This window comes from Xiphophorus couchianus, chromosome 9, assembly GCF_001444195.1.
Source record: "Xiphophorus couchianus chromosome 9, X_couchianus-1.0, whole genome shotgun sequence".
NCBI classification, from domain to species: Eukaryota; Metazoa; Chordata; class Actinopteri; order Cyprinodontiformes; family Poeciliidae; genus Xiphophorus; species Xiphophorus couchianus.
This window is the reverse complement of record NC_040236.1, coordinates 12,317,777-12,437,315: the sequence shown is the minus strand read 5'-3', so window position 1 is coordinate 12,437,315 and position 119,539 is coordinate 12,317,777. Positions and strand designations below refer to the sequence as shown.

The window sequence follows — 119,539 nt, the reverse complement described above, 5'->3', positions numbered from 1 at the left end:
CTCCACCTCCCCAGTGTCGGCATGTTAATAACATTTGTTCAGGAATCACTTCACAGATAAGTTATAGTTGTTTCTTGTGAATTTATGTCCCCTCTCCTAATGTCACCCTGGGCAACTCCCCAATGAATTCAAATCAATACCACTACTTACTTCAATGAAGCAGACTTTGGTGATATCCCCTTCCTGAAACCTGTGAACAAATTGTTAAGAGATTAAGTTCTTCCCCAGATCTACAAGAAACTTGAAAACTTATCACAGATGTGATGTGTTGTCTCTACTTAAATTACTGATTTATCAGACTACTTTAGCCAAATTGCTAAATTTGGCTAAATTTAGCCAAAGATTTTGTTATTTCGATGGGTGAGACTTCAAGGAACTATTTTTTTCATCCAACGTCATTCTTGAAGATTTTGACTTCTGAGTAAAAACTGAAGCACAATCAGGCATCATTTAACCTAATAATGGGAACGGTATATTTTTGTCTTTTGTTATGGCATTAAAAAAAAACAAAAAATCACACACAAAAATGAAAATTATGCTGTGTTACGGTTAGAAATGTAGCACATGATGGTTGTTGGAAATGTTTTCTTAGAGTGACAGTACTTGTTATGAATAACATTTGAGAACTATTGAGATAGAACCACGCAAAGTCGCAAAGAACAAAGAGGAAAAAATATTAAACACAAATTCAAACATACCTAAGGTAGATCAATGTGGAATATAATAAGACCATGACAAAACCAAGAGCAGCCAGAGATCAAACAACAAGATCATAAATTACACCAGAACACCAGAACCGACACTGACAAGCTTGACACTAGTAATAAAGATCACCCCAAATGAATGCAAGAAACCCAGAGGAACACTATAAATACCAGGATGAGCGATGACAAACATAAAACAGGTGTGAAGCAATTGCACAGTACACAACTAAGTAAACGAAAGGAAGAAAGTCTGCAGAACAAAACAGAAATCAACCATAAATTTGACTAAGACATCAAATCAAAGCTCTAATCATGTCTGTCTTTGTGTTTCTGCTTGTAAACCTGAAGTGATTATTCGTTTGTAAATTATATATTTGGTGTTAGCTCTGTTTGCTTTAAAATGGTCGGCCCAACGGATAGTTTTTTGTTTTTCATTTCAACAGAGGTTCGCCATGCTTCAGTTTGATTTGAATTTGAAATCCTTGACCATGACTGTCTTGCTTTAAGACGTGCGAGATGTACTCGGAGTGCAGTGCAGGGTGATGTTGATGCTCATCTCTGCTTAAGGCTGAATCCCAGATGAGGAAGTGTAGAGGACCTGACAGAAGAAGATTCATCACTCCTCACAGGCAATCCATCACCGGCGGCAGGAAGAGGCTGTAGGGAGGGGAAGGGTCTGGAGAACACTCTGCTTTGGTCCAACACGGGCTTCAGAGAGTTTCCTGCAGAACAGACCAGTGGTTAGATCACACTCCACAGCTTCCACAAGATAGACGGGGAGAAACAGGAAATGGGAGACAGTGAAAAAAATATTAGTTAGATTGTTCCTAAAACAATCTAACTACTCACCTGGAAGAAAAGTCGAGTTTTAAATTTTTACTCAATAATAATTACAGTTTTTTAAAATCTTGGATCTAAAATATTGCAAACCACAGTGCTTTCCATGTAATCAAGAGTCTGACCCACAGGGAGGAACAGTGTCTGCTTCCAACAAAACTATTATTTCATCTTTGGTCAATGTTTTCAACCACAAACACTTGAAAAAGACGATCTCAACTTGAGAAAATACAACATGACAATGACTCCAGTTTTTAAAATATATTCAAGGGTCGACAACACTTGTTTAGTTCATGTTTTATTTCCTTTGTCTGCATATGTAATGGAAAATATATACTTACTGTATGAGTATAAGTATCACTTTATTATTGTCCTATTCTAGACAATAATAAAGTGGAAAAAAAATTAGGATAAGTTAGGGGGGAAAAAACAAACAGAAACATTCACACAACAGTAAAAGTCTATGAAATATATATATATATATACAGACTAAATAACCATGTTTTACCCAATTAAATTGAAAAAATAAATCAGGTAAGATATCTGGGAGAGAACTGCAGATTTCCATTAACCTGGCTCATCCCTGGGTAAAATCTTCAGACACCTGAAGGTGTGACATTCATTTGTTTATGCCACTAAAAGCAAGGGTAAGCAGGAATGTACAGAGACCATACAGATGAGGAAGAACTGTTTATGTCGCAGCAATAACAATGTTATAGTGTGAATTGTGTGCATCAGCCCCAGAGCAGAAGCAAAAGATCTTGTGAAGATGTTGTCTGAAGCTGACAGGTGATCCTTTACAGACATGCACTGAAATGCCACTCAAATAGAAAGAAGCCATTACCAAAAATTGAACATAGTTTAAATTTGCGATGAGGGAAAGATACCTTCATTTTTAGATGATGAAACCAGATGAAACTAAGGGTGTTTTCACATTTAGACTTGGTTTGAGCCGTTGTATCAGTTTGATTGCACATCCACACACACCTCCCCAAATGAAATAGACTTTCTAGGCAAACAGACTGGAATTGGGCTAAACATGGCTGGTGCGAATGTACCCTAAAATTTTATCATTTGGCCAAAATAACTATCTGACTATATGGAGGAAAAAGCAAGAGGCTAAAAACATAATTTCTTGGAAGTATCGGGATGGCAGCATTATGTTCTAGGAAAATTATCCTGTGGGACATAATGGTGCACTTAGCATAATAAACGGGCTTATAATTAATGAACACTATGTGGAAATATTAGAATAACATTTCAAGACATCAGAAAGGTAAAGCTTTGACACAGATGGGTGAAAGCTTCAGAAGAACAAAGTCAGTGTTTAGGAGTTTCTATCACAAAGCTCTGACTCAGTTACACCAGCTCTGTCAGGACAAATGGGCCAAAATGTCAGCAAACTATTGTGAAAAGATGCCCACAACCTCTTACCTAAAACAGGAAAAGTTTGGTCAGATGTGATGACATTGAAGAGAAAATATGTTTTGTCATACAGTGTATGTAAATGTATGTAAGGTATGTGGATCACGTTTGAGTCCCATTGTTTTCTCCCACCACCTGCGCAGCTGTAACACTGCGTCCTCTCCTTTGATGCAGGCCAGCGGTGTGTCCGCCAGATGTGACGGTCGAAGAGCCAAGAGTTCAGTTAGTCCCTGAGGATTTTCCCCGCTGAGCCCCTCACACCAGCAGGGCTGCTGGGAACAGACATACAGCCAACATATGTGCTCCCTCCAACATCCCTCTCCCTGTTTCACACAGTTGACTTCTTACCGCTACATCGTCCTCCTTCAAGTCTGTCACCAGGTATCTCATCATTTTTCTCTCAGTTTAGAAGGCCTTTAATGTTTTCAGCTGCTTGTGATTTTTGACATGTTCGCTGGGGTAATTATTACACAAAGACCTGCTGTCTCGATTCAAGGATATGCTGAAAGTATTCCATGTGTTTCCTTGTGATCCTGATTTGAAGTAGCTTCCTTATATCATCACTCCTGCAGTCTGGAAACAGGATGTGGGCAGAGGCTTGTCTTCTGGAGCAAGACAAGCCCAGGTGTGATTCATAATATGATGCCCAGGGCCCTGTTACTGCAGTCTTACTGTCACGACTCAAAGAGACACCAGAGTGTAGTCAGAGCCATTGTGAATATCATTGGACACACCTGGGCTTTTCCTGCTGTGAACAATCAAAAATATCAGTTGTGGAAAACGATCAAAACAAAAAACAAGTGTTCCTAGAGCCCATAGACCCTAGAAGTTGAAACGATTACAATCAAAATATGCATTTTAATGCAAATTTGATGAACCAGGACAAATCTGTGCAGAATTGTGAAATTTGAGCAACCAAATGGTCTTCAAAATGGTTTGTGTTTACTCTAAACTCAGTTATGAATTAGTCGTTCTGTGAAGGCCACAGATGTGCTGCCCTGTAGGTGAAACAACAGAAGAAGCTGCTGTTGTCAGATTAGACCAAAATGTTACGTTTTATCCTATATGCAAAACATTTTTTGTTGTAATATCTAAATTCAGTGAAAAGGTTGACCAGTTCAATAGATTTATGCTGATATTTAATACAAAATATAATGGTACTGTGCCTTTAAATTTGGGTTCATATCAACATTTAATCTAGAAAAAGGGCTTATTTACATTTTAACAGATGCTAATATGGGCGTTGGCTCGACAACAGTGAACAGATTTAGACAGACAGCCCTGTAGGTGAAACAACAGAATAGTCAAGAAGCTGCTGTTGTCAGATTAGACCAAAATGTTACGTTTTATCCTATATGCAAAACATTTTTTGTCGTAAAATCTAAATGCAAAGAAGAACGAATAAAGAAATCTTTCTCTAGATGTGTAAGACTTGCCGAGCTTCACAATTATGCACTACCATGTGCAAGTTTATTATGTAAATTGCATATAAGACACACTGAAGTTTGCATTTGAAATGTGGCAAAATAAGAAAAATTTCAAGGGTTGTGAATATTTATGTTTCAGACACAGTAGAAAAATAAAAGCATTTGACCGGTCCACGCCGACAGACACATGCACACACATTCGTAAATGTATGTGTGTTTGAGCTACAGATGACCTTCTGGCTTAGAAAGATGTGGAAAAAAATCTGTTCGAGGTCCAACAGAAGACCCTCCAGGCAGCATGCATCACACACAATCCCTCTCTTTATGGGTTTACACCAAAAAGTCCTGGAGCTTTGGGGAACATATGTGTATATATTCACCGAAGACATATCCTCATCTGAGTGTGTATGTGTTGCTGCTTTTCTATATCTGGATAACAATGGAGCACAGCTGCACAGAGGGTGCTCTAACGGTCACTGGAGTTATCGCTGATACAGACTCGTACCCCATACTGGGCCTGATTGGGGATATAATTCTGAAAACTCAGGCACCCCTTCCTCCTCTGGGCAAAATAAAGGGAAATTAAAACACATCTGAATATTATTTTCTCATTTTCTGCAAATGCACCAAACATGTGCCCTGCTACATGACTGGAAACAATTTTAATTAAAAGAAGAAAAAAAAAATTCTCTTTTTGTGCCATTTTTCATGTGCTGCTGCCTTGTGCGAAGAGGGGAGCTCCGCTTCAGTCTGGAAACAGGATGTGGGCAGAAGATTTGGACCTCTGCCACATGCTACGGTGCCACTGGAGCTCATTTGCATGTATTATTGGTGTCTGCTGTGTGGTTGTGTTTCCAGTGTAAATGGTTGTCTCCAAGGAGATCTGTTGTCATTCTATTTATGTGCACATACAGAGCTTTTTCCAAAAATAAAAGCTCTGTATGTGTGTATGTGTGTGTGTGTGTGGGTGTGTGTTTGTCAGTGTGTGTGTGGCATGTTCCCTCCTTCGCCTCAAGCTTAGCCTTCTTTTCCTGGCAGAGCAGCCTCCGTGGCATCCCCGCTGGCACTGTCTTCGGCCCACCCTGTTGCATTTCTCTCTCAGTCTGTCATCAGCTCAATCTTTCCGCTCTGGCAGTCCACAGTTTGTAATGAAAATATAAAATGAGACGACGCAGCAAAAGGGACACAATATTTACACAAATGTGCACACAAATATAGCTGTGTGTCCTTTTCCTTAAAGAAAACACATGCAAGTATGAATGGCTGCGAAAAAAGTAAAACGTATTTGATAGTAAGGAGTTAGATTAAATATTTGTGACTTGAAATAATACACATTCAGTCCGACTGAGATCCATTTTGTATACATATACATAAATAATCAAAACAAGTACAAATGTAACTAAATATGTTTCAGTTCAATTCTAGTGATAACAAAATGCAGTCAGTTTCAGTTTGCTATGGTTACTGGTTAAAGGTTAAACACTTTTTCTATGCTAAAGAAAAGGCATTTCAGAGTTAATGAGAGTGAACAATATAAACTTTAAGAGATGATGCAGTATAACAACAAAGGCAGCAGCTGCAGCAACTCTGTCTGCAGGTGCACACAGAAGAGAGACAACTTATTATCCTTCTTTATCTGATCTGAGAGATATTTTGATCAGCAGAATGTGATAAAAAAAAAAGTCAAATATGATAGTTTCTGGTGTCTCAAGACATCAAATCTGTGTAGATGCACAGCCTTTGTGACAAGAAACATTTGTGGATGCAGCTAAAATTATCTCTATTTGGACAGGGCCTTAATAATCTGGACCTAAAACAGATCAAATGTAGTCTTATATAATCTCAGATGTGAAGGAAAAGTGTATTTTTGTACAGCGTGTGGAGATATCTTGTTTCAGTTGTTCATCAGATTATTTCAGGACGATGTTGTTTTTATTTGTTCAAATAAAATGTTTTACCTTGAGGCAACCCTGGAGGACTCCTAGTGTAACTAGAAGCTATTTTGTAGTTTTTCAAGTTAAATATTAGTAACATCACACTTCTTTTTAAAATATTGGGTGGGTAATGGTGACATGTAACAAACTTTACAGAACATTTGAGAAATATAACCAAAACTCCAGATACAAAACATTTCTGTAGATCAAGATCACCTTTAATTAAGGGTTTCGAAAGTCATCCTGATTGTTTACCTTTGTATGATTATACATGCTCCCACTTAACTGGACTGAATTTCTCAACTGTGTGACAAAAAGGGATATTTCTATTACTCTGTTTTACAATATACATAAACATACCTTTTTTTTTTAAATCTGCCATGTTTAGGAAGCAATCCTTCTAACATAAAATGTTGAACATTTTCTTTACAGCTTTTTCAGGTTAGTTAGTCCTTGTCTTTATTAAATCCAGATAAGTCAGACAAATAACACCTCATCTTGTTTAACTCATATATGATTTCTGTTCTTATAAAAATATTTGAATCTTTCCTCTGAATATTTTTTAAATCAATATTGCTTGCCCCATCTGACCAGACAGAAGCCACACTAGAGTTAAATGTGCGGTTTCTCTGTTTGTAGACATTATGTTAAAGGTTAAGACAAAAACCTTAAACCACAGTCTCTGTCTAAACATTTTATTGAAACCCTTCAAATGATCCCAGTAAGACATGTGAGTAACCTCGGAGTACGGACCTTGACTTTGAGAATGTGTATTTTTCCTGAAATTGAGACTACATCACACAAACAGTTTGTGACACTGTGTGTGTACAGTAACACAGACATGTTTAACTAAGTGAAACTGTTTGCAGGCTGGAAAATCTCTCCGCTTGATATTTCAGTGAATGTTTGGTTTTAGTCACTGAAAATGAGGGTACGATCCCAGTCAGACGCCCTGGTTTTTCTCCTCTATCCTGGCTCGGTCTCCTGGAAAGTCTGAACGCTTTTAGACAACTTTATACAAACAAACAAGAACAGGAGGAGGGGGGGAAGATAAATACAGCCAGATATCAGCACCTTGGCCTAAGCAATGAACATCTCAGCCTGAGAACTTGGCTTGTTTTCTGCTGACATGGTATCACCTATGTGATCTGTGACTGCTGCTGTCATAATGTCTGTTTTCTTTTCCACCGTATGTGATGATTAATTTCCTCTAGTTTTCACATTGGGCTGCAACATCTAGCAGTCATGGTTTGTTTGTCAAATCTGGTAAAAAAAAAAAAAAAGAAAAAATTGGTTTTTGCTGCTTCTCCACAGTGATGGAGGGGAATTTGAAGTTTCAGTGAAAAGGTTGACCAGTTCAATAGATTTATGCTGATATTTAATACAAAATATAATGGTACTGTGCCTTTAAATTTGGGTTCATATCAATATTTAATCTAGAAAAAGGGCCTATTTACATTTTAACAGATGCTAATATGGGCGTTGGCTCGACAACAGTGAACAGCTGTAAACAGACAGACAGACAGACAGACAGACAGACAGACAGACAGATAGATAGATAGATAGATAGATAGATAGATAGATAGATAGATAGATAGATAGATAGATAGATAGATAGATAGATAGATAGATAGATAGATAGATAGATAGATAGATATTTGAGTTATTGTCTCAGTAACTAGGAAACTAAAAGTGTAAAATGAAATCACAGATTGCACCAATAAACTATATGTCTCTGAGTTACTGTAAGCATTGCAGTGGCTGCTCTGGACCTAGAAACTGCTTGTGTAAGATATTATCTAACTTCAAAGAGAGTTTAATTAATGAATGATATGTCTAGTCACACTGTGCTGTTTGAAATAGAGTCTAATCTCTCCTGCTGCCCTTTAAACATTTTGGATTTACAGCCAGGAGGAACCAGCCAGGCTACAGGGACCTCGCTGGACAAAATGACTTCTCTTTTATTTTGGGAAAATTTGCCGTTCTCATACTTAATTGAATTACTTCCATCTTTAAATCTATTTAAAAATGAATTGTTTTCATAATTCTTGGTGACATAAAATAGAAATGGTTTAGTTTGATGAAATTAAAGGCTGTTTGTTTACATTCAAACAGACTGCCCACAGACGCGTGGGAGTAATAAAAGTGGAGATAAAACTGAGATTCAGTTTTTTACCCGGTGATCTTCTTGTCACCCTGAAGGGTCTCTTAGACAGTGGCTTTGTGAAGCGCTCCTATTGTACTTGATGGCTGAGTTGTTTACAGGGATGATCAGTTTGATGTCTGAGCTATTGTGACAAGGGTCTATGTTTTCTGAGCTGCAACATGGTTCTTTGGTGTCTCTCTGCTGATCTATTCTTCCATTATCCACCCATAAACCAGCATTTAGTCCTAAACTCCTTTTATTTCCTACCACAAGCACTTTCATATCCGTAAACTTAACCATTGCATATCAGTTTATTTCTCATGGGAGGTAAATATTTTGATGAATTGTGGAAATAATTATGAAAATGTAGCAATTCCTGGGAGTTTGGATTTTGGTTCTCTTGTTATTTTCCTTGTGGTTTATTTGTGTTCAACAAGTCTATCCAATTTCAGTTTATCACGGCGCAGTATCAGTTTATTTCTTTTTATGTAGCGTCTTAGCTTAAGCTTGTGTTTTTGTTTGAAATGATTTTCTTTGAAAATGGGAAAAGCATTTTGCTTTTCCCATTTTGGTTTTAAGATCCTTAGACTTTTAGTTCAGCTCCTTCTGTGTTAATTGGTCTTCCTTCCTGAATAACCCAGTCTTCCCCGAGCCACGGCTGGACTACATTTCACCCTGATTAACTCATATGGTTTTTTTTGTCTATCTCCGCCCTGCCTCTGTATTTAAGCTCTTCAGTTTTTCTCCATTTTCATCAGAGTTTCGCTCTGCATTTGCGTCTTTTAAGGGACACAATTGTGTAAAATCATATGTAAATCATTCTGAGCCTTATATCACTTCATACTGTTATTCCATCATCAAAATGATACCTGGAGTGTTGATCTGATTCTTTCAAGCATGTTTGAAGAATCCTTGGAGCCCATTGGGTGTACCTAAACATTTGCTCATATAAAGCGTCCCTTATTTCCTCAAAGGTTCTCCTCTGAGCTGCTGTCTCCAGCCAAGCTTCTCCCTAATGCAGTCAACTCCCCTACTCAGCTCCTTCAGACTAGCCAGCAGCAATTAGCAAACACCTGGTAAAACTGTTCATCTGCTGAGCTCATTATACAAACAACTTTTCAGTCTGGTAGGAATGGTTATACGTGGCATAATGGAGGAACATTTTTTATGACAACTGAAGGTAACATGGCCACTTGATTGTGCTATAAAATCCCTTTATGTGTCTTGGAGATACACGCTACTGCCCTTTTAAACTACATGCATGCTAAAAAATATTAAAATTATATCATTTCTTTCAAAAGCAGATTTTTAAACATTTTATTTCCATTGATTGTGCTTCTGATTCCTGTTTTGGACCAGTTCACTCTTTGGAAATATGACAGATTATAAACCCTGACCAAACCAAAATAACTATGAGCGACCTCATTCTGGTAGATCTTATTTATTTGACTCACAAAACCACATTTTCCTATTATGAGCAGTTTAAAGAAAACTACTTCAAATCATCACTTGTCTAAAAGGGAACAAACTGATGCATAGCAGTGTTTTCCCGCAAATTAAAAGGCTTAAAAAAATGACACAAAATGATGAGATGAAATGATCCCCAACTTGTGCCAAACTTTTTTCTTTCACGAGAACACATTTTGCTACAAATGTCATAAATCCAGTTACTTGGTCTTTTGTTTTGTGTACTCCCAGCACTGCTTTGCCTTTTCAGCCTTTTGTATTTGACAAAATGTGAGAAAGTTCAAGCTGGATACTGTTGCAAGGCTATATAGTGGCAACTTTCGTTGGGAGTTTGTTTTTCTGCTCATTGTTTCATTCTGCATAGTTTCTGCATCTTTTGCAGTGATGGATTGCCCCATAGCTCTGCAACAGCCTGCAAACATTTGAGATAATCATAAGGCAAACACTGAATCAATGCCTCTCAGCCTGCAGAAACCCAATCCTCCCCCTTGACTCGCTAAAAGTACAGAAGCACCTGCAACAGAGAGACACGGTGTCACTTTAAGGAGTAATCCACAGACGAAGATGGAATAACTGTGGGGAAAGAAGAAGAAGAAGTGTCCGTGTGGACGCTTGGATGTGCAACTGATAGACAAGGAAAAACGAAGAGACAGAGGAAAGAAAGATAAGGAGAAAGATAAAGACAAAGAGACACAACATTGCATTAGACACTAAGAGCCATTCCTTGCTCGCTAAAGGCTAATGTAATTGCCACACAATAAGAGCGTCTCAGCGGAGGCTGTAAAAAGAACTAGAGAGGGGAATGTAAGAGGAGAGGCAGGGAAGGAGGGAGGAGGGAGAGTTAGGTTAGGGAGGAGGGTAAGGGAGGACCGGCAGCTCTGCCTTCAGACTCTCATATGAATCTCCTGGGACAATGGGTGAAAGTCTCTCTGAGTCTGTACTGTAACTCTGGGCTGAGTGGCTCACTTGCTGTGTCTTCAGGGTGATTGATCAGGCTTGCAGGGAGGAGAGACGGAGGGAAGAGAAGGGGAGACGAGTCCGGTAGCAGGCAGGCAGGCAGGCAGGCAGCTGGCTGGGTGTGTTAACTCCACATCTGACCTCTATGGGAGCAGAGTTGCCTCCTCTCCTCTCCAAGCAGACTGTGGGAACTGGGGGGACAGAGCTTTATCCTCCCTCTCTCCCTCCACACCACCTCCCCACCTCTCTCTGCTTCTTGCTGGGCCATAGAGCTCAGAGAACTGGCACTGGACAGACCGGGACATGACAGGACAAGACAGCTCTGGCAGTGGAGCCCTCTGAGGATTTCCACTGCAGAAGGAGTTCTGGAGCCGCCTCCGTCACTCAGACAGCCGGGCGGGTTTCTTGTCAGTTATTAGCCAGATTTTAGTTTGTCAGCCAGTAATTCAGTCACTGGGGTCTCTTCCACTCTGTGAATATCCTCATCTGAACTCTGATGTGACTCAGACGCCGTCCTGGACCACCAGAGGACCGCCAGAGGGTACGGTGAGTGGCAAACACTCCTCTCTGTCTCTCTCTCTCTCACACACACGCACGCACACACACACACTTTCCTCTCAGTATGGGTGCAGCATTCTTTTCACAAATCTTATTAGCTGACTTCTGCTGTGCCTTTTCTTGTTTTTTCCTTCATGGCTGCTGACTTGTCACAAACACATGACAACAGATCCGATCAGAGCTTCAGCCTCAGACGTGTTGTGCAGTCGTCTCAGCCTGGCTTTGATCTTTGGATGATGAGAAACAGGAAGGCATTGGATCTGCTTGTTCGACAAGAGGTCGTTGTCCTTTTATTTCCTAGAACTTTTCAAGACCAAATCATAGGTACAGAACTTTCTTTTTATTCGATTGAAATCTCCCTGAACAGAGAAAAAGAGATATTTCACACACCTGCATGACTTGAAGCTGCTGTACCAGCACTTTCTTGCACGAGTCTCATGACTATGGGGGGTTTTGTGTAGCGCCATAATCTCTCTGCTGTTTGGAAAAGGAGGTTGATAAACTCAACCTAAAGTCAAAAGTTTAGAACATTTCTGTACGAATAGTTCAAATAGTTGAGCATGTTCCAACCCTTTATCTGTGTCTGCTAGATCAGTGAGCTGTTCCCATGTATGAGGGAACTTGTTCCACCAGAACAAAGCTAATATGCCAAGACTTAATTGTACAGACAGCATGAATAGATTTACATCAGTTGGGTATGAAGAATAAGCGTGGATCGTGGGTAATGCTGCCGGATACGAAGGAATTTAGACGAGCCAGGTGAGCGACACTTCTTGGATTAATAAGAAATATCTGGTTCGGTTTCAGAAGTGAACAGAACCTACCGTAGTATGAATTAAGCCTGAGACCGTGATTTGTACTACAATTTAACACAAAATATAACGGTGCTGTGCCTTTAAGTTTGGGTTAAAATCAACATTTAATTTAGAAAAAGGGCCTATTTACATTTTAACAGATGCTAATATGGGCGTTGGCTCAACAACAGTGAACAGATGTTTTCTATTAGAGTTCAATAGATAGATAGATAGATAGATAGATAGATAGATAGATAGATAGATAGATAGATAGATAGATAGATAGATAGATAGATAGATAGATAGATAGATTACATTTTGTTGTTCTGTCACATATTTTGTCCTTGTCTGTTATTCTAAAGTGACAAAAATTGGCAAAATTCAATAGGGAATGAATATGAATACTCTGGTCTTTGACTAGGCCATTGGTGCTCTGGCTGTAGTGTGAGGTCTTTATCCTCCTGGAAGGTGAACCTTAACTTCAGTTTCACATGTTTTGTAGTTTGTTCCTTCATGGTGGTGAGAATGTGTTTGTGACGCATCAGCATTTTTGATGGGAGGATAAAAAGTTCAGTTTTGGCCTCTTGAACGTTGTTCACATGTTTTGTTGTGTCTCCAACATGATGTGTGGCAAAATAGGCTTTATGGCTTTTTCTTGCTTTTTCTGCTTTTCCATAAAGGCCATTTTATTTTAACACAGTAAATTAACTACAACAAATGCATTTTAATTTGTAGGAAATATGGATAAGCATGCAGCATTTTCCTTTCAGTAGGTAGGTAGATGGGTTTCGCTTAGATCAAATGCAGAGTGTTAAAGTGGCTGGGACAGCGTGGTTTCCCTCGGCTCTTTTTGCCCGGCCTTGCGTCTACCGCAGAGAATTTCCGTCTGAACCGAGGCAATCACAGGCAGCACACATTCAAAACCATCTTAGCCAGCAACCAAATGAAGGAGCCTTTGATACAGGCCCCGACAGATGCATATTTTCTTTTTACGAGCAATGGAGTAGTAAACAGCTTGCCTTGTTGGCTCTGCTGCGGGATTCCAAAAGAAGGGTCGTTTATATACACATGCACGACATGTGAATGGAAGTAAGTATACGAAAATAAAGGAATTATTAAAGTAAAACACAAACAGAGTCTGGGAAAGACAGAACTCTCTGTGACCGAGTGACACCAGTGGCCGGATGCTCGAAGTGTTTGCCAGTTTCTGATTTCATAATCGGGTTTGTTGTGCTATGCTATGCCTGGCTGCTGCAGACGCAGCAACAACAGCAGCAGCAGCCGCAGCAGCGGTGGCGGTAAACTCCAATTGAAGCCATGTGTGGTGGAAAAACAGGCCCGAGTTTGTGGAGGGATCGCATGCTTGAAGTGGGAGGGAGCCTGCTGGTTACAGAGGTCACAAGCCGAACACGCCAACTCCTCTTGGCCCTTCTCACACGCCATTCTGACGGATGCATTTCAATAGTTCCTCCCAAACCTCCTCCACTCCCTCTGCGCCTTAAAATGAAGTCATTTTAAAAGGTGAATCAGCCTCTCTCTCTCTTTTTTTTTTTTTTTAATTTTTACCTATTGAACTTCTTCAGAACATGCTTTTGTTTTCAAACGTGGCGGTGAAAGCAGAAGAGGTGTGTTGGAAGTTTAGGAAGGATTAGTGAAGTGCAGCAAGAGACACTTTATTATCTTTGGCTCCACTAATAGCAGCAATGACACATAGTGTTCCCTGGCATTCCCACGTTGTTGTGTCTGGGTTTATTTTCTCCACAACTGCGTCACCTGATCTCACACATTCGTCGCATCGCCGGGGTTTTACCCTCCTCGGAGCATTGCTTTCTCGCTCCCCTCTCTTCTTGGGTTCCTCTCAGATCCTCGATAACAGTCTTCCCCCTCAAGAGTCCAAATGTTATCAGAGCGGCCGCAGCTTTTAGCTAATAGCTGCAAAAGCTAAAGCTATCAGATTCAGAGATAGCCAACGTCAGGCCTTAATGCAGCTGTGCCATTTTCCCTCATGCATTATAACCGATCATGTTCCTTTCAATGAGGAGGGCTGGATCGTTTTTTCTTGTTTTTTTCATTTTGTAATCTCTCTTTTAACCAGTGACTTGTTGCCTCTTTAAAGATCACATTCATGTGATTTAACACCAGGTGTTTTTTTTGTTGTTGTTGCATAATGTTCTCCAATTCAGTTTTTTTCCCTTTTCTTTTGCTCTCTTGTGTCTTATTCGGTGTCTTTTCTAAGAAAAGGTTGGTAATGATTGATTATTTTTTTCATGAAATTACATCTCCGCTGAATTGCATTAACTATGTAAAGTGGATTATTGTTAATGGGACATGTGAAAAAGCACCCGCATTATGCTCGCTCCCATCATCAGTCACATGGGAGGGCTGGATTATCAAGAGTGAGTGATCTAATGAGCTAAATAATGAAGCCAAGCCCCAGCCAACACGGGTAATGACTTTTTAATGCTCGTGGGTTCTTTAGTTACCTACAGAGGTGCGATTGGTTCAGATAAGGCCTTTGTGCTTGGTCAGTTATGACCATCGTGTAGGAAATGCTTGTACACAATGCTGTCTCTGTCAGGGTTCAGCAACCAGCAGCTCCAGAGACACATGTGGCTCTTTGGGCTTCCTGCACTGGTCACCCAATTTTTTTTATTTAGGCACTTAAAAGGATTTATCAGCCTTTTTTTCCTCCTTTTTTGCGTAATATCAACACAGATTTTCCACAGCAAAATAATACTACTGACTTGGTAGTTATACATTTATTTATTTTCCATAAATGAGGAAAGGGATTGAATTAGCTTTTTTATGCAGACTCTTTTTCTGTGTTATGTTTGTATCACTCACCTAAGAGTGAATTATTATTCCTTAATTTATTTATTTATTTTTTTTAAAGGCAGATTTTATTGCATGAGGTGTTTATAAAATATGATGAGTCGTATGTGAACATATTGGTTTTGTGACTTTGAATAATTTTTGCTCTGTAGTCATAAAAAAGAGTGAAAATGCTTTTCTGAACAGTAAAGATTGACGTCCGCTGGTCTATTAGGAGTCTTTTAAAAGTGTTAAATGTTGGGCTGAAAAGACAGACAGACTAATTTCTAAGCAGGAATTTCTAAGCTTACAGGATTCAATATGTTCAGCACTTTTGTACCACTCTTACAGACCCAAATGTTTTAAAGGACGTCTCTACTAGCTTTGCTCGTCTAGAAAGTCTCAACAGAATGCATCATGAGGAAAAGAGAAAAGTTAACTTTCTGTAATAAAGTGAGCGTGGGAATAGGTTATGGAGGTGATTCCTGTTGCTGTGGGGGAAAAGACAGCTGTGGCTGTTATGATAAAGGAAATTGAAAACATTACAGCTTTTTTTGGAACTGATCACAGGCATATTCAAAGTTTTCCATTAGACTCAAAGATCTTCACCCTTTGTAAAAGTAGAGTTAAGTGTTATGAAGATGAAAAACCGTATATATATATATATATATATATATATATATATATATATATATCGCAGGTGCCTATCTCTGGCAGTCATTGGGTGGAGAGATGAGGTGCAACCTGGACAGGTTGGCAGTCTGTCACATGGCGGCACAGTGACACAGAGGAGTAACAATTTTTAGAGATCAGCTGATTTTGGACTATGGGAGGAAGTTGCAGTACCCAGAGAGAACCCACTGAAGCACAGGGAGAATTTTCAAACTCCATTCAGAAACACAGGTCAGGGTTCAAACCCAGGACCTTCTCGCTGCAACGCAACAGTATTACCAACTGTACCACCGTGCTGCCAGGATAAAAAACATTTTTTAATAATAAATGACTCTGCAGTCAAATCTTATTTAAGATCTGAGCTCATGTAAAGTCATTTTACCTAAGACAGGGCGTCATGTCTCATTCATACGTCATGTGCCAAATTATGAAACTGACTTGACATCCCTACCGATGGATGCAGACGGAGCTGTGGTATTGTTACACAAGCAGCAGCGGAGAAAGTTTCTGTTTTCTGTCAAGTAAAAATGTTGTTGGCTGAGGAAAGGACTGTAAATAATCAAGCTGAAAGTTGATCTCCACCTATTGTTCCTGTTAACATGATACACAAGCTCAACTACATGCTACAGGAACTTAGAAAAGCAGCCGCTGAAACTCAGGAGTTCTTATGATTAGCTCTGAGGTTTAATACTTTGTGATTTCAGTTGTTCAGTGGTGAATAATGATGTTGTTGAAGGCAATGCTTTGATATCAATGATTTATAGCCACCCTGATTAAAGTTCCTTCTGCAGTAAGTCATCTGCTGACGGGTTAGAAGAGTCTTTGCTACTGCAGACAATATATATGCAAAATCTAATAAAAGTATTAGATCTGCATCTCATCACAACCAAACTCTGGAAAAAGTGGTCTTTTTGCATACCTACTTAAAACATTCATTTCTAATTACTTTCATTTTAAATACATCAAAATTTAGATTTGAGCAGAACTTTAATGTTGGCCTTATTTACATTTAAGCATAAGGCTGCCAATAAACTTTAATATTTGCACCAATAATTTATATTCAGTTTCCTTTTATATTTTTCTTCAATAGTAGTTTTAGTTTAATAATTACTGAACATATTTAATGGGATGAAAATGTCTCATTTTGATTTGTCACTACATGCTCAATTCTAACGCTGAACCTTGGAGTTTTTTTGTCCAGCCTTTTTTGTAATCACATTTCCAGATGGCTTAAACATTTTGCTAATCGCCCTGACTGTATTGATATTTCTGTGGGTAGGTTTAGATGAGTATTTATTTTCTAATATATAGAGATTATCACATATGTGTCTATCTTGGATCACATGTTCTTTTATCTGAGGGGTGACTATTAGAAATCGGCTTATTGTTATTAATTAAAAGTTTCTAGACAGTAAGTAAATTGTTGTTTACTTTCTGTGAATTCTTGGCAAAACAGGGACAAATTAAGGCAGAAGAAGGTACAAAAATCAGAACACGGGCACAGATACACACAGACGTTTCTCAAAATTAATTCAGGAAAGCATCTATAACCAGATGTCTCTGTCTCAGAGTCATTAAAAAGTCCTTTGGAAATGTTCAGAAAGAGTTTGTCCTGAATTTTTAGGTCAATTTGCAAATAATTAAAGGCATAAAATCCAAATGCCTCAGTTACATTTATTACTGCGGCTACCAACAATTACGGTATTCAGTCCCAAGCTATTATTTTTTTGTGTTAGATTTTTTTTCTGAACTGAATAACTGCAGCAAATTAATGGTTGGATTTTTCTAAAATGTTGCTTCTGCATTGACAAATTACTTTATTTTACTGTAGCCAGTAAATTAGAAACTATATTATCTCCAATTTTAAATGTTTTTAATTTATGTACGGTTTGTGATTTCTATACAGCTGGTAGACAAAAACTATTATGTTTACTGGTTGGGTTTTGTAAATTTCCTAAGCTTATGCTATCCACTGTGCTAAAAATTTTGTTTTCAAGTAACTCAAAATATGGCACTGAATAATTAATTAAAAAAGTGAAATGTTCTAAGCTACAAGCTGTCAAGCTTAGATGCACAAAACAGACAGCATCTCTAATGTTAACTTAAAAAATACATCAACCAGGTGTTGTATTCATGCCAGCGATTGGCTAAAAACGTTTTCCAGATATTTTCTTGTTTCACCGTCTCTGTCCAAACATTTTCCTTGTGCTCTGTTTTAAGAAAGGTGACAAATCACAGTTGCACCAAAGTGAGAAACACAGTGTGACATCAGCATGGCACAGCTAGATTCAGATGTGAATGCTACACCCACAGTCACCACCACATTTATCTCTACATCTCCTGTGTAAACATTGCCAACTGCAGAGCTGAGCTACATGAGAAAGTGCTTTTCAGTAAACGGTTTGTGGTTTTTGTCATCCTCTGAGGGAAGAAATGCAGCGAGAGAGCATTAAAAAGTGAGACACATGAAGATGTTTAGATCTTAAAAGGTATTTATTGCATTTTTCAGTTTGCTACACTGCCTTAACTCCCTTTTGTTGACTGATTTTCCCAACAAGCGTGAATGGGGTCAGTTTGGCTGAGCGTGCAAACCATGTGCTTTCTAAATTTGACTTGCTTACATCGTCAGCCTTTTATGCAATAATAAGTTCTTTCAGGCTATAAACCTTGTTCACTGGACACACACAGACCTAACATATTAAATCTGGCATTTCACAAACCAACTAAAGTGATGAGTAACTCCTGCACACATGTGGGCTCTGGATTAGAAATGAATATATCTAAAAATAACAGCATTCATCTATAAATTTCTACATGCTTTTTATATTTTTTACTAACAGGGCCTTTAAATCACTTAAATCTTTGCCATGTTACCCTTGATTTCATGCCAGATGTGACCAATCGTTCATTTTAGTCTGACAGCAGCATCGCCAGTCACTCGTTTCCCATTTCGACTTTCACGCCCATCAAACAAACAGTGACTCACCGTGGCATTAGAGGGCAGCGGCCACTCCCTTCATTCACACATCTTCAGCGTTTTCTCTCGTTTTCCTTTGTCAGACAAACACCCCACAAGTTGTGCATGCAAATGAATCGTACACACGCAGGCATTCTCTCACTCTGCCTTTGCTGTTCACTGATGCGCAACTTTATGTTCCAGATCCACAATCTACGCAAACATTTTTATTCATGATTCCTGTGCAGGGAGTGGCTGACTGTTAACACACTGCTTGACAGCACAGGCATATTTCTCTGTCTGGAAGACGTCTGCATGCCTTTTTTAAGGCTGTACAACGTGTACTGAGGCTCTGTGCATGAATACCAAGGCTTTATGGAGAAAAACTAAAAATATGAATCTTTATTCAGAGAGGATATCTAAGGTTTTTAATTTTTAAAGACTGTGATTTTGATTGTTTTCTAATATAATATGTTTCTATTTACATAAATCAATTAAAGCACAAGCAAAACAGACTGTATCTCCTGCAACAGAAGAAAACATTTGACTTTTCTTCTTAGTTATTGTATTTAGTTATGGAAAGCACTTGAATGAAGTTTTAAAACTTTCCAGACTTTTCCAAGCGGCATCTTCACCCTGTTGTTAGGAAACTGCGCCAGCCCAGATGGTTTAAAGTCTAGAATGAAAGAGAAGAGATGATGCACAAAAAGTGATCAAGGAAAAACCGCCGAGACTCGGCCCTAACCTCATCCTCCTCCTCACCGCTCAACAATCCTGTCATTATTCCTTCCCCACCCGGGTGGGCCGGAAAATTTCTCTGCAAGACAGCACAAACAACAACAAAAAAAAACCCTGAAAGATGGAATAGATGTACACCATGACATTTGCAATTCTGCAAGGAGAAAGTTGTGAAAACGGCAGTGTTTTGTTATTTTTCTGTGTCCTCATCAAGCAACATTAAGCCTTAAACAGTGGAAAAACAAACCAACTCTTTCTGTCTAAACTGAAACCGGGGCTGCACAGACACCCACTGGCAGTGCATTACTAGAGTTTCCTGGTTTGCGTTAAAACAATTGAGCAGGTAGCTGGCTCTGCATGTTTCAGCTAGACTCCACATCTGCTGCTTCCTGCTGATCACTGCAACAAAAAGCCCGCAGAGTTTTTGTTTTGTTTTTTTTAATCTTATCTCACAAATGCGATTTTTCTGTTACGCACATTACGTTGCGTCATCTTCCAACGCAGGGCTTGGATGAGTGCTCTAAAGTGCATCATATATTATCATCAAAACACTGCAAGGTCTGATATGAAGGTTTTGTTTTACAGAGAGAAATAATGGATCTAAAATCTCCTCTCTCTCTCACTTTCTTTTTTTTTTCTCCAGGTCACAGGTGTTCCACAGCTGCTGCGGAAAAGAAGCATCTGGAGTCCAAAAACAATGTAATAGTGCGGAGGGCGGTAAAGGGCAGAGAGGTGGAGACCGGGCCTCTGGTCTCGCTGTTTAGGGGAGGGTTCCTGGCACCGTGATTTGATGCACAAAGAGAAACAAAAATCACATTGCCAGGGATTTCCACTCCTTCACAGCTCAGCAGGACGTCTGTCCCGACCTCACATTTCCACTCAGGGACTCATTTGAGGCCGGATTCTGGAGCGCTGAAGGAATTAAACCAAAATGCTATCAACCCATCTCTGCAGACCTCTAAAAGGTTAAGTTGTGTCTGTGTGTATTTAAGGCTGCAGCTGTTTGAAATTTAAACTATCTTCACCACTCTCTGCTCTAATGTGCCAGGAAATGGATGTAAATGCAAGCCAGAGCCACACAGGAGAAGGTTTATATTTCAGATGTTGGATTTTAGGGTTTATAAACAAGGAATTTATTTGGAGACCTAAGATAAAAGTGGAGAACCCTCCACTGCACCCTCTGAACACTCTGCAGAATCTGAAACCACTGACTTCACTGCCGACGTCTCACGTAAAGGTCTGCATAAATCTCAGCCAGCCGCCCACTTGCTAAAGGCACAGAGCTTAGCTAATTGGTGAGCATTGATCCCTGCAATGTGTTGTTCACAGTGGCTAAGTTCAGTGCCCGAGGTGAAATAGTTGATTCAACGTGGAGGATTTGTTCCGGTGGATGGACTGAACTTGATGATCTCGGAGAAGCTGAAAGAAGAAGGGATCAAGGAAGGGAAGGAGGAGTGAGAGGTCAGGAGGAGATGAAATGACGTGTATGGAGAATAAGGTCACTATTATGGCCTGAAGTGTGATTTTTGAACTTGTACTGGTCTCCTTGTGCATGAAAGAAACTTTTGCCATTTAGATCAGTATATTCTCATAAACTGACCCAAAAATCTGACCATGTGACCCATGTACAATAATTTAAAATAATACGAACTGGAGCGAGCTCATGACGTCTCTTCTAATTTTATCCCTGCATTAACAGCATTCAAGCCTGTGCAAAAAAATTCCAAAATCTTAAATATATATAATCATAAAGTGAATAGAGTGTCATTATTGATTGAGAGTTTAAACGTTTGTTGTGACTGGATAAGTCACTGCTTCTTCCTGCTCCTCTTCAAACATATTTTGTTTTTGATTTTACGAATCGTTTATTTGTTGCTATTTTTTTTGCCTGCATTTGTTTTACTGATGTTTTAAGGAAGGAAGGAAAAAAAGGAAATACCAACCCAGTTCAAGAAAGGGACAAGTTGTAATTTTACTTGAGGCAGTTTTACTTTTAAATTTGTAAAAAAAATTCACATTTTTATTGGCCTATGGTATATTCATGGTGCCCTTTTATTCACTTACTAGATTCAACACTTTCCTGTTATGATGGAAATCACAACATTCACTCTGACCACAAAAGTTTGAATTACAGTTTCCAGCATTTTCTAATTTTCTCGCTCCAGCCCACTCTGCTGACTAACGCAACCCAAAGCCGTACGTCGTGACCGAGCGGATCCAAGAGTTGAGTTTGCTGATGATTTGATGACTTTCAGAGTCTTTTTGAGGTATTTTGGAGCCAACACACGAGCACTTGTGTTTTCTGACTCATGGTAACATCCATCTTTAGTCTGAAATGGAACCATTTTACAGTGATGCCACTAATCTTTATCTGTGAGAATGTCACAGTATGTGTACCTCAGTATTAAATTAATTTTTTACAGGGTTGGTGCAACCTATTGCAAAGGAGTGAAACAAAAAGATTCTTAAATATAACTTGAAGTTTGTCATTGTCCTTCCTGTGCTGCTCTGTTTTTAGAATAAAACCTAGAAGTACAGGTAAATATTAGTGATATTAACACACCCAGCATGATAAACTCCGAATATATAACATTTTGTATCTTTCCTTTGTGACTATATTACTTTAAAAAAAAATTCATTAACATAAATAGCTTTTTTAACCCCATTTTGAGTTGCACGAAGTAAAGATTTCACATAGTCTAGTTGAAGTTAGAGATATTGTCATACGCATAAGACGTGCAAGCTTGAAATATTTTTCCTTGTACATCAGTCAGAGACTTATTTCAATAGATATTTTCAATAGACATCTTCTCAGCTTTTAAAAACGTTGCAGTAAAACAAGATAAGATGCGGAAAAAACGATAGTAAAAGTCTTAACTTGAAGCAAGATATAATCCTGTTATGATGCTGGGAATTGTTTTGGATGATTGCTGCTGGAGACTCTGACTTCAGATACCATTTGTTGTTGGAGTAATGTCTGGGATTTAATATTTGTGGCAACGCCAGTGAGCTGTGAAAATACAATTTGTGCGGACAGTTTATGAAAAGCTTGACTTATATTTGTGTGCATGGCATGCGAAATGTAGACTAAGCATATTTGATTGAGCTAAGAAATGTGGGTTTTGTCTCCGCACTTCTGGTCTTTCTGTTTCATTGAGCATGATTTGCAAACTTTGTCCAGACAGCAGCCAAAACACTAATTATTACATTAGAGCGTTCAAAACAAATGCTAAGTTCATGAAGCATGAGAATATTATTTTTCTGTAAGTTTTGTTTGCACACAATTAACTAAACGTGTTTCTAAATATGCTACAGACTAAATTAAAAGCAGATCAAATCATTGGTTGCTTTTGTGCAATGCTTTAGGAACAGCCTTGTGTTATTTCCCTGTATTTTAAAACTGTTTGGTATTCAAGCATAGATGTGGGATTGCTTTTAGCAAACTATTAAACTCAGACCTATGCATGAGGCAAAAAACCCCAAAACAACAACAAAAAAAAACGGATAGGGAGTATCATGTATTGATGAGGCAGAGAATAGCTAATGCTTTATCATTGTTACTATTTTTCATGCTGCATACATGAAGCAACCTTTCTTTAAATTGTGGTGTTCCTCAGGGATCGGTCTTGTGGAATTTTGTTATTAAGTTTGCTTCCTTTTAGTTGAGTCTGGGAAAAATGCTATATTTTCTTACAATGTTCACACAGATTTATTCTCTCTCAAATTCTGAGAATCATGCAGCCTAAATATAAATTTTAAACAGCACTAATGATATGATCCTGGATGTTTTTATAATTTTCTACGGTTAAATGCTAGCCTGCTGGAGATCGTCATTTGTGACCCTCAAAATTCCTCCTAAATATTACATTTCTTGAACAACTGTTCCTTACAACTCAAACATTTGAAATAATTAATTCATTGTCACCAATAATGATAAAAGGACATTTAAAGGGCTTTTATGAGCTTAAGATCTGATTATCAGCCAGTCTTTGATTCGTCTCTTTGCTTCCGTCTTTTACCTAAAACCAGGTAAAAGACGGAAGAAGTTTTGAATGGTTCGCCAGTTGAATATTTCTTAATTGCTCTTTTACTGTCTATTTGTTTCATATTTGCTCTCTTTAAGATTACTAAGCTTTAAAAAAAACACTTAAAATGCTTTTATTCTCAATTACTTTTGATTAGTTTTGCATCTTGTTAGCGTTGTATGATCACCATTTCTCTACCGTTTCCAAGCACTTTCTTTTGTTTTCCTTTAAATCCTTTTGTCTGTTTCAGGGGGTTTATTGTGCATCACGTTTGCGATCAACCCTGTTGTTCTAAATGTGCTTTATAAATAAGTTTGATCTGACTTCTGCAGAATTTCGTACGCTGAGGTTTGCCCTGTGAAAGAGTGCCGGGCTGTGCCCTCCTGTGCCTACTGAACTGGTATCAGTGTTTTACCTGAAAACTGGCTCAGTTCAGCAGGAACAGGAGTGAAGCTCACTAACTTGGAGGACACGCCCTGCATGCAGCAAGTAAACCCAACCCAAGTTCAGTGTTTCAGTTGGGTTAAGGTGCCGCACCCTTCCCCAAACAGACTGAAGGCTCGCTTTGAGTCAGCCATGAAAATCACAGTCAAGCTCTTGAACTTGTCAATCAGCAGCCTGCACCTTCTGAACTAAACACGAATGAGTCATATTTAGCTATCTTTACTTACAGGTCTGTCCTTGTTTTCTGTCACAAACCCACACAGCTTGTTGTTTTGCACAGCTTTCATCTTTATTTCCCACTCTTTCCACTGAGACTGAGGCTCAATGTGGAGTAATCCCAGTGAAATGTCTGCTATGCTTGGGCAATCAATGTCACCCAGCAGTTCCCATTTGAACTGATGGGGAATGTGTGCAAAGCTGATTCCTGCCGACTCTTCAGATTCCCGTGGTCACTAAAGGAAGCGAGCTTCGTGGTACATTTTATGCCCAGAGGAAAATGGAAGTTCATTATTAAGCTTGATGAATCTTCTCTAATCCAGTAGCTTCGCTGTTCATGACAGGGATTGTAAAAGTTTTATTTTTTTGTTGCTCTTACTTTCACAGGATAATTGTTCAGCTTAAAGGAGTTCATCAGGTAAAAAAAGACAGAGGGAGGTGATGGTTGTAGAGTTTTGTTCAGACTAGGTGGTACAACTGACAAGTTAGCTGTGATTTATGTAAGTGTTCAGTCTAATAAAACGTCCATTATTCTAAATGTCAGGACTCTTTCAACAGTGTTCAACAATTTGATGCATGATTTAGTTTAAGGTTTAGCCATGTTTTCATTCCAGGTCTAGCCCGGTAATAATTTAAAGTGATAAAGTTTGAATAAGCCTGAGAAATATTTTCTTAAATCTTTAAAATTCTGTACCAAAAAATAACTTATCTTCACAAAATAAAAATAAACAGTTTATATTCTTCCATTATTACATTTCTAGAATAATCTGTATTTACACAATGGTGCTGGCAAAATATTGAACAGCAGTGTTTGTGCACTTTCTATGCATTTTAACTGAATATTTCTTGGTTTGTTCTTGGTTTGATTTAGATTTCCCTGCTAAAGCAAAAGAATGGTCACTTTAGATCAGCAGAAAATAATCTGTGCAGAAAAATATCTACAATGACTGGATGAATGTTTGCAATTGATAGAACAGAAATCAACCCTATCCAGACCACATTTATTCAAGATAAACTACTGTTTAAACATATTTTGATCATTTTTTGGAACGCACTGCAACTTATGTCCTTCTATACTTATGAGGAAAAAAGCCACAACACAATGCTTGCAGAATTAAGAAACAAACTTAATAAAACATAAATAGTCAACAGATGTGAAACACAGCTAGCCAGGTCTTCTTAAAGAAAACCTTTGTTGAATCTCAAGTATCAAGACAGCACGGAAACCTTACATTAAAGCTACATTTTTCCATTTTTCCATTAAAACTACGGTACATATAAGCTCAAACCCTCTAACAGTGATTTGATGCAAAAGGAAATACAAAGCCAGACATCCAAAATGTACTAAAACTAGAAAGTACATGAAAATTAAATAAAAGGAATTTCATTTGCACCTTTCTGAGAACATTTTAAGCCATATATCTTACTGCAACTTGATATTTCATAACAGAATTGAGAGATGGTGAAACGTTACGTTGGTACTTATTCTCAAGACAAACGATCAGCTCAACAGTATTACACCCCAAATACCTTTCAAAGTAATGCTTCCACATCATGAAATAACATTTTATTTCTGCTTATTATAGAATTTGGTAAAAATATGTAATTTTCCCTGCGAACCTGGGGAATTAAACTCGGCGTCATCAGAATTGTGAGGTTCCACTTTATTTTTGAGACACATTTGTCACATTTTTAATGCATCGACATTGAAAACAAAACTGCAGTGGGGTACCAACGCCAAAGCCTCCAGCTCTCCTTTTAGTCTCCATAGTGATGTCAATAGCCTTTTCATCTTCACGTCTCAAAGGCTGACCAGATTTCGTGATGTGGCCGCTTTATTGAGCCGGATCTGCTTTTCTTGCCCCGTCTTTGCCGTTCAATCAGCATTCATGTGGTTGTGGCCTGTGGCTCTGAGCTCGCTGCGTAATTTGGTTTAGAGCTGAGCGGGAACATCTGTTTTACAAAGCTGCAGCTCCTTCCACTCCTCGGGCCTCATGGAGAGAAGCAAGAACCTCAGAACCTGCCGGTCCAAATCCTCTCAAGACCAATCTCAGCCCTGAGAGGAGAACAGTGACAGCGCTTTGAAGTGTGGGGTGAAAATGTACGAAGTTGGGGCAGGGTTTATTACTCAGCTGGCTGTAATGAAAAATACTCTTTATTGGCTTCGTATGTAGAGTTGTAGGTTTGAGACATGTTCTAAACCCACACAAACAGAGTTTTCATTTTTAGTTTTGAGAAACAAATACTTTTTACTTCTAATATATAAATATCACATTGATTCACAGCAACTGAGCGCTACAAAACCTACATAGTTGTCACATTTGCACTATATTAGGTCCATTGTAATTGTTTATTGAATAAAAGAAAATGTCATATTTTGAATATTTAGTGTAAAGCTCTATTTATCTCCACACCAAGTGTGGTTGTTTCATCTTTCTAAGCTCAATGTCTAATTGACCAAGATGACAATAAAGCTCTTAACTTGACAAAACAAATATTTATATTTGATTTATAGTATTTATTTCTTCAGGAGTTGATCATCCAGCTTCTCCTTCCCAACAAATAAAATCATAGAAAACCATGACTAAATGTACTCTCCATGAAGCAAGAAAGGATGCTATAAAACTTTGTGCCAATTTTTATGTTTTGCTTTTTTGTGTGAAGGTTGATACGTTATAAATCATTCAGAACTGGCTTGTTGACAGTCATTAAAAGCTTGTTAGAAGAACATGGTTGAGTTAAGGAAAAGGTTTGGTTTTCTGGCTCCTGGGTTCTGCAACTTTTCCAAAATACAAGAAAAAATACGTTGGAATATGAGTCAAAAAAGTTATTTGTCTTCTTGTTGAAATACTGCAGTTTTATAACCACCGACTGCTTGAGACCAGTGTGTTATTATGAGAACACGTAAGCCTCGGGCAGCTGCTGGGATGGCTGTGGATTCTTGTTTTTAACAGTCGCCTGGAGTGCTCCTCTTACAGAAAACCCGTCTCCTCTCTTTGGAAACTTTCTGCAATTGAACCCTAATAATCACCCTCAGAACATCTTTCACCACACAATTAGTTAAGTGGTCACAATTCTCAGTCCAGAGCACAACAAGAATGAGAGAGAGGATTAAGAAAAGAGGAGAGAGGAAAAAACTCTCACATATATTCCCAAGGTTGACAACAAAGTCGGAGCAGATGGCTAGCATCCAGGCCTCAGGAGAAAACTCATGTTGTTATTGGTAATTGTATTTTACCTCAAAATGTAAGCGCAAAGAAAAGGTACTTTGAAAGTGTGGTGTCTTTTTTCATTGTTTTGACTGGAACATGTTATTTATTCATTAAAAACAAAACAAATGTTTAATAAGAGAATTTAAGTTGACAGTCTGGCTGCCTCTGTCGTTTTATATCTCATAACCTCTGGCGGTTCTCCTGTGTATCCGCTGTGTGCTATCTGAAATCTGATAAAGAGGAAACAGCTGTTCTCAGGGCTGCTGCAGATTTTGAAAGAACCGCCTCCTACACGTGTGTTCGCACTGGCATCAGAAAAAAATCTCCCTACAATGACCCTTTTTCTGAGTTATATTGCAGAGGAAAAAAAACATAATCGAGTCAAGGTGAAAGGGCATTGTATACTTAATTTTAAAAGGACTCAAGAATTTAGTTTTCCATAGTTGTTTGTGCTCCGCTTTGTTTTATTTATCCTATTTCCACTCTGCTTTATGTTTACTGGATCTTTTGGTCTGTTTTTATGTACTACAGAGAAAAGGCACGATTTAAAACCATGACAGACAAGAAGACATCATCCTGGACAAAATTCAGAAATAAATTCTTGACTTGGGGGGCATGAAAAAGATTGCATGCAAATTTTTTCTTCTTCTTCTTGTCCTGGATAAAACAGACAGATCTTGATTGACGGGGTGCAACTGTAACCATAACACTGGATATTTGCAGCTATCATTAACGTCTGAATGTGGAATGGGACGCTGAAAGCTAGCCAAGTAACTAGGATGTGTTCTTGGGGGAGTTTTTTCTTTGAGTAGAAAGAAGAGCTTCCTGATGTTGCCAATGGATGAACTCATGCTCTGCGTGAATGAAAAATACCAGATACTGAACGACCAGTTCAGTGCACATCTGGCATTTTCTGTTTGGGTACATCTGCTTGGTTGTGGGAATCCATTCTTTGCATGAACGTGCCCAGATCTCTGTCCGGTGGGGATGTCTAAATGAAGTACAAAGTTTCAAATTGAATTACTTTTTTAAATTATCTGTACCATATCTGCCCTTATTCTTACTTGTGTAGGAATGTATGCCACCTTACAAATATGCTATTCCAATTTTCCTAAGCGCCATAACCTCCATCAAAGCAAGGTTGCCACCAATTTCTTGGAAATGTCCAAAAACTCAACAGCAGCTCTCACATGTCACTTAAATTCTTGCTCATATAACGTGCCACGTATTTACACAAAGTTTCTCCTTGGAGCTGCAGACTCCAGCTGAGTTTACACATCACTGAGCACCTCTCCTCCTACCTCTCCCCCACTCAGCTCCTTCAGACTAGCCAGCAGCAATTAGCACCATCTGCTGAGCTTTTTATACGAGCTACTTATCAGTCCAGCGCTCCTAAGAACGGTTGTTAACAGCATAAAGGATAAACAACCTGATTTCTCTTAAGTTGTTGTTGATATATACAGCAGAAGTTGGCATAATTACTTCATTGTGCTATAAAATGGCACTATGTGCCTGGGAAAACATAATAAACTTTAAACTACGACAAAAAGGCTACGACATGCAGCAAAGATCCCAAGTTTGGAAACACCGTAAACAAAACTAGAGAATACTTCACCCTTAACATTGACGTACACAATAAAAGACAGACTATACTTAATGGCGTTCAAAACAAAGCACTAAATTTATGAACCAGGAGAACAAGTTTTCTGTAAAGTTAGGCCTCACACCAAAACCTAGAACCTAATTGGACATGTTAACCCCTCCAGCAGATAAAGGTGTCTGGCAGAAGCCATAGCTGGATGCTGCAGTAACTTCACACTGATTTGTGTTGGACAATAAGATGTATTGATGTCAAGATAAATAGATATTTGCTGGAAACGTTTTAGTGAGTTAGTTAAATGGGACACTATTGCATTATTTATCATCCTGGCAGCTGATTGGACCTTTCAGATAAACTGGCTGCCACACGGTGAACTACACAATCTTTATGAGGCGTCTCTTACTCCACGTTGCAGGTGTGTGCAAGTGCAAAAGGAATGATAATCCTTCACTCGTTGAGATGCAACTCATCTGAGTCAAGGCATTCTTGTAATTTCTGTCGTTTATTACATTGTGGGAGGTTTTCCTTTTCTTTCTGTCAGCATGATGAGCTGCATGTCTTTAATCAAGTGTTGGTGTCACTCACAGTTCACGTACCCTAAAGTTTATACACACTGGTTAAACCACTCCTCTTGGTAATTTTCTGTTCTTATAGAATCAGGTCGCTTGACATGACAGTATACAAACCCAATCTCTAGAGCTGCAGGATTAGTTTCAACCACTTTGGAAACTTGACGTTCTTCCTACAAGGAGCTCAAGTGGTTTGTGATCAGTCTTTCCACTGCAATCAAGCAGCATGGCACTGGAAACACTTGTGTCAAAACAAAATACCATACAGTTTTCCTCCTCAATACAATTGATTTTACTGTCTGAATGACCCGGTTACATTTAGCCACTGACATTTCTTCTAATCAGACCGGGCCTTTACATGCATGCAGATGAGGTTAGTCTGGGCCAAGATGAAGCTAAAAGCGGAGCCAGACCATTTCAACTGGATCACGTCATCAGCTTTTTTGACGTATCTCCATATATGAAGACATCTGTGGTAACAGCGACTAGTATTTTCAAAGCTGCAGATGTATGATAAATATAACTCAACTACGGTGTTCATTGCATAAGCTCTTATTTGGTCACAGATTTTTAACTGGAAAGTTTAATGTCTTTATTTCCAGTGCGAGTCCAGGGCTGAATCTCATTTTCCTGCTGTCATCACTGTGCACACACCTACTCATGTCAGCTGGTAATTACTTTCCAATTGTGTGTTTATTTTGAAAAACATACAAAAGTTGGAAAAACAAAAAGATTGAAATTTTGGGTGAGAAAAAATTCGAACGTAAGATCAAGAGCAATTAGTCATTTGGAAAAAAATAAGCCCCCACATATATTCTCATTTATTATTTTATTTTATTATTTATTTTATTTGGTACAAAAACAACCATGTTGCTATTAGACAGTAAAGATAAAATCCCAGAATCATATTTGAGCTTTTAAACCTGCTCTCTGAGAGAGCGCTCTCCCTGTAGAGGCTAATGGGCCTGGCGCTAACTTGTCGGGAAGGGAATAAGACGAGCATTCTGGTCTGCTGGGACGTTCCGGGCATTTACAGCAACAATCTGCTAATTTGTTAAGAGACATTTAACATGCTGGACACTTTGTTTACCTTGGATTGTGAATTTGTGGCCATGATTCATTAACCACACACATTTATTTATGATAGTCAACTTCAATAATCACCACCATAATTAGTCATCCTTATCTCAAACTGTTAAGATACATCATTCAGTTTAAAAAGGTGAAGCGGTTCGTCTAGTCTTTTAACAAGTGTTAACATCAAGCAAACCAGTGATGTACAAGTTTTTTGGTTCCTGAACTGATTTTGTGCTGCTGCTGACTGCAATACAAAATTGGCCCTCAAGCACAAGTGGATGATGTAGATAAAGTCTTTGTATTTCTAATCAAGAGCAAAATTATTCCAAATAAAATACAATGCTTTTTGAATATTTCATTTTACATTAAATAGAACCACATCTATCCAGTGGTTTTTACTCAAAAAGCAGACTTCAGTGAACCCGAATCTACTTTTATTTTGTTTATTAGACTTTCAGAGATCCTCCCTTTTCACCTAGTTCTTGACTTTTTCTACCGAGCTTCTGACCTCTGAGCATCATTCCTGCTCCTGACCACCAAGTTCTGCCCATCTGTCCTTTGATAAGGTTTCTGATTAAACCTGATCTGTTTTGGATTCTGATTCCAGCAACCTCATGTGTCCTCAACCCTCTCGCTTCCCCATTTTCCTCCTGAGTTTTGTTTTCAGTGATTTGCCGCCCAGGCAGAAGAGGAGTTTTTTGATTGCTTACACAGCCTCATTCGTTTGGATCTTCACACTAACAAGCACTTGAAAGAGCACCCCTCGGATCAAAGCTCATTCATTGATCCCAGAAAGGTTATTGGCTTCTTATTTGAGTCTTTTTATTTCTCCTGATTCTATTACAGCAGCTAACCTGAACTCTTTAGTTACAGAGCTTCCTGTGTACATCCGTGGAGTTTTTCATACCACTACCAGGTGCAGTAGGGGTCATTTCCATACCAATTCATGAAAATTAATTAATTTTTTTTTTTTAAACATGGTACTTAATTGATGACCATGAGGAGTTGATCTGAACAAAGTAAGACACAAAAGTTTCAAAACCCCTCAAGATAATCCTAGTCAACGTATTCTGAGTTGCTTAAAACATTACTATCTTGATTTTACTCATTATCCCTGAATCCTCAGTGTTATGGAAGACTAAAGCTACACAAGTGAAGTGTTTTTCTCTACAGATATGAAGTGAGGAATGACTCACTGCCTCAGAGTGCAAGTTAATGCTTCAGAAAATCAAGCAAACACATTACAATGAAAGCGGAAAGATTTAGATGTTCGACCAACAAGTTCCCCCTAAAGCCATTAGATCGGCCCTTGTGACTGCTCTGCCCCTGTAAAATGAATTGTGAGAAAGTCATGGTTTTGCTTTTGTAAAAATAGTTACTGCAGGTCAAGACAAAACAAGTTGTTCCAGTGCTCGGCAGTAGACATGTGGTACAGTCGGCTGTGTGTACTTGAATGTGCAGACTATCCGCTACAGCTTATCTCTCTGGCCTGCCAGACAGTCATAATGAATTTATCAATTAGCTGTGGCTGTTAGTACCCTTAGGACCGCAGACCGGGCCCTGAGCTAAAACCTCCATCAGTCATCCTGTCAAAAAAGCAGGAAGTGCCAAACAGCATGGGACGAGTCTGTCTAAGGCTTAGTTCAAAATAAAAACAATTATTTATTTATTTTTACTAAACAAGATAAATTTCTGATCTGGTAAAATTTCTGTCGATTCATTTCAAATTGTTTATTATTTTAGTATAAATCTGCATGACTCCTTTAATAAAGTGTCTCCCTCTAGAGGAGTCTATCGGTATTACTACTCCAAGACATAATTAACACAAAATAAATTTTATTTATATTTCCATCAGTTTTTGTACAAAATTACATCACATTTTCTGCATTCAAAATACATTAAGATACATTAAATTTCATCCAAATGATCCTCCAAAGAGTTTTTCTCTAGATGTGGGAGTTGCATTGACAAACTGAATGTTTTGTTAATGGACCATTCCCTGAGAGTTTTCATTTCATTGCATACTTAAACCTAAATTCCTGTTTTTAAGGTTCTCTTAAAACTTCTTATCGTCCGTGCTGTGAACAGTCAAACCAAGAGTCAAAGGAAACGGTTAGATGTGTGTCAGTGCACACTAGTCTTGCTTGCTTGGGAGGGGAGCACGTTGTGGTTTAACCACTTGAAACTGACAGGCAGCTGGTTGTGGTGCTCAGCCTGCACTTTCTGCGAGGCTTGCTTGGGGTCGGCGGTGGGGAGGCCACGCTCAGACTCCTGGCCTTGCTGAAGCTGTTCCTCAGACTGTCCCTCCTGTTCTCCGAGGTGCTGCTGGTCTCCTTGGAAATGAACTTGTCGGGGCGACAGAGGCCGGCCCTCAGGCAGCAGCAGCACAGTAGCTCAGCCATGGCCTTCCTCATGTCGCTGCTGCCCAATGCGTAGATGATGGGGTTGAGGCCCGAGTTGAAGACGGCCAGGGAGATGCAGAAATCGGCGCTGAACAGCAAGGTGCACTGGCGGGAGGCGCAGAAGAAATCCACCAGCAAAAGCATGAAGAGCGGCCCCCAGCAGACCAAGAAGACCCCCACGATGGTGATCACAGTTTTCAGCAGAGCCAGGGAGCGTTTGCGGTTGCGTTGAGGGCCCAGCTGGGCACTCTTGTGTACGTGGCAGTAGATGGCACCATAAAGCACCCCAATAGTCAGCAGGATGAGGAAGAAGATGATGAGGGAGAAGAAGATGTAGCTCTTGGAGTAGAGCGGGAGGAGAGTGGAGCATCCATCCAGGCTGCAGACGCAGTTCCAGCCCAGCAAGGGGAGGAAACCGATCACCAGTGCCAAAATCCAGCAGAGCACCACCAGGCCGTAGATCCGATAGGTCTTCCTGGTTGGCTTCTGGGACAGAGGTTTTATCATGGTAGTGTAGCGCTCCACCGCAATCAGCAGCAGGCTGAAGATGGAGGCTGCCAAGGCCACGAACAGCATGCCCTCCCTGAAGAGCCACAGGGCCGGGGTGAGGCGGAAGGTCTGGTTGCCGGACATGCAGATATTGACCACGTAGGCTGCACCAGTGAGCAGATCGCTCAGGGTGATGTTAGCAATGCAGACGTAAACCCAGCGGCGGCTGTGGCGGATGCGGGAGATGACGGCCACCAGCACCAGGAAGTTCTCCAGGACTATAAACACGCTGAAAAAGAGGAAAAGGGACATGGAGACGCTGATGGGGGCCTGGGTGGCTGAGGTCGTCCTGTTGTACAGGCGGCCAGTGTGGTTGTAGTGCCTCAGGATCACCTGGTTGGTCCCTGTGGCTGTAGTAGCTTCGTTTGGCACAGAGCTGTTGCTGGGGTAAGCTGGTAGGTGGTACACATGGGGGCAGGAGGACGGGGAGGTCAGGTAGGAGAGGACGTCCATTGTGACAAACCAGAGATGAAAATTGAGGCTGAACCACCAAGCTGGCAAAAGCTGCACAGAAAACTCCTGTGATCAAAGAGGCTATTGGCAACCTCTAACCAGCAGAGCCTCTAACCGCACACAACACACACCTGAGAGGGAGAAAACAAGAAGTAAGATCAGCTTCATTTCATACAGGAGTTAAAGCAAAAAATAGAAACCTTCCTGGTCCTGTGCGATGCATGTTTCGGTGAGGGGCTTGAAGTACCGTATTTTCCGCACTATAAGGCGCACCTAAAAACCTTCAATTTTCTGAAAAGCCGACAGTGCGCCTTATAATCCGGTGCGCCTTATATATGGACCAATATTGAGCTCCAACAGGTCTTGCAACTACGGTAAGCAGCCGCCGACTTAATTTTCCCCCGTAGAAGAAGTGCGTGGTGCACGCTGGGTTTTGTGTAAAAACCCCAAAATGGCTCCTATTAAGAGACACGCTTACAACTCAGAGTTTAAGCTCAAGGCGATCAGTCACGCAGTAGAACACGGGAATAGAGCAGCAGCAAGAGAATTTAACATGAACCAATCAATGGTGCGGAAGTGGATATATATTGTGATTGCACTAACGTTTGATTTACCGTAACAGTATCAGACTGTTTTTTACGTGTTTATTGAATCGAGGAAAAGTTCCCCTCCACTATATGTTATACCTTGCTGTTGTTAAAAGATAAACTGTGTCACGAAAATACCATGTCACTTACTTTACCTCGGGGAAAATAATAAAACAGCTGTTTATTCATTTTGGGAATGAACGGAGTTTTCAGAACGCTGGTTTGTAATCTATTAACAAAGTTTGACTGACCTATATGACTATTTTGTTGACATTCCCTTTAGCGCAGTTCCATCTAATGGATGCATAACGTAACCCCAGCCTCTACTGTAGCGTCTATTCTATGCGCCTTATAATGCGGTGCGCCTTATATATGAAAAAAGTTTTAAAATAGGGCATTCATTGAAGGTGCACCTTATAATGTGGTGCGCCTTAGAGTGAGGAAAATACGGTACTTTAAAAGGCATCTTTTAAATGCCTACCATGTGTGCTATGATCTCCACCTTTCTGCGGTTAACACAGGATGAGTGAGCAACAAGGGCATTTAAATCGCCACATGGCGGAAACACAGCAGCTGCTTTCATCAAGAATATTGGAAAATGTTTTTCTTTGCAGTAGCATGCTCTGATAAATTATTGTCAAATTGTAAAAAAACTACACTAAATTTTTTTGCTCATCTTTTTTCTTCATAAAACTTTTTTCACAAAAACTGAGAAAAAAATTATAAATTAGAATATATTTAGGGCCACAAATCATCTTTTTGGAAATGAGATATATGTAAATTTAATTAAAAACTGAAATAGAAAAATTCAAGTTAAAATTGAAGATTAATTCCTAGTTCAAAAAAAATCTTATAATCAAAAAAATGTAATAGCTGATCCTTTTGTTTAAACTTAATTTATATTTTAAATTTTTTTTGCAGGTATTTCTAATATGTGTAGCTTGATGTAAAAGCATGGAGAGTACTTACGCTGGCTGCTGATGATGTTGATGCTGAGTGTGTGTGAGAGTCAACAGATTTTTGCAGCTCATTTTTGATGGGGAAATAAGCCTGTGTGAGTAAAGTCGCACACCCCACCCAAAACGCACTCACGTACACACACACGCCCATGCACACACACACGCACGCACACTCATAGAAGTACTTGCACATGCAACAGAGAGATTTCCATTGTCCTGTGCTGTCATCATTGTCTAAAACAACAACTGCGAGCATTTACACTCACAAATTAAAAATTAAAATCCTTCTGGCATAATGTTGTTGTTTTTTTTAACTACAGTAATATGACATTTCTTATAGTGAATTTCCATACATAGAGGAAACTCTTACTGAGCATCAGATGTTTATCTTAGTCTGACCTCCAATAGCTTTTGCGGGAAAGGGTCTTTCAAAACATCTGCCACCCCCTCAAACAGTTGTATGTTTTGCAAAAAAACTGAAACATGACACAATATTTTGAAGGATATGTGGCAAGACTGTTCACTATCACTCACAGCTTCAGCACTCCAGGAGCATCTAATTTAAAGGGACATTTTTTTTTTTTCTTTCACTTGGTATTTCTCAGAAGGTGCAAGAGAAAAACAGGAACTCCCATCAGATGGAAAGGTGCCCCTCCCTGTAGATAAAGGGTTTCATTTAGCTTCGTCGCACAGCTGCGTTGCTTTGCTGCGTTGCTTTGCTGCTTTTAGGGCACAAATTAAAAACAGTCAACAGAACAGAGTCAAAAACTTCTTTTATCTTAAATGTTAACACAGATCAGGCTCACAGCCAACAAATGAAGCATTCTGCAAGCTCCATAAAGAGACACACGACCATCAGAAATAAACTTGAAATCACTTGTAGTTGAACATATTTGGAAAAAAAAGTAGACTGTAACTCTTGTAATATGATTCTTTGATGAAAAAAAACATGCAAAAAATGCTAAATTAACTTAAATCTTTAATAAATAAAAAAACAATCAGTTAAATATATTGAACAGCAGAGCTCTCTTTTTCTGAAGAAATAATTATCTTAAACATTAAATCTATAAAGTGATTTTAAATGCACAAGTCATTCTGGGCTTCCCATCTGTATAATGCACAGGATTTAAATTTTAGTCTAATAAATTTTGCTATTAACTGTGCAACATACTTGACCTACATTACCAGCACTGAGGGAAGGCCCAGCCTTTTCTATGTATTCACGCTCAATGCACTAAAGCACCACTTCTCCTTTTGAGATGAGAGGGGGAAAAAGTATGATGCTTCACTTAAAATAAGTTGACGCAGAACAAGTGAATGAATAAATAGAATTTTTTCATAAAATGCTTCTGCTATAGTCAGAAAATATAGCAGAAGGAAACAAACAGACAACAGCCTGCAACAGCTAAAGGTGTCAGAAAACACCCATGTCTGTTGAAAACGCCCTTACTCTGGAAATATGTGTTCTAACACCACTGTAACCACAAGGAGTGATATTTTAACCACAAGTGCGTGTGCTGAAGAGTGTGGGCTTGTTTATGTCGCCTCTTTATGCCTTTTCTGGTAAAGTTAGTTACCTGTCGATCACTGACTGGCATTACCGGGGCCAAAGTCCAGCTCTAAGGATAAAAGAAAGGAGACACAAATTTAAAAAGCGTAAGCTCACAAAGATGTTATCTGTTAGAAACTGAATGAAAGAATAAAGGGTTTTCAGTTCAAACCATAAGTTTACACACATTGTATAAAAATTCGCTGTCTGAAAAATAATACTAAAATTTTCTCTAAGGTTAGTAAAAATTACAAATATTATTTCTGTTTGCTGAATGCCATATTAATGAGAGACAATTTTGTTACCATACTTTTCAACAAGTTGGAGACACTCAGGTGATGAAGTCATGGCTGAGTCATGGCCTCCAACAAGTTAATTCACAACATTTCAGTAAAATGGAGGTGCACGTGTGTGTATTGTAAGCCAAAACCTGAAACACACTGCTTCTTTGTGTGATATTGAGGAAAAAATGTAAACAAATTAGTCAAGATATGTAGCAAGAAATATGTGGATATCCTGGTTAATCTTAGGCTATCATTTCCAGATGTGTAAAGCTATCACATTTAAGGGGAAAGGGTGTAATTACTCACAGTGAATTGAGACCTGTACTAACAGGGGGAGGAATATTATGTGTTAATATTGAACCAACATCTCAAGCTATTGCCCAGGACGTTTAAACTTTGCATAAATGGTTCTTCCCTAGGGACAATGACCCCAATTATGCCACTAAATTAGTTTCAAGGTTACCTAAGGACAACAAAGTTAATGTTTTGGTGTGTCCAACACAAAGCCCTGATCTCAATCCTATGGAAAAAATGTAGTAAAAGCTGAAAATGTGTGTTAGGAGGTCAATAAACCTGACTCAGTTATATCAGCTCTGTCAGGAGAAATGGACCAAAATTGTAGCAACCATTGTGAGATGATTGTGGAAAGAAACCCAAAACCTTTGATCCAAGTCATACAGTTTAAAAAAAATATTTTCCCAAAATATTATCATACTTTCACCTCAGTGCAGCTGGTAAATGATCTAAGTTTGCATAGATTCATCCTGTTCATATTGATACTGAGCGCTTGAATAGAGGGCAGAACTGGGATTCCTTTTTTACATTTTTAAGATGTTTCACTTCTCATCCGAAAGACCCCTACACTGAAAAAACAGAATGGAGCTCCAACTTTTAAAAACTGAGTTCATTTTATTACATGTAATCAAATTAAGTATGTCAAACTTACTTTATTTTACACTTGCTTAACATGGCAACTTAATAGACTTAATATATTCACTTAGATAAACTTAATTTGAACTTTTAACTTTAATTTTAGGATTTTCTGTGGCATGGACATCAAGAGACTTATTAGTGCAGATGTTTTTTTAAAATTTCTTTTTGTCTCTATATGCTGTCACAAAACACCTTCACCGCTTCCTCTTCTCAGGAAGCCATGAGAGATTTCTGAGACGAAGATAACTTTTATTAGCCCTAATGAGCTGGGAGTAATTACTTTTTCTTTCCTATGAAAGGTTTTGTGACACCAATGCAGTATTACCTCCTACTTACCTTAATCAGTACAGGTTGTGTTGTTACACAGCTGAATTTTGAGTGACCCTTGAAGGATCAAATGTCCCCACATGATTATGTGGCAATCATAATCATATTTATTGAATATGACTGGCACTTTAAATTAGATTTTAAGTGTTAAGAAAAAATTTTTTTTAACTACATCTTTTTTTGTTTGTTTTAGAAGCACAAATATTTTAGATTAGAGACAAAAACCTTGCAAAAGCCATGAAAGTTAGTCTACATGCCTTTAATTCAAGTGTTTGAGGTACAAATGCAACAATGAATTGAACTGACTGTGTGTGAAAACAAACACAACTACATCATGAGTTTTAGTAATATGCGATATTATATCCTAATATCTTCATACACAATTACACAATAATGCGTTTAGCCACCTGTATTTAGAATCGAACCCCATTTAACTCAATGTGTTATTTATTTTTAGCTTATCCTGTGCTTTGCTGTGCAGCAAAATAACATGCAAGATATTTTTGTTTTTTTGGGTTAGGTTTGAAAACATGATTTCTGAAGTGAGCTACATCAAATGTGACTAAGAAATGTGTCCAGTTGTGCAGACAATATTCATATTTTAGAGTAGCAGAACTAGGAAACATTAACAAATTAGTCATTAGGTTATTGGTGACAATTTTATGGAACATCCCAGAACATTAAAAGGAAGCCAATTATGTGGCACAGTTTTAATAAATAAAAAATGGAATGTTTTCTAAATGTTTGCTATGCTTTAAATAATGACAGCCCCCAAATTCCACAAATCCAACAAAAAACTAAAAAAAACAACATGCAGGCTGTTGACTAATAAGAGCAAATTAGGGCTGCAACTAGCAATTTTTGCAGTAATCAATTAATCTTATGAATATTCAGATAGAACATTGTCACATTACATAGCCTTTTCATTTACTAAAGCATTTTATGCAATATTAGAAATACATTAAAAGATGCAAATAAACACATATTTCAGTTACATTTTAAATAAAAAACAGTTTAACTACTGTTTAAGTACTGTTCTAAATATGTTTCTTTTTTCACCAAATTGCCTTTTTGAATCTGTACGTACTTAAGGATTAAAAAGTTACATAATTAGTTGAAGTGACAATTATTTAAATAATCAAATAATCCCGATTGTTATGACTAATGATTATTCATGATGAAAATACTTGTGCTGGTGCTGAGCATTTAACAAAAACAGTTCTGCAACACTGGCCACAGTTGTTATTAATGTTACAAAATACTTAATCTGGACTATGTTAAAAATGAATTCCTTCTTCATGCTATCTGTTGCAAATAGCACTTCATAAGAGCTGAGTGCTTGATAAAAGGAGGAAGGAAGTTGTGTTATAAACACTATTCAATATTAACTACCTTGGTGGCACTCATCGACTTCATCAGTGACCGCTTACATAAGTGAAAATGTGTACAATGACTACATCTTGTGGCCTAATGGAGTATTATATAATATAAAGAAAAGTTAGTTTATGAAGAGCTTGGTTTGAAAGTTGAGAATGCCTGCAAAAATGTTTGCTTGCTGCAGATAAAGTATATTTATTTTTAGCTCCAATCATGACCGTGTGGGGCATCTGAGCATAACGTTTAGTGTGAAGATGTATGGAAGATAATTGGAGGGCTTTGTATGGAGAAAAGTCGTTGTCCCCATAGGACTTTTAATATTCATACGAACATAAGTAAGTATATAACACTATAATATAGCATTCATGACACTTGTAATTTATCCATGATTATTAATTACCAGAAAAAATTCTAAGCAAAGTTGAAAGGTCCAATCGCCTCATTTTTTAACATTTGACAAAACAAAATAGGTAAATAAACATACTGTAGATATTGTCACTAAAAGCGAATTAAATGTAGTTATTTGGTGTATTTTCATCATCAAATTAAGGTGGATTTAGGTGCATTTTAAGTTTACAGTGTTACTTTGCTTGGTTATGGCCATTATTATTATTATCACTAACTTGATTATTTATTAGTTTTTATACAAATGATCAATTAAAATTATACAGAGGTAGACTTTTGTATGTTTTAATCCGACTTTTCCAAGCTTAGTTGTAATTTCCAAGGCGATTTTGCCACTCACATTATGGCGCACAGCCTGACGTATCGTTTCTGCCTAACAAGTTATCCCCTTAAATTCCTTTGGGTGGCGCTACTGAGTTTGCACACTGTTGAGCTTGTTTCAAAGCTTTCGTTCCACCCTGTAGCACTGACCCTTGAATCCTGCAGGGGGCGCTGACCTCTAACAAACGCCTGGCAGCAACAGGGTGCCTTCAATGTGCAGAATCTGCCTTTTTCCTCAACTTTTCTCAACGCTTAGGCTGCTACTGTTATTAAAGACAAGGAGAAAGGAAGTAGCGGCAGGCTAGCTGGTTAGCCGAACTATAACCACACCGTTTACTATGATATAGTTGACTTTTCTGTCCTGTTTTGTCCTCACTGAGACGATATTGTGTTTTTATACTGAAACGTCAAAAAGGAGGATGCGGATATGTCTTTTTCTCGGGCTGTTTCGTCCGTTTCAAACCCCGAAACTGACTGAACGCTGAGCTTTGTCTGACTGGGAATCCACCGCTGCTGTTAGCCTGCTTGAATCAACTGTTGTTTCCCATCAAGACGAGGAGAAAACAAAGAAACACAGCAGCGCCGTGTTTGTGAATTTAGACAAATACTCGGTTTCATCGCGGGGAATGCTGCTGTGAGGATTACACCAGGACAATGAGACAAACGGCAGGAAAAGGTACGTTCAATGAATGCTGTAAAACGAACTCGCGGCTCTGAAAGCAGCGTTTTCTTTTAAGTTGACGCTTATCAAGTCGCTTAGAAATCTTTTGGATTTCTGTTGTTAAATTATTTATCTAATAAAGTAGCTGAGTGCTTAAAGGAAGTTAGTGTGTAGTGGCTTCTAACTATTGGTCCGAGTCTGTCATCATAAATTGAGGTTTTATAGCATTTGTACCCCCCCCAAAAAGGTTGATTTTGGTGTTTAGTGTTAAGAATATGGCCTGATATTTTACCGTGTGTGGAAAGGAGTTGAAAATGTAGCTCCACTTGTTAAAAAGGCATAATGTGATTAACTAGTCCAAATGACAATGGGTTGTTTTGTTTGAGTGAGCAGGAGCCTTGTTGAAATCAATGAGAGTCCATGGTTTTATAGCCGCTGCTGTCTCCCTGCAGACCAGCCAGGGTTCTCCAGAAAGAGAGGCTACTGCAGCTTAACACAATCACCACTTCATGGTAACTGGTGTTTTTTGTGCTGCATGGGGCACAATTTATGGCTGAGTGCAGATGCGATTGCCTATGATTGGTAAAATTATATAAAACACCGGTGTGATGAGCTGTGTGAAGGTTTGTTAGGTTTGTTGCTGAACTCATGTATTTGTTGTCTGAATGCATTTTCTCACACATAACTGCTTTGTAACTTGTTACTGTTTCTAAATATATTCGACTTCATGGGTAATATTAGCATTGAGAAACCGACTGCTGAAACCTTTGTCACAGTGTTAAATGTGTCACCTCACCTGCTTAGTACTGAGGCGACATATTAGTGAGATTATTCACATGACATTTCTGAAAATTCATAGGCATGCTTCCTTATGTCAGACTGGCAACCATATGTTGATGCCCTGATCTTCAGACTTTACACCGAGATATTCTAATTGTAATATTTATACATTAGAGATCCACTTATGAGGCTTATCCTGGGCAATTCTGATACCCTTTGAGATTTCACCTGCAAGTTTTCACTAATGCTGATATTTGATTCCAAGAAATATAACACACTTTGTTAAAGGTGGTAATTAGGAATCCAATTGGAGATACAGTGATTGCAAGGTTATTACTATTTGTGTCCTTAGACTTTTATAAGGTTACAAAAAGTGAGCCAATATCTATTCTGATTGTTTATGTACTTATAGACTGATCAAGCTGGGAATTCTTAATTTTGATGCTTTAATTAATGGTTAAAATATTTAGACAATTATGTTTTTTTGCTCATCTATCAGAACCGATCAAGAAAAAAATTTGACCAATCTTTTGCTGATTACTTGGTTTATCTGTTTTACTGATGGTTTAATAATGGCTTACTGAATTAAACCCATATTTGGTAATAGTGGGTAACAAATATGGGTGCTGGGTTTGGCATTTGCTCTGGGCATCAAGATATCGTATCTAACATATACAAGAATGAGCCAAACAGTTATTAGCATAGTGTGAAGCACAGTGTTTTAAAATGCAAAATGTAAATTTCATGTCTCTTAGAAGCTAGTTAGCACAACAAAATGCACAAAAAGGCTTAATTAGCACATTGAAGACTGAAAGAGAAAGAAAGCTTAAAGTTCTTAAACCCACCCAGATAATATGACGAAAAAAATTTCATTATAAGAACATCACTAATGACAAAATAATAATAATAATATGCAAAGTAATGTGATACTTGACTGTCAATATGTAATGTACATTATAAATCTGGTGAGCAACAGAATTATACAATTTACATCTCTTCATATCAATGATGACGTTTGATATACCTTTAATACCTATAATTAATCAAATTTATTATTGCATTAGCGCTTCCCAAACAGTATGAGATTCTTTCGTCTATTTCATAGATTACAAAAATGCTGTTGTTAGAATTAGAATCCATCAATACCTCTCTGTATGTTTACACCCCATTCCTCCTTAAAGTGCTTGAAAATGCTCAGGCGGTCTACAGAATGGCTCCCTGCCATCAATTGAAAGAAAGGGGCCATATGGCCCCCCGTTAATGGTTTCTACCCTGCTACAGATCTGACAGTGGTGGAGGATAAGACGGGGGGATGGGAAGGAATACCATCTAACCTTCAGTTTGGAGTTTAACACATCTTGTGTGGTTGTGTGAAACTGTGGAGAAACAGATAAGTGGCACAAAGAAACTGGGTTTGTTATCTCTCAATAGTTTTGGTGAGATAATGCTTGACTATTATTAGAACTGATCAGCATTATTGTGTTTAACAGTATTCTCTTTCAAAATTAGTTTTATCCATTCAGTGTTTTTCAAATTACAGAGTGTTTGTTTTACCTTAACAAATGTATGTTTTATTTACTCTAATAATCCAGGTTACCTGGTAACCCTGTGGCTTTGCAGCTTGTTTTCCTCCTCAGCTTGAATCACATTAAAGACGGTTGTTTCCCTTTTTTAATGCAAAACTACTTGAGTCTGGTTAGATGTGCATTTTGTTTTTGCATGATGATTTAAGCGGTGACTTAATTTCACATGCACATGGGGAGCAAATTGGTATTACTGGAACACTTGTCTCACAATTAACTCTTACAAATTTTACTTTTACAGCTTGTGAATATGTAATGCTTAAACAAAATGTTGTCTGACCTCATTATTGGACTTACTCTAAAACAAGTTTGTAACCCATTCTCATGACTCTACTTTCAGGTTATTCATGAGTTTTTGTGTTAAGTCTGAGGCAGAATGAGTGCAAAGAAACAGACTTAACAGAGCTGAGCTGTGACTGCAAAGAGATTTCTAATGAGTCCCTTTGCAGCATGCGTTGTCTCTGTGTGCAGCTGGTGCACCTGGTTATGAAGACTACCTGAAATTGCCTTCATAACCATATGACTGCACAGCTGCAGTCCTAAGACTGCAGATGTGGACTGCAATCACTAGATTGTTTCATTTAGCAGAATCATGAGTGCACTTTTTTAACAGTTATCCATCTCTGAACATGTGATTTCTAGTTTTAAACGTATTTTCAAATTCTGAAGATCTTTAGAGAATATTTGTATGTACTACACTGCGTCAGGAAAATCTAGCAATTGAGTCTGAAGTAAGTGAAATTGATCTAAAACTTTGACACAGTTCAGTTTGATTGATCTCTAAGGCATTGGTCAACGTAGCTTTGGGAGAAAGGGGCATTAAGCATATGTTTTGTCTGAATAAGCCTGCTTTATTTGAACTTTGGTTAGTTTTTTGGTCTGATGTGGACCAAAAAAGCGAACTCTGGTTTGCCTACAAACCTAGGTTTTGGCTTGATTGAAGTGAACTCTGGTGCGGTTCAAATGCATTTGTGAATGCCAAGCAAACTGGAGACCACTCCAAAAGCAGGAAATGGGCCACAGCACAGGGCATTTTGGGTAATTACAACCCAACCAGATGCACGAGTTTAGCACTAGCAGGAGAAATGGCCCATGGTTGTTTCTGACCAAAGAGAAGTCCTACATCCTCTAAAATCTGATTCCACTCAATTTTTGTGTCCAAGTTGGACTCATGTCTTTTTCAGAGATTATCATGTCATTTCTTACAGTGGTCCTTGGTGCAACCCCACTACAGGTGAAGGAGTAAACAGGTTAATTAAAGTGTTTGATTCGTTCCACACAGTGCTGTGTGAAAGCAAACCACTAACCGATATTACAACAAATTTTGGTCCCCAATCAAAGCGAGTCTATCGAACTGTCAGCTGTGAAAGCAGTCAGTTAAAGTTACCACATTCATGAGAATAAAAAGGTTATTGCTAAGGGCTTGGCAAGATATGCTAGACTTGTTGAGACTTGCATTTCTATTTGTGTGCGCATGTATCAGGAAAATGTTTTTGTCATTCCACTGCTGTGAAACCTTAGGACTAGTTGGGTTAGTTTTTCAACTTTGTCCCACCTTTTTCAGGCCATAACTGTAACAGATTGTTTTTAAAATTAAACAATTCCCTACAGTTTTGCCCTGTGTCCTAATACTGAACGGAAAGAACAAGGGCAGAAAGAAGAAGTGGGACATCAGGATGCATATAGATGTGTTCATAATGTGTGTCAGAGCTTAGTTTAGCTCCATCACCGTAATGCTCCAGGGATTGCATTTCTTCGCCAAGAGATTTCAGGAAGAATGGGTTCAAGTTCTGCAGAGACTCTTGACCCAGCTTTGCTGCAAAGAGGTAACATGTTGTAGAAACTGAGCCAGATGGGGAGTAAGTAAAGAAACAGGATTTTCAAGTCTCCATAAGTAGCGATGAAAAAAATGGAGTCTGAAAAAAGGTTGCGTTATTATTCCCTTTCTGTGGTTTAAGCTGTCCGACCGTCCATCCATCGATTATGGAATCTAGTGGAGGAACTCTAAATAAATGACACCACTAATCTCAGTGAGCAATCGAAAAGTTACAAAAAGGAGGGAAGTGAGATTGTTTCTGTTCTACAAACTCCTGATTAACTCTCTCCTTGAATGCTCGTTCAGTGCGGTTAGGGGAATTTATGGCCTTTATAAATAGAGCCAGTCTTAATGAAAGAGGGAAGAGCGAGGGAAAGACAGACTGACTGGTAAACGATGGTTTCCTTGCAGTCAAATCGTTTGTTGTTCCTTGAACCTCACTCAGCTATCATCGCCGTGCCCAAACAAATCAAGTTGATAGGGAGCAAAGCATGATTATGATGATGACTATGTTAAAACTCCCTGTTTAAAGTCAGCGTAGAGACTCTGTTGTGAGTCAAACGTTTCAGGAAAATACACAGTTTAAAAATCTTCCATAGCGACGTGAAAAGTGGTCTACCAGCATCATGGAAGACGCATTAGGCTAGTTTATAGCAGCTTGTCCGCAGGGATCTTATGTGGTTTTAAGATTTTATTTCAGCATGTTTTGTCTTTATTTCTTGTTGGGATTTTTTGGGCTGCAGACCCTCAACCTTTTTTTACCCAGCCTTCACTTTTTGACTGTGCTTCTAACCGTGAACTTAAACTCGGAGTCTGCAACGTGTCAGCTAGAAATATGGAGCGACCACATAATGGCACTGGATAAACACAGTACTCACAAAATCATATCCACAATAGGTTCTGGGATTATTGCATGACTTTTAAGTCTGTTTTTTACTGGATTATGATCAAGTTCAGATATGAATCCATGCTAGCATATGTGTGGATAAAGACAGACTACTACTAACTCACTCTTTTGTCCTCTGTAGCCACTGATCTAGTCCCTTGACTCTGGATCATGGGCAAACTGGGAGAGGGCACGCCCTGAGGCTCTGTTTGCTGTTGTTCAGCGCCATAGTGCAAAATGTAATTATGAGGCCCAGACCACAGCTAATGAGCGCCACTTACATCTGCTTTTCTTTGTGTGCGTCTATTGAGCGATTCTCATTTACATCTGTTTCTTATTGCTTACCTGTGTGTTTCTGCTTGTCTGCAGGATGGCTTTGTTGTTGTGGAAAATAATAATAAAAATAAAAACTACAATAATTGTTTGATTGAAAACAGGCCCCATTGGTTTGTCATAAACCCCACATTTGCAGTATGAAACTGATAAAAGGTCCCAAAGTCACTGTTATGAAGATTGATCATAAGAGTGGCTGCTAAACATTATAACTGTTTATTTTCTTTTACAAAACACTAACTCACACCAAATGTAACTGTGCAGATAATATAAAATCTCCACATTTTCAGGAGGATAGTTACTGCAAATGACATGTAATCAGCCAAGCTTCTTAGGTAGATAACTGCTGCCGAATGTATCATCTTACTTTTTTGTACTTCACAAATGTACAGAATCTCTGGATGATTTGATGTTTGATTAGCCCTGGACCGAAACAAAAAATATTTGTTTTTACTTCAGTTAGTGTGCTGACATTAACACGCTTCTCTGTGGATGTTGTTACTGAAGGAAGAAGTCATCATGACAAATTTTACTGGATGATAAATTGTCCCAGTAATTATTGTGATAAATGATAATATTGTTGTTTTGGTATCATTTTCAAGTAAGATATTGATAATTGCATCGTAATGGAAGTTTGCTCTGTCAACGGAAACCATAAATAGAATGAACTTGATGTATCTGTAAACAAAATTTTGCTACAAAAAATATTAATCATCGGAATGGAAATTATCAAGCTTATTTTAATTTATCATCCCATTAATTGATTAATTACTTATTGCTATTGACTTAGGAAGAAGATTACTTAGCTAAGTTTAGGATCATGCTTAGAATGAAGTTGGAGAACGCTCAAAAGGTTTAAGGTTTCTAGAAGGGGAAACTAGTTTCCTCAGAGGCATCCCGGTGTTCAATCAGGAAACCACAGCATGCAGTTACAGCAAATACAAAAAGCTGACACTGTTTTAGAGCCCATCTCCATCGGTCGTTGAACAAGCTGGATTAAGAAATATTGGCTGTGTTTTAGGTCTCTAACAATTAAGGAAAAAAGCTCTACATTCTCTAGGGCATAGACTGAAAAACTGCTGTTTACTATCTCTGCTAACCATATTAATCATTTGTGTAACTGTTAAAGACAGGTAAAATCTCTAATATCTTTGGCTTTTTTAATAACAGTGAAACCCTGTTTTACTGCAGTGCTTTGTCACTTTCTCTACTCTCCCTTTCACACATATATTAATTCTTTCACTGGTCCCAATGTAAAAATTACAAGAGAAAGTTTGGTAAATTGAAAAGGAATGACATCAGACTTTTATGGCACTTTATTGGGACATTCAAAAATTATACATGAAATCAGTCATTTTCGTTCACACACTCACTGATGTTTCCAAGCTACTGCTCAGTGGTAGATTAAGCTTGTTTGTAGTTTTAGGAAATACATTATTTGACACACATCAGTTAGAGCTTTTTTGTTTTGAATATTAAATTGGATGCTATTTATTTTTAAATGAATGTTGAAGAGAATCTGAATATGGTGGGATGTGGTGCACTTCTATATTTCTAGATGTGCAAAAAATATTTAAAATGTTGGAGAGACATTATCGGCCTTATATTGTGCTGCAGTTCTTTATTTTTTTGTTTTAATTAACATTTACTAACACGTTACCTGGAGATTTCTGCTGTATTTGTTGCTATATAAGTGATTCAGAGAGAGAAACTTTGATCTATTTACAAAAAAATAACAAGAACTTACTTTAAACTTTAAGACAGAAACGAGAACGTTTTATTTTATGTTTATTTTGTTTTCAAAATCAAAATCGCCTTAAAACGTGGAATTAAGAGGCCACAAAATCTCTCAAATACTGCATTACAAATGTAGTTGCTTGTTATCTGAACTGGAATATATATCTTGTGAATAAGTAAAAAAATTAATTTATACCAAACTGGTCTCTCAAACTGGAAATGAGTGGACCTGTTTAGTAAAGTTAATTGAGGTTATAATTTGTGTGAATTGTTGCCATGAAGAACTTTTTACATACTTTATTTAGAAGTATAAAATATGTAAAACATTTTTACTTAGCCGCACCACAAATCCCCTCAGAGTTTTAATATATAAATTCAACTTTCTGGCATCTTTTTCGGAGGGTTTTGCTCAACTTTAAAACAGATGGAGCTCAAGGCTGTTCGTTACTCGTTTTAAAATGACGTGAGGGGAAGAAAATGTAAACTTAGCCATGCTAGACTGTGCAGATGACAAACCATTCCCATTCGGTGTGCTAGGGCAGGAGGAAGCAAGGTATTACTGGAGGCAAAGAAGACCCAGCAGCCAAAATTTCTCAACTTGCAAACACATTAAATGGTATAAAACCTTGATCTATGCTTTATTGAAGATGTAGACATTGTTACAGCTTTTAAAACAGCATGTGGATCAAAATGAGGAAACAATATTTGTCACATTAACCATGTTATGGTGCTTTAAGTGAGCCTTTTGTGTGGATTTATCACACCTATCAGCTCGTACAGGTTATGCATTTTGAATCACTTTGGTTGCTTATTTCCAGCACAGAGGTTTTATCTGTTTCTCATTGTGCTGACTGCAGCTGTATTTGACCACTGGATGCCTGAAAGGCTGTGAACAGTGACAGGAGAAGTGAAAGAGAAGGAAAAAAGTACCAGAAGAGGTCAGACAAGAGAGGCACAGAGGGGGAAGTCGATGGAAAGAAAGACACAAGCCCAAAGTTGAAGGAGGAAGAAATGGAGCAGCAGCAGTAGACCTTGGCTATGTGCTCACTATTGGCTGAGCTCCCCTCTATTCTGTTTGTTTTTGCTCTATTTTTACCATGCAGTCTGAGTCTGGTAACTGATGAATGGCTCCATATGTTGGATGGATTACATTCAACAGTGATCACTCAGCATGACGGGGCCAGGTAGTTCAACGGGACGGAGACGTGATATGACCCATATGAAAAGAGGAGACGGTGATAGATTAAGAAATTGTTGGGGCTTTTGGAAAGCTGCTTTATAGTTTATGTATTTTGGGTTTGCTTTAATAACTGCATATTTCATAAAATGTGATGTGTGATTCATATTACTCAATATAATGTTCAGCTAAACAAAAATCTTAATGCAGGAGTCAGTGTCGCCCCAGTTCACTGCAAGGTTTTCTATACGTTTGTTACTCCAAACTCTTAAAACTTCTTTAGTAAGATGGTTTTGGTCTTTTCATTTACACTTTCAAGTAAAATGTTTAAATATCTATGTTGTTTATGTCATTCTACTACCAGTATTGAATGCTTCCAAAAATGCAAATTGTTGAGCTAAAGGAAAAGCTACACCCACCTGTCTGGACCTTTTCTTTTCAACAAACAATAGTCTGCTGCCTACATGCGAACGGGACAGATTATGTCTTGAATAACTATGTGCTTGATGTGATGCAATGACTCTTCTGGTCTTACAATAGAGTCATGTGTTGAGAAACGTTTTTAGTGGGCAGCCCACATGAGCATGTACAATAATTCTCTCTGTCTTCCGCCTTCTCATCGCTTCCTTCTCTCCTCTCTTCCTGATTTCTTTTTTTCTTTTTTTGCCTTGGCCTGCAGCTGCTCTGCGTCTCCAGATGTCACACTGTATGTTTCAGTGTTTTTGTCAGATGTGGTTTATTAAGCCAAATCAAGAGAGGAAGTACTTCCTGAAAAAGGAATCTATATTGGGTTTTGGGTTTTACCCTCCTTTCAAACACACCTGGACCGAACAAATGCTCATCTTATTAGGGCAGCATCTTTGAACAAATTACATCTTCTCAATGCGAGCGTTTAGGCTTAGTGTTAAAATCTCACCAATACAAAATTATACTGAACAAATTCCAGCTGCTAGAAAAGGTTTTCTATGAATGTCAATGCTGTCATAAAAACAAGAATAATCTGAAGTCTGTCATAGCTTTTAAGACACAAAGTTGCAACCAGATGCTGCTGAGCTAATGTGCTTAGTCAACTAATCTTCAGCAGATCTGATCACCATTTTGGAAGCATGGTTTCAGGATGTGGCTGGAGCATACCAGTCTGTGCGGTAAAATAATGACGGGGAAAAGACATCATCAGTGATGCACTAGCACCTCAAAGCAACTGCTGAGCATGGTGGAAGAGGTGTTATAATTTTGGCTTGTTATGCAGCCACGGTACACCTGGCAGAAATTGAATTGACCACAAACCAAAACCCTCTGAATACCAAAGAATTGTAAAGTCAAATGTGAGACCATCTGTCTGACAGCTGAAACTTGGTTGAAATTTGATCATGGGCTGGATAACCCCCAAATAGCCCTTAGGTCCAGGACAGACTGCCTGATTGCTAAAATCCCGTGGGACTTAAACATGCCTTAATGTCAGCATTAGATATGAAAGTTTCTCCTGTCATAAACGTGCATAATAAAATATGCCAGACTGAACAGCTTGTTGCTGCAGCAGAATCACATCAGACCAACAATCTGAGTTATTGATGCGTTTATTATTGGAGTCTGGTGCTGAAAAGAGGAATAGGGGAGGTTGGTATTACTCCTGAAAGATGTCAAAGTTGTCAAAAACAAAAAGTTTAATCAGCTCAAGGGATAGAAATCAATCAGTTTCGGTTTACTTCCTACTACTTCCTTTTTTTCCTGATAAATTGTTTTTGTTTATTTTAATCTGATAGCTGGATTGTGGTCATTAGGAACATTTTGTTGTGCTGTCTTTTTTTTGTACCTGACTTTTTTGGGACATTTTTGGTTCTACTGAACATGAATTGATTTATACTCATCTTTAAATTTATATCCACTATGAAAGCCATAATTTTGTATAATCGACTCCTGGTTTACGGTAAAAAATTATACAAAAATATACGTAACTCTGGTTAATAATGGTTATAAACAGAGTGTCAATCATATTTCAGACTAAATTATAGTCAATGATATAAAATAGAAATCAACTGGTCCAAGTGCTATGAAAATATTATTATGGTATGAATTATTATTGTACTTTTTTAATTACTATCTTTTATTGTTATTCTTAAGTAAAATAAGAATGATAAACAATGGAGAAGTATGATCTTATAGAATGGTTTGTTTGGGAACCAAACCAGCATGGAAATATGCTGCCATGAAATGGCAAAGGAAGCACAACAACAGTCAATTTTGTGAGATTCTCTTACTTGAAGACTTAATATTGCATTTTTCCACAATATTCATCAGCTGTTCAGGCAAGCTTTGTTTATTACAATCTGACAACTATTTAAACCTGCATGATCTAAGAAAATATGTGGATAAATCACAATATCCCGCTGGTCTACGTTTGGCTATCCAACTCAAGTCTATAGTGCAAGGAGCTTTTATGTTGGAACATGTGTCTTTCCTTTGAACTGTTTTTGTCCAGTGCTGACCTAAACAAGTCTATTACTACAGCATGGCTGCAATGTCTGGTCCGGAAATCTCTCCGGAATCTCCTGTCACCACTAACCCGTATGGTATCCCAGGATGAGCCAATTTTGGAAACAGAGGCTTCTGGTTTGCCTTAAGTCAGACATGCCTCAGCCTCACTGCTCTGGTGTGTCCCACATAAACCCTCTTGCTTTGAATCTCAAATTTCAAGCTGATCACGCTGATTGAGGATGTCCATGCATCATTTTCTTCATGCAGTATTTTCTGCATAAAATAATTTTGAGACTTCTGTCAATGTAGGGTGTACGTTCAAACCCTGGATTATATGTTGGTGGTTCTTTGCCTGTTTTTGCATCTCCGTCTTTTCTCAGTGAAGCTTGACCCTGCTGTATGACTGACTGAGCCGCAAAATAATGAAGAAGCATTACATTTAAATCTAAAACAGGACTTGGGGTGCGGGGGTATGGTAAGCTGCTTGCTGCATGGCAATGTCTCTTCTTGTCTCTACTCTGTAAAAGTTAGCATCTGGACTGCGTTAACAACAGTCTCAAATGTTAATGGGGGGCTGAAAGAGGAAGAGTTGGGGGAGATCCTGTGATACGACAGGAGATGGTGGGGTGGAAAAAGAAGCACTCCTGAGGAAGGAGTTAAGTACACAGCAGTAGAGCTGAGAGACATGGGGGGTATAGTTTGACGACGTAGCCGCACTGTAAAATGAACAAGAAGTGAGAGTTAATAAGCCATGAGGGCCAGAAAAGTCTGCTGCAGCCAGCAGATTGAAACGAGGTCATCTCAGTGCTGTTTGGTTTGCCTAACTCATGCGTGCTTTTGGGGTCATGCATACTTTCGTGGGATGGCAGAGGAACAGCAGCCCTCTTTAGTTTTGTCGATACGCAACTCTGACACTTGATATTGGGAGTGGTAGATCGATGCAGAGCGGTCAAATCCCCATGTTGTAATTGATTAGCGTAGTCCACCACAGTTATGGTAATTTATTGGGTCGCACAGCTGGCCTACTTGTGTTTGGCTGTATTTGTGAAAGCTAAGCAGCCGACTGTCAGCTACTTTTGTTCATCTTTCATACTTTGGCAGAAATGTATGGCGTTTAGTAATGTATTTCCATGTTGCTTTGTTCCTTTTTTTTAGCAGATTACTTGTTGCTGGGGGGATTGCTTTGACCATGAGCATGAATAGGCTAATGTCCACAAGTCAAAGGGAATCCCTGTGGCTACTCTCGCCTTTATGCTTTCCTTTAGACAGAGACGGCAGATGCTGCTCAGCTCTGGTTTTATTGTTTGTGGCTGGTCAGGCTGGGAATTGACTTGAAGATGCTGGTGGGGGGAGGTGAGCTTTTACAGCCGCCTCTTCTTCCTCGTCTCACATTACCTCTGCCTATGAACAGTTGAGTTGGTGTTTGTTGGGTGTTAATTTTTTTTTATTTTTTATAATTGCATATTTTAAAAGGCTGGTGATCTGGGGAGAGGTTTCTAAACTATTCACAGGCTTTTTTTTAAATTACCATTTATTTATTTTTTTAGAACTGCTCCTCCTAGTGAAGCTCATCCCTGAGGCTGATTTACCACCACACAGCAGCCTCACTCCATCTGGGCACGAATGAGTCTTATAGAGAACATAAGCCAATAAAGAAACACAGAGAGAACATACACCGGTGCATACAGACTGAATCTATTTTTTTTGTGTGTTGTCTGACATTCAGCCAACTTTCAGACAGTGTTTGCCTCCTCATCTTCATTACGTCAGACACAGAGAGTTGTTGTAGTGATGGATACTTCAGAGGCTCCAGCCCTGCTTTCCCCTGCGAGAGAGAAGGAGGATGCATCAGGATGCACTAGTGGGAAATTGAAAGATTTAAAAAAAGAAATTTTGAAGTTAAAGAAAAGTATGTTGAAATTGAGTAGGAATTGCTTTCAACATCGTCTTTTAACCACAGATATTTCCTTTAGAAACACACCAATCAGACTTTTGCTCTATATTTCTAATTTCTGCTTTGGTTTGTGGTCTGACCTGGCCGGCAGACTGCAACACATAAAGGAAAACAAAAGCTTCAAGTTAGAAGGAGTAGCTATTCATCTCACATTAACACTTTTTGCTAAATAGTCCCAGTAATTATCGCAATAAACAATTATATTGTTTTTAAATTACTTTCAAGTGACATATTGGTAATTGCTCTCTCAAAGACCAATAAACTTTAATTTTGTAAAGAACACTTAGCACTGGAACTGGGAAATATTTTTATATATCCAAAATAAGACACAACAACCTCATGTTAATTTATTATGTCATTGTAAGCGATGTCATTGTCATCGCTTACAATGACCGGCTTAGGAGTAATTTTAAGTCCAACAGAAAATAAAGGATGACATTTATCTCCAATCAAATAATTTCTTTCTTAACTTTATCTGATTGTATTAACTGAAGAAGTCCATGCCTTTGGCTGATGAGTTTATAGTCTGCAAATGGAAGTGCAGTGCTTCGTTTTGACTCATTTACTAAATTGAAGGACAAAAAGCTGAATTTCACCTGCCTATTTATCACTGATGCTGATTCAGTGAAAAGTGGCTGGTGGGTTGGTGTATCCATACATTCAGCAGATTTGACAGAATTTTAATTTTCTTTATAGCAACTCCAAAATTCTTTGAAGTTACACAACTTGCAACTTCAAGATAGTTTAAGATTAAGAAACTTTTTTTTAATTAAACAAACTATAGAAGACTGTAAAGTACAAATACATTTTACTCTTTTCCACTGCTTTCAGTGCTTTCTTTTTCTATGACATCATAGGTTGTATCTCATTCTGGGATTCCCCAGAATGCGCTGAAGAATGTCACTGGGAAGAAAAGATGAAAACTGATTTATTTGTATTTACACAGTGTGCAACAGATATTTGTAAGGGATAATTTATTTTCACAAAAATGTAAATGTTTAGCTTCAGCTTTAGAAAATCATGATGAATTCACATGTTCTGTTTGAATTGTGATGATGCTAACGTCGGGGAGTAAATAGACGGGGAAAGTAGGATATGCTGATTCACTGATTTGTCAGCGATACTCCTTCGATGCCGTAATGGAGTCTGTGGAGTCACAACATTTTTTCCCACGTAAGACTGATTATGTGTACCATTCTTCTGTTGGGATATTTGGTCCCTGACGTTGATTCGGACAGTGAGTTGTTGCGACAGGACATGTGGGAACGAGAGTTAACAGTATCACCAATTTGAAGTCCTTTGACCTTGATTGTCTGTCACTGGGTCACAGACTTCCTGCCTGGTATTTGAGTCAGCAGCTGGTGTCTCCACAGTGACGCACTGCTCCCTTATTTTAACAGCCTGAATGACTATGAGCTTGTGTGTGTGTCAGCCTTGGGAGGTTCATTAGGAGGTAAATTTACTGCCTCCAGCACAGAGTAAGAGCATAACACTCAAACCTTTCATACATCTGTATACATACATTTAGATGAAGCAATCTAAATTAACTGTCCAAAAAGGGCAAAGTGCTTCTTTTCCCTCTCCATTGCTCGTCCCTCCGCACTCATGGCAATGTTCTGCCTTCTCATGTATGAAGTATTTGGTGTTTGCTTGAAAAGGGGTGAGTAATGCTGGGCTGGTTTAGCTCACTTTTGCCACATATGTCATTTTTCCACTTGAATACTTGAATTTTGTATACAGTTTTTTTTCAGGAGTAGTTAATTATAATTGGTGTAAGAGTTGAAGCCATTGCTGTTGGCACAAAATTGTTGGTTGCAAAAAAAATGATACAGAATATACTTAAATTAGCCAAAACACCCTTTTTTCCTTCTTTTTTTTTGTACATGCTTTGTTTGGTGGCATGAGATCAGAAAAACATATGAGATTGTTATTTACTGTTTCATGTTTTACAATATATAAACGCGCATTGTTATTGTTTATTGAAATCACAGACAGCAGATAGTGAGCAGCATAGCTTTACCATAATTAGCTCATGTTATTGCAGTCCGATGAATTATTTGCAGTATTAATTTTCCACACTAGCAGTGCAATGAAAACTAATTTTAGAGATATTAATGCAGACCTAGAGCCTTACAGAATAATTCATTCCCTGACTGGTTTACATTTGGAGGTGTCGAAGTAAATAGGGCTTGATGCAAATGTGTGTCATACTATTTTATACTTTTATTTTTGTAAGAAAGTAAAAACTGAATAATTTTCTTGCTACTTTACTGTTTTGGAATAGTTTATGTTGGTCCAACAAACATCAATTTGTGGTTGCAACACAATAAAATGTGGAAAACTGAGTGCATTTATAAAACACTGCATGCACATAAAAATGTCAAAAGCAATCTTATTTCTTTTTTTCTTTTTCTTCACTTCTTTTACCCCAAATGTTTGGACGGTAATAAATAAGCTGAGTAACATTCCTGCGTTCAGTGGAAGTAATTTACTCCAAGACAATTTCCTTGCCTGGATTATAAGGGGTTAGTTAGGCTGGAATGGGGTTGGTGGGTTCAGTGAGGATAAAGACCAGGGCCTGCTTTTTAATAAGAAATGTCAGGCATAAGGAGCTTGTTGGCTGCTGACTCCCCCTCTGTAAGCAGGTAGAGAGCCGCTGTCCTCTGCCGTCTCCCTGTCAGCCCCTGGTAAGCAGCTAAAGTGCCAGGCTAAGCCTGCGTAAAGCAGACAACCCTGAGTCTTATCTGTGGAATGCTGGGCACCGCCACAGAGGATCCCCTCTGCAGGGAGGAAGCTCTATTATCTCAAAGCCCCCGTCTCCTCTTACTGTCCCCCGACGGCCCTCCTGTAAATGTTTGCCTTTCTCTCTCCTTCTATCCCCCCACCCTATTTTGTATATGCCTTCGTAAAAGTAGTAGAGTGAGCAGTTCAGGCATTAAAGTGACAAATTTGAAGCAGACAAATCCCATGATGGGGAATAATGAAGGTGTCGTCTTATGTGGTCTCTGCAGTTCTGCATGTCTTGGCATTTTATAATGTTGCATGTTTTGGGGACTGTGGTCAGCTCGCCCGGCACAGGCGTAAGCTCATCAGTCTCAAGTTGCACTATTTTTCCTTTTTCCCCTACAGCGATTTAAAACGTTCCAGAATAATGTTTGGGTTAGATTTGTTTTCTGAGACCATGCTTTCTTTTTACAATGTGTTACCTGAAGAATCCAAAGTAATGTGTATTTCTCTTAGATTTAAAACACCTCATTGTTCCTAAGAATAAATGATGGCCATTTTTAGATTTACGTCATTAGTAGATGTGGCAATGGTTCCTCTGGATCCTGGTGATGGTAACTGCACAGTGTGGTGAGGCTCTGTGAGATCTAACATGGTTGTTGTTCCCATGACTGACAGGAAGACACAAAATATTGTCTTTGTCACCATTACCCAACCAGATATTCAAATAAGAGATGCTCCTTATCTACGTAAATGTAACAATGCTGTACAATATATCATTCAATGCAAATTGTAATTAAGCAAGTCTTTTCAGCTGTTTTAATTCAGAATTTGTTTTCGTAACACACACAGCTCTTAGAAGGCCGCTGCTTATGTAGAGCACTTTTGCCTGCTGCATTTCTGTTTGTCATTCTGAAAAAATGAACAAGGTGAAGTGATAAACTGCAGCCTCAGAGCTTTTAGGAGCTGATATAGGATCAGTTTACCTAAGCAGTGCCCTCTACCCACCCGGCAGCGTTTTCAGCCAGGTTCTTGTTTCCCTGAGGGGGACTCACAGTTTACATTTCATACATTTCTGGTTCAAGGACAAGCTATACAAACTGTTATTGGGACAAACCTTACCCAGCTGCTCTCTGTGAGAGTCACTCAATCGTAGATCACTGCTTCTGACTGCACATAGAGCCTTGAACTAGGCCATCTAAAGTGGTTTTGTTCTAATTTAGTCCATAAATCTTGCAGTATTGTGCTCCTAGACTTGACTAAAAATTAATCATTGATCATAACGGTGGACATCTGCTCTGTGCTGATGACTGTAACGATGTCATCAAGCCACTTAGATACAGTAACCACGACAACTGACACATCAGTAATGTGAGTTTGGTTTGAAGTTGTACGAACATGAATGCTTGAGTGACGTAGCATTTAACTTGTGTAATCTCTGTTTGGCTGCAGAGAGATATGATGATGGGAGGGTTAATGTTTCTAATGATGGCCTGGGGTTTTGCTTAAAATATTTCACAGGGATTGATTTTTAGACCTTTGCCAAGGTAGATAAAATCAATTGATAAGATTGGCTTCACATGTAAGTATGAAGCCGTAAAATACATATCCCCCTTTAATAAAGGTAACAGCAACAGATTTTAGAAGGTAACAGAAAGGCTGATTACATTCATCAACGTTGCTCTGTTTTTTTCCAGCCTGCTTTTCAACCTCAGTCTGGCATTTGAGATGTCAGGGTTCTCTTCCAAATGCCTACAGAGACCACAATTCCTTATACAAGTTGCTAGACACAATTTAAAGTCTTACTTCAAAATCAGTTTCTTTATTCTAAACTAGCAAACACAACTTCAATGTGCCCTGCTTCTATTTAAAGGGGAGTTCCTGTTTTTATGCTGCACCTTGTGTCACCACACTTATGTCTTTTTGTTTTTTTGGATTAAGATTTGTTTAAGGACAAGTATGTTACTCCTTCCTGTAGGGAGAGACGTATAATCATTCTGAAAATTGCTTTGTCATCAACATATCTACTTGTGGTTGCTGTTTGTTTTTGTTTCTTAAAATGAAACTAGACTGGCTTTAGTTATTCATACGTTTGTTACCAGTTTCCTCTGTACATCTTTTCCAGTTACTGATTCTAAGGTGTGCATGACTGAATAATTTTCAGTAGATTATTGGTACAATTTTTCTTTATTGAACTTTTGATTATTTCATTAAAAAAAAATTATTTTGCATTTGAAACAGCATCACATTTGGAAGAACACACAGATTACTTAAAAAAATTTAAGTAATCTGGTTATCTTTGATTGAAGATACAAGTTTTGTTGTGCAGAGCGACTGAACCCTCTTTGTCTTGTCAACAACTTCAACAACCATACTTTCACAGGAGTGATAGCGTGCTGTCATTACAACATTTGTGGTTTAACCTAAGTGGTGTTGTCGTCATCTCGGAGCGGAAGGGTTGAATTTCTCTGCACGGTCTGCAGCTGCAACCTTTGGTTGGGTTTCAGGAGCAGAACCATCTAGATCTGATCTGAACACAATACCTTTGCCAAGGTAGATAAAATCAATTGATAAGATTGGCTTCACATGTAAGTATGAAGCCGTAAAATACATATCCCCCTTTAATAAAGGTAACAGCAACAGATTTTAGAAGGTAACAGAAAGGCTGATTACATTCATCAACGTTGCTCTGTTTTTTTCCAGCCTGCTTTTCAACCTCAGTCTGGCATTTGAGATGTCAGGGTTCTCTTCCAAATGCCTACAGAGACCACAATTCCTTATACAAGTTGCTAGACACAATTTAAAGTCTTACTTCAAAATCAGTTTCTTTATTCTAAACTAGCAAACACAACTTCAATGTGCCCTGCTTCTATTTAAAGGGGAGTTCCTGTTTTTATGCTGCACCTTGTGTCACCACACTTATGTCTTTTTGTTTTTTTGGATTAAGATTTGTTTAAGGACAAGTATGTTACTCCTTCCTGTAGGGAGAGACGTATAATCATTCTGAAAATTGCTTTGTCATCAACATATCTACTTGTGGTTGCTGTTTGTTTTTGTTTCTTAAAATGAAACTAGACTGGCTTTAGTTATTCATACGTTTGTTACCAGTTTCCTCTGTACATCTTTTCCAGTTACTGATTCTAAGGTGTGCATGACTGAATAATTTTCAGTAGATTATTGGTACAATTTTTCTTTATTGAACTTTTGATTATTTCATTAAAAAAAAATTATTTTGCATTTGAAACAGCATCACATTTGGAAGAACACACAGATTACTTAAAAAAATTTAAGTAATCTGGTTATCTTTGATTGAAGATACAAGTTTTGTTGTGCAGAGCGACTGAACCCTCTTTGTCTTGTCAACAACTTCAACAACCATACTTTCACAGGAGTGATAGCGTGCTGTCATTACAACATTTGTGGTTTAACCTAAGTGGTGTTGTCGTCATCTCGGAGCGGAAGGGTTGAATTTCTCTGCACGGTCTGCAGCTGCAACCTTTGGTTGGGTTTCAGGAGCAGAACCATCTAGATCTGATCTGAACACAATACGACCTAAACGCTCTGGCATACTGCCTGCCTACTCAGTGAAAGTAGAAATCTGTTTTCAATTTGTTATTGCTGACAAAATGACTGAATACAAATAACTTGAAAAGAGGCTATGTTTACTTTCTATTAAGATTGACGGTTTACCTAAATAGTTTTTCCTAAATTGTTAGAAATTGAATTGAAGGTGCTATTTACTATATCCACTTCCATCCATTTTCTGCACATCCTTGTATCTAGTGGGGCTGGGAGATGCTGGTGCCTATCTCCATTGAACGTTTCAGGCGAGAGGCGGGGTACTATACTATATTTTATTTTTAATACCTCATCTCAGAGCTTCTGTTAATTTTAAACTCTTAAATGTATATTTAGTTTTTTCTGGTTAACATGGAGAACTCTGATGCCACATCATATCTGTTGAAAGAGACATCTTATGACTCAAATACCACAGAGGTGTTTTCCAGGCGGGTTAAGATTTATTTTTGAAAGTTTGTTATTCTGGTTTTGTTTTTAGAAATGCTCAGAATAGCAATGAAACACATCGTGTAAAAAATAGATCATAATAAGTGGTTAGACTATTGTGATGATTTCCTTAAATAATTTACAACCATAAAAACAAACACTGCTCTAAAAACAACTTACCTATTGAATAAAAAGAGTATTTTGTTTTGTTTTATTTGTTTAATAAATGAAACAAATCACATAGATTTGTTTTATTTATTAATGAACTGGTTTAAAGTAACAATCATACTGGCTGTCCTTGTGGTTTGGAAATACTGTCAATTAGTTTCCCATTATCATCACAGGATGACTAATTATTAACACCTTTCTTTGCACAATAACAATAAACAATATGATAATTACCCGCTCATGGATCAGAGATGAAATTACGCACAACCAAACGTTTGAATAAATCCCATGAAAAGACACATGATCTTGACTGTCTGATTTTAAATGTAATTAAACTTTTCCTGTCAGGTCAGTTAAATTAGCAAAATACTTATATTTGGTAAATGTTGGAATTTTTTATTTTTTTCCCTTTTTTTTCTTCAAATCCTGAAGTTTTCATGAAACGTTTAGTGCTTGGTTTTCAGCTTCTGACAGAGTTCTGCCCTGTTCCTCCTTACAGAACTGGTCTAACTGAGTCAGCTTTCCTGGCCACCTTCTTCAAATAAACATTTTCAGCTCTGCCCACAGATTGTCTATGAAACTGAGATCAGTGCTTTGTAATGGTAACTAACTTGGTTGTCTTTTAACCACTTTGTAACCAAACTAGCAGCATGGGTTGGATTGTTGTTGATCCACAATACCCTTTTTTCTCCCCTTGTGATAATGCTCAGAATGGACAAACCTTTTGATTTTAGTTTCATAAAACTACAGAACATAAAAGCAATATGATCCATTTCCCTTTGTACATTTTCAAACTATTGCTTTTGGAGTAAAATTGTCTTCCTTGATGAGTGGCCTTTCAGCCAACATAAGGCTCATTTTACTGCATACCAGCTTGAGTTGACATCTTCAGAAGGACTTTTGGCTTCATTTAGTCATTTTGTATTAAATCAGGTTCGTCACTGAGACACAGAAAGTATTTTCTTTCTGAACTACACAACAGCTGAAAATCCTCATCCTGTTAAAATGCTGTGTAATTATGTTAACTAGACTTGTGATCGACACTGCAGTGTCATTGCATGCTTGCATCCAATATTGAGTCTGATATGACATATAATTCAGTTAATTTTTTAAAATAATAAAATAAAAATGTCATTGCCTAAAATGCAATAACACAGCATTCCTTAAGCTTACTCTTGGTGCAAAGGATACATCTGCAACATGTTGATATTATGCTTCTAATAAAACTTAGCCCTTTCTGCTGGACTCGACATCAATACAGTGTAGGGGTAATGTGTTGATTAGTTTTAGGAAGAGTCTGTACTCCAGTGAACAATTATTTGATAAAATTATTTGACGTTTATTTCAAGAATCGATTCATCGTGATTAACTCAAAGTAATAATTTCAGCCTTTGTATAGTCTTGGCAAATTCAAAATTAGTATCTAATGAGCTGTTTTCCTCCTTGTGCAGCCCTAGATTGAAGAAATGACTGTTGCACCTTCAGGCATTTGGAAATCATATCCAAGGATGATGACAGTGAAAATAAAAAGCTTATGTTCCTTTTACTTCGTATGTATATAACTACTTTCAAAGTATTAATTCAACCCATTTATCATGCCAAGTTCTTCCTCTCAGTGTTAAGTTTCAAACAAGTCAAGAACTGTGGTGCTCAAGTGCTTCTGCTTCTCAAATGTTGCTTTATAGTTGGTGTGGGTTTGTAATAGGTCCTCCTGTCATCTTTAGGTGCTGTGTGGTGAGACAGAGGCGGTGGATGTGCGGCATGCTGAGGCCACTCCCCCTGGCTCAGGATGAGTGTCAGAGATGGCGCTGCCACCATGGCAACAAACGCAGGTGGAGGTGGAGGAGGGGGAGTGGGCTGTAACGATCCAGACGACCGCATGTACCTGCTCCAGATCTACCCACGGCTCGCTGCCCAGGCGTCCACCTGCTGCAACCTCAGGTGGGTTCCCCGTGATTTGGTGGAGGTGAAACATTTGCTATACCAGAGTGATAATCCAATGAAATATAATAAAATTTAATTGGAAAACGGTTTTTGTAACGTGTTTTTGTTGGCCTTCAGAGTGCAGAAGAATGCAACGACAGCCTCTGTAATCTCGGATGCTGCTGCGACGCTGGGGCTGGACCCCGGCGGTCTGTATGTGTTGGCAGAGGTGAAGGAAAGCGGCGGGGAGGAGTGGATCCTGGAGGCTGGAGACTTGCCCGTACAGAGGGTTCTGCTCTGGCCCCGAAAAGCTCAGGAGCAACACCCTCAGAGTGCTGGCTTTTACTTCTTGCTACAGGTGAAACTAACAACTCTGTCTTCAAGCTGTTGTCAGCCCTGTCAAATTCAGTCTAGCAAGAGAAATGCTGCTACTGTTTGTTGCATGGTGCTTCCTTCTGCTTTCTTCCACTTTGTGGTGACAAGTTGTCAAACTTAAGCAATAGATTACGCATTAATAATAGGAAATATAGCAAACCACAGTGTTACTTGGCCCCAAACTTAGGTATATTTTTACAAGTTGTTTTTGTATCAAGTGAGAAAATGCAGAAATCTGGCAATATAAATGTGTTTTTCTGCGTTGTATCCAGGAGAGGAACCATGATGGCTCCATCCATTATGTTCACCTCCCACCTTCGTCCAAGGAGCAAGAAGTACAGCAGCTCGCTGCGAGGGGCTTTCTCCCCCCACCCCAGGATGACTTTGCAGACCTCTGCAACCTCCCCGTCCTCAGTGAGGACAGCATATTGAACAATCTACTCACACGCTTCTACAAGAAAAAGATCTACACCTATGCAGGCAGCATCCTCATCGCCATCAACCCATTCAAGTTCCTGCCCATCTACAACCCCAAATATGTCAAGATGTACGAGAATCACCAGCTGGGCAAACTGGAACCTCATATTTTCGCCATTGCTGACGTGGCCTACTACGCTATGCTCAGGAAGAGGGTGAATCAGTGCATTGTCATCTCTGGGGAGAGCGGCTCAGGCAAGACCCAAAGCACCAACTTCCTGATCCACTGTCTGACCGCGCTCAGCCAGAAAGGCTACGCCAGTGGGGTGGAGAGGACCATCCTGGGAGCCGGACCCGTTCTGGAGGTAGGAAGGACAAATGTGTTGCAGCAGAAGTGCAAAGGTGGTCAAAGTGTAGGGACATGATCGAGATGGAGGAATGAATCCATGCAGGAGACTGGATTAATGTAACTCTTTTTACTCATTTTACTGAGGCCTGTCAGAATAACTAATTTTGATGGACAATAAATTGCACCAGTAGTTATTTTGTTGTTTTGAGGCTATTTTTGATTATGGTATTGTTCTTTAACATTGTAAAGAGCAATTAACACAGGAAGTGGAAGATATTTTAAATATCCAAAACAAACCACAAGAACCAAAACAATACATGAAATGGAAATAAACACCGCCACAACAGACACCATAAATAAATTGGATTATGTTTCTGTAAACAATATTGCCTGCCAGAATATATTAATCATCAGAATGGAAATTATCAAGCTCATTTTAATTTATCATGCAATTAATTGCTTATTGCAACAGCCTTACTACATCATAATCAGGTTCTACAGCACTTTATAAATACAAGTTAATAATTCCCCTTGAGCCTTTTGGGCATTTTGTCATATTACTAACATGTTTTTGCATTTGGTTGTTATATGACAAAAAAAGGAGGTGAATAATTGTAAAGTGTTGGGAAAATAAGAGAAATGTTTTTGCCCTTCAACTTAAATTGTAAAATGTGGCATATCTTTCAAGTTTAGTTGTATAGCACATTTCAGAAACAAGGCAGTTCAAAGTGATTTACATCATAAAAACATCATTATATCACCAACTGTGAAACAAGATAAACATTACATTTTGTCAAGAGCCATCATCTAACTCATCAATACACATGTTGATCAATGTTCCACTTACTGCTAATCAAAGGCCACTTTCAATCTACAAACCAGTCAATTCTGACCATATTTACTATTCCTAATCAGAAACAACATCCCCACAGCATCATGCTGCCGCCACTGTGTCTTAAGTCAGGATGGTGCTTTCGGAGTGATGTGCTGCGTTGTCTTTCCAAAACACATGTGCAATTTTATTTCGGTCTTATCTGACCAGACCTCCTCCTCCACATTTTCAGTGTGGCAGAAATCTGTAAACAGGATTTCTTTTTGCTTTCTTGTGACTCATTTTATACTGGCCAGATTTGTGCAGCCTTCCAGTCTATAGACTGATTGTACCATCTGATCTGTTGATCCCTGTGTCTCCTCCAGAGTTGCCATGGGCCTCTCAGAGAAACTAGAGAGAAGAGCAATGTTGTATTGGATAATGACATAAAATCCCATAAGTACAATAACATTTGCAGTTCTTGTGCAACCAATTATGAAAATGATCAAGAGGTCCAAATACTTCTGCAGTACATTGTATGTGTTTGCTGTAAGTCATGTTACTTCTTGTCAGGATGAAAACGTTTTGCCATTTTGATGAAGTTATATCAAGTAATTGGAGTTCCTTCCTCAAAATGATTGTCATGCTGTGTGCAACTAACTATATTTGTAGATGATTGATGAACGTTATAAATAATGAAAGTGTAATAGCTTAAACAAAGAGGCTGTAGTCTAAACTGAAAGAAGAAATGAAAAGAAAGAAGGAAGTGGCTTCATTAACTCCTTCATGTTGCCCTGAGCTGCTGGAAATGCTTGAAGCTGTTTGCTGGTTCTTTATTTTTGTCTGGCTTTGAGGCAACACTAAAATCTTTATCATGTTTTCCATGCCAGCTCTAAACTTAGCTTAGAGGCAGTGACGTTTAATTATTTTGGTCAGGTGACTGCTTCTCTTCCTGCTTCTCTTCCAGCAGAGTTTACGAGCTTATGCTGACTCGCTCAGTCTAATCGCTGACAGACACGAGTGAACAAAGACGGAAACTTTAAAGTTTTAAAGACATTTATCTGTTACACAAGGAAAGCATAGAAAAAGTTAAAGGTTCTTTGAACAAAATGCTCAAAAACAACTCGTTGTAGTTGTATCACACAGTCGACTGTGATGGATTGTTTGATTGAAACAGAAAAGTTAAGACTTTTAGGCCTTAGGGGTTTTTCCTGACTCTAACCAAACCACCTTGTTTGGCCTCTTACCTCTTATCCATATTCCTGAATTTAAATATCTGACAATACCAGAGCCCTTTTATTTAAATATTTTAAATGGTGTTCATATTTTTATGCCTTGCCGAGTTGGTGGTTATTGTGTGTTGTTTCACAAGTTTCAGGTTCGCCCTCTGCTTTTTGTGTTTAGGTTTTTATGATGCGTATGATTACAGAACACACAACAGAATGAAAACCTTTAAACACTCAAGTCTTGGTCGCATGCAGAGCTCATCTGTGATCTGTGCCACAGACTGACATCATGATGACTGCAGCATAGAAGATGAATCAGACCCTCCCTCTAAATTTGGATCACTTCTCATATTGTGGCCATTGGTTCTGCAAAGCGGAGTGCAGAAAAAAAAATTCCCATCGACTTACAAATAAACGCTGGCAGAGAGAGTTCAGTTGCATGATTTAGTATTGAACGTATGTGAGTATTTGAAGAAGGTAGGAAGTGCTATGTGATTTCTTTTAGCTTTCCAATGGCCTTTTCCTCCTCATTGGTGTCCTGGAAAAGGTGAAAATCCAGGTTTTCTTCTCCTTTCTTCATCATGACTACGTCCCTGTGGATATTTGCATTAAACTCATGTCAAGTTCAAGTCTTGCAGTTTTCAATTTGCTGTCCTAAAGTTTGTCCACACATCCTATATGTAGTTTATTTTTCTCATGGGACTTTTCTGTCAGGCAAAAGTTTGAGTTGCACGCTGACGTCCTAATTATATTCTGTGAGTTGAGGCAATTGAAGCTACCGCTAACTAGCTGCTAATAAACCCTTGCTAACTAACTAGCTAGCTTTTTTGCATCTAGCTTTTTGCGTAAGTGTAAATTTATCATGAGTTAGCTGGACTACGTTTGTCTCTGCCACTGGCTCACTTCTGTTGCCCCTCTGTATGGTGCTGTGTGCATTCGGTGCAAAAAAGCTTGACAATAAAATTATATATAGTACGCTATTTTCTTTTGTACATTTCTGTCGTACAGGTTCTACATTTCCCTCATAATCTTAAAAAGCCTTATATTTGAGTTGGTGAGACCTGCAGAAACTGTGTCCTGAACATCTCCAAGTTAAGAATGTTCTGAGCAGGCAGACGTCTCACTCAGTAGGAAGCAGACGGTTTGGCAAAGATAAAATCCATGAGTACGTCTAACCTCCCACAGACCGTCAGAGATCCTGGATGCAATTTGTGGAGGATAATTTAGATTTACTGGATCTGTTTGATATCTGATCTACATCCATATTTGAGCCTTTTGTGACTTTCAGACAGGAAGCAGTCAGTTTTGACCGCGCTGGTGTATAGATGATGATGCAGAGGAGGAGAAAGCAGAAGCCAGACAGGGAGAAGCATCTGAGCAATAGCTGCTTCTCTGATTACTTCACACTGAGTAGAGAGCGGTGTGACGGCCTGGTGGGGGGATTTTGAGGCGAGTCACAATGAAACTCCACTAATAAAGATATTAGTGCTCAAACAGGCAGACATTTTGGACTTTTTGTGTTGAAATCATTTTAAAATAATTTGTTAAATAACAGGGAAAGTGTAGCCATGGCAGGGGAAGTATAACAAGAACAGCCATGACAATAATGACGCTAATAGGACGTGAATTTATTTTAACTTGTGTGCATGATGACTGTACTCTATAAGGGGTGGGGGAACAGTCCAAAATCTGGAGTGTTTGGGTGAATTTTGCATGAATGTTGTAAATTCTGACATGAATACCGATTAGCTCAGGCTGTCTGGACCTTTAGCATCTGGTTATACATTTTCTTAGATGTACACATGCAGCGGCTTTTAAATACTCTGTGTTAACTTGAGTTCATTTAGGAGTCTTTTTTGGATCTAAGAAAGATTATCAGTTAATTTGAACAATTAAGAATATATTATCCTCTGTCTCTTGTATTAAAATAGCTCGACCGTGTGAAAAACCTTCATGCTGATGTCTTTTATGAACAAATTTAGATGATAGCTGTTAGCTTTTACTTTGTCTATGGAAATATTTGTTGCACCTTTATGCGTCAGCGTTTCCCAAATATAGACCCGAAATGATTCAAAACTTGCGTTTTGTCTAAAAGCTTAAATCCTTGCACTTGGGTTTGGTTTGATTGGCTCTGTAGCTTTGAGGGAATTAATACCTCAGTGCTGATCTGGAAGCAAATCTGCTCCACATACTTCTCGGTTTTATTTCACAATAATGTGACCAAAAATAGATCCTTAGTCAGAAAAGCCTGATGTGGAATGCAGCTCACTCGAAGTACAAGATATTGTGGAAAAGCAAAAACCAATGTTTTGTAAATGTAAGTTTATAGGAACTTAATATACTTGTAAACTGTAGAAAAGTTTACCACAAGCATCCAAGCAGAAAACTCCCACCAAGAATATGGAGCAATCTGGAGCAGATAGAAGCAGTCACTTTGTTGCCGTCCATCATCTGTCAGGTTTTTGTCATCTCTTGCACACATTGCAGCTTTCAGATGCATCTAAATGAGCACAGCTTCAGTCCCCTGATGTGCTTCAGTCTCTTGTTCCGGTTGTCGAATTCAGGGATGAGAGGGGGAGGCAGTGGAGTGGTGGTGTTTTTTTTCCCTCTCCATCAGCAGAGTCGTGTCCCTTTGGCAGACTGGTTGCCACTCTGCTGCTCTATTTTTCTGTGCGTGTGTCACCCTGGTCCAAAGCTGCGGTTTCAGGGCCAGACATAGAGATGGGCTCATATTTAGCTGGCCTGGGTACGAGAGGAAGTTGAAACTGAACTTCATCTGGAAATAGTCATGAAATTATCATGGGTATTGTGCAGCTTTGTATTTCCTGCGGCCTTAATCATAGTATCACACATTTTTATCTCAGAAGGGTTAATACTTTTATGGAGACTGTTTCAATATTTTCATCTTTTACCAAGCAAGGGGACCTTTTGATTTCAAAAGTGGGTCACATTGAAATTTGGGCATTTCTGCAGACAAACGTAATATGAATGTGTTAGAAGAGAAAAACCTGGACACATTAACACACGAGACGGGATTCATTAGGTGATTGGTGGCAAATCTAGGGAACATTCCTGTATGTCCTTATAAGTAAAAGGAAGCTGCCAGCTTTCTAATATATAAAAATATAGTGTTAGCTAAATGTTTACTGTCACTTAAATAATGACAGCCCAACAAAAAACTGAAATGAATGATTACAAATGAAGTCAAAGTTTGCTGTTGTAAAAAGTTTTCATTTGGTGCCTTTTTGTGCTGGGAGTTGATCAGATTACTTTAATCAAAACATTGCGAGTCCGCCTGCCAGTCTGTTAGTATTTCTTCAGCAATAGTGGAGGTCTGAAAGCCTGGGCAGCATTTTGACTAGATGAGATCACCATTTGTGGTGCTGGATTCTGACATTGTGCTGAAGTTTTGGTAAGTTGTATATCCTGAATCTCGGACCTGTCGGAAAAGTGGCCATCCAACTTTCATTTTACTGCTTTATAAATCATTCAGGTTTGTCTTTAATTAAATATAGAGAAAAGATTGTTTTTAACACCTTCTGTGGACAGAAATGATTAAACGACTTCTGCCTACTAACAGCCCAAAAGATGTCAGAGGTTTTCCCATAAACTGGTTCAGCTGGTTGAGCCGCTGTTACGCAATTACTTCTCGTATTATTTTACCCTTCTTTGAAGCTTTCTTATTGTCATTGTCAAGTAGAGCTGCCTCTGTTTCAACATGCTGGCACATATGTGGGATGATGTCAGAAATGTGTCAGAGCACAGGGGGTTTGGGGTTTTTTTTGTTGTTTTTTTTCAGTCATATCTGACAGCTGTGATTAGAAAAAGGCGAGGAGTGAGGGGAAATCTGAAATACCCTAAAAAGATCTGTGTCACTTAAGCTGCTGGTTCTGTGAGAAGATATCCATCATCTATACTGCTTATCCTTGCTGGGTCATTGGGGGGTTAGTGCTTATCTCTAGCGGTCATCACAGCAGTCTCTCACTGGACAAACAACCATGCATGCACACACTAGTAGATGGTGACATTTTAGAGAGAATGTGCTTTTTATTTATTTTTTAAACCATTTTCTGTTGTGTTTAACACAATAAACTGAATCATAACAGTATTTAGGGGAGAAAAAATATATAAATCTATAATGGCAGGTGAGACTTTACTGAAGATCGACCATTAAAGGCAGTATGATGCATCTATAATTTAATTTTTATAATTTCTCATACATAGTTTATATCTATCTGAGGTATTTTTCCTCACAAAAACAATTTCTATTGTTTTTTTTTTTTGTTCTCGTGTTCTGGTGTGAATTGTAACTCTTTAGCATTCTTGTTTCATTGGTTGTAACTTTTGTAAAGCACTTTGTGTTGCTTTTGACTATCTGTTTCTATTAATAGGAACAGACTGATAAATAGTCCTTCAAATGGATTTACAGAAATATTTGAAATAAGAATTAACTCTTATTTAGAATGAAACTAAATAATTTTAGCAATTAAGGTTTTTAAAGAGGAAGAAGCAGGCAAAAGAAAGTTTACATATTCTCGATTTCAAAATGAAGCCAACATTACAGGTAATTAGTAAAACAGCTGAAGCGTGAACATATTGCTGCTTTCTCTCATGGGACCACTCATTGAGGGCCCTTACAGTAGCCTTGTAACTTAAGTTTGTTGTCCCAGCAAAGTAAACATTGCTGTTCAAAGTCCCCGGCCGGCCTGCTCCATGCCGCTCCGTCTCATGGCTTCAGACAGGAAGTTCCTATCATCCGGAACCCTTCAACAGGAAGCGGCTACGACACAGGAAGCAAAGGCAGTGGTTCCCTCTGCTGTTAGCTCAGAGCCTTGAAGGGTGTGGACACACCAGAGTGCTGTATTGTTGTTCAGGAAGTGCGGAGGAGAAACTGGCCATTCTGCCTGCTGATCTATTGTTTATCTCTCCTGCATGAGTAGTTATTGAGAGTGGGTGGCATTGTGTATGAGTCTGGGAAAGGCTGGCATTACTGTGTTTAAGTCGCCTTGCTGTGCCCGTGATTCTTCGTCTAAACACCCAAACAGACACTTATACGCAAACGCCTTCCTGTAATCACACCATATAGAAACTCACTGACGGCTAGAATATGCTTTTCTTTACAGGCTCTATGCAGCATACATGCTGCATCTGTCTGCAGGCCGTTTCAACAGCTATTTGTGGTGCTGTGACCATACCACAAGCTGGAGTTTGATGTGGTGTTCATCAGGACATGGGTGGAGCAGCTTTATATGGTTCCAATCTGGTAAAACTCCGGACCGCAAGTTGGCATTCGACGCTCTGGCCCAGCTATTAAAGCTCTGCACCTTTAACATGTCTGTGCATTAACTTGTCACTTTAAACCTCTAAACTCCTGAGTGAATGATCACCTATAGGGCTGTTCAGGTGAAATAGAGATGTACTGGAAAAATGGCCAGAGATCAGTTTCAGCCTTTTAATTTACTCTGGTAAATCAAAAGGTTTACTAATGAGTAAACTCTAATTTACTCATTAGAGTAAATTCCAGATTTACTCAGGCATTTACATTTTTACATTTTTAACTGTTCAAAAATGAAAGGAAAAAGAATCATTTTCAATTCATGCATGATAACAAGGAGTCCTATATTTTTAAGTCTGTAAATGCATCATCCAAAAGCAAGTACTTTAAATGCTATCCTGACTTAAATAAAATCAAATAATCATCCATGCTTTGATGCATAATAGTTCATAGACATTCAGTAAAAAAACAAATGTAATTATATATATATATATATATATATATATATATATATGTATATATATATATATATATATATATATATATATATATATATAATTTTAATTTAAAATCTTTGAAATGCGATACAAACAGAACAGTAATTTCCTCTTTAACATTAAGATCTGAGCTAAATTATAAGCATGGGATTGTTCAACTATTAAGAACTGGAATAATATATTTTCAAAATTATATAATTAAGTTAGAAGATAAAAATCTAATATGACTTTTTGACTAATGCTCATTTACACAATTAAGAATATACCAAAAGCAGCACATTCGAGACTGAAAGTCCAGCGTTGTTTAAGATGTTACCAAGTGTGCATCAAAAATTACTTAAATATTTTTTGAGGGCTAAATGAGGAAGAGAAACTGTCTGTTCCTGTTTCCCCCGTGTTTGGATTATGATCTCTCTGTGACAGACCAATAGACGCCTCATAACTTGATTTGCTCCGTTTTCTGCAGCTTTTCCGGATGACATATTCTAGCTCGTTTTCCCATCTGTGCATGTTTCACTCATTTTAAATATGCAGCCAAAATACTGTACCCTGCAAATGTTTGTGGGTTTCTAGTGTTAATGTTAAAATAACTGGTCTCTGTAGTTGAAAATTATGACTTTACTGCATCCTGTTGAGAAAAAAGGTATATTTTCTTAAACCCTTTCTTGATAATTTGTTTTTCACTTACTATTAAGAATATGCTGAATTTCTAAAGTCAGCCATTGCATCTTGAAGCAATTACATTTTTCTTTCTTCAGCCACCATTACCGCTATTTTATTACCATCATGTTGGCATTCAACACATCCCGTGGGAGCAGTTGGGTATTAGTAAAACAATTTCCCTACCTAAAAACTCAATGTCCCTTGAAGAGAAACAAAAATAGGATTATAGGAAAAAAATCAGTTTTCAGACAGCTCCTAATGTACAGAGATTAGATTGTGAAGAATAGGTGTGTAAGTGATTTTCTAAAATGATCAGCAACATAATGCTTTATCATATTGGTTTTAGATACTACTTTTTAAAAAATATAATTGTGAAAAACCCAAACTGCAACAGATCTACAGCTATTTTGTCTTGTGTGTAATCTGCAGCTAAAGGTTGTTTTTTTTTTTTTGCCACAAACTTCAAGAGGGAGGTTTGTTTATCTTTTTCCAACATACAAAAAACTCATTTGGTAGCACTTGAATCAGTTACCATACAATCTCAATACTAATGCCACTGACTTTGCCATTGCATAGCTGGTTTTGTTAGTTCAATTGAGAGAAACTTTGAGGGTTCAGATGTAAGTGGAGTCATAAACTGATGACCTGATGAGAAGCTGTGCAGAGGAGGAACTGTGTAGCGACGCGGTCGTGCTCAGTCTCTGCCAGCAACATGTGATCTCACCAAAGACTCATTCAGTCCGACAGCAAATACTGATTATTTTGTCACAGGGTATTGTGAGAGGTTAGCCCCGGTTACCAGAGTTTACATACTTGATCTCCCAACTCCCTCGGTCTAACCTGAGTTTCTGATTTAACCTGAAATTCACAGATGTTTGAACTCAAATTTTCTCAAATCACAACACTTTTGTTGTTTGCTCTTTGATGAAATGTTTGAATTGATTTTAGTTGTGTTTCTGCTGCTGCTGTCCACATCACTTGGGTTATTTACCGCCCTTTGTGAGCATACCCATGCTGTAAGTGAGGTATCTGTGTCAGGGTCTTGGCATCTCCCTGTGGAAACATTTCGCTGAAGCTCTTTGCCTCGTTTTGAGGTTTGCTCCTCAAAGTTTCAGAGCTATCCAAAAGAGGTCTAGCAGCAGCACATTTTTACTGATAATTGTTTTCTTGCCTTTTGGTTGGAATTATTCATAAATTGGTTACATATGACAACTATCAAATCCTTGAAAGTAGTCTCAAAGGAGTCACCACAAAACTGCCTCTTTGACCTTTTAAATCTGTCACAGATCTTATGACTGAATTAATTTTTGCTTCATATTTTGGCTCATTCAAAGCTCGCTCTGTTTGTGCTGCTTGTTGGGGCAAACAACTTGATCTGTGCTGTTTGAGAGGCACGCCTCCTGCTGTGTTTGTTGAGAACAGTGTGTGTGTGTGTGTGCGTGTGTGTGTGTGTGTGTGTGTGTGTGTGTGTGCAAGTTTCTGTGCTAAATAGGGATGTGAGACTTCATACTGGTGGGTCTGGCTGTATGAATGGAAACGTACAAGGAACAGTGCTACCAGAAAAGCCAGCTCGCAGCACAGATAAATCAGTTGAAGCGGTGACGTGCAGAGAGATTTGAGTCAACCGTGGCCGACAGTGCGCACACTGCACAGTGCTGAGGCCCCACATGTCCCCTTCCCTCCTTCTCTCGTCCTCTCTTTCTTTATTTCCCTCCTTTTTTTTTTTCTTAACCTCCTTGTGTGCAAACCCCCGATTCGTAAGACCGGGTCAATTTTCCACAGTCACAGCTTGGCAAGCTCTCGGTCTCCTTCCTCATACCTGCTGAGGGTTCCAGCCAATCGGGTTTAAAGATGGGATCACGCTCATGGGCATGTTTGAATACGAACAAGGCTGCGAGATGTTTGTAATTCCCTCCGTGGTGCAGTAGCTCGGGCTGTGCAGAGACTTCCCAGGGTTTTTGTGCTCCTGGTGTTCGGGGGAGTGGAAGGGATCTGGGAAGAAAACCGGGCACAGTGAGCAGCATTGAGCGCTGAGCTCAATTGTGCCACAGGATCAATACTCTGAGCACAGGAATTGAAGCTTGAATAAGGTCTCTTGCAAAATTACTCAGAGTACTTGAACTGTTTCACCTCTTTTTTTTTTTTTTTTTTTTTTTTTTTTTTTTATATTGCAACCACAAACTCATGTATTTTATGTGCCAGACCAGAAGTCAGCAACCTTTACAAGCCAAAAAGCAATTTTGCTTTCATTTTTCTATGGAAGAACTTTCTTTTTTTTCTTTTTGTTTTTTTTTAATTAAAACAAAATGTCAAACTAAAGCTGCAAAAAAAATGTAATCCCTTTTTGTTGGGGCTGCACAATATTAGGAAAACATTAAGTCACAATAATTGTGTTGAATCTGCCAAAAAGACAGTATTGTTTGTAATTAACTTGCATTTTCTCATGACTCTCCTCATGACCACAGTATCACTTCACCACCATCATCTGAGCTTTAGCATCTCAGGCTGACATCAGGTGTTATTATGAAAGCCAGTAAAAGTTCACCCTACTGACCAATTATGCAGAGTTTTAATTAATGGCCCTATAAATACTTTGACCTAGAATTGTTTCCAAGCAATCCTTTGTGAGTCAGTTGTTGCATATTTTCAATTTGTAATTTGATATATTTATTCTTGTCTTTATATTTAAAATGGCTGCACAGTTTCTTATGATTGATGATTCAAAGTTGTAGTTGGAGACCCCCCGTTAACTAATTATGAAGCTAAAGGGCAGAAAGCTTTCAAAATCTTCTGGCATTTGTATGTATTTATGCTTTTTAACTCTTCATATTACCGCGTAAAATCTAGTGCAACCTTCAGAAGCCATCTCATTTATAAATGGAGTTCAGCAGTGTGTAACTTTCAAGTTTTTCAGTTTAAGACATCTTAATGCTTTTGCAGGGCTTGAGTTTGCAGATTAGTCTTAAAAAGCTCTGGTTTGACTCGAGGGAATTGGTGTCGCGCTTCAGCCCACCTCTTTCATCACGCATGAACAAGAAACCATTACCTGCTACATCCCTCAAGTGCAAAACTGTTACAGTATAGAGTGACATCTTGCTTTAATGATTTCACTACACCAAAAAAAAAAAATTTTAATTGGGAGGAGGAAAAAAAGGAAGTGCAGACAAGAAATCAACATTTGTCTCCAATACTCTGATCAGCACCAGAGCTTTTATATCAAATTCACCCTGCATGTTGCTTTGGAAAACACAATGTGGCTCCCATTTAGCATTCACTGAGTCAACTTCCCCTGCTGTGGCTTTTAGTTGTGTGGGGGGTTGGGGGGATGCGTGTGAGGGGGTGTGCGTGTGTGTGTGTAACCATGTGAACATGCACATCATGAAGGAAAAAGTACTGCTGTTCTGTTACCGTACCGATGCAGCATTCTGGGCCCCTCAGTGAAGCCTGGTAGCTTCTATCTGGACTGGAAATCACTCCACCCCCCTAGATGGAAACAGCCTTGCCTGTGCTTCTGTGCTTACAGTCTGTGCATGCTGCACCGGCCCCCACTCATTTATCATCGCTGACCTTCTGCGCTCTCCTACCTGCAGAGATGCACACAGATAAGGCCGAGTGAAAGGTCGGGAAGGGGAAAACAGAAAGAGATGGATGAGTAATGTGTAAGAGGAGGGCAGATTAATCGACTCACTCTGTTCTGCAGCTTCAGCCAGAGCAGAGCGCGTTAGGCCGTCGGGCAGCGGGCCTCTTTGTTGTCAGGGAGGTTTTGTTGTTGATGAAGTAAGTTTGCTGGTAGAGTTGCGTGCTTAAGTGGAAGTACACTCCACTTTAGATTCAGTTGCAGAACTTCCATATATGGTCTGAAAGTCAATACGGTTCAGAGGTGAAGATCACTGATGAGCTGCAAGAGGCTGAAACCTGCGTTGCAGACTATTGGAAAAGACGCAAAGTGGATCGTTTACAGTAGCTCTCTCACCTCAGTGAAAATGTCAGGTATTTGTGCTGTAAAAATATCAGACCATGACATAATAAAGTGTCCTGCACAGTCAAAAGAAAACTCATCAAATTTGTTGAAAGAATAAAAATAAATAATATTCAATAACCTAGTTATATCAGTGTGTCTTTTTATTCAATTTTACCTCTCATTCTTGTTTGGTAGGACTCTGTTAGTGTCCCAGCTGTCAGTCTTTACACTCTGCCTCGCAAAGTCTTTTAATCTTTCAGATTGCGACAATATCCACTGTCCACAGCTCTCTTCAACTGAGGCCACAGATTTTCTGCTTCTGACATTTTTAAATTTACCTACACAAGGTTTTTTTTGTTGTTGATTGTGATGTATGTTGGAAATCTCTTTCATCTTTATAACCGACAGCTAAAGGTTTTTGAGTCAAACCTGATTGGTATTTAGACCTCTGCATATTTTGATCCAACTCGAATAAAACCTCTCTTCCATCTGAGAGAAGTAACCATTGACCATGGTGCTGCCGCTACCGTGTTTCAGTGTGGGTGTCGGCTTTCATCGTCAGATAAATACACATTTTCCCACTTGGTTTAGGGAGATTTTAACCAGACATAAATTTTCTTTTTGAAATTTTGTCTTATAACCTCACTTCATAGTCCAGAGACATGGAGAATATAGGAGATGGATGTCATTTGTTTTTAAAGCTCTTAATATCATTGCTTTGCCTTATCAGAGTTATTAAGCTTCTCTAGTCGTTGTCTGACCTCATATATTTGAGGTCAGATTCACTTACTGTTCCACGTCAGACTAAATACTTTTTTATTTTATCGAGGCAGGCTTTTAATATTTAAAAATATGATGACATTGTGGTTTTATCTCCCTGTTTCTCACGTGCTTTTCATGTTTTCCATTGTATATTGATTTTCTGAAGTGCTTTGACCACCAATATAGCGGATGTGTAAAGGACTACATAAATAAATTATTGCTAACAATTCCTGCAGCTCATTCAGTGCTGCTCTTTGTTGCCTGTCTGAGAGCTTTATGAGAAACACCCAGTTTTTTGTAACGTCTCTGTTGCTCTATACTTTATGTGCCTTTTTCAACCTCTCTGCAAACTACAACTTTATCTAAGGGTGCAAATGTCAGTAAATGGAGATGTGATAATATTGGTATGGTGTTTGTGAATAGAAAATTGTGTTAATTGAAAGTTTTACTCAATTATTTTTGGCTTTCTGTCTTCTCTCCTCCAGGCCTTTGGTAACGCTAAGACAGCCCACAACAACAACTCCAGCCGCTTCGGTAAATTCATCCAGGTTAATTATCTGGAGAGCGGAGTAGTCCGAGGGTAAGTAATCGACATTTGTTAAATAGCTTCTCTGTGTTTTGCTTCCTGTTGCTTTTTCCCCCACATCTGGATCTTCAGCCAAACGTCTTCCTCTTTGCTTTTTTTATGGGCGGTCATGTGGTGCTCAGTGTGCATGTGGGATGAAACTTGGACCCATTAGTGTGCTCTTCCTTTTTCTTTGCAGCCAGATTCTGGTTAGAAGCTGCTTCAAAGTCTAGTCAGCGGGATGACTTCCTTATTCCCTCATCAGGGCTGGGGAGAACAGCCGCTAGAAACTAGCAGAGAGCTCAGAGTGGGATTTTCAGACTCGCATCAGTGCTGACAGCTGCTCAGAGCTAAAATAAGTGGGCATCCTTGGTTATCCCCCTGTGGCACGTGGTGCTCTTTTAGATTGTTTGCCCAAAGAAATGTCTGCAGAATCTATTTTAATAGGCTGAGTCTTTTCTTAGCTTCAGACTGAATCTTTTGAGACGCTGGTTAACAGGTGCTGTCTAAGCTTGTGAGGCTCTGTGACTTTTCACAATAAAGAGACAGAAAGCTATATTAGAAAGAGCCACAGGGCCGTCATAGCAGCTCTGCTCACTAAACTCTGCTCACTAAACTCTGCTCACTAAGCTAGCTGGATGCACAGCCTGCTTGTCTGTGCATCCAGCTCCACTGAGGTAGCCACTCCAATAGTTAATAGAGAAGCTTTATAATGGGAAGCTGCTGCTCTAGTTTCCTCTACCTACTTATAAGAAATCAGAGGATTTCAAGGTGCATTCATTTTATACTCGACTGTTACAATTTTAAAAAGGAGCTTCTTGCCATGGGATGTTTTGTGGCGACTATGTGTCAGTTTGAGCTCGTCTTGGGGACGTTTTGTACCAGCTTTGATTTAGCAAAAACCTTTATTTTCCTTGAACTTTGTCACATTTTGTAAAACCAAACCTCACTGTGTTTGGGGGGGATTTTATGTGATAAAGATCAGTGTCTGTGTTTGATTTAGGTCACATTAAACAGGGAAACCAAATGATGTATCTGTTAGCTGTGCCTTGAGCAAGTTTCTGTGGTTATTTGTGTTATTGAAGCAGCTGCAAAGAGGAGAGCATATAGTGCTGATAGAGAAAAACAAAGTTGTAACCATAGATACAGATGTTTTCTGTCCCCTCTCACCCCGACACTCCCAACCTGAAATCTCAGAGTCAAGTAAAAGTATAGGTACCTCTCCAAAATATGACTTTGGTAAAAGTCCAAGTCACTGACTGAAATGTTACTTGAGTTAAAGTCTTAAAGTATCTGAAACTTCTTGTACTTAAGTATGGAAATTACTGTAAAAATGGATGTACTCAAGTAATGTAATGAAAAGTACAAGTAAAAAGTAAAACAATGCAAATGCAGTTTGAATGACATTTTTTATATTTTGGTAAATTTGTCAAATACACTTAAAATAATGTACCCAACCAAGTGCAGGCAAAATTAAACCTGCTAATAGATTGTTCCAGTTTTAAAGAGTAGCATATTGTTAATGGTTTTGAACTTGCATGCCTTTTCTATATTCGTTAAATTGAGTCTAAATTGCTATCGCTATGGCTTCTGTCCCCCTTGAACAGAGGAGTCTAGGTAGCCTGCTACAGTCAACATTAGGCCTAAGCTAAATACACCACGTGTGGAACTGAAACAATGCCAAACAAAGTTCATTTATACAGGTAACGTTATGGTCAAGATTTCACAATAGTGTCTAGTGACCAAGCTATAGTTACTGACACAGGAGGATTATAACCATTTCATAAGAAGTTACCTCGATGTGTTTCTTCAAGTTGGACGGGGAGTTTTTGTAAGATAGAATTTCCACATCTTCGGGCAGGAATAACATAAACTGCATGCGGTACGACGAATCTTTAACACCCACAAAAGAGTATATTGTGTTTAAATAAGGCCATGGGCTCTCATCACCAGCTGGTGGTTCCCCTGGAGCCGTGTCCGACGTAGTTGCAGTCGTTGTGGTCTCGGTCTCCTCCTCCATGTGGCTGCTGCTGATTGCGAGACTTGCTTTGTGTTTAATGGGAGAAGCGAAACAGGTGTATCCTATTGGTGGTGACGAACAAGCCCAGGCAAGCCGGCTACCGACTTTGTTGCAGTCAATCAGTAGATGGGGTCAAAACACTTGCGTTTCTCTCTCTCTCTCTCTCTCTCTCGCTTTTTTGTAACGAGTAACTAAACCACACATTGAAAATGTATCGGAGTAAAAGTACACAATTAAGTTCGGAAATATAGTGAAGTAAAAGTGAAAGTCATCAAAAATTTTCATACTCGAGGAAAGTATGAAGTACTTCAAAATATACTTAAGTAAAGTAGTGAAGTGTTTTTACTTCGTTACTATACAACACTGCCCCCAACATCTGTTGCAGCCAGTTGAAAAAGTCGCTTAATTTGTAGCAAGAATCCACTTGTTCTGTAAAAAATACAGAGGTTTGTTAGAGAAAGTTAATGAACAAACAGGATGGTAAATGCCTACACAAGTCAGAGATAAAGTAGTGTGGACGGTTTATAAAAGGACGGGGTTAAAATGAGCCAAGATTCTCATTCTGACTCTGGTGGAGCTGCAGAGATCTACACCTCAGGTGGGAGAGTCTTCCAGGCCTACATTCCAAGTGGTAAAAAATTAAAAACTACCAAACATGTAATTTCCACTTTGAATTACGGTGGTAGAAGCATCATGCTATGGGACCTGAGTATAATAGCACACAACAATATTTATTTCTGAAACATTTTGAAAACCTTTCCTACTACTTCACAATCTACCAACTACTTTATGTTAAAATCCAAAGTTTGTGTTGTAACGTGAAAAAAATGTGGAAAAGTTTAAGCAGAAAGAAATCAGTCAGAGACCAAAATCCACAAAATCAACTCCAGGTGTTGGTGGTTTAAAATGTTTCCACTGCTTTCAATTTAAAAACAAGATCATAGTCATCCTCCTATTGTGCAACATAGGATGGCATTGTCGCACTAAGAGACAAAGCATTTCCAGTGGCATGAAGATGAACATAAAGCGATCGACAGGTTCAGGTTTTTCTTCGTTTTGCGTGTAGCCAGTGTGTTTTTAGTTCCTCGTAATTTATTTGATGTTTACAATCTTATAGTTTTCATCAGCATTTTTAATGCACCTGAACACTCTGACAACGTCAGAAGTACCTAGGAGGAATTCAATTGTTGTTTTACATTTGTTTATTTGTTTTTTCTTAGTTGTAACAGGTTCAAGTTCAACTTGTCAGGTTTTGCTCTAATCGGCTTCAGAGGTATTTGTGAGTGCAGCCTAATCTGAATTCCTGTCAAAGAATTCTTTCTCAAAAAATGTTTAACATTTTATCCTTCATCTAGATCTTGATCTTAGAACTTTTTAACAGCTTGAGAGAATGACATTATTATTCTGTTTGTGGGTTTGAAGCCATGAAACTTCCAACACAGCACATCCCAACATAGCAGCAATTGCAAACTAGCAGTTAAAATTGTTCAATGTGAAATCTTTTTTGTGTTGTCTGCATTTAAAGCTGCATTTTTGGTGGATGGACACCACCAAGTTTCTCACAGCGGAGCTCTATTCTTGGTGTGTCATGAGGACTGGCGTCAGTGTTGTTTTTTCTTGGATATAGAGAAAACAAGTTAGACATATAAAATCTGATTTAGAAGACTTTATGGCCTCGGGTTGGTCTGTTTGGTAAATATCACTGCTTTTAAATCTACTGGCCTCCTGACAGCATCTGTATGGCATTTTAATGTTTTGCTGGATGCTAGTTTATAGTTTGTAATGAATTTTGACGTGTGTGTGAGACTGTGTCTTTCTTTGCTCACTGATTGTTCCAACCATCCGTCCTCGTGTCCACTCATGCTCCTTGCCTCACTTATTCTTACGAGCTGACTTTGACTCACACACCGAGCTAAAATAGCCAAATTGTTTTGTTACCTTTCCTCATGTTTTCATGTATTCCCTCTTTCTCTATCTTTCAGGGCTGTGGTTGAGAAGTACCTCCTGGAAAAGTCTCGCCTGGTCTCCAGAGAAAAGAACGAGAGGTATGGATTGACCCTCCACTCTCAGAGCGCTTCATCAGGCCGTCTGGATAAACATGAGACGTTTAACCATCGGCAGACCCTGATGGTTAAAAGTGAAGTTCACGTGGAGTCGTCAGATATTCATCTGCAGAAACACTTGCACTCCCACACACTCTTATCCTCGCTGAATGTGATTTCAGCACACCTGGCACACATTGAAAGATGTGTAAAAACCCTCTAAATAAATCCTTCTTTTATTGCAGTAGCACAATCTCAAACCAAACTGGAGTCCATGCTCTCCATAAGCTTTAGTACCTCTGTGTTTAGGTAAAACCTCCTCCTGCCAGTAGGACGAGACTTTTTCCTTTGCAGATTGAGAGAGATCTTTGATCATCCCCCCTTTTGCACAATTTCCCAAAGCTGGGGTCAGGACCTCACTAACGGGAAGTGTGGAGTTTTTACATCATCTTGAGAAATCAAACAAAATGATGAAGATAAAGCAAATTTATGCAATATATCAATCCGTCTAATTTTATTCGTATCGTACTTTTAACACAACAGAGACCAGTGTAGCACTTTGAAACACAGTGAAACTATTTCTTATTGAACTACTTGAACAAAGCTAGAGAGAAGAAAATGCTAGTAAATTGTAATGTGGAAACACAGAAGAATAAAACAGAAGGCATACATTTGTCACGTTAGAAGAAAGAAAACATTGAATATAAAAAGAATAAAGTGTTCTAATTACAGCTATGAATCAATTACTCAAAATTATGAACAGGATGACATTTGTTTGGAGAGGAAAGACTTCTTAAATTAGATACAAGTGATTTAAAGACAGGCAGTTCTGGTAGTACTGTCATTATAAATTTATACGTTAATTTACTAATTATTCTGTGAGTCAGGAATTGTAAAGGCTGGAAGTAACCACTGCTTTAGTTCATCCACTGGTTTTATTTATTTATGGTTTTGGATCAAAACACTGAATAACAACCAGTTTTCAGTCTATTAGTATATGAAGCCAGATTTATATGTAAAAGAGTTTATGATGCTTAAACAAACCCACAGAATGACACCAGGCTTAACAGTGACTATGAGCTGACTTTGTACATATTCATCTTCTCTTTTATGCCAAACCCACCTGAAACATAAGTTGCTGTAATATTTCAGTCTTGACTCGTCTTTTATTTGACATCTTGTCAATGTATCAGTGGAGGTTCCAGGCCAAATTTACCAGGAGAGGGGGACAAAGTAAGTAATGATTTAACAGATGAAAGCTGTGATCGTGTCCCAACATGATAGAAAATAAAAGTGCAACATCTTAATTTTTAATTCATTATGAAGGTAATACTGTGAAGATACAAATTTTTATTGATCCAAGGGACCAATTAGTTGCTGTTTATGTGCCAGCGCCTCATCATAAGAAACTGATCTAGTGTTTCTTCAGTAGAAGGGCCGGGAGCGTTGGCCCCTGTCTGCCCCTCTGTAGAGCCGCCAATGCCTGGGATGCCTCCCATACCAGTAGCTGGCGATGGATAATGTCTAATGGTTGTTATGGAAGATTGGTGACCCCAAGAGGTCACTCTTTGATGCAGTTTCAATTGCAATAGGGATTGAATATATTATTTTTTAAGCTCCATTCACGTCCTCTGCACTGTGTAGAGGAAGATTAATATCCACCGTTAAACGGGTCTCTGCAATCTCAAACAAAAAGTCATGGATTCCTGAAGTTTGTAGGAACTGAAATAATCTAAAAAAATTTACCATAAAAAAAACATCTCAGTTGCATTTATTTTACAGAAACTGAAAGTTTAGCCATGGCTATTATATTAACAAAAACAAATACTTCCTAATTGGGTTTTTTTCTACCCTCTGGATAAATGTGGTAAAATTAAAAATTTTATTTTTCAATGGAGGATAAAGCTACTTCAATAAAAAAATGAATGTAAATGTTCTTGCTAAGCTGCATACAGTAGACTAGTAAATTTCACTCTTTGAAGGCAGCATGAACAGATAATAACATTATTTCATATTTCTAAAACTAATTATGTGGTTTTGTCAAATTTGTATCTACTTAAATGTTATGTTTTATATCTCTGTACAAAGACAAAAAAACATTGGGTGTTGACAGGATGGCATGTTGCTCTGCATACCATCTGATCCGCTGTTACTCATACCAGACTCCGTTGCTATTTGTGTGACTAATAAGCAGCTTCATTCTTCATTCATTGGTTGTTATTGGGAAACAGTCAGATTGTTATTGGCTTCAGACTCCTCAGACTTTTCAAGACCACTCCTATGCTGTCTTGAAAACAATATCTATGGGTTAGGATTACCTATTGTTATGCTTAAATGAGATGCTTTGTGTCTGATTTGCCACGTCGCAACTTTGCTTTGGTATTTTCATTTTGGACTTATCTGACTTTATGCGCAGTGAAAACTCAAAAGGGCTACTTCACCATTTTAGTTTTTAGTCTAGACAATTTTAAACTGGACCTTTTTGTTTTTAAGCTGTGTGGTAAAAGAATATTTTTTGTTCCACAATGACAAAGACATGCATTTAGTTTAGGCTACTCCAGTTCTTAATAACAAGTCCAAAATTGATTGATTTTGAAAAAATGCCTGAATTGTTTTGGTCCAGATGGAAAAATAGACATGAAATGCCTATAAATCATTTTGGAAACCAATTCTAGTATTGTTTATTTAGCCTACACATAATAAGATAATAAGACACAATTGCGATTAAATTCAAATAACTATTCGTCCCTCAGATGCAATTTCAAGGCACAAGAGTATTTAAAATGGACTCAAATGAAGTCACACAATAGACTTCATAAAATTCGCACATAATAATAAATGTATATAAATAAAAATGCAGTGTAATTTGTGACTATGGACAGTGTGAAGTAATTATGTTGCTCAAATGGATAGAATGTTGTAAAAACTACAGAAAAATAAATCTGGAAATTTCCTTCAGGTATTTTAAAAAAACAAAAAAATGTACCCTGAAATGAAGAAAGAAAATTGACAGTTTGACTGAATTACATCTGTACTGAAAGCAAGACCACACAAGCATTTATTATTTCTTTTAAGTCTGCTCCTAACTACAAAGTTTTCAATTTACACTCTAAACCCATGTTTCTCAGCTGTATTTTGGGAATACCTCTTAGGAAACAACAACACCTCCTTTGAGTGGGCAGAGCATTACTCATTCATATGTTTCCTGTCTAGATTTCTTCCAGCTAGTTTTGGAAAATTTACTCACCCTTCTCTGACAGGTCGCTCTACGTAACCCTCCGCCTACTCACAGTCTGCTCACAGTTCAGCTAATCTCCTCTCCTGCAGTTGCTGTTGACTGAATATCCTGCCTGTCTAGTCGGGGAGAGGGAGTTGGCTCTATATTGTTGTTGTTTGTTCACGATAAGCATGGAAACTCATTAATCCAGCAGGCTTGTACAACAAAGCTCATGTCACCTGTTTACCTTTCGGCTGATTGCACAAGTGGAAAACTGATACTAACATCTCCGAGACACTGATATCGCCTTCCATATGTTGTTCATTTTACGATGCGTTTTTAATCTCTTTGTATAACCACAAACATCAGACTTCAACATAATTGAAAATCTTAATAATTTATTAGTTCGCCATAATGTTTGGCAGCCAGATTTGTGTGGCTGTTACGACTTTCTAAATATAGTACCTGTAAAACAACTGTCATGTTTTGTTTTTCCCAGGAACTACCACGTGTTTTACTACCTGCTGCTTGGTGCTTCAGAGGAAGAGAGAACAGAGTTTAAACTGCTGCCGCCTGAAGAGTACTTCTACCTCAAGCAGGTACAAAGTACTCTAAACTTCATTTAGTCTCCCTTGTGTTCCTTCCCACTTCTGTTCAATAAACTCCACCTTCAATGTTTTAATTAGCCACAAGCTGGAAAAAATTAGTATTTTAGTCTCTGAAATGGACTTTGAAAGGATTTGCCGCTCGTGAAAGCTGCCAAGCGTCTGAATAAGCTGTTGTGTACACTCTGAGCTCGCTCCACACATGTGCTTTGCATGTTAATGGGACCGCCTTTGTTGCGTCTTCCTTTTCACAGCCCTCTGTTCCCTGATCCCTTTTTCCTCCAGGTTGGCCATTTTAGGTTTTGTGATCTCACTTTTATTTGTTCCTCCCAACCAACCGCATTCCCTCTTTGCAGGAGAATTTTAAGATCGAAGATGAGGAAGATTTGCGTCATGAGTTTGAGAGGCTGCAGCAGGCGATGCAGATGGTTGGCTTCCTTCCAGCCACAAAGAAACAGTGAGTTAAGCAGTGATCAGTTTGTGGTTCCTAAAGTCTGGAAAACTAGGGGAATGGATTTGAGCAATTTTCAGCTTTGGTTAAGAGTGGAAAAGGAAATAAAACTTGGAAGAATGTTTTCATTTCCATCTGTCCATCCATTCTTCAGTATTTCTGTCCATCTTCTATTCATCCATCCATCCAGTTTTTTAACCATCCATCATTCAATCCATTTGTTTGATCATCAGACGGATGGATCCTTGTATTCATCCGTTTGTCTCATTCATCCGTACATCAACACATCTGCATTTAAATCCTAACCATTGAATAAATATCATTAACAAATCCATAGTTAACTATTTTCCTAGAAGGACTAAAAGCTTTGAGAATTTGAGTCTTTTATGTGGAAAATGCTTAAACATCGTCTGAAATTAAATTTTTATTGTATGAGCGCACTCTGTTTAAATGTCTTTAAAGACGTGCTATAAATGTGTTGTGGAGCAAATTGCATCTTATTCTCTGATTTAAAGTATTTCTTTAATTTATTGAGTCACATGACCAAAGAAATAAAAAACTTGTCATCAGCTCTGAATGGATGGCCTAACGAAGCAGTTTAATAACCCCTTCAATTTCTCTGACCTCAATCAGATGTGTAGAGTGAAGCACAGTCGCAACATCTGTCATGTGACTATCTAGTCGTTTTCAGTCTATGTCATCATTTATTATTGTGTTGCAGGATCTTCTCTGTGCTGTCTGCTATCCTGTATCTTGGCAACGTGACGTACAGAAGGAAGTCATCGGGTCGGGATGAAGGGTTGGATGTAGGCCCACCTGAAGTCCTGGCTACCCTCTCTGACCTGCTGAAGGTGATATGATGATTTTAATGCATCATTTTGTCACTGGCGGTTTGCAGTGGAGTCACACCGTAAGACTGTGTGCTTATCCTCAAATAAGTGACAGAAAGATCCCTGATAAGTTGGTTGAAAACAAAGTAAATAGAAGTAGAATTTGGAGTGACAGCATAAATTCAGTAAAAATGCATGATTGCTTTTTAATGAGCGAAAAAATTTCACAAAAAATAAGCCAAGACTAATAAGCACAATTTGCATTGAACTCTTTGGGTTTATTGGATTAGATTCTTGGTTAATTGTTTTATATTTCAATGTTTTGACAAATTATACACAAGGTATATCCTTGGTTACATTTTCACATGTTGTGATAAGATGTTAGCTTATAACTCATAGTAACACTACCTTAAATACTTATGATGTCTGGAGCAAAGTGGAACGTAAAAAAAATTGTTGTACCACACTTAGCTTCTTGTTCTGTTATCCAAAATATAGAAAGAAGGAACTTTTACGTTAGTTTATATTTACACAATATTTTATCTTTGATTTGCCACATTGCAACTCTTTCTACTGCTCGACTTCCCATCTAGATGTGAGAAAGTATTGTTATGTGTGTTTTGGAAAAACACACATAAAAAAAAGGCTTAAATGTAGATTTCTTCATTTTCATGGCCAGTGTTTCGGGTTGCATCTTTAATCTTCGTGTTTGTTAATTTCAGGTCAAAGAGGAACTGCTGGTCGAAGCGCTGACGAAGAGGAAAACGGTGACTGTCAACGACAAGCTGATCCTCCCCTACAGCCACTCTGAGGTAAACTCCGACCACAAGAACGTTTCTTCAAACTCTCTTTATCTTCCTCTTTGCTGCTCAGACACCTGATGCACACTTCTTCTTTTCACCTCAAAACCCTGAAGTCTGATAAAGTTGCATCACGTGAAGTCCTTTGTTTCTACCTTCAGGCGATCACAGCCAGAGACTCCATGGCCAAGTCTCTGTATGGCGCCTTGTTTGACTGGATTGTGCTGCGCATCAACCACGCACTGCTCAACAAGAAAGACATGGAGGAATCTGTTCCCGTAAGAAAGCAGCACACATAACCCGCGATTAACCAAAACCAGTTTAACATCAAGCTACATGTGAATGAATTATGCTTCAACGTTGTCTTCCAGTGCTTGTCCATTGGTGTTCTGGACATTTTTGGCTTTGAGGACTTTGAAACCAACAGCTTTGAGCAGTTTTGCATCAACTATGCAAACGAGCAGCTGCAGTACTACTTTAACAATCACATTTTTAATCTGGAGCAGGTGAGTAGTTGCTTTTTTTACATTTTTGATTCAAATCCTAACTTCATAGTTGATAAACTGACCCATCAAATCTTCTAATTAAGGATAATTTAGCTAATTTATTGCATCAATCACAGTGGAGTAGGTATTAGAGATGTAGAGATTTTTATTCCAGCAGTTAAAAAAATTTATTTCAGCAAAAACAATTTAAACAAGCCTGTGCTAAAATGTTTTTGTGTTTTTATTTGGTGGTTTGGGGAATCGAATCATTTGAGACGAGCTTGTTGACCAAAAATGGTTTTTCCTACCGCGTTCAGGAGGAGTACCAATCAGAGGGAATCACCTGGCACAACATTGACTACACAGACAATGTGGGCTGCATCCACCTCATCAGCAAGAAACCCACAGGCCTGTTGTACCTTCTGGATGAGGAGAGCAAGTAAGGACAGTTGCACTCATGCATGTCAGAGGAATAAAAATAAAAACTTCATTTCTTCTGATTTAAATTTTTCTCAACCCTCGTCTTTCCTCTGCACCTCCAGTTTTCCACATGCAACAGATAAGACCCTGCTGGCCAAATTCAAGCAGCAGCACCAAGGAAACAAGTACTTCATACCCACCCCAGTCATGGAACCTGCCTTTGTCATTCAGCACTTTGCAGGGAAAGTCAAATATCACATCAAGGTATGATGGCAGCTACTTCATTCAAATTCAGGTACAAGTGTTTCTGCCTCCAATGGTCTCATTACCTGTAACCTCATCAGGATTTCCGGGAGAAGAATACGGACCACATGCGTCCAGACATCGTGGCGCTGTTGCGCAGCAGCGACAGAGCCTTCGTGCGGCAGCTCATCGGCATGGACCCGGTGGCCATGTTCCGATGGGGCATCCTGAGAGCCACAATCAGGGGCCTCGCCGCTTTCAATGAGGCGGGTCGCTCCTGGGCCTCAAAAACAGCAGGTAAACCTGCTAATAATCAGCTATTTGAAGGGACAGGGTTCACGGTTCTGTGCATCAGTTATTGAAAGCTTGACAGGATAATTTCCAGCCAACATATGAGACTTGGAAAAATACCGGGACGTACCATCTTTGATGACAAAATGTAGAAAATATGATTCAAAGGTAAATTAGGATCCCAAACTCGGTCTGTGTGTCTCATTGGGACATATGAACATTTACTATCAATTGTAACAACATTGAAATATTTAGGTAATGTGCAAAATTAAATTTTAAAAATACAATTTCTGATGAGAAATTATGGCACTCCTCCGGTTATTCCCACTAAGTGACTAAAATTACACACAGATGTGTCACAGAATGTAAAATCACCCATTCATCCAACTGCTGCCAAAATGCCCAAGTCTGAACCACACTCTCCCTGAAAGCGAAACGCAAAATGCTTAATGGAGCTTGCAAAGGGGCGTGGCAGTGGCACAGGGGTAGAACCCAATTGAACGGGTTCGAGACCCGGCCTGTTGACTTTTGCTGCATGTCTTTCCGCTCTCACAGCCTGCTTTTCTGTCAGATCACTGCCATATACAGGCCACTAGAGCCAAAAAAAACCTTTGAAAAAAAACTTTTGTAGTAAGAGGGCAAAAGGGAAACTTTTTTGTTCCAAAAAAATGTCAAAGCTTTACTGAAGTTTTCCAAAAGGAACACAGACGAAGACCAGGACTAATTTGGACAGATTAGTCTAATATGTAATTATTTGGACAACAGAACAGAGGACAAGTTTGACTTAAAGCAAATACAGCATTCCAGAAAACAAACCTCATTCAAGCTGAGAAGTATGGAGAGGGAAGTGTCATGATTTGGGAATGCTGTGCGTTCCCTAGTTAGCTCACCACTGACAGACCATCAGAAGAATTAAAAAAAATTTTAACTGGAACAGAATCGGAAAACAATTGGACCCTATTGACTGACAATAACACACAGAATGTGCCAGTAATTCACCAAGGACCGGTTAAGAAAACAAAGACTGAAAGTCCACTAAAAGAAGTCTTTCTCTGAACTTTTACCTCATGTATAAAGCAAGATTTTGGTTTAAATTCTAGTGTAATGAGCAAAACAAGGAACATTTTTATTAAGTGCAATCCAATATTTCTGTTTTCCAGAGATTAAAACATGAGATTAGGAACATTTTCAACTTGTTAAAATAAGCTAAAACATTCGCCTAAGCTCTTCCACCTCTCTACAAATTCTGCACTGCAATATGGCATCTTTATATTGCAGGTTGTGTATAATAACTTCACAGAATCTCATTTTAAAATCTCCCCTTTAAAACCGTCCCTTTAAAAACGTCAGTTTTCTCCTGATGCAGAAAGATAGAAAGGTAACGTCATGCAGATGCATTTGAACTGCAGCTTCAGCAGACAGCAGATGTCCTACTCTGTAATTAGCTTTAAGGTCAGCATGAAAAATAAAGGCGGTCACAAACTTCTGAGAGTTTCTCTGCAATTCTGACTCCCTCTGCTTATTTTCAATCTTTTATAAGTCGTCCAGTGACGTATTTAAAAGGAGCGCAACAAACTTAATAGACTGGTCAAAGCGAAAAGCAGAAAATCTGCTTCTAGTGACGCACGTTTTGATTATTTACTGGCTTCTTATCTGATTTTTAGGTGTTATCCGTCCAGCATCCAGAACTCCTTTAGGAGAGTTGCAGCGCTCCAACACCCCGATAGAACGAATGTACAAGTAAGTCATTTGCATCGATTGTTGAAAAGCTTTGTTCTCACTTTTTTCTGGAGTGGATCTGTCTGCTGCGAGAGCTGGTTTTGCACCCTTTGTGGTTGATACCTTTTGTTTCACGTAAAATCAGCAAAATATTCTCTTTTCGTGCCATTTGGAAATGTTACACCTGTTATTTTATGGGCCACCACTTTAATCTTGTTGTGCTGAGTGAGATGAGGATGGATATTTGTAAAACGTCTTTAAATCTTCCTCCCCCTCATCTCAGTCACCCATATCCTCCCCACCTCTTGGTGACCCCAGTGTGTGGGTTCTCTCCTCTTCCTCTTCCCTCCACAGACGAGCTTCTATGCTCGATTTCTACTTTGATCACTCAGAGGAGCGCCCTCTAGAGGCCTTTGAAGACATCTTTGCTAGCTATGAGAATAAGAAGTAAGTGAATTTGGTGGAAAGCAGAGAAGAATGAGGACAAGAGGCCAAGCAGGAAGAAGGAATTAGTTGTTGCTTTTTCGGTTTGTTCTGCTTTCTGAGTTTGCTCTCATTAAATCATGTCAGGTCTAATTTGATGTAATGTTGTTTTTAGAGAAAAAGCGGGGGGTTTTCTTATATTTCGGCATCTGTATTTTTGACATATGAGATTCGGCAGTATAAGGAAGTTCAGATCAGCTGTATAACACTTTAAGCAGAATAAAAAAGTTCCCCTTTCACTTGCATTTCCAGTCTTCCCTTAGTGCAATTCTCTTCCTTTTTATGTACTTTCCAAAGCCCCTCCTCAAATCTATCATTTGGACGTTTATTATTGGAGCTGCAGAGCACAGAACAGTGTTTGTGCAGGCTTTCGTTGAGTAGCCACTCAGATTAGCTGTGATGCCTTAAAAGCTCACAGTTCTTCAAATACACGCAGAGAGGCCAGGCCAAATATGCAAACACAACCATGAGAGCTTTCTCAGAAGCTAATCAAACCACGAACGCTAGTTTTGTATTGTTGGGCTCATGTGCTGCAGATTTATTTCATTATGGGAGAATTAAACATGAAGGACTGTTTCCTTCCCTGCCTGACCTCTGTGTTCATGGTCAGAATAAGGAAAGCACTGCATGGACTCTCTTTGGGACACAGGAAAAGTCTCCATATTAACCCCACCAGCCACAGTTAAGGGACCACACATGCAACCACTACTTTACCCGTAACAAGCCAGTAACAGCCACAGCATGGAAACAGCCAGCCGGCAAGCAACTCCGATCCTCAGCTCAGTTCTGCATGTTAACCAGCACAGTGACAGGGATACGCAGATGTGTGACAAGCCTTAAAATAAATTAATATTTTACTGCACTAGTATAATCCAACATTTAATTTCAGTACGTTTATTTACTAGAGGGTGAGGGGGAAATACCACGTTAAGAAAATTGCTCTACTCTAGTGAGTACTTTGCTCAACCGTCTTTTAACCAGTAGGACCGAGTCTTCTCTAATATTTCCCTCTCTCTCTATTTTACAGCCCTGTAAAATATTAGAGAGAGAGAGAGGGTTTGTTCCTCTTTATACAATCCATCTAAATTCCTCAGTGTATAGAACCTACTTTCCACCACCACACAGGTTTTCAGGTTTACATCTGCAGACATTTCTGTGAAGTTTCATCTTGTAGCTTAGTGAAAAAGAAATTAGTCTTTGCATCATGTTGTATTTATTCCGCAGGGAAACAAAACAAATCCTGGAAGTTACTACAAATTAGGGCTGCAACTGACCATTGTTTTAGCTATCAATTAATCTATCGATTATTGTGACGATTAATTTGATAAAAAATTTGGCACATCTGCGGATTTTTCCTTTATGCCTTTTTTACACAATATTAGAAACATGGGAATATATCAGGCCTTTCAGCTTAACATTAACACAGTGCAGGGCTGATCTGTTGATTAAACAATTAATAATTGGATAGCAAAATATGTTTTATCCATTTTTTGTTTACAAAATTTGAACCAGGTGAAGCTAAAACTGCCACTAGAGGAGGTTTGGGTAAAAAATATTTACATACAAAGGGGTTATTTTATCTTCAATGCTGGATGTATCAATCGTTTGTACATTTTTGTCTTAATTACTTCTCTGAGTATCTTGTTCGTTCAGAAATTGGCCCTTTTCTGTGAGTTTGTAGACTCCAGTTACCAATTCTTTATTTAATAAATTAGCTGATAATTATTTAATCAATTGATTCACCTCAATTAATCCGATTAATTGTTTCAGCCCTACTACAATCTTAAAGTAAAAAGTATAAACAATGCCTCAGTTACATTTATTTTTAAAAGGACTGTCAGTGGCACCGTTAATGAGAGTTTTATTTGAACACAATTACTATTTGGATACTGCATTTATTTTGTATTTATTAAATAAATGTGCTCAAATTAGAAGTTGGATTTTTATACTTATTTCACCTTGAGATAATGCAATTGTGACCAGATCACCTACTCTTAAGACTTTTTACACATCTTGAGCAAGGGTGCCAAAAAATGTCTGTCTGTGTATGTATGTGTGTGTGTGTGTTTGTGAAAAATCCTCTAAATACACCCGTTTCTGATTCTGCTTGTGTGGGGATCTTTCTCTGTTTTCATAAAGGATGTGACAGAATGGTTGGGTGGTCTTGTGGTTTCATGATCGACAGGAGAACGTATTTTGCCTTACAGATGAGCAGCGTGTGAAACCTGTGTGTTTCTCATGTTATCTGACCCCCAGCCATTCTGCACTGTGTGTTTTTTGTCTTGGGTAACTGTTTTCGGTATGTTTCTTTTGGAGGTGACCTAACAGTGGTGTTTTTTCCAACTGTCCTTTCCTTTTATTTTGTCTCTTTCTGTCTTTTCATACTACTCCCGCTCTCCCTTCTCCTCCATTTCTGCCTTTTTTTCTTGTGTGTGTGTGTGTCTGGTGCGTATATCAGAGAAATGCATTCAGAGATCATCAGCTCCATAAAGAACTTGCAGCTGGACGGGGAGGACCCTCGCAAGCTGTTGCAATCCTGGGGTCGCCTCCGCTTCCCGCGCCACGTCCTCCAGTGAGTCTGCAGACAGAGCCGACATCGGCTCTGCTCCAGATCGCTCCAGTCCTGATCCGCTCAGACTGAACATGCTCTGACATTTGTTTACAGCAGAACATTGCTGCTTCTTCATCGTGCATCTTGTGATTAGCTTTATTTGAGTCTGAGAGTTTGAGAAGCTGCTTTTGTTGAGGCCTGAAGATGCAGTGAATAATTTCACTGCAGCATGAAGCCCCACGAAAGCTTTTCAGCATGGTAGAAATCGCTGCAGTGTGATGCATCCCCACAGAGAGGAACGCAATGGTGCAGTGCCTGGCACATATTTATACCCCGATTAATTGCAATTCACAACACAAAATAGTTCATAACAAAGTGGAAAGAGAAGAAAACATGATTTATGATTTTGATTTTTTTTTAAAATCTGACGATTGTGGGTCACAAATGTGACGTGCCAAAACTCGATAGAAGCCATCTGTTTGTAGCTCTGGCTGTATTATTAGGACTGTTGTTCTGTTGCTAGTTGAACATCTGCCACAGATACACAGCTTTAACTTTGTAGGGTGTGAAAAACACTGCAAATTTCTATCATGCTGCAACCAGGGGAGCATGTCCGTCATTCTGTGGCCTGATTAGAATCATATTCCATCTTTTGCAGCAAGCTTCGTCTTCCTCTTCAACATTTGTTCTTTATCAGTGTCGGGCATCTTCGTCATTCATCCCATCTAGGTGCAAGCCTTGATTCCATCACTCAATGACTGCATGAAGAAGTCGCCCGGCCGTACTAACCTCCTGCTTGACCGCTCCATCTTCAAACCTTTGTGCTTCATCTCTGAACTCACTCTGCATCTTTTTCTCTGTTTGTAGGAAAAACAAGAATGTCAGGCAGAAGCAGGCCATCCCAAAGGTAAATACTTCTCATTTAAAAGCTGTTTTATAAGTTTGATCCAATACATCTACAATCGGGATGCTAATCAATCTGGTTTGTGCAGAGTTTGCTGGATTCGCAGTCTCTGAAGTTCATCGTGAGTCTGACGCTGCACGATCGTACCACAAAGTCTCTGCTCCACCTGCACAAGAAGAAGAAGCCGCCCAGCATCAGTGCTCAGTTCCAGGTAATCAAAGTGTTAGCTGCAGGGTAAATACCTGTGTTTCCCTGAAACTACATCAAACCTCTTGTTTTGTTTTTTGTTGTTGTTTTCCTCAGAACTCTCTAACGAAACTCTTAGAAACTCTGAACAAAGCCGAGCCTTTCTTCATTCGCTGCATCCGCTCCAATGCGGAGAAGGTGAGTCTCAACCGGTGATGAGTTGTTCCCGAAGTGTGGAGCTTTCTCCAACCACACTTATGATGTAACCATTTGTTCGCATGAGCAGAAGGAGATGCATCTGGACCAGGCGTTAGTGCTGCAGCAGCTGCATTACACAGGGATGCTAGAAACCGTCCGCATCAGAAGGTCCGGGTACCCGGCCAAGTACACCTTCCAGGTAAGGTAGATCTGCTCCTCTTCGTCAGGGATGCAGTTCAGTTTAAAGCCATGAATAAATTAAAACATAAAGATTATAATTTATAATGCTTGTAGAAATGTTCAGGGTTCCTAATTCTGCACAATAAAACAATATATACTGCAATATTGAGTGTTATGAATTAATCTTCAGCTACATAATTAATCTTGTACCCGTATTTGTTCTTTGTTTGGTTTATTTAGGAGTTTTTAGAGCAGTTTAGGGTTCTGCTGCTGAAGAACTCCTCCGCCTCCAAACAAGACATTGCAGATCTGCTGGAGAAGAAAATGGGCTTCAACCCAACAACATACCAGATCGGCAAGACCAAGGTGCCAACATGCTCATCTAAAAGCAATAGCTTAAGAAAAACATGTATTTGATTGACTGAACTCAGTCTTTCATGAAAGCATATAGGAGCTGTTTATGACCTCACATCACAAGAAGCATTTCGTTCGTATTTCATGATTAAAGCCGTTCTACTGCTGCTAGACGGACCGGCTCACCTTTAGGGAACATTAACAACAAACATTGAATTGTATAAAACATGTTTAAAAGTTGAATACTTTTAGTCATATGCAGTATTAATGATTTCATATTATGCAGTGTTCTTACACTGTATTATAATCAGAAGATTCCCTCAAATGCTTCAAATCGGCTCGTGGGTAGACTTTTCAGAAATAATAACTTCAAAATTCATCAACCTAAACTAAGTATTGCAGGAAATGAGGGCATATATGGTTACATTACTCCAAATTATATTACATCCAGTCACCGTCTGCTTTTGTGCAAATTAATTTCATCTTTAAGGAAGGCAGGTGATATAATAGCACTTCTGCAATGAAATCTATTAGGTTTTGATGAAAGCATCTCATTAAGACTTAAGAAATAATAACATGTCCATTTTATGTCTTGTTCCTAAACTTTTGTCTTAAAGGTGTTTTTCTTATTAAACTCTTCCCTCTAACTTTCACGTGTTCTTGCTGCAGGTCTTCTTGAAGGAGCTGGAGCGACAGCAGCTGCAGGACATGCGGCACAGAGAAGTGATGCGGAAGATCATCTTCCTCCAGCGCTGGTTCAGAGCTCACCTGCAGAGGAACGAGTTCGTAGAAATGAGAAGAGCAGCCATCTTGATCCAGGTAAACCGGATGCTCTGTTCAGGTTTTTCAGCTCTCGCTTTAATGCACTTGTTGCTTCTTTCCTGTTGAATAACCAACCTGAGGTTCTGTCTGTTAGGCTTCGTGGCGCAGGTACTGCAGAAAGGAGCAAAGGCGACGGGCAGCTACTGTGATCCAAGCTGTGTGGCGAGGACACAGACAGAGATCCGAGTACCACCGACAAAAACACGGAGCAACAAAAATACAAGCTCTTGTCAGAGGACACTCGGCGCGCAGGAGGTAAATACTGAGCAAGTCCTATCATAACAACAGGAATCCTATAAATATTAACAATTTTGGATTTTAATTTAGGCTTATAACTGATGTGGGTAAGATTGAGAAGCTTTTCTTTATTTTGCTCTTCTCTTTCTTTTGTTTTTCTTTCACTCGTTCTTTCTTTCTGCCCTTTCTGTCTTTCCATCTTCATCTCCTTTTTTCTGCCTTTCTGGTAAATATAGTTTCCATGTATAAAGAGAATATTAGCTTTTATATTTTTAAATGTGCAAAAAGTACAAATAACTCTGGAATCCTTCTTCTGGAAATATCAAATGTTTATGTGAAAAAATGTGTGGAGATGCTGCTATTAGTATCTGACCAAATATTTCTGTTCATTTCAGGTGTAGGTCTATTCGTGAAGAGAAAAGAAAGGAAGAGGAGGAGGAGGCCAGGAAAAGAGAAGAGGAGAGGAGAATGAGAGAAAAGGAGGAAGAGGCCAGGAGAAAAGCAGAAGAGGAAGAGAGACTGAGAATAGAAGAAATGAAGAGACGAGCAGAGAAGGAAGCGGCAAGAAAAGCCCAGGAAACCCAGAAAAAACTGGCGGAAAAGGTGCAAAAAGAGGCGAGAGAGCCTCAGACGAGAGAGGATCCAGACATTGAGCTAGTTACAGAGGAGAAGCTGGATGAAAACGTCCCAGAGGAGGAGCAGAGGAAGGATGAAGAGATGGAGGATGAGGACTTGGATCCTTGTGGTACGGAAGCTGAGGCTGGACCCCAGCTAGATGAAGATCATGAACCTGGTCTGGCTCCAAACGCACCTACAGGCATTTCCCCCCATCAGGAGGATAAAAAGTCCAGCACTACCGCCACAACATCTCTGCATGCTGAACTGAAGCGGCCGCAGCCCGGCCTCATCAGCAAGGTCCCTTCGTCCAGGAGCCTGGAGAAGCGGGAGCAGAGGAGACGAAGAGGCCTGGAGCACAGCCAGAGAGAGTCTGAACGGGCCGCCTCCTCCTCATCCTCATCTTCAGCCACCAACCGAGACCAGACGTCCCCGACGAAGAGCCAGAACCAGGAGACGTCCAAGCTGAAGGAGCGTTCGGACAGCAAGGAGCTGGACCAGTATACCTTCGTGGCCTGGAAGAAGAAGGAGGGGAAAACCTCTCCCCCCTCCGCCGGCCCCGTCCGTCCATCCACGTTACCGCTGCATCCCGCCGACTCCACACAGGACAAAAACGGTTTAGGGGAAGGCGTCGGGGTGGTGAACCTGCAGCGGCGCTCTGGAGCCATAAAGGAGAAACCTGAGAAATGGAAAGGAAGGAGGAGCAACGGGGAGAGCTCTGAGAGCACCGGGTCGCCTCCACTTCACAGCAAAGAGGAGACTACAAAGAAACCACCGCTGTACGTCTGACACTACACTGATCACTCCTCTGTTACTGTTTTAAACCATATGTGTCAAACTCAAAGCCCACGGGCCAAAATCAGCCCGCCATTGTTATTTCTGTGGCCCTTCAGTCACCAGAGGGCCACTTAAATGGAGCTTCAAGATAATAGTTTTTTTAAAACGGGCAGTATTATGTAAAATATATATTTTTGAGCTTTACATCATGTTATAATTTTATTCCCTCATCAAAAACATATCAGGAGTGTTGCTTTGTTTCTGTCATACATGTTTGAGAAATCCTTTAATCTCCATGGCAACCATTCAGCTGTGCGAAACGCCTGATAGACCAAGCAGCAGCAATTAGCAAACACCTGGTGGAACTGCTCATCTGCTGAGCTCATTATGAGTTACTTCTTAGTGCAACGCTGGTAAAAACGTTAAGTTATATAAAGGAGCAATGTTGTTATGGCCATCTGCATGCAAAGTGTTGGAAACAGTAGTTTCTTAAAGAGACAGAGGCCCAATTTAAATTACGAAGTCAAATTTCTTTTACGTCATTTTGATATATTCAGCGTTTTTATAGGGATAGTGAGTGATATAAAATGATACAATGTGTCTAAAACACATAATACTGCCCCATTAAATATTATTTTATTAGTATTTGTGTAAATTACTTAAATGCCAAATAAAATATTGTTAAAGGTGCTCATCGAATGCAGAAAAAGCTAAATTTCTTAACAGCTAATTTTATCAATAATTTCTGCCACTTGTAGCCCTTTGAGGACATTAATGATTCATGATGTGACCCGAAATAAAAATTAGTTTGATATTTCTGTCTTAAACTGATAAACCTGAGCTGCTTTGTCTTTATCGCCTGCCTGCAGGAGGGACGTGTCCCACTCGTCCGTTGACAGTTTGTCTCCAAGCTCGGATGGAGCCTGGGCGGTTTCCGTCAGAGACCCCTGGACCGTGACCATCAGAGAGGTACCAGCAGGAAAATGCAGGATAAATCATAACAGACATTTTTCTGGAGTGTTATATTTTCATAACACTCCAGAGTTTGCATGTTCTCCCTGTGCATGCGTGGGTTCTCTCCGGGTACTCCTGCTTCCTCCCAGTCCAAAAACATGACTGTCAGGTTAATTGGTCACCTAAATTCTCCTTAGGTGTGAGTGTGTGTGCATGGTTGTTTGCACAACTGGCTCTGTGTTGCCCTGTTTTTCATATCTTGAGCTCTATGTCACACCACAAAATCAGAACAGAAGCTAACTTTAATCTGTTTTGTTTAATACTGTGAAACCAACCTCGGTTTTTTTTTTTTTTGGTTTTTTTTACTGAAATGTGTAGAACTGATGGAAAATGCAACAACTAGAATTTGGAAGAATGATGAACTCAGCTGGTGATTCCTTATTTACATGATTTATTTTTAAATTCTTCACTGGCTTTGTGACTCTGCAGGTAAATCATCCACAAGACGGTCAAGGGGACAGCTCCAGGTCCAGCTCCTTTAGGAAGAGACACCAGGACGGTTCTGGACAACCAGACTCACTTCCCTCTAACACGACCACACCAGACAAGTAGGTGGAAACATTTCTGAGTTTCACTGTGACATAAGAACAAAATAAACATACATTTATCTTGTTTTTGAGTTGTACAATACTGAGTTCACTCTGATCATCTCCACTGTTTCTATCCAGATAATCTTGATTGTGAAACATGTTTTTCTTATTTCGGAGGTGACGGTTTCTTTTGATTTTTTTCCTGCCCCACAGGTCTGGCGGTTTCTTCAGCAAGATTTTGAAGAAGAGATCCAAAGAGGCGCATACTCCAGACAACGGAGAGCTGACATTTGCTCAGAGTCTCAACGACAAGTCGATGCTTGGGGAAGGTAGAATCACTCAGATCTTTAGGTTTTCTTTCTGATTTTTTGCACACACGTTTCACGTTTTTTCAGCAGAGTTCATACAAAATCTGATTATAGTCTGGAAATAGATTTCAGTATTTTTCCAGTATTTGTTAATTCATCTTTTAGTTTGTGATAACATTTTGCATGCAATTATTAAATAAGTTGTAATTTTGAAGATTACTGTTCTTGCAATAAATTCAAAATGCTAATAAACCTCTGATGTGAATATTTAGGAAAGTAACACGGATGTTTTTAGTTTCATTTGAGAATCAATGTGTGCAGCTAAATTGAAGATGTTCCTATTTCACTTTTTTGTTTTGAGAATAACAGATAATGTCTGACTCTGCTCAGAGAGTTGGACTGCTTTTCTCTCATGTAATTTTCTACTTTCTAGTGCAAGCATCACGTTAGACTTGAAATAGGACAAAACCAATATACAAATATTGGTCTTGAGCAAGATGACGTAGCTTGTTTCAAGTCAATAATTCTTTATAATAATTAATGATAAAAAGTACTTTTTCCACTGGCAGATTATTTTCACTTATAATAAGACATTTTTCCCCTTGTTATAAGTGAAATAAATCTGTCAGTGAAACTACCTGTACTATTTGTAAGTTTGCTTTGTTTTATTTCATTTGTACAAAAGAATTTGCACTAGAAACTAGACCAATTTTTGACTTTTTACTTTTTTTTTTTTTTTTTACCCCTCCAAGGGGTCTTTTGTGGGCTCTAGTGTCCCTTATATGACAGTAGTCTGACATGAAACGGGGAAGGAGAGGGGGGAAGACATGCGGCAAATATTGTCGGGTCCGGGAGTCAAACCCGCGACAGCCGCGTTGAGGACTGAAGGCCTCCAAATATGGGTCGCGCTAACCACTACACCACCACGGCACGCCACAATTTCACGATTTTTGACCTTTTAATATCCGTTCGGCCTCTTTTGGCCCATTTTGCCAGAGGAAAATGAACTGATTTGTAATTACACAGCTTTTATATAGTGTGTTGATATTCTCAGACCACACCTTCCCTCACTACACAAATAGGATCAACTTTTATATTTTAATCCATTTGGATGCTTCAAAAATATGCATTAATGTATTTATCTTTGGTGTAAAACATTTCCACTCTACAGCGCTTCCCTCTGGCCCCTCGGTGCGTCCCGTTTCTCAGCCGCTCAGTGACCGAACGGGTAAAGGTATAGGCCGAAACCCTACGATTAAGATCAGCCGCGCCACCCGAGTTTCAGAGCATTGGGACGCCTCACTGGACCGAGTGATCGCCAACAGCAACGAGCTGCGGAACCTCGACGAGTTTCTGGGCAACCAGGTGAGCGAAAAGCAGCGAAGTGTCGACTCTTTGTTCGATTTGTTTAATCAGATTTATAAAACAAGACGTAACTTGTTTTTGCTGCTGTGTTAGGTGAATGATTTCCGCTCCAGAGGCAAGTCGCTGTCGCCTATAGAGTCCATCTTTGTCACCGCCACCATGCAGTTTAGAGAGCAGATCAAATCTATGTATTCTCTCTCAGTAAGTAGACTTGAAACACGCTTTATGAAACATGCTAATTAGTGTTAAAACACTTGCCTAAACTTCCTCTAAACTTTTACAGAATCCTACCATCGGCTACAAAGCGCTGATGACGGGCTTCAAGAATAAAGTGATCCACTTGGCCACAGACAAGCAGCAGGAAGATGTTCAGTTAGTGGTCAACCTGTTCCAGTCGGTCCTGGACGGTTTCATCAGAGGAGAGGTGAAGAAGGAGGAAGCCGAGCCCGTCAAGGTGAAACTCAGATTCAGGATGATAGAGCGGTCTGAATATGAAAACAAAACGATGTTCTCACAGCCTTCTGTCTTCCAGCCGACCAAAGCCAGAAAGAAAAGGAGGAAAAACGATAAAATTGTAAGCCTGCAGTTTGCATTCTCCTTCTTTTTCCACCCACTCTATTCTAGTTCAGTATAAATTATTCTTTTTTTTTGTTAGATGGAGTCCCTGCTGGACCATGGTTTCATCAACTATCAGGTCAGCATTGTTCAGTCGTGTGACCAGTGCAGCTCCTACATCTGGGGGATGGAGAAAGCCTACATGTGCAGCAGTGAGTATAAGCCCCAATAAAGACGGCCATGTTTCCTCTTTAATCCGTATCTGAGGACATCGTTTTGACTTTTCTGACAGATTGTAAAATGGTGTGCCACAAGAAGTGCCTTAGTAAGATAGCCATCAACTGCTCCAGCTTCTGTGCCAAAAAGGTATGGCTTGATTCGTTTCATTGTCAAAGTTTAGCGCAAAATTAGGTTTACTGCCTGCTGGGGTGCAAAGATTGTTCATATTCCATGAATCCAAATATAATTTGCAATAGATTAAAAAACAAGCTAAAAAAGAGAGAAAAAATAGGCTTTTTTTCTGTTTGAATTAAGTTATGGAATGATTCAAGCATGGAGTTAGGAATGCATTATGGGGCTTCAAAAAAAACTTTAAATTATTACTCCTTTTTCATTTTATGTTTCTTCTTAGTGATTTCTATAAGAAAATTATATGTTGTGGGGTTTTTTTACATATTACAATGATTATGAGGGGTAGTTTAGTTCAATTTGATGTATAGGACAAGCTTAAATATAAGTTTATAAATATAAATATTTGAAAACACTGTATTAGTGTTTTCAAATCAAGCAATAAATTTGTGCCGTTGTGTTACTGACTGCTGCTGTGGATCCTCAGAATGATGAAGAGGTGACGGGATGTAACTTCGGGGTGCGAGTTTGTCACCTGGTGAGCGATAAGAACCCGGTGCCAACGGTGCTGGAGATGATGCTGGAGCATGTGGAGATGCACGGCCTCTACACCGAGGGCATCTACCGCAAATCAGGCGCTGCCAACCGCATGAGGGAGCTGCACCAGCGGCTAGAGATGGGTTAGACCTCTTTTCACTTACCTGGCTTCTATCAGATGTGCAACAGAGATATCAAGTCTTGACTTTTGTTTTGCTGTTCTGGTTCTTGTGTGTTTAGATACTTATGTGGACATTCTTGAGGACTATCCCATCCACACGGTGACAGGCCTGGTAAAGCAGTGGTTAAGGGAGCTGCCAGACCCACTCATGACCTTCGCACATTACAACGACTTCCTGCATGCTGTGGGTGAGTGGAGGCCTGACGGGACTTCTTCCACTACAGGAAATTACAGAGTTTTGGAAAAAGTTAACTTTTTCACATTTTTCACACATTCTCAGTGTCTTCAAAGTTTAAAAATATATAATAAATGGGCATTTTTATTCAGACCCTAATTAAAATCCAGTGCAACTAGTTGCCTTGTAACTCCATTAAATCCCTAGCTCTTTGTTAGAGGTCGCCTCCCCACTGGAGGGCGACCCCTAACCATTCTCAAGTTTTCTGCAGCATAAAACAGTTTTTCTTCCAACACTGCCTCACGTTTGGCTCCATCCATCTTCCTGTTGACTCTGCTTCTGTACATCTCCATCATCCACCATTTAAAGTTGTGCTCTGCGACAACATTTGGCTGCCACTATTTTATAAATGTCAGATTTATAGAGCTCAGGTTTAATAATTTTCCTGAGAGCTGGTTATTCCACCTGAGCTTTAGATTGCTGCATCTCCTCCAGAGTGATATGGACCTCTTGGTTGCTTGTTGGATTGGATTTATGCTCTGCTTTAAGCAGATTTCTCCCTTTTCTCTAACAAACATCTGAGGCCTTCATAGATCAGCTCAATTTTTATTCAGGTTAAATTACACACAGGGTGACTCTGTTTGCTGTGTAGGTGACCTCAGAAGACAATTGGTTTCCTTGGATTTTATTGAGGAACGTCTGAGTCAAAGGGGATCAATAGATATGTACATCTTTGGAAAAAATTAAGAGACGTCTTAAAATGATCAGTTTTGCTGATTTTACGTTTTATAGGTATATGTTTGAGCAAAATGAACATTGTTCTTTTATTCTATGAACTGCTGACTCTGAAATTCCAAGCAAAAATTTACTATTTATTTGCAGAAAAGGAGAAATGGTCAAAATATCAAAAAAAGATGCAGTGCTTTCAGAAGTTCATATTTATTTAGAAACAACAATACTAATGTTTTATCTCAGGGAGAGTTCAGAAATCAATATTTGGTTTTCAGTGAGGTTCAGTTCAGGGGTCTCTTCGTGTTTTCCAGTGCCGTATGTCACACATTTCGGAATTTTTTACCAAAAAATTTTAATTTTCCTTCTACTACACAAATATGTCCGTCTGTCACACAAAGCATCAGAAAATGTGGAAAAAATTTAAGTGATACGAAAGTTTTCTCTGTTTTCTGAAGGCAAATTTTCCTCTTTTTTTTGTGATCTTATCAATTGGTGTTCAGTTAGATTTAAGATGAAATTATACTGTGATCAACAATTATAATACAAAGGTTGAATATTTTTTTAGCGGCTCTGTCTTCATTCTGTCTTTTGAACTAAACTCTTATCTGTTTTGTTTCTCTGTTAGAGCTGCCAGAGAAGCAGGAGCAACTTCAAGCCATTTACAAAGTCCTGGAGGAACTTCCCACTGCAAACTTCAACACATTAGAGCGGCTCATCTTCCACCTTGTCAAGTAAACATTCTCCACCTGCTGTACTTCCACACATCTAGAAACTGCAGTAAAAGAAGCTGAACTAGCAGATAATGAGGTACATTTCTCTGATTATATTCCTGCAGGGTCTCTAAGGAAGAGGAGCACAACCGCATGTCCCCCAACTCGCTGGCTATAGTGTTTGCTCCGTGTATCCTGCGTTGCCCCAACACGGCTGACCCGCTGCTCAGCATGAAGGACGTGGCAAAGACGACGACGTGAGTCTGGCCCGCAAAGCAAAAACTTTCAAAATCTTGTTTTTAATATTTGATCTGAACTCACCCAGTGTCGCTCGTTCTCCTGCAGGTGTGTGGAGATGCTGATCATCGAGCAAATCAGGCGCTACAATGAGAAGATGGAGGAGATCGAGCAGCTGGAGTACGCTGAGGCTCTGGCTGTCAAACAGCTGAATCTCAAGAGAAAGAACACAGTGAGTCTGAGCTGTTTACTGTGGATTGATGTTTAGATCAGCTCTAATGGACCTTGACAGGCGTCAGTCCCACATCTTCTGTCACGTGAATCCAGCATTATGTCACGACATTTATTAGCTTACTTAGCATACGCAGAGCTCAACAAGCACCAAACTCTGCAACATTTGGTCAAAGTTTATATGCAATGCTTGTCCCCATAAAATAATAAACTCTTATGGAGAATTTAGTATAAAAGCATACATTCATTAAGACCCAGCAGTACACGCAAGCAAAATACAATAAAGTCAATACCTGTCATCTTAGGAAGTGAAGCCCTGTCAGGTGTTCAGGTTTAGGTCTGATTTTACATCATTCTCTGTGGTTTGACGTTTGGAGTTGCTGCTCTTCATTGACATAAAAATATCTGCAGCAAATTGCTAATTTTTTTTTTTATCTCTGCATAACATTTTGTCAAACCTTTAACAAAATTCAAGATGACACCAAGATATTTCTTATAAGGCTTTACCCTTTATTTTCTGTACTCCTTTAGTTGTTACCCAAACTGTGTCCAAATGAAACCTGGAGTGTTTTCACACCTGTTAGTCCCATTTGACTGGGGACCGAAACTGAAACATTTGTTGCATTTTCAGCTGCTGCGGTTCACTTTCACACTGTACTGTGTCAAGCAGACCAAACAAACTTCACAAAGTGTCTGAAAAGACTGACTAGTGCCTATTTTGTCTAAGGAAACTTTGTCAATTCAATATTGACAATAATGACCAATGTTTTACGGTCCTTTCATTAAATCGGTTTTATCTTATTCCTTGTTATCTCATGGTTTGATCAAGCAGCACTAAGAGAAAAGAGTTTCCTTCAGCAGATTATTAAGCTGTCCTCTAAACCATTACATCCCTGTACCTCAGCCAGGTGCAGCTGATAGCCTCTTCTGTTTTAAAATGTATTTTTCAACCCTTTTAAAGGGAGTTTCAGCTTTCTGTTGAGAATTATATAAAATTCTTAACAGATTTTATATAATGGCAGAATTATTACTGAAAAACACTATATATACTAGTTACTTTTTTACATTTATACTCTCCTGTTCTGGGTTTTCAAACCTTGTTTTGAATCTGACCTGTGGAGCTTTGAGCACGATTATATCTGAATGGTTATCTGATGTGTTCTTGCATTTTACAGTATGTGTGTGTTTTGTAACAGTGCAAACCAAATCTACCTTTGGTTGTAAATAAGGTAACCTCTTAAGGTGCATTCACACCATCCTTGTTTAGTCCACTTTAATCGAACTCTTATCAGTTCATCTAGAAAGTCCAGTTCGTTTGGGGAGGTGTGAATGTGCAATCAAACCCTGATGCAGACCAAAAAAGGAAAACTCTGCTCCGCCTACAAACCTAGATCTCAGTTCATTTGAAACTAAAACGTAAATACAACCAAAACAGATGGGCGGGTCCAGCACTAACTGGCAAAATGGGTCATTGTCTTTTACCAAAGGCAAAAGAAAATCCTTCAGCAGTTAAAATTTCATTCCACCCCATTTTTGTTTACATGTCATGAAGAAAGAAGTTGCGCTCATGTCTTGATGCAGCGCCACCACAGGCGAGGAGATGAACAGGTTTTTCGAAGGGTTTGGTTTCTTTGACCCAGTGCAGTGTGAAAGTGAACCACACCATCTGAAAATGTCACAAATGTTACATTTTTGAACTATTAGGTGTGGAAACATCCTAAACTGCAGTCAGGGACAAATCTCTTCTTCCCTTTAGAAATAAAAGCTGAAGTTTCACCCATGTTGGAGATTATGGATTTATCCTAATGTACTTACTGATCATTAACCATATTCATAATTTCCTCACACTGTGTACATCATAAACATCCATTACTTTATCCCATTGCATGGCCTCTCGGGTTTACAGTACATTGGTAACACGGTTAATGTTCCTTGTCTCTCTTTAGACCAGCTGCCCTTTATCTCTCAGGTTGACAGCTCATTACAAAGGAGGGGTGGTATGTATCATCCAGACCTCAGGTGTAGTAGATCCTGTAGATGTAGTGTGCAGTAGTTTGCCATGTCCAAGCGCCTGTGCATGGCATGTTAGACCTGGGTGCTGAATCCTTTTCTTTTGTTGGTTTCTCTTGTTATCTTGTATTAATGCAGTTTGTTTGTACTAATTGGGAGTAGTTTGCATGTTGCTGTTGGTTCAGTATTTGTTCTGCTTGTGATGTGAAGCGTTTGTTGTTAGAAGAATACGAAGGGATTCTGGGTAGTGATCTCTTTTATCAGAAGGTGATCTAACACTATTGTGACCTTCAGGGCTTTATGGTATTAATTCAGCATTTAAATATACCACAGAGCTCTGAAAGTCATATTATTTAACTGGAACTAAACCTTATTTGGACTTTGATGTTTTCCTGAAGAGTGAACCTGCTGCCTCGTGTTGATATTCCTTGAACGTTTTTTTCCCTAGTTGTTACATTCTAGCCACAAACGTCATGTCGATTTTATGTCCTGACACGACTAAATGAAATCAAGTGCAACCGACTGCCAAGAAGAAAACAAAAAGAGGCTACAGAAGATTTGATATTTGGATGGAGTATTGCCTTCCAGCTGAACAATAATATTAATATTTTTGTGTTAAAATGGCTCAGTCAAAGTCTAAACCTAAATTTGACGAAGAATCTGAAATCTTTGAAGCTGATATTCGCAGACGCTCTCTCTGCAGTCTAAAAGAGCTTAAGGTGTAAGTATGTTCCTACTGCAGTAAGAGATCACCTTATATAGCACTGACTTTTAGCGCTGGTGTGGTTTTTTTAGGTTTATATTTTTACAGATTTGGGAATTAAAACGTTTCTCTTCCATTAAAAAAAATCACATACTACCTTGCGTTTGTTTATTACATAAAATCCCAATAACATACGGTTAAAGTTTGTGGTTGTAACCTGGCGTAATGGAAACAACTTCAAGGGATATCAACACTTTTGGCACTGGATATTATTTTTTACACGATTGCTCACAAACATGCCGTAAGTATTAATAAATGTAAATGCATGAAGGTCGCAGGCGACATCCACTCTGCTCTTCTCCTGACCTGACTAACCATTTTGGCTCGGTTTCCCTTTAAGGTTTGAATCTACTGTGTTTTTCGGTTTTAACTTGTACTTAAACATCTCTGTAGTCACTGCGGTTTAACACATGGATGGAGTTGGTGGGTCATCATCAGTGTTTGGTGCTGTGTGTTGTGCAGATCCGTGAGAAGGTCAGTTCTGATCTCACCGTGGTCCCCGAGAACGAGCCGCTGGACTCGGACACTGAGACGGAGAACAACCTGGTGGAACGCATCAAGTCCATCAAACAAGAGAAGTAAGGAACACGCTCCCTTACCTTTTTCTTCACGTTGATTTGTTTGTTTTTTTTAACTTCTTCTTCGTTTACTCTCAAGAGAGGAACTGGCTTTCCGGCTGCCAGAGATGGAGCAGCCCGGTTCAGACCAGGAGAACCTGGACTCTGAAGCGTCTCTGAGCTCCGAGAGTCTTCTGGACGAACAGCAGCAGCGTTCGTCCGCGCACGGCTCGGAGCCAGAAGGTCAGTAGTAAGGTACAGTCCGGTGTTTCCCTCTTTCTGCCTGTTCCTCTCACACACCTGTGGGTTTCTGACTGGACCCCGGGGCCACTGGGTTGGGCCCTTCTGTCTTTTGTGGTGCAGGTCTGGACCAGTGATGGTGATGGGGCGCTGATGTCTGCTCTGTAAACAAAGCAGGTTGGAGGAACAGCAACCGTGTTTGTGTGTTTGTGTGCATGTAAATTCACGTGTGGCACAGATGCATGCTCAAACTTCATGGACACATTTGGCACCAAATCAACTAAAATGCATGGAAATGTAACTCCCTGAATATACAGTCATGTAAAAAATTGAGGACACCTGTTAGAAACTCTGATTGTTTCTAAGAAGGGTTCCCATGTTGATGTCTAATTTCTTTGGTTGTCATCTCTGGAAAAGGAAACGATTTAATTAAAGGATAAAAACAAAAAATGATGCATATTTTAATCATGTTTTAATCTATTCACTTTGATTCATCTGTCCAGAAAATGTTATCCCAGCAGATCTGGTGTTTTTCTTTGTTCTCTTTGGTAAATGTTAGTAACGACAGTCTGCTGTAGGTCCTGTGATGACATTTTATTTCTTTGGAGTTTTTTTTAGCATCTTTCAAGGCTGGCTTGGACAGCCAAGCCTTGAACTTGTTTGCTGTTTTGAATGTTCCCCACATGTAGGCCATTTCCTGAACAGTGGAAAAGCTCATTTTAAATTTTTTGAGACCCTTTAACTTCATTTAACTCAACAGATGTTAGTCATCTTTCTGCATGCTTCAGTCAGTTCTGGATGCTGTTATGGTGTTTAATTGCTCTTCTTCAGTCCAGAGCAAGGCAAGTATATAAGAGATTTAAACAGGGGAGACCTTCTTCAAAATGATGGTTCTTATCATTTGTTTTTCATTTATTTTGCTATATTATTAGGAAATAAATGCGTCAAAATCCAAATGTATTTCTCACCAAAAGTACACTTTTTTAAAAAAATATATTAATTTAGATTTCTCAAAACAAAATGTAAAGATCTTCAAGGTTTATTGCATATTACTGTTATAGTAATGTTAACATTAATATATATTAAATGTACACATGTCCAAATATGGTCAAACTCAGGCTGTCATCATATTTTTCACATGACTCTATTTCATTTTAAATAACATGGTTGCATGATCTTCCATTTTTCTTCACCTTCCTGATTCTATTGTGGGAAATCTCTTTTTAAAAAAAAATCACATTTTTCTTCTTACGTTTGCATCATTTTCTCGTCTTTCCTTCTCTTCCAGGGCTCAGTAGCGTCCAGCTGAGAAGACACAGGCCAGTTAGACCTCTTAAGCCTCCAGATCTCGTCCAGCGAACTAAACCCTCTGTTGGACGACCGTTTCTGGGAAACCTCACCCCCGCCAGCTCCACCTCCTCTCTGTCCAGCTGCGCCTCCACGGCATCCGAAACCTCCACCGCTTCCACCAGGCGGCCCCTGCAGCGCCGCAACCCCATCATCCCAGACACCGTCAAGCTGCCCCCAGGCGTCCTCCCCCAGCAGATGGCCACCGGTTCTTCTCAGACATTCCCTCCTCCTGGAAATCGAGAGATTTCGTACCCCGTCTGGAAAAGGGAGCATCCCGGCCGTCGCAAAGACAGCACCCAGTCGTTGTACCTCGACAACCCAGAGAGTGGCCTCCTGCTGGATTTCTCCTCCTGCCCTCCCTCTGCTTCCTCCTCTTTCTCCTCTATCGCCATGGCTACGCTCCAGCAAAAAGATATTAGAGCCCCCAAGAGTCACAGACGCTTTTCTGACCCAGACATACCCTACATGGACGACGATGTCTGACCTACGGAGGAGAAGAATGTAACAGAGTGTGAATTTGCTGTAGATTGAAGCGACTTTGAACAGCAGAAACTCAGTATGGCGCTAAAAATGTGTCAAAAGTCTTGTGTTGTGTTGTTCATCAGTAGAAATAACTGGACAAATTGTTGCCAAGCACCTTTTCTATCATTTTTAAATATACTGTGGTTACTGTTGGAGAGCACAGTTTGACTACAGGCTGCATCTTCTGTAGCCTCCTGTTTTGTTTTGTTTGTTTTTTTATTTTATTTTGGCTTGTAAAAGAAGATATTGCAGGTTCTAGTCATGCTTTCATTCTTTCCTAATGCTGAGAATTGCTAGCTAGTGCCTTGATGATGATAACCCATTTCTCACAGCATAATTCCTGAACAGTCTTAACAGGAGAGGTGTGGGGTGTCCAGAATATAGAGGGGATTTTTGCCGCAATATTTCATGTGTAACGTCTTGAAGTGGAACAAAACATGTTCAGAGAAAGGACCTAATCATGCTTCTACCCATCACACAAAAGAACACCAGAGAGGAACTCACTGCTTTCAGTTTGCAAAGGGAAATGGGAGCAGCACAAGCCACTTTCTCCAACGGAAAAGAAAGAAAGAGAACACAAGCCCGACCACAACGCCATGCCACGACTTCCCCGAAGTCTCGCAGAGTCACGACGACGAGCGCAGATTGAATTAAATACTAATTTCTTTCTCTGACTGCTGAATGATGTTTGTTAGTCTGTCTGGTTTGTGAGGAAGATTGTTCTGATGTGTAACTGAGGGTGTGTTTGGGACTGAATGTCAGGAGCTGTAATGGTTATTAGTGTTAACATAAAAATACATCATACTTCCGTGTGCTCGACTCTGATACATTATTGGTAAACCAATACACACTGATACACACCTAAACCAGATGTTTACATACACTGTATATAAAAAAGACTATCTCTCATTAAATCAGACTAAACCTTTCCAGTTATAGGTTAGTCGGAATTATCAATATTCTTATGACTTGAATGAAGTTTTGAGCTTTACATTATATTATAATGTTATTCCCTCAAAAACATATCTGCAGTCTTCCTTTGATTCTTTTGTGCATTTTTCAGAAATCCTTGAATCTCCCGTGTCAGCCACTAGGGGGTGCCTAAACGCTTGCTCTCACTAACTTTTCTCTACTTCTAAGTCCAACGTTGTAAACGCACAATGAGAAGCATTGTGGAGACATTATGAAGGCGGGGTGCCGGAAGTGGTAGGAGCTTCTTAAGGAGACGGAGGCCAATTTCAAGTCGTCAAATTGCTTTTTTACTCATGTTTTATACATGTAACATAGTTGAATGTTACTTGATGGCACTTTGTGGCTGAAAAATAGATGATGCCACCACATTAAGAATAAACAGCATAGGAATTTATTCCAATATTGTTTAGGAAGTAGACTGGTTCAGGGGTCCAGAGAAAATGGGTCAAAAGTTTCAGATAAATCAATGGTGGTGTGAGTGCACCACACATGGAGGAGGAGACTAGAGCATATTTAGCTAGAGATGTGAAAAATTGTGTTCACTGACAAAAATTGATTCAAGTTAAAAGAAATATGTGATACGTTTTTGTCTTGCTTATTTGTCTCAATATAAATTTCATGCATTAGGAATTTATTTTGACACATCCTTATATTTTATGAACACGTTGATAACATCCCCATATTCATGTGTTAATCTCATAAAAACTCAGTGAACCACCTCTAATTCTGACTGGTAGAAAGAAAAATTCAAGATATTTTCAGTTACATTTTGACAATTAAAATGTTGCACAAAGGCCCCCTTGTGCTGTACTGAGCTGTTCAAAAAACTGCCTGGAGAATTTAGGATTTTCTGCACAAAATGTCATAATGTAGAAAATGTTCATCTTCATAGATATAACCTGAACTTCCAATTTATTCTCTTCCGATACTTACATTGCAGTTGAAAGCAGCTGTCAATCTATTCTAAAGCTTAAAATTATTACATTTTTTATGTTTTTTTTTTTTTTAATTTTCAAATTGTTACATAAAATCTGGAATGTTTTATCTAGACAGAATAAGTTTTCAAGATATCAATAATCAGTTAATTCAAGACATCTGAAATAGAGAAACCATCTAGATTTTTTTTTATATTCAAGCTCTCTAATTAATTTATTAATTAATTAAATTAATTTTGACTTGTCAAAATTACAGTTCTCGATATCTCTTTGTTAGTTTTGCCTAGTCATTATTTGCTTTCAAGACATCTGCAATTTAATTTGCACTGATCAAATCTATAAATTTTCCAAAAATATCTTGAATTATGGCGTCGTTCAAGTCATATTTCATAATTAGAATTATGACTTTTCACAACAAAAAGTGAGATATTTTACTTTTTGACTAGTCATCATCTATGTGTTGATATCTGAAATATATGTTTCAGATAGTAGATATCTTGAATTAAAGCTTCCATAAAACTTAATGGTTGTTATTATAATGGTTACTAGTTAAAAGGTAATTAGCGATATCTTATATAGGTATTTTTAAGTTCAAAATATGCTTAGAGATTTCTTAAATTATTAATATGTCTAATCATCATATAGCGGTGTCAAAAATCTGGAAATAAAGTGTGGTGACGTTGATTTTATGATAAAACGTCCTGCCATACATGGAGACGTCCTTTGTTAGCGACTGCGACTGGTCACCGTCATACAGCTGCGACACTGCGCGATTCCAACATGGCTTCTAGACTAGAGATCAATTTTATTAGATTATTGTCTCGCTGTGAAACCATGGCGTCGGAAAAACGAGGAGAGACTGAATGGAGACTGGAGAAGGTAAACCAGAGCTGAGCTCAAAGAGTTACGTTTCATTATAGCTGCAGATTTACTGTTGTTGTTGTTAGCTCAACAGCTGTTAGCTGCCTTGTTAGCCACGTCGTCAGAAAGCAGGAACTGTGATATACGCTTTCTACCTCATTTTTATGTTTTTAATCTTGTTTTTATGTTCTGCCTATTGAACCTTGTTTACCGTATTTTGGTATATAAGTTCAGTATTTCATTATGTTCCCATGGAAACAGCAGAAAATAACAGTAAGAACAAGTCCGACCGTTCTTGCAGCTTCTGATATTTATAAAAGTGATTATGTAAATCTGTTCATTATTATTATTAATAATAATAATCACAGTATAACTAATGATTGTTTTTGAGATACTATGAAAAATATAATACTGTACTGGGACAGCTTCGTCTGAAATGTTGATACATTTCCTTATTTATTATTTTTAGGGGCTAAAATCAGCCACATTCCTGGAACACTTACTTGAAATAATAGAAACATTTCAAGATTCTTATAATAACCATACACTATACGTTTCTGCAAACATGTTTATTAAATTTTTGTTTGTTTGTTTTTCTGTAGTACGTTGCAGCCCTGGTGGACATGTTGGTGGCTCTGAGGAAAAGCCCAAGGTTACACGCCCCTTGATTTTTATTTTTACCTCGATTATTAAATTTTTTTTTTCTAATGTTTACTAAATTGTGGACATTTAATAAACACAGTCTGGACTGAGAATGTTTTCTTTCTTGGAACTTGAACATTCTCTATTAATTTGCACAGAAGTCACTGCGCTCACAGCTGGTGTCTTGTTGTAAAAACATTCTGCTGCCTCTGTGTTGGTGTCTTTTTGCAGCAAACCGACACAAGAGATCCTGACTGAATACACAAGAAAAGTTGATTTTCTAAAAGGACTTTTAGAGGCGGAGAAACTGGTAAGATTTGAGATCTTCAATCCTCTTCCCTCTTCCCACGTTCAGCTTATTTATATAAATGGCAGTTCACAATAATTCAACTCATAATCATCCACAGGCATCACCAACAGAGAAGGCCTTAGCCAATCAGTTCCTCGCTCCGGGTCGCACACCGACAATAGCCAATGAGAGGATGCCAGCCACTAAAACCGTTCACATTCAGTCGAAGGCGCGATTTACAGGGGAGATGAGAGACGAACTGCTCGGCACGGTGAGATGAGACGCGCGTTATTTAGCGATCAGGCGAATTAGACTGGATATTAAGTGTTTTAATGCTATAATAATATATAAAGTGATTCTTTTGCTCACCCTCTTTAAAAGTGTGTACCCCCCTGATTTTACTTTAATGGAAAAATTAACTTAAAAATGCTATGGCATGTTTAACTCATGTCTTTTATGTTGTTACTCTGCAGCGGACGTCGGTCAAAGGTAAGAAACCTTTTAAATCTTAAGACCTCTAGTTTTCAGCATCTTTACTTTAAGCACTTTCTAACAATCTAATGTTTTCACTCACAGCAGACGGAGACTTGAGAAATAGAAGGTGAAATCAAACGGCACTGCGTCACCAAACAAATGCTCCTACGGTATTTTCCCATTGACTCGACTCATCGCTTTAAAAATCTTGCAGAGTTCTTCCTCTGGATGAGCGGCAGTCTGCAGCCGAGCTGGACGCAGTAATGCAACACCACCACAACCTGCAGGAGAAGCTGGCAGAGGACATGCTCAACTTGGCCAGGAATCTCAAAAACAACACTCTGGCTGCTCAAAACATCATCAAGCAGGACAATCAGGTAGCTACCAGTCAGTTGATTTGTTGTATAAAGTTAATGGCTTCATAAATATTTGCCTCCTCTCCTTCAAAGTGACTGACCTAAGTTGATAGAGGACCAGCTTGTAGAAACTGAGTTTTCAGGGAAGAGGTTTGAAGAGAGAGGTCACCAATCCACCTGGAACCACCCAGAAGCAGTTAAAAGCTTCACTATAATAAGAGTTCAAGCTTATGTTTCTATTTTCTTTATTTTTATTAACACTCTCCTAAAAAGCTGTTTCCATTTAAATTTTCGAGTTTTTTAGCTAATTTTGGTCACAAGTAGGCAGTGCACATTTACAACCAGGGCTGCAAATAATGATTATTTTAGTTATCGATTAATCTGTTAATTTATTCTGACGATTAATCAGATCAAAAAATGGGAAGTTCTATAGATTTTTTTATTTATTTAACCACTTACACCAAAATATGCAAATAATTCAATTCCTTTTTAAAATAAGAAAATAAACATTTTATTGCCTAAAATGCAACAACACAGCAATACTGTAATAAATTTGAACTGGGTGAAGTTAAAACTATTCTACTTGAGGAGTTTTGTCTGAAACATAAACAGATAAAAGTGTTATTTTAAATGCAAAATGTTTATATTTTTTCTACAGTTTTGGCTTAATTACAGCTATGAACATCTTTTGTTGTTTTTTTTCAGCAAACTGCTTTGTTTTGAGTCTGTAAATTCCAGTCAGCAATTAATCGATTAATTGCGATTGTATAAAACACGGTGTGCATCAGCAGTTATCCATACCGCTGCATTTATCTGGATGTTGACGTCAGACTCGTCTCTGCTCTCCAGACGCTGAGTCAGTCCATGCGTCAAGCCGACCTGAACTTTGAGAAGCTGAAGACGGAGTCGGAGCGCTTGGAGCAACACACCAAGAAGTCCGTCAACTGGCTGCTGTGGCTGATGCTCATCCTGGTCTCCTTCACCTTCATCAGCATGATCCTCTTCATCAGAATCTTCCCCAGGCTCAGATGATGACGGGCCGGGCCCAGCCCTGTACTCTCGGTCTCCTCTGGTTGCCCCGGCTGATCGTGTGGGCTCCCTGAGTCTGTGATGCAGGTCAGCTGTGAGAGGACTGAACCAAGCCGGTTAAACAGACAGAAATTTCTGAGCGCTTGAAGGTGGAGGAGCAGCCGTCCGCTCTCAGCTAAGCCGGATCAACTCAGTTGAAGCTGTTTGACTCAAATGTTGCCTCATTTAGTTCAAGAGGTTCTTATTTATAGATATTTCAGCCCTGTTTAGTGTTTACTGCCTGCTAAACTCTTAATAACTGGTGGATGACGAGCAAATCAGACGTAATAATGGAATGAACTAAAAGCTTCTATAGAGGACATCGGCTTCCAGCCACAGGTGTTGTTATCAGATCTGATAACTGACTGGACGATCCATTTATAAAAGACAGTAATTGTTAAAGATGTCAGAATATCCCCTATTCTTTTTGCTGAATTGATTTACCTCCGTCGTCAGTCCAGTGCGTTGTTCGTGTTTTCTGTTTGAGTCTGGTTTAGTGATGACTTTTGAGGCTGCAGCTGTTGATGAAGTAAGTTTTTGTTAGTAAAGATTTGCTGCGTCCACACACATCTGTGACGAATCCCTTCTTTCATTTAATTTGTTTTCCTATGCAGGTCAGTCAAAACATCAGCAAAAAGTTAATTTATTTCATTTGTTCAGTTCTGAATGTGAGCTTGATGCATGAAGTGATCTAAAATTCCCTCCTAGGCAGCTATACCAACTTTGATTAGACTCAGCGGACCAACACCTGCAGGTGACAACAAAACCCAATCTCTGTTTGACTCCCCTGGGAGAAATTTGCCTCACACAGAAAGAGTATACTGCCCAGACACATTGCACTCCTCCAAACCATCACAAAAGTAATAAATGCACACAAGGATGTAAAATAAAAAATCCCTGTACATTAAGAACCCATTCAGACCCAGCACATGCACCTCCATCCTCTTAATAAATGATTGAGGAACTAGTTATGTAGGTAGCTCTGTACTCACAACAAATCACCACAGGAACCTCTCACTGTACCTTAAGCAACTTGGACTTTATTCTTCCCCACTCCTCTTTCTGACAACAAACCAGTACAGGCTCCAGAAATTTGCTTTTGCAGACATTTTCCTTCCATCCAACTTTCCATTGCAAAGCACAATGTGTAGCTCCAGCTTCTTTTGTTGTTTTCTTAAGAAAGGTGTGACTTTCTGCTGGACAACAACAAAGTCAGCAATCTTACCCCATAATTGTAAACACAATGGCGTGACCACAACAGAACATTTCTGTTCCCTTTTCTAAATAAATGACAGCTTTTTTATTAGCTATGAACTATACTCATCTAAAATTAAATGCTGGAAATACATCAACCTGTGGGCAATTAATTTGCATATTATCAAGACTGAGATATTTGAAATAAATTAACGTTTTGGCGATGGATTTCTAATTTATACTTTTGTCTTTGATCCTGGATCCCTTGGTGCAGTAACTAAATGTGGCCACTGGGTGTCAGCCTCGGCGTTTTCAGTCTCAGCATTCCTCGACCTCAGTGACCCCGGTGGCATGATCAGCCTTGACTGTGTTTAAGCGTTTGTTAAATTTAACAAAAGCATTTTTTTTGTTGTTGTTTTAATCAAACTACTCCATCAGAGAATAAGGACATCTTTTCTTTGCGAAACAAGAACTTGCTACCATTACACCCGGCCTGGCTGCTCTCTGAGTCTTGCGCTGCTGACCAGCTTGTTGGGGCTTGCAGCGTTGCCTCATCGCTGCTCGCTGACTGGATCAGCCTGCTGTGTATTTTAGGAGCCCTGGGGGTATTTTGCCCGCTGGAAGCTAAAGTATGCAGGCAACCACGAGACCAAATGAGGCTGTGTCAAAGCAGAGGATCATCATCATCATCATCCCTTGGTTTAATCACAGCTGTTTGTGCCTCTTTAATGCTCCGACTCTGTGATCTGCTCTCTGAGGCTGCAGCACCAACATGACTTCATTCCTGGTGTGGTTTCTAAGGTCCATTATGGTTTTATTATCCCATTAAGCTGAAGGGGACTTTTAGTTTCCAAAGTAGCCTCTAGAGTCTGAGATGTAGTGATAAACATGAGTTCTTTGTAGTCAGAAAATATCACTGTGAGGCTCATTAAGGGTTCTTGCACAAGAAACCTGAATACGTTCCTTCCTGCTGTCCTAAAAGTTGCCTCGGTTCACATGCGTGAAATTCGTGTGCTGTAAATGTTAAAGTCTGCTTCTGAAACGAACCCACGACAGCATGGGACAACGTTACGAACCGACTTGTAAAGACAAAACCATAAAACATGCTTTTTAGTTTATGGCTTATTGTGCCACTGAAGGAAAAAAAAAAACACATTGTTTCTGACTCATCGTTTACATGGTAAAAGTCCAACTAAAAATCTGAATTGTGTAATAGTAGTAAAATATTTCTGTTTCTGTTCTCATCCCTGGATTGTTGTGTTGTCTAAAGTTTGTGGCTGTTTGTCTCTTGAAGTTCAGGAAAGGAAAGCTGCACCAGAACATACCTTTCTTTGTTAGATTAAAGTTGTGACTTCCTGGTCTTCATACCGACACAGTCGGCTTTAATTTACCGGGATCTGTTTGCTGGAATAATCTCACCAGCAGGTGATATGAATGGTAATATTCCTTCTTCACAAACAACTATAATGTGTTGTTTTAAATGTCAGACCAATACAACGTATCACAAGAATAACTTCTCGGTTTCCCACATTTTCACATATAAAAATCTGAAAAGTGTGGCTTGCAATTGTTTTCAACACCAGTTCAGCATATTTTTGTCCATTCTTCTTCACTTAAGCTCAATCTGATTGGATGGAAAGCGTTGGTGAGCATTAATCTTCGTGTTTAGCCGTGGACTCTCATTTCAATTTAGATTTGGACTTTGACTGGACCATCACAACACATTATTATATGTTGATTTAAATCACTCTACTGTAGCTTCCACTAGATGTTTCTTTCCTAATTAAAGGAGAACCTCTGCCTGAGTATCCAGGTTTTAATTATTTTTCTTTAGTTTTCTGAAGAAGAAGAAGAAGAAGAAGAGGATCCCCACAGCTAAATTCATGAATTTAGGATGATTTTCTTCACCAACAGTGAACTAGATATTTAATATTTTTCGTATTTTCAAGACAATACCTCATTATTCTTTAATAATGATGTGTTTTCACTAGTAATAGAGTGAATAAATTTGTTGTAAGCTTTGATGCACAACTTATCACAACTCACTGAGTTCAGACTGTATTCTGATCTCTTTCTGAAGAAAAAAAATCAGTAACCTTGGGATAAATAGGTGCC

The 119,539-nt window shown here is 38.9% G+C and overlaps 3 protein-coding genes and 1 long non-coding RNA gene across 15 annotated transcripts; 3 read left to right on the top strand and 1 right to left on the bottom strand.

Annotated features, from left to right (window-relative positions):
- The first annotated feature begins 9,884 nt into the window (after positions 1 to 9,884).
- LOC114151188 (uncharacterized) lies at positions 9,885 to 22,766 on the top strand. The gene is made up of 2 exons (XR_003596896.1): positions 9,885 to 11,443; positions 20,070 to 22,766. It is a non-coding gene; the product is annotated as an uncharacterized LOC114151188 (long non-coding RNA).
- A 9,622-nt stretch (positions 22,767 to 32,388) lies between these two features.
- On the bottom strand, positions 32,389 to 35,654 carry s1pr4 (sphingosine-1-phosphate receptor 4). Its single transcript, XM_028026774.1, has 2 exons — positions 35,530 to 35,654; positions 32,389 to 34,104 (listed from the first exon to the last, which is right to left on the bottom strand). Exon 2 carries the CDS (start codon positions 33,971 to 33,973, stop codon positions 32,741 to 32,743), a length of 1,233 nt encoding a protein of 410 aa, XP_027882575.1. The 5' UTR covers positions 33,974 to 34,104; positions 35,530 to 35,654; the 3' UTR covers positions 32,389 to 32,740.
- A 5,291-nt stretch (positions 35,655 to 40,945) lies between these two features.
- myo9b (myosin IXB) lies at positions 40,946 to 111,445 on the top strand. 10 transcript variants are annotated; one of them, XR_003596768.1, is made up of 45 exons: positions 40,946 to 41,391; positions 62,739 to 62,955; positions 63,076 to 63,295; positions 63,585 to 64,094; positions 77,759 to 77,853; positions 81,841 to 81,903; positions 85,617 to 85,716; positions 86,079 to 86,179; positions 86,895 to 87,024; positions 87,726 to 87,815; positions 87,965 to 88,081; positions 88,175 to 88,309; positions 88,606 to 88,727; positions 88,831 to 88,972; positions 89,053 to 89,248; positions 90,907 to 90,982; positions 91,280 to 91,408; positions 93,903 to 94,016; positions 94,863 to 94,902; positions 94,988 to 95,110; positions 95,203 to 95,283; positions 95,372 to 95,482; positions 95,704 to 95,829; positions 96,487 to 96,636; positions 96,734 to 96,894; positions 97,272 to 98,270; positions 99,138 to 99,237; positions 99,712 to 99,830; positions 100,026 to 100,141; positions 101,292 to 101,485; positions 101,579 to 101,686; positions 101,769 to 101,939; positions 102,018 to 102,059; positions 102,141 to 102,252; positions 102,333 to 102,406; positions 102,876 to 103,068; positions 103,166 to 103,294; positions 104,639 to 104,744; positions 104,849 to 104,980; positions 105,069 to 105,192; positions 107,138 to 107,188; positions 108,427 to 108,542; positions 108,622 to 108,776; positions 108,885 to 108,938; positions 110,050 to 110,118. XR_003596768.1 is itself a non-coding variant. In XM_028026936.1 (45 exons), the coding sequence occupies exons 2-44, from the start codon at positions 62,804 to 62,806 to the stop codon at positions 108,896 to 108,898; spliced, it is 6,327 nt and encodes a 2,108-aa protein (XP_027882737.1). In that variant the 5' UTR covers positions 40,946 to 41,391; positions 62,739 to 62,803; the 3' UTR covers positions 108,899 to 108,938; positions 110,050 to 110,220. The 10 variants fall into 10 exon arrangements, 9 of the variants coding, with proteins under 9 accessions (XP_027882737.1, XP_027882738.1, XP_027882732.1 ...); XM_028026936.1 differs by having other exon boundaries at positions 108,622 to 108,764; positions 110,050 to 110,220; XM_028026937.1 differs by lacking the exon at positions 108,885 to 108,938 and having other exon boundaries at positions 110,050 to 110,170.
- Positions 111,446 to 113,244: 1,799 nt separating this feature from the next.
- use1 (unconventional SNARE in the ER 1 homolog (S. cerevisiae)) lies at positions 113,245 to 117,652 on the top strand. 3 transcript variants are annotated; one of them, XM_028026939.1, is made up of 8 exons: positions 113,245 to 113,419; positions 114,004 to 114,053; positions 114,275 to 114,353; positions 114,451 to 114,603; positions 114,806 to 114,821; positions 114,912 to 114,933; positions 115,021 to 115,183; positions 116,012 to 117,652. In XM_028026939.1, the coding sequence occupies exons 1-8, from the start codon at positions 113,321 to 113,323 to the stop codon at positions 116,192 to 116,194; spliced, it is 765 nt and encodes a 254-aa protein (XP_027882740.1). In that variant the 5' UTR covers positions 113,245 to 113,320; the 3' UTR covers positions 116,195 to 117,652. The 3 variants fall into 3 exon arrangements, with proteins under 3 accessions (XP_027882740.1, XP_027882739.1, XP_027882741.1); XM_028026938.1 differs by having other exon boundaries at positions 114,909 to 114,933; XM_028026940.1 differs by having other exon boundaries at positions 113,321 to 113,443; positions 114,909 to 114,933.
- Positions 117,653 to 119,539: the final 1,887 nt, after the last annotated feature.

Coding starts and splice junctions, on each gene's coding strand:
- s1pr4 (XM_028026774.1), bottom strand. CDS start 33,973: ATGGACGTCCTCTCCTACCTGACCTCCCCGTCCTCCTGCCCCCATGTG.
- myo9b (XM_028026929.1), top strand. CDS start 62,804: ATGAGTGTCAGAGATGGCGCTGCCACCATGGCAACAAACGCAGGTGGA. Junction 95,111..95,202: donor GCATCAGTGCTCAGTTCCAG/GTAATCAAAGTG, acceptor TGTTTTCCTCAG/AACTCTCTAACGAAACTCTT. Junction 96,637..96,733: donor GAGCAGCCATCTTGATCCAG/GTAAACCGGATG, acceptor TCTGTCTGTTAG/GCTTCGTGGCGCAGGTACTG.
- use1 (XM_028026938.1), top strand. CDS start 113,321: ATGGCTTCTAGACTAGAGATCAATTTTATTAGATTATTGTCTCGCTGT. Junction 114,054..114,274: donor GCTCTGAGGAAAAGCCCAAG/GTTACACGCCCC, acceptor GTCTTTTTGCAG/CAAACCGACACAAGAGATCC. Junction 115,184..116,011: donor TCATCAAGCAGGACAATCAG/GTAGCTACCAGT, acceptor TCTGCTCTCCAG/ACGCTGAGTCAGTCCATGCG.